The sequence below is a fragment of the Salvelinus alpinus genome, chromosome 1 (assembly GCF_045679555.1).
Source record: "Salvelinus alpinus chromosome 1, SLU_Salpinus.1, whole genome shotgun sequence".
In the NCBI taxonomy this organism is placed as follows: domain Eukaryota; kingdom Metazoa; phylum Chordata; class Actinopteri; order Salmoniformes; family Salmonidae; genus Salvelinus; species Salvelinus alpinus.
This window is the reverse complement of record NC_092086.1, coordinates 97,796,606-97,920,032: the sequence shown is the minus strand read 5'-3', so window position 1 is coordinate 97,920,032 and position 123,427 is coordinate 97,796,606. Positions and strand designations below refer to the sequence as shown.

Genomic DNA, 123,427 nt, shown 5'->3' with positions numbered 1-123,427 from the left:
AACATACATTTATTGTATAACATGTTATAAAACTGTCATCTGATGAAGTTGTTTCTTGGTTAGTGACTAATTATATCTCTATTTGGTCGGTTTTGTGATAGCTACCTATGCGGTAGAAACATGGTGAAAATATGCGGTTGAGTCTTTGGCTATTGTGGTTAGCTAATAGAAATACATATTGTGTTTTCGCTGTAAAACATTTTAAAAATCGGAAATGATGGCTGGATTCACAAGATGTTTATCTTTCATTTGCTGTATTGGACTTGTGATTTCATTAAAATTATATTATATGATATCCCTGTCACGTTAGGCTAGGCTATGCTAGTCAGCTTTTTGATGAGGATGCTCCCGGATCCGGGATGGGTATTAAGTAAAGGTTAACTTAAGACCAATCACGTGCACCTGAAAGAGGTGGGCCTACCCCTTTAAATGCCCCCACCTGCAGTTATTAGCCCTCTTTCAACCAAACTAGCATGTGACCGCACAGATGCGGTCATTGACAGTGAGTATCATACGAATGTGGTATGTGGCGGCCAAGTTGGAGTTATTCCTTTTGTTATGTGACTGTAAATACATATTATATTTCTCTCTACAGCATGGGTGCTAATTTGATTGTGCTTGTTTGTTGCCCATAGAGCACTAATATTGTACATAGATGCTAATGTGTATCTTTGAGCCTTCCAGTTTGATGACATAAGTATAAGTATGTTTGCCCTTTATTGCCCAAGTTAATGGCATATTGTATAAACAATGTCTTGTTTCTATTCATCCTAGTGAACAAAATCTTCATCCCTCGCCTATATCACCATCTATCACATCTGTTAACTGTAACACCTTCTGAAGCCTACAAAGACCAATGATACAAATCTATTCAATAAAAGATCAAAAGGCTACCCTCTCCTTGTGTTCGTGCAGACCTACCTATTGCGTTATCTCCCACCCATCCTACCCAGTTTCTTTGAGCTATTTTACAGGGCTGAAATACCTGTCATATTGACATACTTTTCAGTTTGCTGAAAAATGTAATCTGATTACAAAAAAATGTAACTGTAATCCGTTATGTTACTAGCATAGTTGTAATCGGATTGCTTTGAAAAAAATTGTTAACTACTTGGATTACTTTTAAATGTCTTCTCAATTACATTTGAAGAAAGGCACAACTTTTACGTTTTTTTCCACCTGAGTGAATCTGACTAAGTCAGAGACCACTATGATAATGTTTTTGATGGATCCTTTCGGTCTTCCAATGCCTGTTAAGGGGAAGTAATAAAACATGTAATTAGAAGTAATCTGATTACATTACAGAGTTCGGTTAATCCCAAAGTTACGTTACTGATTACAATTTTGGACCGGTAACTGATTACATTTAGTAAGTAACCTACCCAACCCTGGTCTTATCGATAGCGCTAATCAATTTCTAAATTAGTGTATAGTGATTAGTGCATAGAGTTTCCTCGCATGTAAAGGTAATGGAATTATGAGTGCATTAAGTCAAGGTTGGAATACTGCGTATCTGTAAACACACCTCTGCCACACCTCAATTTCTATGATCTCCACCCCAAACGAATAGCTGGCTGGCACATGCTTTACCTCATGCTTAAGTTCAAGGTCAGAATACAGTAAAATTTACACGAGGGTAACTCGGGTCTGAATCCCCATCCATCAGATTCCATCAGACTCGCTTTGCATTGATATCATGATCTATTCCTTGTTAGAGGTTCCCCTTTGAAGTAAAACCTTTTGTTGATTAACTTTAGGCTGATAAGATACAATCCCCTGTCACCACCAATATCAATACACGCGCATGCACGTGTGCATATACACACATCAAACAGCCCCGAAGCCATTATATGCAAATGCATTTGGGTGTATGGGTCCTCTGGGCCTGTGAAATGACATTCAAACATGAGTATTTCTGGAAGACAGGAATACACATGCTGAGACGTCAGTCATTGAATATTTCCTCTGGGTGCAGTTAGAAGTACGAGATACCATAGCCACTCACAGGGATGGCTAACACTTAAAGTTCAGTCTGTCTGTACAGATCCATGTAAAACGGCTTTTAGTTTCTTTGCACTTCACTTAGGGGCTGATTCAAATCTATGCCTTTTTTACGTGCGTTTTGATTTAAGCAATTGTCAGTAGTTAGTATTCAGACCTACCTTGTTCCATTGTGCAACTGGATTTGCAGGTGTGGCTCCGTTGCACGCATTTAATACATTTAATTAAACTGCTGAAGGCCACTCGCCCGACGCCTCGAGTCCAGGATGGCTCGAACAGCATACGCCGGGGCCCCCTCGATGTCCAGAGGGGGCGGAGGAACCTCCCGCACCTCAGCTTCCTGGAGTGGACTAGCCACCACCGGCCTGAGGAGAGACACATGGAACTAGAGATTAATAATAAACAAGTAATTGGTTGAGTGAAGCCAGGTGTGAAAAGACAAAGACAGAACAAATGGAAAATGAAAAGTGGATCGGCGGTGGCTAGAAAGCTGGTGACGTCGACCGCCGAACGCCGCCCGATCAAGGTGAGGGACCGACTTCGGCGGAAGTCGTGACAGACATGACCGGAAAGAAAGGTAAACAGAATGGAATGATCCAAAATTTAGACTACAAATTCAAGGAAACTAACACTAAAGTGACAGTATGTGGCCAAACAGTACATGGACACCCCTTCAAATTAGTGGATTCAGTTATTTCGGCCACACCCGTTTCTAACAGGTGTATAAAATCGAGCACACAGCCATGCAATCTCCATAGACAAACAGTGGCAGTAGAATGGCCTTACTGAAAAGCTCAGTGACTTTAAACGTGGCACCGCCATAGGATGTCACCATTTCAACAAGTCAGTTTGTCAAATTTCTGCCCTGCTAGCACTACCTCGGTCAACTGTAAGTGCTGTTATTGTGAAGTGGAAATGTCTAGGAGCAACAACGGCTCAGCCGCTAAGTGGTAGGCCACACAAGCTCACAGAAAGGTACCGTCGAGTGCTGAAGCATGTAGCAAGTAAAAATCATCTCTCCTCAGTTGCAACACTCACTACCAAGTTCGAAACTGCCTCTGGAAGCAATGTCAGCACAAAAAATGAAATGGGTTTCCATGGCCGAGCAGCTGCACAGAATCCTAAGACCACCATGCGCAATGGTAAGAGTCAGCTGGAGTGGTGTAAAGCTCGCCACCATTGGACTCTGGAGCAGTGGAAACGTGTTCTCTTCATTATCTGACAGTCTGATGGACAATTCAAGGTTTGGCGGATGCCAGGAGAACGCTGCCTGCCCGAATGCATAGTGCCAACTGTAAAGTTTGGTGGAGGAGGAATAATGGTTTGGGGCTGTTTTTCATGGTACAGGCTAGGCCCCTTACTTCCAGTGAAGGGAAATCTTAATGCTACAGCAAACAATGACATTCTATGATTCTATGCTTCCAAATTTGTGGAAACAGTTTGGTGAAGGTCCTTTCCTGTTTCAGCATGACAATGCCGCCATGCACAAAGCGACGTCCATACAGAAATGGTTTGTCGAGATCGGTGTGGAAGAACTTGACTGGCCTGCAGAGAGCCCTCACCTCAACCCATTTGGAACGAATTGGAACGTTCCAAATGGTGACCCCAAACAAAAAAGTTTGGGGTCACTTAGAAATGTCCTTGTTTTTGAAAGAAAAGCACATTTTTTGTCCATTAAAATAAAAATTGATCAGAAATACAGTGTAAACATTGTTAATGTTGTAAATGACTATATTAGCTGGAAACGGCTGATTTTTATAGAATATCTACATAGGCGTACAGAGGCCCATTATCAGCAACCATCACTCTTGTGTTCCAATGGCACGTTTTGTTAGCTAAATTTATCATTTAAAAAAGGCTAATTGATCATTAGAAAACCCTTTTGCAATTATGTTAGCGCAGCTGAAAACTGTCGTGCTGATTAAAGAAGCAATAAAACTGGCCTTCTTTAGACTAGTTGAGTATCAGGAGCATCAGCATTTGTGGGTTCGATTACAGGCTCCAAATGGCCAGAAACAAAGCATTTTCTTCTGAAACTCGTCAGTCTATTCTTGTTCTGTGAATTTAAGGCTATTCCATGCGAGGAATTGCCAAGAAACTGAAGATATGCTGGCTTTCTAGGCAGAGTTGCAAAAAAAAAGCAATATCTCAGACTGGCCAATAAAAATAAATAATTAAGATGGGCAAAAGAACACAGACACTGGACAGAGGAAGATTCGAAAAAAGTGTTATGGACAGATTAATCTTAGCTTCGGTTGTTCAGATCACAAAGAAGAACATTCGGGAGACGCAGAAAAAATGAAAATATGCTGGAAGAGTGCTTGACGCCATCTGTCAAGCATGGTGGAGGCAATGTGATGGGGTGCTTTGGTGGTGGAAAAGTGGGAGTACAGGGTAAAAGGGATCTTGAAAAATGAAGGCTATCACTCCATTTTGCAACGCCATGCCATAACCTGTGGACGGCGCATAATTGGAGCTTATTTCCTCCTACAACAGGACAATGACCTAAAGCACAGCTCCAAACTATGCAATAACTATTTAGGGAAGAATCAGTCAGCTGGTATTCTGTATATAATGGAGTGGCCAGCACAGTCACCAGATTTCAACCCTATTGAGCTGTTGTGGGAGCAGCTTGACCGTATTTGTGTGAGGTGCTTCAGGAAGCATGGGGTGAAATCTCTTCAGATTACCTCAAGAAAACTAGAATGCCAAAGGTCTGCAAGGCTGTAATTGCTGCAAATGGAAGATTCTTTGACGAAAGCAAAGTTTGAAGGACAAACTGATTATTCAAAAAATATATATATATTTATAACCTTGCCAACATCTTGACTATATTTCCTATTAATTTCGCAACTCATTTCATGTATGTTTCATGGAAAACGAGGACATTTCTAAGTGACCCCAAACTTTTTAACGGTATTGTATATGTTGCTGTCAGGTGTGTCAACAGCAGTTTTGTTGGGGTTGGTTGTCCCATTAACTCTGAGGTTGAAGAGATCACAATGTCCAATATGTTGAACACACATTTAATCAACAAGGGCTCAGGCTATAGACATTGAATGAAAGTAATATAGGGCCCGCTGTCACCCAGGTCTAGGCTAACTGGGATAACCCAACCAACCATTCAGCTGGAAATGTTAGTGAAATGGGTCAGTTTACTTATTCAGTGCAACCAGAGCATTGGATCATTTTTAAACCCTAAACTCCAATTTACCCCTAACACCCCTTCTAAATCCTAACCCCATACATCCGGCCCATCCGGCCCCTAGGCTATAAACCCCGATGACTAAACCAACATCCTGTATGGGTTCATACATAAAAATAGGCATTTTACAAGTCTAGCTTACAACAAGATTGCACTACAAAATTGTGTTGATTTAAAAAAGACTGAATTGGCCTGTGTTGGTGACCAGGGTGCAGCTTTGTGTCACGACCTCCAGTGTGCTAAGTTTGTAAGCTTTTCTATGGGATGTTGGCCTGGCGCCCGGGTATGTTAGCGAATCACTGATCTAGAATAAAGACATTGTGGAGAGGCAGCACCGTGTGTATAAACCCGCCCTCAAAAAAAAAGATTGCGTTTCCCCAAATCCTCTCTGTCTACCCGCCTTTCCTTTCTTTTCTTTCCTTTTCATTTTCCAAAACTCTGCTTTTGTTAACTTCAAAATATGACTTTTATGCCGAGCTATTTGTTACTGCTATCAGGTCTCCGCGTTTTACTTACGGTTGATTTGGATGTGGAAACAAGTAACTTCATTGACCTAAGCGCCCCAGAAGTAATCGACTACAAAGATCCCTGCAAAGCTGGTAATGTTACTATGTTTCATATTATATGGGATAATTAATTATAGTTTGCTTTATCTGGATTCCCTTTATAGATAAGACTGCACATTGGGCAAGACCGAAGTGATGGTTGATTTAAAGGGACAGGCAATGAGTTATGAGTTTAACTTGTTTTCACAAGCGCGCCGCTCGAAGGTGATGCACATCACTTACATAGTATAGCAACAGCGTGTAAAGTTACCGAAATCAATTATGGTAGAAATGATAATAAACTCGAGGCCAAGGCCAACCATATCGTGCATGGTGCGCCGGGACATTGTTCCACAGCGGTGGGTTAGGGGTATTGTATGGAACACACAGACAGCTGTCAAATCCAGACGGGGCTGAAAAGCCTTTGTCCATTAATCAATCAAGCATCACTTTGAGCTTGCTTCAATACAATTCAATGTTCTCTGTTATGTGAAGATCATTTATCCTGTTTTACCTTATGTAGTGTATGTAGGAGGCTGGAATAGAGCTATGGAAGACTTGAATAGAATAGCCATGGAACATGTCAAGTGGGGGCATGATGAAAAATATTCAAAACAGAGGATATGGACTTTTGATGAATCTAGGAGTGCTAAACAACATTGGGCACAAAATGTGGTCCTAAAACCTGTATATATATATATATATATATATATATAAGACATAACATTGTACTTAAGCTACTGCAAATTGGAGGCTGGAATAGCTATGAAACTGTTTTAAAGAATAGACATGGAACATGTCAATTGGGTGCAAGAGATGATAGAGTCAAAACAAGGGACAAAGCCTTAAAGGGATATTTCACCTATGACTCTGGGTTTGTTTTGATCGTGTCCAAGGCACCTCTAGGTCAGTGAGATCTGTTTCACACATATTGGCCACCAAGAAGTCATGTCTGGGTTTCGCGCACCGAATTATACACCCGATGACCTCATCCGGTGTTTTGACAGAGTGGTTGAGATCTGAAAATTAAAGTAGTCCTGCTTTGTGGCATTTCACAAAGCCTCTATGTTATGATAATCGTTCTATACATTTGTGTCCGTGTATACTTTATATGGTTGTCCTTGTTCGATAGAGCCATTGGACATTTCCAGCGATGTTCCTATCGGCATATTCATTGTTAGATGTACAAGGTGCCACATTTTTTCTCAGCCTCTGAAAGACTACAGCTCAGCGTGGGGGGGTGCTTCCTGCTCTGGCCCTGTCATGCATTGTGCATTTGCTATGAATGCAGGACCTTGTGGTACACTATAAGCAGACTAATACATAGGAAGTCGAAACTTCCTGATTCTACCGGTGAAATGAAAATGCGCTCGTTCTAGCTTGTGGTGAGCACTTTTTTAATGTTTATGACAAAGTCTTGATGTTCTTAATATAGAGCTAAGGTGAAATGTCCCTTTAATTGAATCAATCAATTTAAACACACAGGACTCTAGGGTATGTAACAAGGTACTTCATTTTGAAAAAGGTTCTGCTCAGCCAGATGACTGTTATCCACAATGCTATATGTATCTGTGACCACCTGGGTTTGAACTAGGGTTGAATATTTTCCCGGTATTTTACAAATGATCCATCCCGAGAATAAATCACTAACCCGGTATTTCCCACCAAAACCGGAAGTGTCATTCAAAAGCATTTAAAGGATATAAATACATTTACATTTAAGTCATTTAGCAGACGCTCTTATCCAGAGCGACTTACAAATTGGAAAGTTCATACATATTCATCCTGGTCCCCCCGTGGGGAATGAACCCACAACCCTGGAATTGCAAGCGCCATGCTCTACCAACTGAGCCACATAGCCCTGTGTCTGGATTTGAATAGAGTTTTAATCAAAAATTCAAGCACGAAAATAAAACATTAAAAGCACAATGATGCAGCTATGCTCTCTTGGGTAAATAAATGAAACAAGCTCCAGCAGGCTAATCGTTTTTAGTGTGAACTGTATTACTGTACTGTATTGTATTATACTGTATTATATGGACTGGAATTAGGCACCTCGTTCAAACCATGATAAAGCAGAGAGAACATTCTGGTGCAGCACCATGTGTCCTACAAAGTATAGGGAATTTAGTTATAATTTTTAAGAATATTTCCCCTAATGTTATTAGCCTGCCTACCTCTTTCTGTAAGAACCGATGCTGATGATGAGAAGCAGGAACGGAGAGTGAACATTTAATCAAGCACAGACAAGGAACAGGACAGGAACAGCGTCAGAACAGGGGGAACAAAACAACATGATGACAATAATGCTGAAGCGGGGGACAACCTCGGGAACAGACAGATATAGGGGAGGAAATAAACACAGGTGAGTGAGTCCAGGTAAGTGTTATGAATCGCTGATGCGTGTGACGAGGGGAGCAGGTGTGCGTAATGATGGTGGCAGAAGTGCGTAATGCAGGGCAGCCTGACGCCCTTGAGCGCCAAGGAGGGAGAACGGGAGCAGGCGTGACAGTACCGCCCCCACTAGGGGCGCCGCCCGGCCTGACGGGCCGGCCGAGGCATGGGCGCTGAACCAGCCGGTCGGGGCGAGGGAGCCTGATGAGCCCGCTGGGACGTGGGAGTCTGATGAGCCGGCTGAGACATGGGAGCCTGATGAGCCGGCTGAGGCATAAAAACCTGGCAATCCGGCTGAGGCCTGACGTGGGATGGGCGCCTGCCTAGCCAACTGGGGCAAGGAAAAATTTTGAGCCGGCTAGGGCGTGGAGAGAAAAAGGCACAAAGAACCAACATCAAAACCTCGTCCCAACTGTAAAGTATGGTCGAGAGAGCATCATGGTTTGGGGCTGCTTTGCTGCCTCAGGGCCTGGACAGCTTGCTATCATCGACGAAAAATGAATTCACAAGTTTATCAAGACATTTTTCAGGATAATGTAAGGCTATCTGTTCGCCAATTGAAGCTCAAAAGAAGTTGGGTGATGCAACAGGGCAATGACCCAAAACACAAAGTAAATCAACAACAGAATGGCTTGAACAGAAGAAAGTACGACTTCCGGAGTGGCCCAATCAGAGTCCTGACCTTAACCCGATTTAAAATGCTGTGGCATGACCTCGAGAGCAGTTCACACCAGACATCCTAAGAATATTGCTGAACTGAAACAGTTTTGTAAAGAGGAATGGTCCAAAATTCCTCCTGGCCATTGTGCAGGTCTGATCCGCAACTACAGAAAATGTTTGGTTGAGTTTATTGCTGCCAAAGGAGGGTCAACCAGTTATTAAATCCAAGAGTTCACATACTTTTCTCACCCTACACTGTGAATGTTTACATGGTGTGTTCAATAAAGACATGAAAACATATAATTGTTTGTGTGTTATTATTTTAAGCAGACTGTGTTTGTCTTGTTGTGACTTAGATGAAGATCAGATCAAATTTTATGACCAATTTATGCAGAAATCCAGGTATTTCCAAAGGGTTCGCATACTTTTTCTTGCCACTGTATATATAGGGCTATAAATCAATCTTGAACAGGATGATCTATTTTGGAAGCAATTTGAATGGAATTGATGGAGAGAGAGAAAGACTGCAAGAGAGTGCTCGCTCTTGCACTCTCTGCAGCTGCAATACAAAATAAAAAACATATTTACAATAAAAAAATTAGGTGACCCTGAAAGCCAGATAGAGATGTGTAAATTAGACTCACATTTGGTCATTATACTACTATACTACTGTGGCATATGCTATGCTGCAGCAAATGTATGTCCACCTGTCACAATAAAAAGTTATCATGATGAGATGATAGGTCTACAGACTGAGATTGGCTGTCGGTCCCACCCTGAGCCTTGAACATGCAGTGACCAGAGAGAAGGCCGTAGAGAATCCAGATTTAGACATTGCATATAATTTAACAGTTCCATTTCACGTCATGTTCATATAAATCATTTATAATATTTTGTTACAATTTATCGGTTTCTCCCAGTTATTTATCCTGGGAAAAGGGAGTGGTTTTAGGCGGTACATTTAGGTAAATCTCGGTAACCGCTAACCTAGTTTGAACTCAGGTCATCTGAGGTTGTATTAATCCACTGAACTTGCTCAGAAAATTAACACTCAGGCAAGGTTACTCATCACGTGAGCGTGGTTCACTGAACCCCCTCCATCATACTTCAATGCCCTTTGGCCTCTTCCTCCTCTTCACAATGACCCAATTAGCTAACAGACTAGACATCAATAGATCAAACTCGGGTCACAGCACCATTGTGATCCACTTCGATGCTTTTTATTTATATTTAATAATACATTGGTGGGGCACTGAATAGGCTCCCTCTTCTTGGAGACCCAGTTTACAATTGTGTTCAACTATCTGGTTCCCCACATCTCTCAACTCCCCTCTTTTCTTCCCTTTCCTCTACCTCTTTCATATCAAGTTACTCTCATCTTCTCTCCACCCACCCAACCTTCCCCATATTTACTTTTCCCTCTCCATTCTTTATTTCCTCTTTTGTCCTGTTCCCTTCTATCCTCTCCCCCCTAATATCATCTCTGTTCTCTTCCTTCTATCCGTCTCTCCGTTGCCTGGAGACCCGAGGTCATTGAGGCCATGACAGAGTAGTCCTCGGTTGGAAGCCGGTGAAATCCCACTGGCTGCAAGGCATGTGCTGAGCACTGTAGGCCTAGGTCTGCAGTCATTTACAGTCACTCTTTGCATGAATGACTTTGCTTCAAAGGCAGGGACAACCAGGGATTATTGCCAAAGTACTTAGTTAGGGTTACTTAGACTCAGGATTTGGTGGTTCCCTTCTCCATAATTTACTTTTCCCTTGCCCCATGAAGTGGTGCATCATCACCCATGTACAGATGTAGGGTCTTAATTTGAGCCAGATTGTTACAGCAAGAAAATAATCCTGCAGCAACAGGAAATTTGAATTATTATGTGGATTATAATTAATGGACATTTTTGTAGGGGTTTATACATTTATACAAACCCTTATAAACCCCATTTAAAAAATGGAAATGGCAAACTTCAAAAGCTTTTCAAACCTCAAATACACTACACGTTTTTAATTTCCTGCAACTCCAGCGTAGATTTGGCCTTGTATTTTAGGTTATTGTCCTGCTGAAAGGTGAATTTGTCTCCCAGTGTCTGTTGGAAAGCAGACTAAACCAGGTCTTCCTCTAGGATTTTGCCTGTACTTATAGCTGTATTTTGTTTATTTTTATTAATAAAACATCTCTCTAGTCCTTGCCGATGACAAGCATACCCTTAACATGATGCAGCCACCACCATGCTTGAAAATATGAAGAGTGGTACTCAGTGATATATTTTTCCGCCAAACATAATGCTTTGTATTCAGGACAAAAGTAAATTGTTTAGCAAATTTTTTGGCAGTATAATTTAAGTGCCTTGTTGCATGTTTTAGAATATTTTGATTCTGTACAGGCTTCCTTCTTTTCACTCTGTCATTTAGGTTAGTATTTTGGAGTGCTAATTTTCCATGGACCTTATTTGAACATGTCACAGAGTGAGGGTAGCCACAAGGGAAAAGGGAGAAAAAGGCAGTGTAGATCAATCCCACTAGATCAATCCCACTAGTGGGTGGGCCTCTGGACAGAAGTCAGCAAATTCCCAGGAGGCATCTACTTTTCCAAATTGCTTTGACTACTTAATTATGAATTCTGAGTATCATATCTGACATTTGCCAATCTATATGTTATGCATCTCACACTGTGTGGCTCTAAAGGTTCAATTTTTCATGGCAGGTTGAATTGAACCTGTTTTCTGATCAATTTCTCTCAACTCACTGTGCTAATTAAGCCTTCCGATTGTTATGCTTTGACAGGTTACTCTAACTGACAAGTAGCAGCCTGTCTGGGTATTCAAAGAGTTTGGCCTCTCAGCTCTACATCTGCACACTGCTGCACACCATCATGCCGATCTATGTGGTAGTATGGGTATTGGAACATGACCATAAGGTTTGTGTGGGGTTGATTAGATTACTGTATGTCATGGGGGAAAAGGGTCCAGATTCAGAAAGCACGTCTATTTCAACCCCTTTATGTACACTGAACAAAAATATAAACACACTATGTAAAGTGTTTCATCAGCTGAAATGAAAAATCTCAGAAATGTTCCATATACACAAACAGCTTATTTCTCTCAGGTTTTGTGCACAAATTTGTTCACATCCCTGTTAGTGAGCATTTCTCCTTTGCCAAGATAATCCATCCACCTGACAGGTGTGGCATATCAAGAAGCTGATTAAACTGCATGGTTATTACACAGGTGCACCTTGTGCTGGGGACAATAAAAAGCCACTTTAAAATGTGTAGTTTTGTCACACAACACAATGCCACAGATGTCTCAAGTTTTGAGGGAGAGTGCAATTGACATTCTGACTGCAGGAATGTCAACCAGAGCTGTTGCCAGATAATATACAGTGGGGAGAACAAGTATTTGATACACTGCCGATTTTGCAGGTTTTCCTACTTACAAAGCATGTGGAGGTCTGTAATTTTTATCATAGGTACACTTCAACTGTGAGAGACGGAATCTAAAACAAAAATCCAGAAAATCACATTGTATGATTTTTAAGTAATTAATTTGCATTTTATTGCATGACATAAGTATTTGATATATCAGAAAAGCAGACCTTAATATTTGGTACAGAAACCTTTGTTTGCAATTACAGAGATCATACGTTTCCTGTAGTTCTTGACCAGGTTTGCACACACTGCAGCAGGGATTTTGGCCCACTCCTCCATACAGACCTTCTCCAGATCCTTCAGGTTTCGGGGCTGTCGCTGGGCAATACGGACTATCAGCTCCCTCCAAAGATTTTCTATTGGGTTCAGGTCTGGAGACTGGCTAGGCCACTCCAGGACCTTGAGATGCTTCTTACGGAGCCACTCCTTAGTTTCCCTGGCTGTGTGTTTCGGGTTGTTGTCATGCTGGAAGACCCAGCCACGACCCATCTTCAATGCTCTTACTGAGGGAAGGAGGTTGTTGGCCAAGATCTCGCGATACATGGCCCCATCCATCCTCCCCTCAATACGGTGAAGTCGCCCTGTCCCCTTTGCAGAAAAGCATCCCCAAAGAATGATGTTTCCACCTCCATGCTTCACGGTTGGGATGGTGTTCTTGGGGTTGTCCTCATCCTTCTTCTTCCTCCAAACACGGCGAGTGGAGTTTAGACCAAAAAGCTCTATTTTTGTCTTATCAGACCACATGACCTTCTCCCATTCCTCCTCTGGATCATCCAGATGGTCATTGGCAAACTTCAGACAGGCCTGGACATGCGCTGGCTTGAGCAGGGGGACCTTGCGTGCGCTGCAGGATTTTAATCCATGACGGCGTAGTGTGTTACTAATGGTTTTCTTTGAGACTGTGGTCCCAGCTCTCTTCAGGTCATTGACCAGGTCCTGCAGTGTAGTTCTGGGCTGATCCCTCACCTTCCTCATGATCATTGATGCCCCACGAGGTGAGATCTTGCATGGAGCCCCAGACCGAGGGTGATTGACCGTCATCTTGAACTTCTACCATTTTCTAATAATTGCGCCAACAGTTGTTGCCTTCTCACCAAGCTGCTTGCCTATTGTCCTGTAGCCCATCCCAGCCTTGTGCAGGTCTACAATTTTATCCCTGATGTCCTTACACAGCTCTCTGGTCTTGGCCATTGTGGAGAGGTTGGAGTCTGTTTGATTGAGTGTGTGGACAGGTGTCTTTTATACAGGTAACGAGTTCAAACAGGTGAAGTTAATACAGGTAATGAGTGGAGAACAGGAGGGCTTCTTAAAGAAAAACTAACAGGTCTGTGAGAGCCGGAATTCTTACTGGTTGGTAGGTGATCAAATACTTATGTCATGCAATAAAATGCAAATTAATTACTTAAAAATCATACAATGTGATTTTCTGGATTTTTGTTTTAGATTCCGTCTCTCACAGTTGAAGTGTACCTATGATAAAAATTACAGACCTCTACATGCTTTGTAAGTAGGAAAACCTGCAAAATCGGCAGTGTATCAAATACTTGTTCTCCCCACTGTATATATTTTTTCTCTACCAATGCCATTTCAGAGAATTTGGCAGTATGTCCAATTGGCCTCATATTCGCAGACCACGTGTAACCACGCAAGGACCTCCACATTTGGCTTCTTCACCTGCGGGATCGGTGCTGAGCAGTATTTCTGTCTGTAATAAAGCCATTTTGTGGGGAAAAACTCATTCTGATTGTCTCATTCTCCCCAGTGGGCGGGCCTGGCTGCCAAGTGGGTGGGCCTATGCCCTCCAAGGCCGCACCGCTGCACCGCTGGCTGCACCGCTGCCCAGTCATGTGAAATCCATAGATTAGGGTAACTTTATAAAATCGTTGAAATTGTTGCATGTTGCGTTTGATATTTTTGTTCAGTGTAATTGTGTTCTATTGGGCATCTCTGTTTCAGTATGAATGCACTGTATGCGCGCACACACGTGACAGTTAGTGGGTATGTGAGGGTTATTTTGCAGTGCATACAGTATGCAGGAGCTGTGTGTGCTTGTCAAACAGTTGGCTAACAGAGCCCTAAGGGCCTCCCATTGGGGGAGAGGGAAGCACCAGTCAAACATTAGCTCACACACCACAGCCAACAGGCAGGGTGTGGGCCTTACTGCATAGCTTCACACATGTCAAAAATGAGGGACCTAAGCATAACATACCCCAAAGCACTGCAGCAGCAGTAGGTGATATACTGTCAGCTGAATTCAAATGCGTACCATGCCGAGTGGCTGTAGATACGTTTATGTTTTTAATATACCAGATTCCCACATTTACTTCCAGTTTCTCCCAAGTACTGTGTAGCTATATATTTCAGTACAAATAAAGGTTTACCAAAAACAGTAGTTGTCTCCCTTTCACTTTTTCCATCTCTGTCTTCTTGATTGCCTGTCTAAATAAGTATCTCTCTAGTTTTGCAAACTTTTTTGCCAACTGTGAATCGCATTAAAAACAATGTTTCAGCTGCAGGATGAATTCTTGGTTGTGTCTGTGTGTCTGCTCTAGCTGCCTTCCTGGGAGACATTGCTTTGGATGAGGAAGACCTGCGTATGTTTAAGGTGGACCGCATTCTGGATGTTATTCAGAGGTCCATCCAGACCTTCAACGACACAGATGCAGGTACAGTACAGGAGCCATGCTGGACATGGAGGATTCACAATTGGGGTCAATTTAGGGTGTGTTCACATGTGACTGCCATCTGAGTTGCAAAACCATGTATGAATTTTAAATGAGGGGTTACATTTGTTTTCTGAAGGGACTGAGTTAAAATTGATTGAATGACCTCAACCCTGCATGAATTACATATCTGTTTGCATGTGTTTGTTCCAGTGAATGGTTCGTTGTCCAGTGAGAGCAGTAGGAATGACATGTCTCTAGACAGCCATGGGCAGGGCTTTCGTCGCAGGAGGAGGGCTGCCACCTCCAGACCAGAGCGGGTGTGGCCAGATGGGGTCATTCCATATGTAATCAGTGGGAATTTCAGTGGTGAGTTCTGACTAGGAGATAGAGAAAGACCTTAAATTGACTTGATTTTCAGATGCTTCATTAATTGTTAACGTCTCTCAGTCTGTATATATCTACAGTATAGCTACATACCATAACTTTGTAACATTATAGAGAATAAATCATTATTTGTTTGCCTTTGATGTTCAATCATATAAGTTGTCTACTAATGTACGACATCAGTAATTCAATCCACTGAGACTCTCAGTGCAGTCCTTGATTAGGGCACTTGAAGGACCACCCTCCCTTTTAGGCAGCCAGCGAGCGATATTCCGTCAGGCCATGCGTCACTGGGAGAAGCACACGTGCGTGACCTTCATTGAGAGGACAACGGAGGAGAGCTACATAGTCTTCACCTACCGGCCGTGCGGGTGAGTGCCAGGCCATTGTTGCAATAGGCTATAGACGGGTTAGCTGAGAACGTCACCAAAATGAAGAGCATTCTTCAATGCAGCAGAAGGTTGTGATTCTAGATGGCCAGATAGATAGCAACAATGACAAGAAACTGCGATGTGGGGAATTTTAAGTGACTCGTTTCAGCTAGTTTTATCTTTTTATTTTCACTGATCTAACGTCGATGCTAATATGGTCTAAATTCGCTAGCTAGTTAACCAACAACTGTAACGATGTATTTGAGAGACAACAAGTTCTCATTGTGTAAGTTCTCATATGTTTTCAATAAATATTGGAGACGACATTATTTATTTATTTATTTCACCTTTAAAAAAAGTCTATATACATTGTGTGCAAATTAGGTAAGATAAGGGAGGTAAGGCAATAAATAGGCCATGGTGGCGAAATAATTACAATATAGCAATTAAACATTGGAATGGTAGATGTGCAGAAGATGAATGTGCAAATAGAGATACTGGGGTGCAAAGGAGCAAGATAAATAAATACAGTATGGGGATGAGGTAGTTGGATGGGCTATTTACAGATGAGCTATGTACAGGTGCAGTGATCTGTGAGCTGCTCTGACAGCTGGTGCTTAAAGCTAGTGAGGGAGATATGTGTCCAGCTTCAGTGATTTTTGCAGTTCGTTCCAGTCATTGGCAGCAGAGAACTGGAAGGAAAGGCGGCCGAAGGAGGAATTGGCTTTGGGGGTGACCAGTGAGATATACCTGCTGGGGCGCGTGCTACGGGTGGGTGCTGCTATGGTGACCAGTGAGCTGCGATAAGGCAGGGATTTACCTAGCAAAGACTTGTAGATGACCTGGAGCCAGTGGGTTTGGCGACGAATATGAAGCGAGGGCCAGCCAACGAGAGTGTACAGGTCGCAGTGGTGGGTAGTATATGGGGCTTTGGTGACAAAACGGATGGCACTGTGATAGACTGCATCCAAATATAGTGTACATGTTGTCAACAACCTAAGCCAACTCTGTCTGTTTTGTCCCATAGTTGCGCCTACGTCGGTTTTGTTGCTAAACAACCAACCCGTCTATTAGGATACCAAATCTTCTCTTGTTTCTCCAGGAAAGCTTAATGCATGCACCTACTACTTAGAAGTCCTTTATGCCCACCTGCTGGTAAATTACAGCTCTCTCCTGATTTTCATCAGTACAGCTCCATCCCACAGAACATTGCCAGTTGCTTCTGGGTTGTGGCCTTCTAAGCTGTCTTTGACACAAAATATATGTTTTTACTATGCAAAAGAATGCACTTCAGGCAGGAATGCTTCACTGTCGTTTTAGCCTATATCTTCAGCTCCTGTGGTTTCAAACCTGGTGATTATCTCCATGAGCAGCAACTACATGCCTCCACATTGACCTTAAACCTTTTCACAATGTCTGCCATTCAGACAGGGTTCATACTTCACACTGCAGGACTAATTGCCCTTCTCTCATATTCTTCTGCTTAAAACAGATTAGGACTGGCTACAAATGTATAGTCTAGCAGTAACACTCTCATCCTCGGAACCACATACAGATGCCAGTTCAATCCCTTCATCAGCCCTATGAATTTCTCATTCCGCTGCTCTTTCTCCCTGCTTCTCTGCTCCTGTCATTTCACAAATATATACAAATATGTAAGGAGTTCGAAATTCTGTTCTCCTTTTGAAAAAGAAAGAAAGCAAAGACTGGGAGCAAGGCTGTAAGATAGTTGTTGTACACAGGGGATTTGATTCTAGACAGTGTGTAAGTACACTGTTTTTTTGGCCAGGGCTGACTTGTAGAAGAGTTGTAAATCTCAATGTGACCGCTCGTTAAATAAAGGATAAACATTTTTTTAAAACAAAGTGTGTGTTGCCTGCATGTGCTGTGCAATTTTTTTCAACCTGTTACTGTATGTGTGTTTTTGAGTGTTTTTGCGCCTCCTATAGCCACGTTTCCCCCCTTGCTCCAAAACTAGCTGAGATCGTCACAAATTGCATGTGACAAAAAAAGAATACCTGGAACATTGCCTCAGAGCAAAGTCTTTGGTCAGTTTCTAAATCTGGGCTTGGTTTTCATGTGTGACTGACCATAGAGCTAGAGCTGTATTGTATTTCTCCAGTTGCAGAGTTTGACCATACTGGGTTATTGAAGTGTGCGGGGTAAACGGTCAAATCCATTTTCATTCAGTCAATTCAGGGGACAAATTAGAGTCAACTTATGAACTGAAAGAAAATAAATGAGTACAAATCAATGGGTAGTTTTTCAATTCAATAAATGTAATAACAAGGTATTATGTGTGCTGAATTGACTGAAGTAAATGTTAATCAAGCACAATCTGTGGGAAAAGGCCCACTGTCTCCCAAGCGCATATCCCCCTGAAAGACTGTGTCTCCCTCTGCAGGTGTTGCTCCTACGTGGGCAGGAGGGGCGGAGGTCCCCAGGCCATCTCCATAGGAAAGAACTGTGACAAGTTTGGGATCGTTGTGCATGAACTGGGCCACGTGATCGGCTTCTGGCACGAGCATACACGTCCCGACCGCGATGAGCATGTCAGTATTATCAGAGATAACATCCAGGCAGGTAAGTCTCTCTCTTTCTCTCTGTCTGTCTGCCTGCCTGTTTAGTCAAATTATTGAATAATACCTGATTTTAGTCTGACAGGTCAAATCTTGATTCTTCCCATTTGTCCCAGGTCAAGAGTATAACTTCCTGAAGATGGAGCCAGGGGAGGTGGACTCTCTTGGGGAAGTGTACGACTTTGACAGCATCATGCATTACGCACGGAATACCTTTTCAAGGTTGGTACAAAGCAACTGATTAATTATAGGCTCTGTTTGGTTCATTAGGTACTGTCTGGTTGGACATTCTACTCCTTAGGATCAACATGTAACGTATTCTGACCTTCAGTTGAGTATTATTCCAACAAGTACTTTGCTTTTCCCCTGACATATTCTAGTCAGGTCAAATATAAATTTTATGCAGTAAAGCATCTCCAAAGAATCTGCATATTAGTTGTCTGATATACAATAAATGAATAGTGGCATTTATTAAGCTATGTAAATTGATCATATTAGCTTCTCTTTTTTTATATCCCCCAAGACCCCCCCCTGTGCATGATGAATCCTCTTATTAGTATACGTGTTTGAATAACAATGTCACTGTCAGGAACTGGTTGTCTTCCAGCAAAACTAACACTTTGCACATAGTTATCCTGCAAATAACCACGGGAAGCCATGGGGATTGGGTCCTGATTGGAATGATTTCACAGAAGACAGACGTCTTTTCATTTCAGTCTCGTGCATGTTGTTACCCTGTTGCTTTTTCTGTGTTTTACTTTTTTACCTCCACCATCACTTTGCAGGCCAGGGTCGTGGAGGCGGGCCAGGGTAAATATAGGGCTGCCAGTTGGGTCTTTGTATGTGACAATCTAGGCTGGAGTGGCATTGTTCTCTTGCATTCAGGGCTGGGCTCCACAGAGCCCTTTGGCACAGCCTAAAGCCCTCATTCAGAACACTCTGTTTGCACATGCCTGCCATTCAAGGGTGCATCGCCATGGGAACTGGGTGATGGTGAGCTCCCTAACTGGCTGCTGAGGGACAGAAAGGGAGTTCAATAAAGTAGTAAAGTGTCAAACAGGAACCCCATGTGAAAATATCTTATTATGGCTTGCGCCTCAGCTGTCCCAACTCATGACTGCGTTTCCAGTGGAAATGTAGTTTACGAAAGTTCAATCAGGAAGGCTGGTCTGAATGATCATTTAACTTCATCCAGTAAGCACAACATAATTAACTTTGTTTCCTATTCTACAGGCGTAGTGGGAATGAATACAAACGTATCATCATCAGCATAGCGTCTTGTTTCTTCTCCTCTTTCCTAATAGCCATGTGCGGAATGTGATTCACCTATTTACCTTAGCCTACAGATGTAGGATATTAATTTGAGCCAGTTTGCTACAGCAGGAAATCCTGCAGCAACAGGAAATGTGAATTATTATGTGGATGTTAAACCACAGCATTGTTGAAAACTTGTTTCTGATTGGCTAGAAGGGCATTCTAGAATGGACTTTAAAACCAAATAATGGGACAGTTGGAAAAGATATCGTGACTCCTCGTAATCATGATGCAATATGCGCCTACACATGCAGACTGTACTTACAGAAAGCTAAATCAACAACCACAGAAACTGAAATAGGATACATTGTAAACGCAGGTCCAACGAGGAAGAAATGTAGCTAGGTAGCATTGATTTGTTTTTGCAGAGACATATTTTTTGGGGAGCATCTGATGACCTAACGAGGTGAGTGATGAACCTGCTGTCGCTATGCTGTCAAATCCTCACACATGTTTCTAGTTTGCAATGCTATCTCCTCGTAATTAACAGTCATTGTTGATGAGTATCCTGACGAGAAGGCAAACCTTTCTAGCTAATCGGGCATCATCAGCTAATCGTTATGGATGTATCAAAATGAATGTCGATAGAAAACGTTTTAAACAAACGCAAATGCAGCTACTTTGCTGTTATACTGGGTGAAGAGGTTGTGACCGTGTTAGCCGTAGTTAGTTGGCTAGCTAGCAAGCAAGGGATAAGAACGTTGCCACCAGCATGGCAATGGAACATAAAGAATGAACGACTGGGTCACGTCAATTAATATCGAACTAATCGAATGAAAGATGAGAAAGCTTATAAAAATGAAAATATCAACAACAACAAAAAATGATGCCAGTAAATGTGTGCTTTAGTATTATTTTCTCTGGTTTAAGCATGATAAACGCCTCCGTTCTGCACATTACCTTGGAAAAGTGAACTCCACAAAGGATGTCTATTATTTCCAAGGTATGTATAGAATGGAAGCGTTTATCCCGCTTATACCACAGTTGTCAGCAGATGTTACAAAGTGCTTATACAGAAACCCAGCCTGCAAGCAATGCAGATGTACTATAGAAGCACGGTGGCTAAGAAAAACTCCATAGAAAGGCAGGAACCTAGGAAGAAACCAGGCTCTGAGGGGTGGATAGTCCTCATATGGCTGTGCCCAGTGGAGATTATGAGAGTACATGGCCACACGTTCATAGATGACAAGCAGGATCAGATAATAAGTTGTTTTAGAAGGTGCAACAGGTCACGTCAGGATTAAAGGGCGAGCGGGCGGGAGAGAGGGAGAGAGAGGTGTGTGTGTGTGTGTCCGGGACAATGTAGCACGTCAGTGTACCATAGCCAAGTGGACTGAGGACGGCCAGGAAGTCCTGAGGCCTGGTCCTACTCAGGTCCTCCGAGAGCGCAATGGGAGAATCAAACAGAGTATACTTAAGTTCACACAGGACACCAGATAAGACAGGAGAATTACACCAGATAGGACAGACTGACCGTAGCCCCCCCGGCACATAGACTATTGCAGCATAGATACTGAAGACTGGGTCAGGGGACATTGTCCAACGATACCCTCGGATGGGACCAACCAGGCGGGATATAACCCCGCCCACTGCCAAACACATACAAATATAGATCAATAGGAGAAAGCCCTGCCTCCAGCTGTTTGCTTAGAAATTCTATGCCTTATCCGGGTAGCTGGAGAGTAGAGCATTGCAGTAGTCTAATCTTGAAGTTACAAAAGCATGGATTAGCTTTTCTGCATAATTTTGGGACAAAAAGTCAAAAATGTTACAATGATGGAGAAAAGCTGCTCTTCAAATATTTTTTCTTTGAGACGACTGTACAACCATCCAGATTATTTGTCAGATCAAACAGCAGATATCTTTGTTTATTTGGACGTAGAACTAGCATCTCTGTTTTGTCCGAGTTTAAAAGTAAAACATTTGCAGCCATTTTGGCAATTTTGGGCCTTCACCATGTTTTATTGAAAAATACAGCTTGACCAGAGTGAAGTGTTTTTGAAACCTCAAATTTGCATTCCCTGCTGTGCAGGAAATTATATGAGCAACAAAGGAGTGATCAAATTAAGATCCTACATCTGTATAAGCATGGCACAATAATGCACATTTCTCACGCTTGTTGTTTAACCCATGGGTTCACTCTGGCAATGATCACCTTCCTCTCTCTCAACCAACCAAATCTTGGGATGTATTTGTATGTCAACTTACCCTCATTCAGTAACTTGCTGTTTTTCAGCAACTGTTTTGGGGTTTGATGCCATCACATCATCTGGCACTGAAGATTCCCCAAACTATTTAATAAAATGTCATATTGCATTCCGTCTTTGCTGTTCATTCAGTTAAGCCTGTACTCGATTGAACTGTTGTTAATGATGGTAATATCTAAGATGAATGGTTTTGAATTTCCGCAGTATAACCAAAGTTTCCTCTTGTCCATTAATACAAATGAAAACTTCAGTTCTGCAAAGAGAGAATAGGTATAGGTCTCTCTTATTGACCCTTAGTGTTTGTGTTTGTGTCTGAACCACAGAGGCATTTTCTTAGACACCATTCTACCTCGCTATGATGTAAATGGAGTCAGGCCACCCATTGGCCAGAGGACAAGGCTGAGCAAAGGGGACATCACACAAGCTCGCAAACTCTACAAGTGTACACGTAAGACAAATCCGACATGGCAGGCTGGTTCTTTGGCTGTCCCCATAAGATCACCCTTTTTGGTTCCAGGTAGAACCCTTTTTGGTTGCAGAGGGTTCCAGGTAGAACCCTTTTGGGTTCCATGTAGAACCCTTCCATTTTACCTGGAACCCAAACGGGTTCTTCAAAGTGTTCTGCTATGGCTACAGCCAAAGAACCCTTTTAGGTTCTAGATAGCACTTTTGTTTCTAAGAGTGTAGTATTCTCACCATGTGAAATGTCACAGAGAACATGCTGATAAACCCTGCACAAGGTCTGACTACTACCACCCCTGCCTATTCAAAAGATGACGACTGATGATTACAGTGTTCATTTTTCTGAATCTAAGACAAGACCATGATGACAAAGCTGTGACATTAGTAGATGAATGGACTTGCGTTGTCATGGTTGAAAGGAGATTGATTGTTTTTTTTGATTCTTTGTTTCCAAAAATTGGAATTAAGTTGATTGTTGTAATCTGGAGAACTCACGCCCCAGGATTTATTTTTTTTATTTTTTTATTTTACCGTTATTTTACCAGGTAAGTTGACTGAGAACACGTTCTCATTTGCAGCAACGACCTGGGGAATAGTTACAGGGGAGAGGAGGGGGATGAATGAGCCAATTGTAAATGGCCAAAGTTGTTAAAATTCAACAACCAATAAATCAGCAACCATTCAAGTGCTAGGTATTGTTCTTCCTTTTTGAGGCTAAAGGAAATCTACAGTATGTTGAGACATCCGAAACGAAAGCTTGTCTTTTTAAAACCCAGCGATGTTTTATTTTTTAAAACTGCCTTCTTTCTCTATTGTAGTTTATGCCATACCTGTAGTGTGTTTAGAGTCTGTTTCTTTTTTTTTACCATGTGCTGTTTTGTGGGCAGGGTGTGGGGACAGTCTACAGGACAGTAGTGGAAACTTCTCCTCTCCTGGTTATCCCAATGGATATGCAGCCTACGTCCACTGTATCTGGAGGATCTCTGTCACACCTGGAGAGAAGGTGGGTTGAAAACATCCAAGGGCTAGCTGTCAAACTCTGTCTTGTGGAAATAGTTCACAACTGTGCAGCGAGTTTCTCAGTGAGTTAAATCAGTTCTAGGGTTGCAAAGCTACCGGTAATTTACTAAAGTTACCAGAATCTTCAGTAATTTTGGTAATTGACAGAAAATCTATGGCAATTGATCGTAACGTTGGTCATTTATATTTGAATAACTTAAAAAAAAATATATATATATATAGTATTCATCTATTATAAACTTATAAAAGAAGCGTTCTTATAAAAGAAGCGTCCCTTTGTCATGACCCTGTCTTTCAAAGATAATTCATAAAAATCCAAATTACTTCACAGATCTTCATTGTAAAGGGTTTAAACACTGTTTCCCATGCTTGTTCAATGAACCACAAACAATTAATGAACATGCACCTGTGGAACGGTCGTTAAGACACTAACAGCTTGCAGACGGTAGGCAATTAAGGTCACAATTATGAAAAACACCAAAAGAAAGATGCCCAGGGTCCTTGCTAATCTGTGTGAACGTGCCTTAGGCATGCTGCAAGGAGGCATGAGGACTGCAGATGTGGCCAGGGCAATAAATTGCAATGTCCTTACTGTGAGATGCCTAACACAGCACTACAGGGAGACAGGACGGACAGCTGATCATCCTCGCAGTGGCAGACCACGTGTAACAACACCTGCACAGGATTGGTACATCCGAACATCACACCTGTGGGACAGGTCAGGATGTCAACAACTGCCCGAGTTACACCAGGACCACACACAATCCCTCTATCAGTGCTCAGACTGTCCACAATAGGCTGAGAGAGGCTGGACTGAGGGCTTGTAGGCCTGTTGTAAGGCAGGTCCTCACCAGACATCACCGGCAACAACGTCGCCTATGGGCACAAACCCATCGTCGCTGGACCAGACAGGACTGGCAAAAAGTGCTATTTTCTGACGAGTCATGGTTTTGTCTCACCAGGGGTGATGGTCGGATTCGCTTTTATTGTCGAAGGAATGAGCGTTACACCGAGGCCTGTACTCTGGAGCGATATCGATTTGGAGGTGGAGGGCCCGTCATGGTCTGGGGCGGTGTGTCACAGCCTCATCGGACTGAGCTTGTTGTCATTGCATGTAATCTCAACAATGTGCATTACAGGGAAGACATCCTCCTCCCTCATGTGGTACTCTTCCTGCAGGCTCATCCTGACATGACCCTCCAGCATGACAATGCCACCAGCCATACTGCTCGTTCTGTGTGTGATTTCCTGCAAGATAGGAATGTCAGTGTTCTGCCATCTCGATCCCATTGAGCACGTCTGGGACCTGTTGGATTGGAGGGTGAGGGCTAGGGCCATTCCCCCCAGAAATGTCTGGGAACTTTCAGGTGCCTTGATGGAAGAGTGCGGTAACATCTCACAGCAAGAACTGGCAAATCTGGTGCAGTCCATGAGGAGGAGATGCACTGCAGTACTTAATGCAGCTGGTGGCCACACCAGATACTGACTGTTACTTTTGATTTTGACCCCCCCTTTGTTCAGGGACACATTATTCCATTTCTGTTAGTCACATGTCTGTGGAATTTGTTCAGTTTATGTCTCAGTTGTTGAATCTTGTTATGTTCATACAAATATTTACACATGTTAAGATTGCTGAAAATAAATGCAGTTGACAGTGAGAGGGCAATTCTTTGTTTGCTGAGTTTTTCTGTGTCCATGTAGTGCATTCGGAAAGTATTCAGACCCCTTGACTTTTTCCACATTTTGTTTACATTACAGCCTTACTCGAAAATGTATTAAATTGTTCTATTTCTTCATCAATCTACACACAATACCCTATGATGACAAAGCAAAAACAGTTTTTTAGAAATGCTTGCAAATTTATTTAAAATAAAAAACGTAAATATCACATTTACATAAGTATTCAGACTCTTTGCTCAGTACTTTGTTGAAGCATCTTTGGCAGCGATTACAGCCTCAAGTTTTCTTGGTTATGACGCTACAAGCTTGGCACACCTGTATTCCAGGAGTTTCTCCCATTCTTCTCTGCAGATCCTTTCAAGCTCTGTCAGGTTGGATGGGGAGCGTCACTGCACAGCTATTTTCAGGTCTCTCCAGAGATGTTCGATCGGGTTAAAGTTCGGGTTCTGGCTGTCCTGTCTTGTCCTGAAGCCACCCCTGCGTTGTCTTGGCTGTGTGCTTAGCGTCGTTGTCCTGTTGAAAGGTGAACCTTTGTCCCAGTCTGAGGTCCTGAGAGCTCGGGAGCAGGTTTTCATCAAGGATCTCGCTGTACTTTGCTCAATTCATCTTTCCCTCAATCCTGACTAGTCTCCCAGTCCCTGCCGCTGAAAAACATCTCCACAGCATGATGCTGCCACCACCATGCTTCACCATAGGTATGATGCCAGGTTTCCTCCAGATGTGACGCTTGGCGTTCAGGCCAAAGAGTTCAATCTTGGTTTCCTCAGACAAGTGAATCTTGTTTCTCGTGATCTGAGAGTATTTAGGTGCCTTTCGGCAAACTCTGAGCGAGCTGTCATGTGCCTTTTACTGAGGAGTGGCTTCCATCTGGCCACTCTACCATAAAGGCCTGATTGGTGGAGTGCTGCAGAGATGGTTGTCCTTCTAGAAGGTTATCTCGTCTCCACAGAGGAACTCTGGAGCTCTTGCTGAGTGACCATCTCCCCCAATTGCTCAGGTTGGCTGGGCAGCCAGCTCTAGGAAGAGTCATGGTGGTTCCATGCTGCATAAATATTTTGGTACCCTTCCCCAGATCTGTGCCTCAACACAATCCTGTCTCGGAGTTCCAAGTACAAATCTTTCAACCTCATGGCTTGGATTTTGCTTTGACATGCATTTTTGACTGTGGGACCTCATATAGATTTTTATTTAATTTTGAAATTTTTATTTACCTTTTAATGAACTAGGCAAGTCCGTTAAGTACACATTTTTATTTACTTTTACCCTCCCCTTTTTAATGACGGCCTTCCAAAAGGCAAAAGGCCTCCTGCGGGGACGGGGGCCTGGGATTAAAAATAAATAATAAATACAATATAGATATAGGACAAATCACACATCACAACAAGAGAGACAACACAAAAATACATAAAAAGAGACCTAGACAACAACATAGCAAGGCAGCAACACGACAACACAGCACAGTATCAACACAACACAACATAACAACAACATGGTAGCAACACAACATGGTAGCAACACAAAACATGGTACAAATATTATTGGGCACCGACAACAGCACAAAGGGCAAGAAGGTAGAGACAACAATACATCACACAAAGCAGCCACAACTGTCAGTAAGAGTGTCCATGATTGAGTCTTTGAATGAAGAGATTGAAAAAACTGTCCAGTTTGAGTGTTTGTTGCAGCTCGTTCCAGTCGCTAGCTGCGGTGAACTGAAAAGAGGAGCGACCCAGGGATGTGTGTGCTTTGGGGACCTTTAACAGAATGTGACTGGCAGAACGGGTGTTGTATGTGGAGGATGAGGGCTGCAGTAGATACAGTGGGGCAAAAAAGTATTTAGTCAGCCACCAATTGTTGTCACGTTCCTGACCTTATTTTCCCTTATTTTGCATTTATTTAGTATGGTCAGGGCGTGAGTTGGGGTGGGTTGTCTATGTGTGTTTTCTATGTTGGGTTTTTTGTGTTCGGCCTGGTATGATTCTCAATCAGAGGCAGCTGTCAATCGTTGTCCCTGATTGAGAATCATACTTAGGCAGCCGGGGTTTCACGTGTGGTTTGTGGGTGTTTGTCTACCGTGTTAGTGTTTTCACCACACGGTACTGTTTCGGTTTTCTGCACTTCGTTTATTGTTTTGTATTTCAGTGTTCAGTTTCGGTTTTAATAAATCATCATGAGCACGAACCACTCTGCATATTGGTCCGATCCTTCTCGCCTCTCCTCGTCCGATGAGGAGGACGACATAGACTATCGTTACAGAAACACCCACCAACAAAGGACCAAGCAGAGTGGAAAAGGGCAGCGACAGCAGCAGCAGCAGCGGAGAAAAATCCAGGACTCATGGACGTGGGAGGAGATTCTGGACGGCAAGGGACCCTGGGCTCAGCCAGGGGAATATCGCCGTCCTAAAACCGAGTTGGAGGCAGCGAAGGCAGAGAGGCGCTGGTATGAGGAGGCAGCGCGGCGACGCGGTTGGTAGCCCGAGTCAGACCAAAACATTTCTTGGGGGGGGGGGGAACACGCAGAGTGTGGCAAAGCTGGGTAGGAGACCTGAGCCAACTCCCCGTGCTTACCGTGGATTGAGAGGGCGTCGTACTGGTCAGACACCGTGTTATGCGGTGGAGCGCACGGTGTCCCCAGTACGCGTGCTTAGCCCAGTGCGGGCTACTCCACCTCGCCGCACTGGTAGGGCTAGGTTGGGCATCGAGCCGGGTGTCATGAAGCCGGCCCAACGCATCTGGTCTCCAGTGCGTCTCCTCGGGCCGGCGTACATGGCACCAGCCTTACAAATGGTGTCCCCGGTTCGCCAGCATAGCCCAGTGCGGGCTATTCCACCTCGCCGCACTGGCAGGGCTACGGGGACCATTCAACCTGGTAAGGTTGGGCAGGCTCGGTGCTCAAGAGCGCGTGTACTCCTTCACGGTCCGGTATATCCGGTGCCACCTCCACGTACCAGTCCTCCGGTGGCAGCCCCCCGCACCAGGCTGTCTCTCCGTCTCCTCCCTACAGGTGTACCCGTCTGCCCAGCGCTGTCTGAGCTGCCTGCCTGCCCAGCGCTGTCTGAGCTGCCTGCCTGCCCAGCGCTGTCTGAGCTGCCTGCCTGCCCAGCACCGTCTGAGCTGCCTGCCTGCCCAGCGCCGTCTGAGCTGCCTGCCTGCCCAGCGCTGTCTGAGCTGTCTGCCTGCCCAGCGTTGTCTGAGCTGCCTGCCTGCCCAGCGCTGTCTGAGCTGCCTGCCTGCCCAGCGCTGTCTGAGCTGCCTGCCTGCCCAGCGTCATCTGAGCCGCCCGTCTGTCCCGAGCCGTCAGAGCCGCCCGTCTGTCCCGAGCCGTCAGAGCTGCCCGTCTGTCCCGAGCCGTGAGAGCTGCCCGTCTGTCCCGAGCCGCTAGAGCCGTCCGCCAGACAGGAGCAGCCAGAGCCGTCCGCCAGACAGGAGCAGCCAGAGCCGTCCGCCAGACAGGAGCAGCCAGAGCCGTCCGCCAGACAGGAGCAGCCAGAGCCGTCCGCCAGACAGGAGCAGCCAGAGCCGTCCGCCAGACAGGAGCAGCAAGTGCCGTCAGCCAGCCATGACCAGCCAGAGCCGTCAGCCAGCCAGGAGCTACCAGAGCCAGCCAGCCAGGAGCTGCCAGAGCCAGCCAGCCAGGAGCTGCCAGAACCTGCCAGCCAGGAGCTGCCAGAGCCAGCCAGCCAGGATCCGCCAGAGCCTGCCAGCCAGGATCTGCCAGAGCCTGCAGTCAGCCAGGCGATGCCAAAATCGCTCTTCACTCTGGAGCTGCCGGAGGCGTCCTTCACTCCAGCGCTGCCGGAGTCTCCCGCCTGTCCGGCGTTGCCGGAAATCCCTGTGTATTCGGGACCCATGGTTAGGGTCCCCAGGCCAAGGTCGGCGGCGAGGATCGCCGCTCATAAAAGGCCACGGGGGGCGATTAAGGAGGCGGACAAAAACATTGTTTAAGTGGGGTCCACGTCCTGCGCCAGAGCCGCCACCGCGGACAGACGCCCATCCAGACCCTCCCCTAGAGTTTTAGGTGGTGCGCCCGGAGTTCGCACCTTAAGGGGGGGGGGGGTTCTGTCACGTTCCTGACCTTATTTTCCCTTATTTTGCATTTATTTAGTATGGTCAGGGCGTGAGTTGGGGTGGGTTGTCTATGTGTGTTTTCTATGTTGGGTTTTTTGTGTTCGGCCTGGTATGATTCTCAATCAGAGGCAGCTGTCAATCGTTGTCCCTGATTGAGAATCATACTTAGGCAGCCGGGGTTTCACATGTGGTTTGTGGGTGTTTGTCTACCGTGTTAGTGTTTTCACCACACGGTACTGTTTCGGTTTTCTGCACTTCGTTTATTGTTTTGTATTTCAGTGTTCAGTTTCGGTTTAAAAAAATCATCATGAGCACGAACCACTCTGCATATTGGTCCGATCCTTCTCGCTTCTCCTCGTCCGATGAGGAGGACGACATAGACTATCGTTACAATTGTGCAAGTTCTCCCACTTAAAAAGATGAGCGAGGCCTGTAATTTTCATCATAGGTACACTTCAACTATGACAGACAAAATGAGAAAAGAAAATCCAGAAAATCACATTGTAGGATTTTAAATGAATTAATTTGCTAATTATAGTGGAAAATAAGTATTTGGTCACCTACAAACAAGCAAGATTTCTGGCTCTCACAGACCTGTAACTTCTTCTTTAAGAGGCTCCTCTGTCCTTCACTCGTTACCTGTAGTAATGGCACCTGTTTGAACTTGTTATCAGTATAAAAGACACCTGTCCACAACTTCAAACAGTCACACTCCAAACTCCACTATGGCCAAGACCAAAGAGCTGTCAAAGGACACCAGAAACAAAATTGTAGACCTGCACCAGGTTGGGAAGACTGAATCTGCAATAGGTAAGCAGCTTTGTTTCGAAGAAATCAACTGTGGGAGCAATTATTAGGAAATGGAAATACAAGACCACTGATAATCTCCCTCGATCTGAGGCTCCACGCAAGATCTCACCCCGTGGGGTCAAAATGATCACAAGAACGGTGAGCAAAAATCCCAGAACCACACGGGGGGACCTAGTGAATGACCTGCAGAGAGCTGGGACCAAAGTAACAAAGCCTACCATCAGTAACACACTACCCCGCCAGGGACTCAAATCCTGCAGTGCAAGACGTGTCCCCCTGCTTAAGCCAGTACATGTCCAGGCCCGTCTGAAGTTTGCTAGAGAGCATTTGGATGATCCAGAAGAAGATTGGGGAATGTCATATGGTCAGATGAAACCAAAATATAACTTTTTGGTAAAAACTCAACTCGTCGTGTTTGGAGGACAAAGAATGCTGAGTTGCATCCAAAGAACACCATACCTACTGTGAAGCATGGGGGTGGAAACATCATGCTTTGGGGCTGTTTTTCTGCAAAGGGACCAGGACGACTGATCCGTGTAAAGGAAAGAATGAATGGGGCCATGTATCGTGAGATTTTGAGTGAAAACCTCCTTCCATCAGCAAGGGCATTGAAGATGAAACGTGGCTGGGTCTTTCAGCATGACGATGATCCCAAACACACCGCCCGGGCAACGAAGGAGTGGCTTTGTAAGAAGCATTTCAAGGTCCTGGAGTGGCCTAGCCAGTCTCCAGATCTCAACCCCATAGAAAATCTTTGGAGGGAGTTGAAAGTCCGTGTTGCCCAGCAACAGCCCCAAAACATCACTGCTCTAGAGGAGATCTGCATGGAGGAATGGGCCAAAATACCTGCAACAGTGTGTGAAAACCTTGGGAAGACTTACAGAAAACGTTTGACCTCTGTCATTGCCAACAAAGGGTATATAACAAAGTTTTGAGATAAACTTTTGTTATTGACCAAATACTTATTTTCCACCATAATTTGCAAATAAATTCATTAAAAATCCTACAATGTGATTTTCTGAAATTTTTTCTTCTCATTTTGTCTGTCATAGTTGAAGTGTACCTATGATGAAAATTACAGGCCTCTCTCATCTTTTTAAGTGGGAGAACTTGCACAATTGGTGGCTGACTAAATACTTTTTTGCCCCACTGTATCTCAGATAGGGCGGAGTGAGGCCTAAGAGGGTTTTTATAAATAAGCATCAACCAGTGGGTCTTGTGACGGGTATACAGAGATAACCAGTTTACAGAGGAGTATAGAGTGCAGTGATGTGTCCTATAAGGAGTATTGGTGCCATATCTGATAGCCGAATGGTAAAGAACATCTAGCTGCTTGGGAGGACCCTTACCTGACGATCAATAAATTGTGTCTCTGTAATCTATCATGGGTAGGATGGTCATCTGAATCAGGGTTAGTTTTTGGCAGCTGGGGTGAAAGAGGAGTGATTACGATAGAGGAAACCAAGTCTAGATTTAACTTTATTCTACAGCTTTGATATGTGCTGAGAGAGGACAGTGCACCGTCTAGCCATAATCCTAAGTACTTGTATGACGTAACTACCTCAAGCTCTAAAGCATCAGGAGGTAGTAATCACACCTGTGGGGAGAAGGGCATTCTCCTTACCAAACCACATTACCTTTGTTTTTCAGGTGTTCAGGACAAGGTTATGGGTAGAGAAAGCTTGTTGGACACTAAGAAAGCTTTGTTGTAGTGCATTTAACACAAAATCCAGGGAGGGGCCAGCTGAGTATAAGACTGTATCATCTGCATATAAATTGATGAGAGAGATTCCTACTGCCTGAGCTATGTTGTTGATGTAAATTGAGAAGAGCGTGGGATCTAGGATCGAGCCTTGGTGACAGACAGTGGCTGAGACAGCAGATGTTCTGATTTTATACACTGCACTCTTTGAGGTAGTTAGCAAACCAGCCCAAAGACCCCTCAGAGACACCAATACTCCTTAGCGAGCCCACAATAATGGAATGGTCTACTGTATCAAAAGCTTTGGCCAAGTCACTAAAAATACCAGCACAATATTGCTTAGAATCAAGGGCAATGGTGACATCATTGAGGACCTTTAAGGTTGCAGTGACACATCCATAACCTGAGCAGAAACCAGACTGCATACCCGAGAGAATACTATAGACATCAAGAAAGCCAGGCCAGTTGATTTTTGACAAGTTTTCAAACACTTTTGATAAACAGGGCAAAATAGAAATAGGCCCATCTGACCCAGATGTTTTTTGGGGGTCAAGTTTAAGGAGCTCCTTTAGCACCTCGGACTCAGTCACTGCCTGCAGAGAGAAAGTTTGTAGCAGGGCAGGGGAAAAAGAGGGAGAAGCATCGGGGATAGTCACATTAGAAGGGGTGGGAGATGAGGAAATGTTGGACAGGCAAGGAGGCATCCTGACTTAATGAAGTGGTGATTAAAGAGCTCAGCCATGTGCTTCTTGTCAGTAACAACCACATCATCAACATTTAAGGGATATGGGCAGCTGTGAGGAGGAGGGTTTATTCTCCAGGTCTTTAACCGTTTTCCAGAACTTCTTGGGGTTAGATCCACAGAGAGAGAACTGCTCCTTAAAGTAACTAACTTTGGCCTTCCGGATAGCTTGAGTGCACTTATTTCTCATTTGCCTGAATGATAGCCAGTCAGACTGAGTATTCGTGTGCCGAGCCTGCTATTCTTGAGGTGGAGTAACTCTACAAGATCACGGTCGAACCAGGGGCTGAACCTGTTTTTAATTCTCATTTTAATTCTCAGATCAAGCTCATTCTGTACCAATTTACAGAGGCCAGGTCATGAAGGAAGGCTTGCTCATGAAAGTTTTTTAGCAAGCGTCTATCACAAATTAGGACAAGTCGTTTCACTGAGCAGCCATTACAAACACAGGCTGTAAAACAGTGATCACTAAGGTCATTACAGAAAACACCAGACTGATACCTAGCAGGATTATTTGTGAGGATAGCATCAAGGAGAGTAGCCTTTTCTAGGTGTTTGGAGTCATACCTTGTGGGATTGGTAATAATCTGAGAAAGATTTAAGGAGTCCCATTGCTTTAGGACTTGGTCAGGTGGTTTAGCATGTCCCAGTTTAGGTCACCAAGCAGGACAAATTCAGACTTAGTGTAAGTGGCCAGGAGAGAGCTTAGGGCGGGTAGTGTACAGGCCAGTGCTGATGGAGGACAATAGCACCCAGCAACAGTCAACAAAGAGCTATTTGAAAGTTTAATGTTTAAAACCAGCAAATCAAATTGTGTGGGGACAGACCTGGTGGCGACAACCGAGTACTGAAGGTGATCCTTGGTAAACATTGCCACTCCCCCCACCTTTGGAAGATCTGTCTTGCCGAAAAAGGTTAAAACCAGAAAGGTTAACTTCTTATGGTTGCAATCCCGCTAACGGGATGATATGACAACAGCCAGTGAAAGTGCAGGGCGCCAAATTCAAAACCCAGAAATCTCATAATTAAAATTCCTCAGACATACATGTGTCTTATACCATTTTAAAGGTAATCTTGTTGTTAATCCGACCAAAGTGTCCGATTTCAAATATGCTTTTCAGTGAAAGCACTACAAACGATTATGTTAGGTCAGCACCAAACCACAATAAGCACAGCCATTTTTCCAGCGAAAGATAGCAGTCACAAAAAGCAGAAATTAATCACTAACCTTTGATGATCTTCATCAGATGACACTCATTGGACTTCATGTTACACAATACATGCATGTTTTGTTTGATAAAGTTCATATTTATAACAAAAAATCGGAGTTTACATTGGCGCGTTACATTCACTAGTTCCAAAAACATCCAGTGATAGTGCATAGCCACATCGTTTCAACAGAAATACTCATCATAAATGTAGATGATAATACACATGGATATTATAGATATACCTCTCCTTAATGCAACCGCTGTGTCAGATTTCAAAAAAACTTTACGGAAAAAGCAAACCATGCAATAATCTGAGACGGAGCTTAGAACAATAGTCAAATTAGCCGCCATGTTGGAGTCAACAGAAACCAGAAAATACATGATAAATGTTTCCTTACCTTTGATGAACTTCATCAGAATCCCAGGTCCACAATAAATGCTTGATTTGTTTGATAATGTCCGTTATTTATGTCCAATTAGCTACTTTGGTTAGCGCGTTTGGTAAACAATTCCAAAGTCACAAAGCGCGTCCACTATAACGTGACGAAATGTCCAAAAGTTCCGTAACAGTCAGTAGAAACATGTCAAACGATGTATTGAATCAATCTTTAGAATGTTGTTAACCTCTAACGAGCCTCTACCCCGGGTCCGGGATCACCCCCCACCCCCCCACACACTGATTAGCATAGCTAGCATAGCTTCACAAGTAGATAGTAGCATCTAAATATCATTAAATCACAAGTCCAAGACACCAGATGAAAGATACAGATCTTGTGAATAAAGCCACCATTTCAGATTTTTAAAATGTTTTACAGGGAAGACAAAATATGTAAATCTATTAGCTAAACACGTTAGCAAAATACACCACTTTTCTAACTCCATCAGTTTCTTACTCCATCAGGTGCTATCACCAATTCGGCTAAACTAAGATATTGATAGCCACTAACCAAGAAAAAACCTCTTCAGATGACAGTCTGATAACATATTCATGGTATAGGATAGTTTTTGTTAGAAAAAAGTGCATATTTCAGGTAGAAATCACAGTTCTACATTGCAGCTGCAATCTGAAATAGCGTTGGAAGCAGCCGGAATAATTACAGAGACCCCAGAGACCGACGTCAATTACCAAAAGAATCATCCTAAAACACTTCAGAAAAATAGACAGCCTACAGCAATCGAAAGACACAGATCTTGTGAATCCAGAGAATATTTCAGATTTTCTAAGTGTTTTACAGCGAAAACACAATATAGCATTATATGAGCGTACCACAATAGCCAGAATCACAACCGCATTTACCAGCTGTAAATGTTAGCGATCGTAACAACCCAACAAAAGATATATAATTTGACTAACCTTGATATACTTCATCAGATGACAGACCTGTAACATCATATTACACAATGCATATAGCTTTTGTTCGAAAATGTGCATATTTAGCAGCATAAATCGTGGTTATACTATGTAATCACTACAAACATTGCATGTATTCTGGCCGGCGCCATTTTGGATTAGCGCCTATTCTTATAAAAATACTATTCATAAACTTGACTAAAAAATATAAGTTGGACAACAATCGAAAGATAAATTAGTTCTTAATGCAATCGCTATGTTAGATTTTTAAAATTAACGTTACTAGACATATAGTGTGCGTTGCAGCCAGACCAGTGCCTGCAAAAGTGGCGCGCAAACACTATGACATTTTTCCACATAAATACGTAATAACATCATAAATAGTACCTACTTTTGGACGAGCTTCCATCAGTATCTTGGGCAATGTGTCTTTTCTTCAAAAGAATAGTTGCTTTGTTGTAAAACGTCCTCTTCACCTTTGGAACTAGCTGCTACCATTAGCTATGTCGCACACACATGTCCAAATCCTCAAACTAGATACAAAGGAAATTCAGAAAAATAGCACTATACTCGCATAAACTGATATAAATCGGTTTCAAATAACATCGTTATGATGTTTCTAACACCTATATTTAATTAAATTACAGACGGATACATCTCTGGTCGATAACTGAGCGTTCCAAAATTTCATCCTGACTTCTTGCCAGGCGCCATGACGAACGAGACAAAGAAAGGTACTCTCGTTCCATCCGGCTTTATAACCTCGGACAGCTACGTAGACAGACCATTCCACTTCTCATTGGTTACTGACATCCAGGGGAAGGCGGGTGCAGTTCAATTCCAGCCATAGGATATACACAGGCTTTAAAACTGAACCCAGATCAGAGGATAATTCTCAGACCTTCGCAAGTCATGTCAGGATTTTTGCTGTAGAGGGAGTTCTGGGTCACCCACAGACATACTTCAAACGGTTTTAGAAACTAGACAGTGTTTTCTATCCAATATTAGTAAGGATATGCATATTGTACGATCAAGAATTGAGCAATAGGCCGTTTAATTTGGAGACCAAAAAATGCTAATGCGGAACAGCACCCCCTATAGTTGCAAGAAGTTAACAGACATCTTGAATAACGTTCCAACCGGAGAACTACATTGACTTCAGTTGAGCGATGGAACGGAGCTGCCTCTCACGTGAACGCGGGTGTTCAATGTGTGGTCACCTCATGGCAGTGGTGAATCATTCCTGTCTCCTTCGGCCCTCCTTCACATTAGAGTCATCAGACAAAGTTCTATTGACTGTTGACATCTAGTGGAAGCCATAGGAAGTGAAAACTCATCCGTATCTCGCTGTAATTTCAATGGGATCTTGGTTGAAAATCTACCATCCAAACAGGAAGTGGAACTTCTCAGGTTTTTGCCTGCCATATGAGTTCTGTTATACTCACAGACATAATTCAACTAGTTTTAGAAACTTCAGAGTGTTTTCTATCCAATACTAATAATAATATACATATATTAGCAACTATGACTGAGGAGCAGGCCGTTTACTCTGGGCACCTCTGTGCACCTTTCATCCAAGCTACTCAATACTGCCCCTGCAGCCATAAGAAGTTAACATCAGTATCCAAAACACTCTTCCTTAACCACGTCTCAGTAATGACCAAAACATCTGGATTGTAGCTGTGAACCCACACTTTCAGTTAATCCATTTTAGGTAATACGCTTCTTGTGTTAACGTGCAGAAAACCCAGGCTTTTATGAGAGCAGAAATCAGTGAAGCAGAAATCAGAGCACAAGTCAGAATTGGGGCTAGCAACAGTAGATGGGCCAAGGTGTACATGCACATTTCCAGATATCATCAGTAATACAATCAAGGCACGGCATAGGACAGGGAGAGTTCTGCAGGGCTGATTTATGACTTCTGAATGTGCATCAGATGGCAACAAGATCATATTGTACAGCAATTTCATCAGGTAACATGAATACAAAGCCGGTGAGAGGTGGTTAGAATAGGATGGGAAGCCAAAAGTCTGTGTAACCATTAGAGAGTCAGAGTCCCGAGTGTGGTAACAAACATAGTCTGTCCCACGGTTGGGTAAAGAAAGTTTGTTGTCAACAAGGTATGCAGGAGTCAAGAGGCAAAATGTACAATAAAAAAATAAAGTATATAAAGACTTGGGGCTAGCCATTGTAAGTTCAGAGTCACTCACCCCAACAGTGTGTGAGTGCTGGAGGCGAGCGAAATCTCGGGAGAAGTGTGGTGGCGGGATGAGGGATGAGTGTGGTGGCGGTACCTGTACCAGACAGGGGGAGACAGGCCAGGGCAGACGGTGAACAGATCGCCAGGTGGAATCTAAGCAGCAGTGCAGCAGGCAACGGGAGCAGGTGTCACACCCACTTGGGAGAAGCTTTTATTTCTGGAAGCAGATTTCTTGTAGAAAATGCCAGTGAATGGGCTTTGAACAGCAGGAGGGGGCTTCAGGGGATGCTTCAAATAATCCTGCTACTTGTTGGCCCCAAAGGCCTCGACACCATTTACTTCGCACCTTAGTGCTAATTGAATTTGTATCTGATCTGTCCTTGCAAGCCTGGGAGCCTTAACTCAGCATTCAGTCCCCGTAAAATAAATAATTGTAATGTACTTTATTTTTCATTTTTTCATTTTTTCTTAGGTAGATAGGTGTGTGCCTTTCGAAATCATGTCGAATCAATTGAATATACCACAGGTGGACTCCAATCAAGCTGTAGAAAGATCTCAAGGATGATCAATGGAAAGAGGATGTGTGTATATTGATGATTTCTATTTATTTAATACATTTTAGAATTAAGCTGTAATGTAACAAAAAGTGGAAAAAGTCAAGGGGTCTGAATACTTTCCGAATGCACTGTATGTGACCGACCGCCTCGATTCGGTCTTATGTAGCAAAATTAGAACTTGTGTTGGAAAGAAGTAGAGACTCAGAGTTAGAAAATAGTATATCATACACTGCAGTTTAGGAACAATGGGAAAGTAATTCTGCTTTGAAAGTTGATAAACTTGTAACCCTACTTTTGAGAAAATGGCCTTGAATGTTTTAGTACACCTACTGGAGAACTCTTTTTTTGTCTACACCTATTCAACATCGTTCACACCCTCTTAAGCCTTAACCCCACCTATCTTTTTAAGGATTCACATGTGAGTCTATGTGGTAAACACATGCTATATCAAATCAAATCTACGTTTCTTTGTCACATGCACAGGATACAGTACAGAAGGTGTAAATGGTACAGTGAAATGGTTACTTGCATAGCAGCAATATCAAAAACAGAAAGTGTCCAGATAAAAATACCCGGCTAATTTGATGGGTCATGTAATAGTCCAGCCGAAATGGAGTCTTTTGTTTAGACATGTAGCTAACTAGCTAAACAATGGACCGGCATAATCCCAACGCATACTACTACCAATATAAACATTGTCATAGCTGTAGTATGAATCTGCAGGTAGCTGAAGCTAACAAACTAGGTTCAATGTTAGCTAGCTAATATTAAGCTATAACTAGCAATGCAAATGGTTTTCTGATTTGAATAATATTACTACACAGATCATACACGTTAAGTTAGCTTTTGAGTCAGCAAGCTAATGTTTGCTAGCTAACTAACAGTATGCTTTAACTTGCAATAAAAATGACTTAATGACAAAATTACAAACTTATATCTGAAAATGTAGCTAGACTCTTACCCGTCCGTATACATGGGTGAACGCTTCATGGCAGACTGGAACCATTTAACTACGTGGCATGTGCAGAAAGTAGCCCATCACATTTTCCAACTGATCTGTCGATAACGCCTGCTAAATTCAGGGCTTCAATGTTGTTGACAAAAGTAGCAAAACTTTTGTATTTCTCGATGGCTAATGTTATATTTTTCAAAAACGGTGCGGTAGAAAGGACTGTCAACACATACTGAACAGCTCACATTATAGACGGAAGCATGCTAAATGGCAGACCAATCCAAACATCTCCCGGCATGTCCAGCCCATCCATTATCTCAGTCAATCATGGCTAGCGTGAATGTTCCTGTCTTTTTCCGTGGCTAAACAATCTAGACTCTTAATTTAACGATTGTATTTGTATTTATGGCTGGAATACAAGTTTGTTATTAAGGCACATGAAGTTCACGTTTCAGAAGGCATTTCTGCCCCAAAAAACGCATTTTGATAAAAAAATAAATGTATATTTTTATTGCTAAAAATAAATATTACTAAAAATAAATGTTTATGTTACGCTCCTGTGAAGTGGTGATGTGCGACATACACCTAGTTTCCTGAAAGGAGTCACATTCTGTCCATGAGTTTCTAGCAGATAGACCATATGGTTGAAAAGTGGTCCCGTGTGGCTCAGTTGGTAGAGCATGGCGCTTGCAACGCCAGGGTTGTGGGTTCATTCCCCATGGGGGGACCAGGATGAATATGTATGAACTTTCCAATTTGTAAGTCGCTCTGGATAAGAGCGTCTGCTAAATGACTTAAATGTAAAATGTAAATGTAAAGAAAATAGCCTAATTAATGAAAAAAGCATTTAATCAACAATGGCATTATTTTCTCTGCAACGCTTCCAACTATTGACTTTTTTCACAACCGACACCCGTTTGACACCAACACATTGACAACAAATTCATAATGACGTAGTAAAATAAATAAAAATGTGTAAATAAAAATAAAAATGATATTTCATGCTGAAACCCTCATATTAAACACCAATGCTTTTCACAAAATTGCTGGTTTGTATTTAGGACAATGTTTTACAGCGTTGTCATTCTATTACATTTTTTTAAATTATCTTATTTAATTATTTTATATATTTTATGTGATAAAGCCACACAGAGGGCCAGAGATTATTACAGACACCTAATCTGATGTACCCAAAAGGGCCATTAGATATATTGTGATATTCTTGAAAGATACCAAAATTCTGATAGTTTACTGGTAAACTTTGCAACCCCTAATCAGTTCACTTGACAACAAATATACGGTATCCTATAACAAAGGGGAGGATAGTTCTGGTTTGATTCAAGTGAGGTGCATTGGCTACATTGCCTGACAACTCAATCTGAATTTAATTCCGCTGCTCTATCGATCACTCGAGAAGAAACGCTTGACTTCCTCTTACCTTTATGTGCTACCCTTAACAAACTCTACTTTCTTTTATCTCTCCCTATCTTCATTTCTGTCTGTCTGTCTGCGTGTCTGTCTGTCTGTCTGCCTGTCTCTCTCTCTCTCTCTCTCTCTCTCTCTCTCTCTCTCTCTCTCTCTCTCTCTCTCTCTCTCTCTCTCTCTCTCTCTCTCTCTCTCTCTCTCTCTTTCTCACACACAGATAATTCTGAACATTACTGCCATGGACCTCTACAGGAGTCACTTGTGCTGGTATGACCATGTGGAGGTCCGAGACGGGTTCGGGAGAAAAGCCCCTCTGAAAGGTCTTTACTTGGAAAAAGATTTAGAGTAGAACCCATCCATAGAGAACTCTCCGGAGAGGTCTGCTATCTACATCTGCCAATAACTCTTTCAGAAAACATCCAATCAAGTTAATGTTCACCTGAGATTTTTAAATCCTAGAGCAGAAAAATGTTAGAATGGTTGGAATGTACAATATGTTCAGAATAATAGACTGATGCATAAAGATCAGACATCGCCAGCTGTCTGTGTAATAGTGATAAACTATGCCTCGGATTCAATCCAATAGCCCCTTCTCAGCTATGCACCTTTAAAAGGTAGTGTTCCCTCATTCATGGAGACAGCATTCACAGTAAACTTTGCACATGTCGGCACAATTGGAAATTACCTTTAAATGTAAATCTCACAATAAGATGGATCTAACTCAGATTGGAATGAATCCCAGCCCAAGAGCTGCCTATCTCAGTGTTGTTATTAGTCATTACCCTGGAGTTGTTGTGGTGTTTTTGTTTTATCTTTTGCATCAGGCCGTTACTGTGGGGACAGTCTACCTGGCCCTATCGTTTCCACGGATAGTCGGCTATGGATAGAGTTCAGAAGCAGCAGCAACTGGGTGGGCAAGGGCTTCTCAGCCGTGTATGAAGGTAACATCAGCCGTTTGACCATAGTCCATATTGTTTATATTTTGTTTATATACAGTACCAGTCAAAAGTTTGGACACATCTACTCGTTCAAGGGTTTTTCTTTATTTTTACTATTTTCTACATTGTAGATTAATAGTGAAGACATCAAAACTATGAAATACACATATGGAATCACGTAGTAACCAAAAAAGTGTATATTTGAGATTCTTCAAAGTAGCCACCCTTTGCCTGGATGACAGCTTTGAATTCTCTCAACCAGCTTCATGGGGTAGTTACCTGGAATGCATTTTAATTAACAGGTTAATTTGTGGAATTTATTTCCTTCTTAATGCGTTTGAGCCAATCAGTTGTGTTGTGATAAGGTAGGGGTGGTACAGTGGTTCCTCCTTTAAAAGTTGCGAGCTTACACCGCGGGACTTTGAGATACCCAGCGTCACGGCTTCATTGCTCCAGACCACCGCAGGGGGGAGTTAGAGCACTCATTATGCATTTGGGTCCCAAGGTTTTTATATGACCAATCATATTGAGTGGTTCCAATGATGAATTTGACGTTATGCCACCCGTCGCTGGTGACTTTCTTCAGCAAAGGTGTCTGACAAAAACATTACGGTGGAAGCAAATGTAAGTAATTATAATGAGTCAAGCAAAGAATGTACAATTGAGAGGAATATGTTAATGTTGAGACAAACGATTGTGCATATTTTTTTGTCATAAAGTTAATTTACGAAAATCGCTATTTAGCAAGTATTTTTTCAGTTATATCCAATACCAGGTGTATCAAACTTCATTCTTTGAATGATGCTTTGTCTGCATGTATGTATTACAATTATACACTTCAACGGTGTTTAACACTGCCGCTCCTGGGACATCAATGATTACACATTGTAACTATGCAATATACTAGAAACATGATTTAAGTAAAGGCTGATTTGTAATTAATATATACAGAAGAAAAAAACAGTACACTACACTTCCTATGCATATCTAACTCACTTCATCTGCATTAATCTGAGGAGGTTCTCCCAGCCATGTGGACGATTGAAAACAGGGCAGCAAAGTTTGTTTGTCACCAGAGCGGTTTAGAGCATATTACTATTTGCCTCTGAATAACCAGACCTTCATACAAACTTGCTATGTTTAATTCTTGACACACAACCAAAGGTGCTACCATATCCTAAAAGCACGCCCACAAGCGAGCCACTCAGGTGGAGAATGAAGCGTGGAAGAGGGCGAGGAACGAGATGGGAGTAACAATCCAGGCTAGTTGGTTTGAGACCGGCATAATAATGTAATGAAACAAGCAGGAAGCAGGTTTCAAACCCTCAACATTCTAGCCCGAAGTCCAGCACGTTATTGACTGTGCCCAAATGTATTAATTGGGGTTGGGGCCGATTGTGGCTAGAAACACTTTATCAATTGGAATCTTTAACAAGTGGAAAGGGGGAAAAGTATTAGCTGAACAATTAACTATTCAACCTTTACTAAAGAATTGTCTAATAGCCGAGCTAGGTGTGAACCCCCCCCCCCCCCCCCAACTTGGACTAGGTGTGAAACCCCCCCAACTTGTTATGCTGGTGAATGAGGACCCAAAAGCGACTTAATAGAAACAGAGTCTTTATTCCAGTCTTAAACAAAACACGATACTCCTGGATATTATCTTAGGTAAATCCAAAACAGGAAAACTGAAATCCTCTCGTCAGTAGAGAGGAACGACTGGAGACGCGACCACAGACTGCAGGTCGCTTCGGGAAGGCACAGGCCGTAGCTGACATAGACACCTGCTCACACGCAGCATCTGAAGAAGGCAAAAACACGACAGGGCGGAACAAGGGCACAGAACAGCAAACATCAAACAAGGATCCGACAAGGACAGAAGCGGAAAACAGAGGGAGAAATAGGGCCTCTAATCAGAGGGCAAAATAGGGGACAGGTGTGAAAGAGTAAATGAGGTAGTTAGGAGAATGAGGAACAGCTGGGAGCAGGAACGGAACGATAGAGAGAGAGAGCGAGAGAGGGAAAGAAAGAGGGAAAGAACCTAATAAGACCAGCAGAGGGAAACGAATAGAAGGGAAGCACAGGGACAAGACATGATAATCAATGACAAAACATGACAGTACCCCCCCACTCACCGAGCGCCTCCTGGCGCACTCGAGGAGGAACCCTGGCGGCAACGGAGGAAATCATCAATCAACGAACGGTCCAGCACGTCCCGAGATGGAACCCAACTCCTCTCCTCAGGACCGTAACCCTCCCAATCCACTAAGTACTGGTGACCACGTCCCCGAGAACGCATGTCCATGATCTTCCGTACCTTGTAAATAGGTGCGCCCTCGACAAGGACGGGGGGGGGGAGGGAAGACGAACGGGGGCGCGAAGAAAAGGCTTGACACAGGAGACATGGAAGACAGGGTGGACGCGACGAAGATGTCGCGGAAGAAGCAGTCGCACAGCGACAGGATTGACGACCTGAGAGACACGGAACGGACCAATGAACCGCGGAGTCAACTTGCGAGAAGCTGTCGTAAGGGGAAGGTTACGAGTGGAAAGCCACACTCTCTGACCGCGACAATACCTAGGACTCTTAATCCTACGTTTATTGGCGGCTCTCACAGTCTGCGCCCTGTAACGGCAAAGTGCAGACCTGACCCTCCTCCAGGTGCGCTCACAACGTTGGACAAAAGCCTGAGCGGAGGGAACGCTGGACTCGGCGAGCTGGGACGAGAACAGAGGAGGCTGGTACCCAAGACTACTCTGAAACGGAGATAGCCCGGTAGCAGACGAAGGAAGCGAGTTGTGAGCGTATTCTGCCCAGGGGAGCTGTTCTGCCCAAGACGCAGGGTTTCGAAAAGAAAGGCTGCGTAATATGCGACCAATCGACTGATTGGCCCTTTCTGCTTGACCGTTAGACTGGGGATGAAACCCGGAAGAGAGACTGACGGAAGCACCAATCAAACGACAGAACTCCCTCCAAAACTGTGACGTGAATTGCGGGCCTCTGTCTGAAACGGCGTCTAACGGGAGGCCATGAATTCTGAACACATTCTCAATGATGATTTGTGCCGTCTCCTTAGCGGAAGGAAGCTTAGCGAGGGGAATGAAATGTGCCGCCTTAGAGAACCTATCGACAACCGTAAGAATCACAGTCTTCCCCGCAGACGAAGGCAGACCGGTAATAAAGTCTAAGGCGATGTGAGACCATGGTCGAGAAGGAATGGGAAGCGGTCTGAGACGACCGGCAGGAGGAGAGTTACCTGACTTAGTCTGCGCGCAGTCCGAACAAGCAGCCACGAAACGGCGCGTGTCACGCTCCTGAGTAGGCCACCAAAACCGCTGTCGAATAGAAGCAAGCGTACCCCGAACGCCGGGGTGGCCAGCTAACTTGGCAGAGTGAGCCCACTGAAGAACAGCCAGACGAGTAGAGACAGGAACGAACAGAAGGTTACTAGGACAAGCGCGCGGCGACGCAGTGTGAGTGAGTGCTTGCTTTACCTGTCTCTCAATTCCCCAGACAGTCAACCCGACAACACGCCCTTCAGGGAGAATCCCCTCGGGGTCGGTAGAAGCCACAGAAGAACTAAAGAGACGGGATAAGGCATCAGGCTTGGTGTTCTTATTTCCCGGGCGATAAGAAATCACGAACTCGAAACGAGCGAAAAACAACGCCCAACGAGCTTGACGTGCACCAACGTCAACTACCTTATTACACTTCAGAAAACATTTCAGAGAAATATATGGTGGATAGCTAATGAAAGAGAAAGATCTTGTGAATACAGACAATATTTCAGATTCTTTAAATGTTTTACAGCGAAAACACCACATATATTCATGTTAGCTCACCACCAAATACAAAAAGAGAGACACTTATTTTTCACAGCACCGGTAGCATGCAGCTAGCATGCAGCTAGCATGCAAAGCCAACCTAACTAACCTAGAACTAACCTAAATAACCTAGAAAAAACTCCCTCAGATGACAGTCCTATAACATGTTACACAATAAATCTATGTTTTGTTCAAAAAAAATGCATATTTTAGCTATAAATCAGTTTTACATTACTGCTACCATCATAGCTACAGTAAGAAATCGCACGGCAGTAGCCAGAGAAAACAGACACCAACGTCTACTTCTAATTTCACATCAGAAAAGATTTCAGAAAAATATATGGTGGATAGCTAATGAAAGAGAAAGATCTTGTGAATACAGACAATATTTCCGATTTCTGAAGTGTTTTACAGCGAAAACACAATATATCGTTATATTAGCTTACTACAATAGCTAGCACACAGCAGCATTGATTCTAGTCAAACGCTAGCGATAGCACAGTTCGACAGATATATGAAAAAGCATCCCAAATTGGGTCCTTATCTTTGTTGATTTTCCATCAGAATGTTCTCCAAAGGGTCCTTTGTTCAGAACCGTGTTCATTTGGACCTAGAACGAACGATGTCCCTGTTGAATTAGCATGACACACTGGCCATGCCATGCTAACCTCTCCGTCTTGACAAAATTCTTGCGTCGCATCACGTCTAAAGTCCAGAATAAATTTCAATAATATAATTAAAGTATATTGAAAAAACATACTTTAGGATGATTTTGTGACATGTATCAAAGAAAATCGAAGCTGGAGGTCATATTCACCTATAACGAGTGTTTTCCAGGAGCGCGGTCCAGTTCCTACTTCGCGCCCAGAAAAAATTATAAAGTGCGCACTTATCACTCAAAGAGGTTCCTTTCAGTCCCTGACAGAGATAATCAAGTCCTTTTTTCTCTCACTTCCGCATGACAACCAGGGGAAGATGTGTGACGTGTTTGTACAGTCCCAAGTGCCAAGGCCTTTTATAGAGAGTATCTTGAAGAGAGACATAGCTTCTTGGAAAATTCACTTTTTCCAGAAAATGGGCTGTAAAAAGAGTTATGTTTCACTTAGAGAAATAATTAAACCTGTTTTAGAAACTAGAAGGTGTTTTATATCCAAAGGTAATAAATAATATGCATATTGTACGAGCAAGAATTGAGTACGAGGCCGTTTGAAATGGGCACCTTTTTTCTGGCTACTCAATAATTTCCCTTGCAGCCATAAGAGGTTAAGTCGTTTGGCAGAACGGATGTACTCAAGGTTCTTATGGTCAGTCCAAACGACAAAAGGGACGGTCGCCCCCTCCAACCACTGTCGCCATTCGCCTATGGCTAAGCGGATGGCGAGCAGTTCGCGGTTACCCACATCATAGTTGCGTTCCGATGGCGACAGGCGATGAGAAAAATAAGCGCAAGGATGGACCTTATCGTCAGAATGGAAGCGCTGGGACAAAATGGCTCCCACGCCCACCTCTGAAGCGTCAACCTCGACAATGAATTGTTTAGTGACGTCAGGAGTAACAAGGATAGGAGCGGATGTAAAACGCTTCTTGAGGAGATCAAAAGCTCCCTGGGTGGAACCGGACCACTTAAAGCACGTCTTGACAGAAGTCAGAGCTGTGAGAGGGGCAGCCACTTGACCGAAATTACGAATGAAACGCCGATAGAAATTAGCGAAACCGAGAAAGCGCTGCAACTCGACACGTGACTTAGGAACGGGCCAATCGCTGACAGCCTGGACCTTAGCGGGGTCCATCTGAATGCCTTCAGCGGAAATAACAGAACCGAGAAATGTGACAGAGGAGACATGAAAGGCGCACTTCTCAGCCTTCACGTAGAGACAATTCTCTAAAAGGCGCTGGAGTACACGTCGAACGTGCTGAACATGAATCTCGAGTGACGGTGAAAAAATCATGATATCGTCAATGTAAACGAAAACAAAGATGTTCAGCATGTCTCTCAGTACATCATTAACTAATGCCTGAAAGACAGCTGGAGCATTAGCGAGACCGAACGGCAGAACCCGGTATTCAAAATGCCCTAACGGAGTGTTAAACGCCGTTTTCCACTCGTCCCCCTCTCTGATGCGCACGAGATGGTAAGCGTTACGAAGGTCCAACTTAGTAAAGAACCTGGCTCCCTGCAGAATCTCGAAGGCTGACGACATAAGGGGAAGCGGATAACGATTCTTAACCGTTATGTCATTCAGCCCTCGATAATCCACGCAGGGGCGCAGAGTACCGTCCTTCTTCTTAACAAAAAAAAACCCCGCTCCGGCGGGAGAGGAAGAAGGCACCACGGTACCGGCGTCGAGAGAAACAGACAGATAATCCTCGAGAGCCTTACGTTCGGGAGCCGACAGAGAGTATAGTCTACCCCGAGGGGGAGTGGTCCCCGGAAGGAGATCAATACAACAATCATACGACCGGTGAGGAGGAAGAGAGTTGGCTCTGGACCGACTGAAGACCGTGCGCAGATCATGATATTCCTCCGGCACTCCTGTCAAATCACCAGGTTCCTCCTGAGAAGAGGGGACAGAAGAAACAGGAGGGATAGCAGACATTAAACACTTCACATGACAAGAAACGTTCCAGGATAGGATAGAATTACTAGACCAATTAATAGAAGGATTATGACATACTAGCCAGGGATGACCCAAAACAACAGGTGTAAAAGGTGAACGAAAAATCAAAAAGGAAATGGTCTCACTGTGGTTACCAGATATTGTGAGGGTTAAAGGTAGTGTCTCACATCTGATACTGGGGAGAAGACTACCATCTAAGGCGAACATGGGCGTGGGCTTCCCTAACTGTCTGAGAGGAATGTCATGTTTCCGAGCCCATGCTTCGTCCATAAAACAACCCTCAGCCCCAGAGTCTATCAAGGCACTGCAGGAAGCAGCCGAACCGGTCCAGCGTAGATGGACCGACAAGGTAGTACAGGATCTTGATGGAGAGACCTGAGTAGTAGCGCTCACCAGTAGCCCTCCGCTTACTGATGAGCTCTGGCTTTTACTGGACATGACATGACAAAATGTCCAGCAGAACCGCAATAGAGGCAAAGGCGGTTGGTGATTCTCCGTTCCCTCTCCTTAGTCGAGATGCGAATACCTCCCAGCTGCATGGGCTCAGTCTCTGAGCCGGTGGGAGGAGATGGTTGAGATGCGGAGAGGGGGAACACCGTTAACGCGAGCTCTCTTCCACGAGCTCGGTGACGAAGATCTACCCGTCGTTCTATGCGGATGGCGAGTGCAATCAAAGAGTCCACGCTGGAAGGAACCTCCCGGGAGAGAATCTCATCCTTAACCTCAGCGTGGAGTCCCTCCAGAAAACGAGCGAGCAACGCCGGCTCGTTCCAGTCACTGGAGGCAGCAAGAGTGCGAAACTCTATAGAGTAATCCGTTATGGATCGATCACCTTGACATAGGGAAGCCAGGGCCCTGGAAGCCTCCTTCCCAAAAACTGAACGATAAAAAACCCGTATCATCTCCTCTTTAAAGTTCTGATAATCGTTAGAACACTCAGCCCTTGCCTCCCAGATAGCTGTGCCCCACTCCCGAGCCCGACCAGTAAGGAGTGATATGACGTAAGCGATCCGAGCTCTCTCTCTTGAGTATGTGTTGGGCTGGAGAGAGAACACAATATCACACTGGGTGAGAAAGGAGCGACACTCAGTGGGCTGCCCAGAGTAACATGGTGGGTTATTAACCCTAGGTTCCGGAGACTCGGAAGACCAGGAAGTAGCTGGTGGCACGAGACGAAGACTCTGAAACTGTCCTGAGAGGTCGGAGACCTGAGCGGCCAGGGTCTCAACGGCATGACGAGCAGCAGACAATTCCTGCTCGTGTCTGCCGAGCATTGCTCCCTGGAACTCGACGGCAGTGTTGCGAGAATCCGTAGTCGCTGGGTCCATTCTTGGTCGGATCCTTCTGTTATGCTGGTGAATGAGGACCCAAAAGTGACTTAATAGAAACAGAGTCTTTATTCCAGTCTTAAACAAAACACGATACTCCTGGATATTATCTTAGGTAAATCCAAAACAGGAAAACTGAAATCCTCTCGTCAGTAGAGAGGAACGACTGGAGACGCGACCACAGACTGCAGGTCGCTTCGGGAAGGCACAGGCCGTAGCTGACATAGACACCTGCTCACACGCAGCATCTGAAGAAGGCAAAAACACGACAGGGCGGAACAAGGGCACAGAACAGCAAACATCAAACAAGGATCCGACAAGGACAGAAGCGGAAAACAGAGGGAGAAATAGGGACTCTAATCAGAGGGCAAAATAGGGGACAGGTGTGAAAGAGTAAATGAGGTAGTTAGGAGAATGAGGAACAGCTGGGAGCAGGAACGGAACGATAGAGAGAGAGAGCGAGAGAGGGAAAGAAAGAGGGAAAGAACCTAATAAGACCAGCAGAGGGAAACGAATAGAAGGGAAGCACAGGGACAAGACATGATAATCAATGACAAAACATGACACAACTTGCAACACATCCTTTGTATCTACCTCTCCACATCTACGTACACACGTATCTACATACACACAGTTAATGTTCTGAAAAAAAATATATATATATACAGTTGAAGTCAGAAGTTTACATACACCTTAGACAAATACATTTAAACACAGTTTTTCACAATTCCTGACATTTAATCCTAGTAAAAATGCCCTGTCTTAGGTCAGTTAGGATCACCACTTTATTTTAAGAATGTGAAATGTCAGAATAATAGTAGAGAGAGTGATTTATTTCAGCTTGTATTTCTTTCATCACATTCCCAGTGGGTCGGAAGTTTACATACACTCAATTAGTATTTGGTAGCATTGACTTTAAATAGTTTAACTTGGGTCAAACGTTTCAGGTAGCCTTCCACAAGCTTCCCACAATAAATTGGGAGAATTTTGGCCCATTCCTCCTGACAGAGCTGGTGTAACTGAGTCAGGTTTGTAGGCCTCCTTGCTCGCACACACTTTTTCAGTTCTGCCCACAAATTTTCTATAGGATTGAGGTCAGGGCTTTGTGATGGCCACTCCAATACCTTGACTTGTTGTCCTTAAGGCATTTTGCCACAACTTTGGAAGTATGCTTGGGGTCATTGTCCATTTGGAAGACCCATTTGCGACCAAGCTTGAACTTCCTGACTGATGTCTTGAGATGTTGCTTCAATATATCCACACAATTTTCCTACCCCATGATGCCATCTATTTTGTGAAGTGCACCAGTCCCTCCTGCAGCAAAGCACCCCCACAACATGATGCTGCCACCCCTGTGCTTCACGTTTGGGATGGTGTTCTTCGGTTTGCAAGCTTCCCACTTGCCAAACAGTTATATTTTTGTTTCATCAGACCAGAGAATATTTCTTCAAAAAGTACGACCTTTGTCCCCATGTGTAGTTGCAAACCGTAGTCTGGCTTTTTTATGGCGGTTTTGGAGCAGTGGCTTCTTCTTTGCTGAGAGGCTTTTCAGGTTATGTCGATATAGGACTCGTTTTACTGTGGATATAGATACTTTTGTACCTGTTTCCTCCAGCATCTCCACAAGGTCCTTTGCTGTTGTTCTGGGATTGATTTGCACTTTTCGCACCGAAGTACGTTCATCTCTAGGAGACAGAACGCGTCTCCTTCCTGAGTGGTATGACGGCTGCGTGGTCCCATGGTGTTTATACTTGCGTACTATTGTTTGTACAGATCAACGTGGTACCTTCAGGCGTTTGGAAATTGCTACCCAGGGTGAACCAGACTTGTGGAGGTCTACAAATTTTTTCTGAGGTCTTGGCTGATTTCTTTAGATTTCCCCATGATGTCAAGCAAAGAGGCACTGAGTTTGAAGGTAGGCCTTGAAATATATCCACAAGTACACCGCCAATTGACTCAAATGATGTCAATTAGCCTATCAGAAGCTTCTAAAGCCATGACATAATTTTCTGGAATTTTCCAAGCTGTTTAAAGGCACAGTCAACTTAGTGTATGTAAACTTCTGACCTACTGGAATTGTGATACAGTGAGTTATAAGTGAAATAATCTGTCTGTAAACAATTGTTGGAAAAATTACTTGTGTCATGCACAAGTAGATGTCCTAACCAACTTGCCAAAACTTTAGTTTGTTAACAAGAAATGTGTGGAGTGGTTGAAAACCGAGTTTTAATGACTCCAACCTAAGTGTATGCAAAGTTCCGACTTCAACTGTACAGTCATGGCCAAAAGTTTTGAGAATGACACAAATATTAGTTACAACAAGGTTTGCTGCCTCAGTGTCTTTAGATATTTTTGTCAGATGTTACTATGGAATACTGAAGTATAATTACAAGCATTTCATAAGTGTCAAAGGCTTTTATTGACAATTACATAAAGTTGATGCAAAGACTCAATATTTGCAGTGTTGACCCTTCTTTTTCAAGACCTCTGCAATCTGCCCTGGCATGCTGTCAATTAACTTCTGGGCCACATCCTGACTGATGGCAGCCCATTCTTGCATAATCAATGCTTGGAGTTTGTCAGAATTTGTGGGTTTTTTTTTGTCCACCCGCCTCTTGAGGATTGACCACAAGTTCTCAATAGGATTAAGGTCTGGGGAGTTTCCTGGCCATGGACCCCAAATATCGATGTTTTGTTCCCCGAGCCACTTAGTTATCACTTTTGCCTTATGGCAAGGTGCTCCATAATGCTGGAAAAGGCATTGTTTGTCACCAAACTGTTCCTGGATGGTTGGGAGAAGTTGCTCTCGGAGGATATGTTGGTACCATTCTTTATTCATGGCGGTGTTCTTAGGCAAAATTGTGAGTGAGCCCACTCCCTTGGCTGAGAAGCAAACCCACACATGAATGGTCTCAGGATGCTTTACTGTTGGCATGACACCGGACTGATGGTAGCGCTCACCTTGTCTTTTCCTGACAAGCTTTTTTCAGGATGCCCCAAACAATCAGAAAAGGGATTCATCAGAGAAAATGACTTTACCTCAGTCCTCAGCAGTCCAATCCCTGTACCTTTTGCAGAATATCAGTCTGACCCTCATGTTTTTCCTGGAGAGAAGTGTCTTCTTTGCTGCCCTTCTTGACACCAGGCCATCCTCCAAAAGTATTCGCCTCACTGTGCGTGCAGATGCACTCACACATGCCTGCTGCCATTCTTGAGCAAGCTCTGTACTGGTGGTGCCCCGATCCCGCAGATGAATCAACTTTAGGAGACTGTCCTGGCGCTTGCTGGACTTTCTTGGGCGCCCTGAAGCCTTCTTCACAACAATTGAACCGCTCTCCTTGAAGTTCTTGATGATCCGATAAACGGTTGATTTAGGTGCAATCTTACTGGCAGCAATATCCTTACCTGTGAGGCCCTTTTTGTGCAAAGCAATGATGACGGCACGTGTTTCCTTGCAGGTAACCGTGGTTGACAGAGGAAGAACAATGATTCCAAGCACCACCCTCCTTTTGAAGCTTCCAGTCTGTTATTTGAACTCAATCAGCATGACAGAGTGATCTCCGGCCTTGTCCTCGTCAACACTCACACCTGTGTTAACGAGAGAATCACTGACATGATGTCAGCTGGTCCTTTTGTGGTAGGGCTGAAATGCAGTGGAAATGTTTTTTTGGGATTCAGTTAATTTGCATGGCAAAGAGGGACTTTGCAATTAATTGCAATTCATCTGATCACTCTTCATAACATTCTGGAGTATATGCAAACTGGCATCATACAAATTGAGGCAGCAGACTCTGTAAAAATGTATATTTGTGTCATTCTCAAAACTTTTGGCCACGACTGTATATATTGGTCATGGCTCCCGAGTGGTGCAGCGGTCTAAGGCACTGCATCTCAGTGCAAGAGGCATTACTACAGTCCCTGGTTCGAGTACAGGCTGTATCACATCTGACCGTGATTGGGAGTGCCATAGGGCGGTGTACAATTGGCCCAGGGTAAATCCGGGGTAGGCCGTGATTGTAAATAAGAATTTGTTCTTACCTGACTTGCCTAGTTAAATAAAGGTTAAATTTAAAAAACAACTGGCGGCAACCGCAGCGCAATCAATAGGAGGTGAACAGTGGCTGGTGCTGAAAATATAGCTAACATGCTGACCAGACCGGACACGTCGCGTGCGCGAGCGTCACAAAATAAATTTAGAAATCAATGTTATTCAATTATTGCACCCACACTGCTCGCGTCCGCCAAGGAGCGTCTGCGATGCCAAGGGCTAAAATAGAACTACTTTCTATTTCTGACGCAGATCGCGTTGGAAGTCCTGCCTCTCCCATCTCCTCATTGGTTATACCCACGTGGGTGATCGAAAGACGAGCTGTTTTGCCGGTTGTCATGGTAATACTATGAAAGTGTAGATGCGATCACTATATAAGTTCAAAGATGAAAAAGCCTGGAAGGAGGAGAGATGACTAGAAACGATTCGGTTGGCCCTTTTATGTGTGGATTAATTGTCGGAGTAGAGGACCTTGTGCATTTCAGGTAAAATAACAACTCAATGTTTATATCCCAGGACAAATTAGCTAGCAACAGCAAGCTAGCTAAATAGGACAAATTAGCTAGCAAATGCAAGCTAACTAGCTAAATTGCCATACATGTTTAATGCTTTTCGACCTGTACCCAAATTAATGTAATTGTTTCAGAGTTTGTTTTGATATTTTAACCTGCGTGTCGTGATCGCGTTTGGTGTAGGGGGACAAAATACATTTATGTACGATGGCGCACGTGCGCAGCCGGTTTGGGTTCAGTGTAACTTGTTATGCAAGTGTTGCACACCAACAGATGGAGAAAACCTACACCAGTCGAGCTATTCATTTCAACAATAATCTTCATTTTAATTTGACTTTACAAACAACAAGAGGGCTTAATTGGAGTCTATTTCTTCGGAGCCTAGACCTATACAACATAACTTAACTGGCTGAGGTAGGCTATGAGGCTGAACAGCCTAATTTTTTTATTAGGCCTACTTACAATTGCAACTGGTCAAAAATGTAGCATCCTACATAAAACAATCATTTAAAGAAAAAAAGTCGGCACGTTCGAACTAAAACATGGTAACTAATAATGAAAAGCGCACATTTGTAAATCCCTAACTCAAAGTAATTGGACAGGTAGATACAAATTATTTGTGACATTGTGGTTACAATAAAGAATGTAAACAAGATGCTGTGTTTTTATTTACAGTAGTGATGGACAACTGGAGGCATTTTGAAAACAGGTTTTCAAACACTTGTTTTTCACAAGTCTACTGTAGTATTGTAGCAGGTGTAGCCCATCATACAAATGTTTCCTATTAGCAGAACAATATACTTTTTTATAGCCCGGCTACTGTAGTGAAAATCCTTTAACTTGCAATGTATTCGATGCTAAAGTACTCTAAAGTGTTACATTTCTAACTCAAAACAGCAGTACAGTATTTCTTCATCAACATCTTTATGCTTTCGTTAATAAAATAACGAGAAAAAATACATTCAAATGCGGATGTTTATTTAAACTACATTTTATTGTTGTATTGTCAATTTCTCTAGCCAAAACATCTTGATGGCCTTGACCAGTTCATCTTTGCTTGTCGGCTTGGCAGAGTTATGGATGAATGTGTTCAGTTGATGCCAAACAAGTTTGATCGGGTTTAAATCAGGAGACCTACATGTAGAGCTGAACAAAAATATTTTTAGATATACTGTAGGCCTACCGTAGGTGTTGTAGGTCTTTTTTTAATTATTTTTTATTTAACCTTTATTTTACTACATAAAGGTCTACTTACTCTGCTGGCGTCTTGACCCAGTTTATGCCATCATTTGCAATGCAAACCCGGACGGCAGTGTGTTTTGGGTCATTGCCTGCTTTTGGAGAAGAAAAAATACATTTAGCCTAACAGTCAACATTAGGTACAATAATAGAAATATACATGTAAATAGGCCTAAACGTAACAAAATATTGCTATAATCCTACCTTGAAAGAAATGATGTGGTCCCAGAAAAACCTCTCTGACATAGGGTCCAGCATATCTCTTGATGATTTCTTCCTCAAAGAAATCTCGAGCCATGATACCTGAAAAAGGAGGCAAGAGTGAATTATTGTGGAACACATAACAGTTCAAGAGGTGGAGGCTACAATATTTTATGTACCTTTTGCTTTGTAAATAGCCAAACTTACCATAAAAAAATCTAATATGGGCCTCATCCCTGGCGAGAAATTGCCCCCAACACATGGAGTTTGAGCGGATGCTTGGGACTCGGCTTGCTTGATCTTCTTCCTTTTTTTCTGTAGCAATTTTGAGTAAATTGCTCAAGGGCCACGGTTGATTCGTCTGTGAAGATGACGTCATTGAATGTCTCGCCAGCTTTGATCCATGCCTGGGCCTGCATGACACAAAGTTCTTTGTTTGTAAGAGGAATGAGTACTTGAGGTCACCGAGAAAGTCTGGACATGGCCTACTCTCCCTTATGTAAGGAATTAGACAATTTCCCATGTTTACTACAGTATGTAGTGTAGGCTATGTTTACTTGTCAGACTGCACAGTAGCCTAATAAACAATTGCAGGTGGCTTATATCTTCTAAATGCTTTAAATGCTTTATTATCCAAATGTAAAAGCATATACTGTACAGTACTGTATTTCTTCATCAGCATCTTTATGCTTTCGTTAATAAAATAATGATACAAATACTCTTTCAAAATGCTGATGTTTATTTAGTTATGGACCCATAACAAATTACTATGGGAATAAATATCACTGAATTACAGAAATATTGGAACAAAGTTGTCTAATGAAGGTAAACAAATTGTTGCTTACTGGAAAATACTCTTTCAAACACACGGTCACGTTGTACATTATGGCTATTAGCAGGGCTATATTTTGGCCTTTATAAACATTAATTTGATCTTTATTCAGATTACAATACTCACTATCATTTTTTTGAAAACGAAATAATCTCCAAAATATCGTTATATATGGCCTTCCCGCTGTGGACGTCTATTTCAGCATCGTTTCGCGCTGCTCTGAGACAAGCTTGGAGAAACGAAAATGTTCAATTATATTCCATGATATTCTTAAGATATATGTGTTGACTAAATATAAGCAAGTGATGTCTGCTAAATAATCAAGTTAGGTTTCTCTGGAAATAAATAATTCTAAATAACAAACTGGCTTTATTTACAAATTGGTGAGAATGTCCTATGTTCAAGAATTGCCTTTTTCTCGCTCACTCTAGGTTAAATGAAAACGAAATCTCCAAAATATCGTTACTTTTTAAACAAAGCGAATGTTATTATTATAAATTAATTTAGAATTATATAAAAGCCCCTTAGATATTCATTTAGAATCCTCGGCGGAGAGCAACGTCATTGATTTATTTTTATTTTTAGATGTACTGTAGACCTACCATAGGCTAAATGAGTCTCATTAGTGTTGAGTAATGTGCTGTTAAAAGTGGTGTAGGTCTTATTTATTTAAAGAGCATATTGAAGTTAGAAGCAATAAGATTTGAAGCAAAAGCCTACAACTATTTTAGCACCGTTTCGCGCTGCTCTGAGACAAGCATGGGGACTGGTCTTGATAAATCAATGAGATTTTTATTTTCACTTAATCTCCGTTTGGGTAATGGTTAGACTAGAATTAAAAAATTACAGAAATGTTAAGCTCTTAGTGTAACCTTTATTTAATTAGGCAAGCCAGTTAAGAACAAATTCTTATTTACAAGGACAGCCTACTCCTTCCTCCCCATCGGGGAATTGAACCCCGGTTTCCTGCGTGCCCTGCCCGCACGACACAGGGATTCTTTAGCTAAATAGCTCAGTACTGTACTGCTGACCATTACGTTGTACAGCACCATATTTTCCATTCCATCCTAACTGGAACCTAGAGGGTTTTTCGTTTTTCTTGGAATAGAAACACCATAATAATAATCAAATTAATTAAGGAAGTACCAGTCAAAAGTTTGGACACACCTACTCATTCCAGGATTTTTCTTTATTTTTTTACTATTTTCTACATTGTAGAATAATAGTGAAGACATCACAACTATGAAATAACACATATGGAATTAGTTAAGAACAAATTCTTATTTACAAGGACAGCCTACTCCTTCCTCCGCATCGGGGAATTTAATCCTGGTCTCCCGCGTGCCCTAATTCTCTAATACAGACATGGCCTGCTCTCCCTTATGTAAGGAATTAGGCACTTTCCCATGTTTACTACATTATGTATTGTAGGCTATGTTTACTTGTCAGAGTGCACAGTTACCTAATAAACAAATGCAGGTGGATTATATCTTCAAAATGCTTTATTATCCAAATGTAAAAGCATAACGAATTACTATAGGAATAAATATCACTGATTTACAGAAATATTGGAACAAAGTTGTCTAATGAAGGCAAAACATGTAGAATCCTCTAATCCTCTTATGCTGTAGCCTACTCCGGACCTTCACATTGTTCAGCGCCATATTTTCCATTCCATCCCAATGGAAACCCTGAGAGTTTTGTTTTTCGTTTTTCTCGGAATAGAATTTCTTTAATAAAATGAATTAAGCCAAATTTCTTAAAATCAATCCCATATACTATGTTATTACAAAAAAGGGTTGAAATTCTCTGGTAATGCCAATATGGAAGACTATCAAATGCTTCTCCAAGTTGCCCTCTGGTGGTCAAACTACCACTAAATCGCATTAACAGAAAAATGGCTGACAATTAAATAACGTGCCACAGACTGCTGCAGCAGCCCACAACTTTTAAAGGAGGAATCACTGTATACAGAATATAGCACTATTTGGTAAAATACCAAGTCCATATTATGGCAAGAACATCTCAAATAAGCAAAGAGAAACGACAGTCCATCATTACTTTAAGACATGAAGGTCAGTCAATGTGGAACATTTCAAGAACTTCGAAAGTTTCAAGTGTAGTTACAAAAACCATCAAGCACTATAATGAAACTGGCTCTCATGAGGACCGCCACTGGAAAAGAAGAACCAGAGTTACCTCTGCTGCAGAGGATAAGTTCATTAGAATTACCAGCCTCAGAAATTGCAGCCCAAATAAATACTTCACAGAGTTCAAGTAACAGACACATCTCAACATCAACTGTTCAGAGAAGACTGTGTGAATCAGGCCTTCATGGTTGAATTGCTGCAAAGAAACCAATACTAAAGGACACCAATAATAAGAAGAGAATTGCTTGGGCCAAGAAACACGAGAAATGGACATTAGACCGGTGGAAATCTGTCCTTTGGTCTGATATGTCCAAATGTTTTATTTTTTGTTCTCTTTGTGAGACGAAGAGTGGGTGAACGGATGATCTCCGCATGTGTGGTTCCCACCTAGAAGCAAGGAGGAGGAGGTGTGATGGTGTGGGTGTGCTTTGCTAGTGACACTGTCAGTGATTTATTTAGGATTCAAGGCACACTTAACCAGCATGGCTACCACAGCATTCTGCAGCGATACGCCTTTCCATCTGGTTTGAGCTTAGTGAGACTATCATTTGTTTTTCAACAGGAGAATGACCCAAAACACAACTCCAGGCTGTGTAAGGGCTATTTGACCAAGATGGAGAGTGATGGAGTACGGCATCAGATGACCTGGCCTCCACAATCACCCGGTCTCAACCCAAATGAGATGGTTTGGGAAAAATTGGACCGCAGAGTGAAGAAAAAACCGCCAAAAAGTGCTCAGCATATGTGGGAACTCCTTCAAGACTGTTAAAGCATTCCAGGTGAAGCTGGTTGAGAGAATGCCAATAGTGTGCAAAGCTGTCAAGACAAATTCCACTTTGTAGAATCTAAAATCTAAATTATATTTTGATTTATTTAACACTGTTTTGGTTACTACATGACTCCATATGTGTTATTTCATAGTTTTGATGCCTTCACTATTACTCTACAATGTAGAACATAGTAAAAAAAAGAAAAACCCTTGAATGAGTAGGTGTGTCCAAGCTTTGACTGGTACTATATATAGTGGGGAGAACAAGTATTTGATACACTGCCGATTTTTCAGGTTTTCCTACTTACAAAGCATGTAGAGGTCTGTAGGTACACTTCAACTGTGAGAGACGGAATCTAAAAAAAAAATCCAGAAAATCACATTGTATGATTTTTAAGTAATTCATTTGCATTTTATTGCACTGTATATATAGATAGATATCGAGAGAGATTTTCTTCCCTTTATTAGTGTCTGAAAAAAGCCTTTGTTTTCTGAAACAGTCAAATTACGTAAGCTCTATACACAGAAACTCTTGCTTATCACTATATTCTCTTGATCTCAAAAGAAGGGGAAAAGGGTGAAGTTGATATTGTTGTTGGAAGAATTCATGGAAGTTATACCCCCCCTCCTTCTGCTTCCCTCTCTCACCAGCCATCTGTGGGGGAGAGGTGAACAGGGACAATGGCCAGATCCAGTCACCCAACTACCCTGACGACTACCGACCCAACAAAGTGTGCGTGTGGAAGGTCACAGTAGCACAGGATTTCCATGTGGGCCTCTCCTTCCAGTCATTTGAGGTAAAGGCTGTGAGGCGGGAAGTGGAATGTAATTTTCACTCAATCCTGTACGAGACACCCAGACACTGCTGAGCAGGAGGAATAATCAGCATTCAATCTGGGATGACAGCAGCCCATGCAGCACATCCTCTTACTGCCAATCGTATAGTCCAGACACTTGGAGATGTAGGATGTGATGGTGTAGGATGTGATGGAGACTTCTTCTTCATCACTTACAGGAGGATACTGCTAAGTCGAAATAATCATATTTAAAACCGACATAGCAGAGATGTGAATTTGTAGGACAGTTGGGCATCCTGTGTCAACATCCTCCCCAATGTTCCTTGCCTTATCTCTACCATAGATTGAGAGGCATGACAGCTGTGCCTATGACTACCTGGAAGTGAGAGATGGGAACTCAGAGAGCAGTCCACTGCTGGGCCACTTCTGTGGCCATGACAAACCAGACGACATCAAGACCAGCTCCAACCAGCTTTGGATGAAATTTGTGTCTGATGGATCAGTGAACAAGGCTGGATTTGCTGCCACCTTCTTCAAAGGTCAGATGTCAAGAATAGTGTCCATCCGTGATTAATGTTTATGATGACACAGGATTGGGTAATATTTTGCACAAAAATCCTTTGTAAAATGTGGTACCAGGAAAGAATATGTGTGGTAATATAGGAGTTCACGTTCACATCTGTGCAGTCATCTTCTGATTATTAAACTGTATCCCAGGCCTTCACATTTATATTAACATTGACTTGACAAATTGCTGTTACATTTTGGGCTGCATCATTATTATTTTGAAAATGTTCCAAGGTATGCTACTTGTTATTCCTTCATGGGATGCCATGACCTTTGGGTGAGATGAAGTATATAAATGGAGTATATGATGAACTCTTTATTTCTGTGGACTGAAAATATAAAGGGAAGGATGTAGAATTTATGGTTTCCTAGAATGCTTTGCTAAATGTTCTCGTTCTTCTTTCATCATGGCATATTACAACAACGTCTGTACTTGGAAGAGGTCGACTATGATGAACATACAAAGGGAGGGAAGTGGAAGTAGTTATACAATGTGCAGTAGAACTGATGGTTCCTTTCTTCTTCTTAATTGCATATCACAACGGCGTCTGTGGGTGGTAGAGATGGACGAGTGTTGTAAGCCTGATAATGGGCGCTGTGAGCAGCGCTGTGTGAATACCCTGGGCAGCTACCGATGTGCCTGTGACCCTGGCTTTGAGCTCGCCTCAGACAGACGCAGCTGTGAGGGTGAGTGCAGGGGGTTATTACTTATCCATCTCCTGAAAACACCAATGTAGAATGAATCACACAACTTCACCATCCCACTCACTGGACAGTCTCAAGGTAACAGACAACTCAATCCACAGTCTCACATCACAAAATATTCATCTTTGCTATTGTCATAATTGATTAATGAGCTTCTCAGGAGAAAAATATCCCAATATTGACACTAGTGTAGCTGAGAAGCACTCATCAGTCCCTGTCTTCTAACTAAATGTTGATATTCTTTATCACTTGGACATCAATGTGCCAGATGCTTACTGTGGAGCATAAGTCATCGTTGGAGGATGGAGAAATTGTGCCCATTGTATGCAGAATAGTGCATAGTACTGTATGTCTTCATCCTCTGTAGGCTACATTTTTATACTCAGTGTCTTCTGCCACCTCAACAATGGTTTAATCATCCTTTATCGGAGGAAAGTGTGTTTTTATTACAGTCAGACCACTTCATCACTGGTCTATTAAGAACAAGGAGCCGCTAAATGCATTTTGAACAAGCTAGGATACATGCAAAGAGTCTTTTCACACATTTCAGAGCAACAAGACCTGTACATTTTGAAAAGCACTCCATCAAGCTTTAATGGGCATCTGAGCCCATATGGAAAAGTTATGTATGGCAAAAAAGGTATATGTATATTACTTATGTTTTATGGGCATATATGGTGGAAACATATATGCCAATATATGCTTATTTATATATCCACACATAAGTACATATACAGTGCCTTCGGAAAGTATTCAGACCCCTTGACTTTTTCCACATTTTGTTACATTACAGCCTTATTCTAAAATGGTTTAAGTTAAACATTTTCCTCAGCAATCTACACACAATACCCAATAATGACAAAGTGAAAACAGGTTTTTATAATTTTTTGCAAATGTGTTACAAAAAAAAGAAAAAATGTATTTACATAAGTATTCAGACCCTTTGCTATGAGACTTGAAATTGAGCTCAGGTGCATCCTGTTTCCATTGATCATCCTTGAGATGTTTCTACAACTTGATTGGAGTCCACCTGTGGTAAATTAAATTGATTGGACATGATCTGGAAAGGCACACACCTGTCTATATAAGGTCCCACAGTTGACAGTGCATGTCAGAGCAAAAACCAAGCCATGAGGTCGAAGAAATTGTCCGTAGAGCTCCGAGGCACAGATCTGGGGAAGGGTACCAAAAAATGTCTGCAGCATTGAAGGTCCCCAAGACTACAGTGGCCTCCATCATTCTTAAATGGAAGAAGTTTGGAATCACCAAGACTCTTCCTAGAGCTGGCCTCCCGGCCAAACTGAGCAATCGGGGAGAAGGGCCTTGGTCAGGGAGGTGACCAAGAACCCAATGGTCACTCTGACAAAGCTCTAGAGTTCCTCTGTGGAGATGGGATAACCTTCTTGAAGGACAACCATCTCTACAGCATTCCACCAATCAGGCCTTTATGGTAGTGGTCAGATGGTAGCCCCTTCTCAGTAAAAGGCACGCTCAGAGTTTTCCAAAAGGCACCTAAAGACTCTCACACCATGAGAAACAAGATTCTCCGGTCTGATGAAACCAATAATAAACTCTTTGGTCTGAATGCCAAGCGTCATGTCTGGAGGAAACCTGGCACCATCCTTACGGTGAAGCATGGTGGTGGCAGCATCATGCTGCGGGGATGTTTTTCAGCGGCAGGAACTGGGAGACTAGTCACGATCGAGGCAAAGATAAATTGAGCAAAGTACAGATATCATTGATGAAACCTGCTCAGGACCTCAGACTGGGGTGAAGTTTCACCTTCCAACAGGACAACGACCCTAAGCACACAGCCAAGACAACGCAGGAGTGGGACAAGTCTCTGAATACCATTGAGTGGCCCAGCCAGATCCCAGACTTGAAACAGATCGAACATCTCTGGAGAGACCTGAAAATAGCTGTGCAGAAACACTCCCCATCCAACCTTACAGAGCTTGAGAGGATCTGCAGAGAGGAATGAGAGAAACTCCCCAAAGACAGGTGTGCCAAGCTTGTAGCATCATATCCAAGAAGACTTGAGGCTGTAATCGCTGCCAAAGGTGCTTCAACAAAGTACTGAGTAAAGGGTCTGAATACTTATGTAAATGTGATTTTTCAGTTTTCTAAAAACCTGTTGTTGCTATGTCATTATGGGGTATTGTGGTTAGATTGATAAGGAAAATAAATATTTGTATCAATTTTAGAACAAGGTTGTAACGTAACAATATGTGTAAAAAGTGAAGGGGTCTGAATACTTTCTGAATGCACTGTAAGTACATATGTCACATAAGTTGAAATACAGTATACAATAATTGCCATTTTCATAAATCTGACATTGCCTTGACTGGTACTGTATTTGCATGTATGTATAATACTTATAAGTTCATATGTGTGACACATGTAGTATTCAAATTGTTATTACATATATGTCACAATACATGTTAACAATATGTGTTAATATGTTACGGGAGCATTATTTCAGTGATATTTTTAGTCATGGTAATAAAACATTAGAACAAACGACACAAAACACAAACGTAATTTAATCCTATAAATGTTTTTCTCACATCGCTTCTCAATTCAGCTATTTTACAGTTTTAAGCTGTTCACACTTGTCCCTTTGTTGCACCTGGGAAACGCTTCATGGCAGCATCTGTGGGAGGAAAGAAACAAATAGAAGATAAAGAGCACAGAACAGCTAGGCGTTGGGTTTGGGGTCATAGAATGCAATAAAAAAATATTAAAAAGGAAAAAAACAATGTGAAAAGCGTATCAGATTCAAATCAAATTTTCAAATCAAATGTATTTATATAGCCCTTCTTACGTCAGCTGATATCTCAAAGTGCTGAACAGAAACCCAGCCTAAAACCCCAAACAGCAAGCAATGCAGGTGTAGAAGCACGGTGACTAGGAAAAACTCCCTAGAAAGGCCAAAATCTAGGAAGAAACCTACAGGAACCAGGCTATGAGGGGTGGCCTGTCCTCTTCTGGCTGTGCTGGGTGGAGATTATAACAGAACATGGCCAAGATGTTCAAATGTTCATAAATGACCAGCATGGTCAAATAATAGTAATCACAGTGAACAGGTCAGGGTTCCATAGCCGCAGGCAGAACAGTTGAAACTGGAGCAGCAGCACGGCCAGGTGGACTGGGGACAACAAGGAGTCATCATTCCAGGTAGTCTTGAGGCATGGTACTAGGGCTCAGGTCCTCCTCCGAGAGAGAGAAAGAAAGAGAGAATTAGAGAGAGCATTCTTAAATTCACACAGGACACCGGATAAGACGGGAGAAATACTCCAGATATAACAGACTGACCATAGCCCCCGACACATAAACTACTGCAGCATAAATACTGGAGGCTGAGACAGGAGGGGTCAGGAGACACTGTGGCCCCATCCGATGATACCCCCAGACAGGGCCAAACAGGCAGGATATAACCCCACCCACTTTGCCAAAGCACAGCCCCCACACCACTAGAGGGATATCTTCAACCACCAACTTACCATCCTGAGACAAGGCCGAGTATAGCCCACAAAGATCTCCGCCACGGCACAACCCAAGGGGGGGCGCCAACCCAGACAGGAAGACCACGTCAGCGACTCAACCCACTCAAGTGACGCACCCCTCCTAGGGACGGCATGGAAGAGCACCAGTAAGCCAGTGACTCAGCCCCTGTAATAGGGTTAGAGGCAGAGAATCCCAGTGGAGAGAGGGGAACCGGCCAGGCAGAGACAGCAAGGGCGGTTCGTTGCTCCAGAGCCTTTCCGTTCACCTTCACACTCCTGGGCCAGACTACACTCAATCATAGGCCAGACTACACTCAATCAATTTAAATATCATGACAATACCAGCACACTGTCAAATGCTCATTTGCAATCGATTAACAAAAACCTACTTACCAATTATTGCGGCCACTTTTTCAGGATCCAATCTGTCTTTTTTCTCCCCATCTTCTCCCCTTTTAGCTTTGCCACCTAGAATTCTTCAAATAGTTCAATGTGTCATAAAAAATTATCCAAAGTCATAATGACGCAGCCAGATATTTAAATTTGAGTTAGGTCAGAATATAATGACTCTGTCTTATCTGTACAATGTCACAAATGACACATACATAGACTGTACCACAACCATTGCCGCTTAGAATTAGAATGAGCAGAACGGACATTCCCAACTGAAACGGTGTTGGTTTGGGTGAACAGCAAGTAGCCTATTTTCACAGGCGATGGATCTCCGACACAACGCCTGTTATCCTTATGGGCATTCTGAGATGGAGATCCCCCAAAAATTACACATTGTGATTTGATCTTCAAACTTGGAGAAAAAAATGAATAAAAATAATCCATCTGCAAAACATTAATAATTCAGTCAGATGCTGTAGACTAGAAAGTACTATAAGTACAGTAACATAATATATCCTCTGTATTTAATATAGTCATACTAGCTAATACATTGACTTGTAGCCCTTTTTTATATTTTAAACTACATGAACCATACTCAATATTGAGCCAGCTAACGTTAGCCACTAATTTAATAGCAACCCTATAGGCTTGACAGGCTAGGGTTAACACAGTTAGCTTTGTGTTAGGTTATACAGTTTTTCTAAAACAAAATACAGAAGAAATGGTTGAAATGGTTAGTTGTCACAGGCGTCTTCTAGTGTTGTTGAGGGGAGGGGCCCAAAATAAAAGTGGATTACAACCACATACAGTCATTGATTACAACAACAATATGTAAACCATGTTTTATAAATACAATGTGATTCCATAACCCTATAGGCAGCCAAAACTTTAGGGTACGAAAATAAACATTCATAGGTTTTTGTGCATTTTAAAAACTTGTGCAGTACCAGTCAAAAGTTCTACCTATTCAAGGTTTTTATTTTATTTTACTATTTTCTAGATGGTAGAATAATAGTGAAGACATCAAAACTATAAAATAACACATATGGAATCATGTGTAACCAAAAAAGTGTTAACCCTTTGACCCGTACGATCTCGTGTTTGTGATCACTGTTGAGTGGTCCCTGTAGCGTTCGATCACAAATATGTGATTGGAACAGTAGCAACACAGCGTATGAGGCAACAAATGTGTCTAAACAGCATTGTTGTCTGAAAAGCATCTAAACAATGTTTTGTGCTGATGGGAAATAAAGGTCTTCACAACTTTATTCTTCAATTTCAAATTTTATTGTAAAAGATAAATGCGAACTTCATCCATACATCACACGGAACACATCCACAGCAAAACTCATTACATAAACCAGTCTAAATAACAGGTTGCACTGACAAAAAAACTAAACGTAAGTTAGACACCTAACACTGGACTTGTTTACAATGTACCACATCTCTGGTGAGCACAAGGGAGAAATGTAATATTGTTTAGAAAAGAGATGCGTGTCAGCTAGGCTAACAACATCTATATTCTTTATGATGGCAGCCATGTTTGTTTATGTTTGACTTGTTGAAAACTACCTAATCCCAGAATGCCATTCACTATAAGACACAAAAAAACAACGTCAAAGATGGCTGTGCCCATTGTCTGGAAAAATATGAATTTAGTTTAGCCACATTTCAGCATATTACAAATCTTCTATGTACTTGTTACAGTGTATACAAGAACCGGAGCACATGACTTGACAAGTCGTTTACTGTTTTTGACAAATCACAACACAAGTAAAATGTTATCACCTCACAGATCATCACACCAAATACAAGCCTACCGCCTAGCCTAATCGTATCACAAAAGCTAAACAGGGATGAAACCATTTTAGTGGGATTTGTGGGGGGGTTCATTTCATTTGAGGCGTTTTTTCAAATCCATGGGGGTAGAAATGGGGAAGGTATTGTGGGGGGATATGATGCAGGAAATATTACTATAATGGGGGATTAATCAATAAATTGGGGGCAAACACAGGATAAGTTTATATGCTAAATAGAAATAAACCCCTTAAGGGGGTCTGAGCTGGCAACATTACAATCTGATGGTGCGTTCAAAACTACTGGGAACTCGTAAATCTCTGACTTCCGACATCACTGCGTTCAAGACAACTGGGAACTTTGAAAAAAACAAGCTCCGACCGGGATTTTCTCTCTGGATTCCAACTCGGGAACTCGGGCCTCTTTCTAGAGCTCCGACTTTCCGACCTGTAGATCACTGATGTCATGGTTTGACCTAGTATTTTTTTAGTTCCCAGTTGTCTTGAAAGCACCATAAGTCATTCGAGTGAACTATCCCTTGTTATAACATCTTTGGTCTGACAGATGCTTACGTGAAAACCAGAATGCATTGTATGATGTCAACAAAATGGCGCCACACATAGCCAGCAAATAGCTTAGCATTAGCACATCATAATCAGTACAACCTTCAAAAAAGTATTATACACACATCGTATGTGTCCATTACAATCTATGCAAGAATCGGAAAGCATGATTTGTCAGCAGTACTTGAAAACATGATTAAACCGTTAATTCAATTATGATCCATACATACAAATGGTGTGCTACAGTAGAAACGACAACACGATATACAGAAAATAATCCACTTACTTTGATAGGAACGCATACATGTCCAAAGTTTGTAAGGAAAACAATGAAGGCAATTCAGGTGCCAGCCAGATAATGTGCTGGGGGGAAAAGTTTGTGCAAGGCCTGTTCTGACTAGAGATGCATAATGTCTTCATACTTGATCTGGGGAAACACTGGGGAATTGGTTGGGCTCTTGTTGAAAAGAGAAGTTTGTCCCCGGCTCAGTAAAGCCTCAAACATGTGAATTAATGAGGAGGTGGAACAAACCTCAATTCAAATTGTTGTTAGAAAATAAAACTTAATTTAAAATTGACTAGTTTAAACATAGCCTATAGATAATTAGCAGGCAACGTACCTTGGTTTGAGGGCAGTGTGGGTTCACTGTCCTGTCGTGTAACAATCACATTTTGGAACAGTGACTACATTCTGACATCACACGCATTAAAAAACTCACGCTGGGCGACTGTTAGAGGTATTTGTAACTCACGCGTTAAATAACATATTTTAGATTTTAGATTCTTGAAAGTAGCCACCCTTTGCCATGATGACAGCACACTCTTGGCATTCTCTCAACCAGCTTCCTGAGGTAGTCACCTGGAATGCATTTCAATTAACAGGTGTGCCTTTTTAAAGGTTAATTTGTGGAATTTCTTTCCTTCTTAATGCGTTTGAGCCAAACAGTCCTGTTTTGACAAGGTAGGGGTGGTATACAGAAGATTGCCCTATTTGGTAAAAGACCAAGTCCATATTATGGCAAGAACAGCTCAAATAAGCAAAGAGAAATTACAGTCCATCATTACTTTAAGACATGAAGGTCAGTCAATTTGGAACATTTCAAGAACTTTAAAAGTTTCTTCAAGTGCAGTTGCAAAAACTATCAAGTGTTATGATGAAACTGGCTCTCATGAGGACTGCCACAGGAAAGGAAGACCCAGAGTTACCTCTGCTGCAGAGGATAAGTTCATTAGAGTTACCAACCTGAGATATTGCAGCCCAAATAAATACTTCACAGAGTTCAAGTAACAGACACATCTCAACATCAACTGTTCAGAGGAGACTGTGTGAATCAGCTCTTCATGGTTGAATTGCTCCAAGAAACCACTACTAAAGGACACCAATAAGAAGAAGAGACTTGCTTGGGCCAAGAAACACGAGCCATGGACAGTAGACCGGTGGAAATCTGACCTTTGGTCTGATGAGTCCAAATTTGAGATTTTGAGTGTCTTTGTGAGATGCAGAGTAGGTGAACGGATGATCTCCGCATGTGTGGTTCCCATTGTGAAGTATGGGGGAGATGGTGTGGGGGTGCTTTGCTGTTGACACTGTCAGTGATTTATTTAGAATTCAAGGCACACTTAACCAGCATGGCTACCACAGCATTCGGCAGCGATACGCCTTCCCATCTGGTTTGTCCCACTATCATTTGTTTTTCAACAGGACAATGACCCAACACACCTCCAGGCTGTGTAAGGGCTATTTGACCAAGAAGGAGAGTGATGGGGTGCTGCATCAGATGACTTGGCCTCCACAATCACCCGACCTCAACCCAATTGAGATGGTTTGGGATGAGTTGGACCGCAGAGTGAAGGAAAAGCAGCCAACAAGTGCTCAGCATATGTGGGAACTCCTTCAAGACTGTTGTTAAAGCATTCCAGGTGAAGCTGGTTGAGAAACTGCCAAGAGTGTGCAAAGCTGTCATCAAGGCATAGAGTGGCTACTGTACTTTGAAGAATCTAAAATATATTTTGGTTACTGCACAATTCCATATGTGTTATTTCATAGTTTTGATGTCTTCACTATTATTCTACAATGTAGAAAATAGTAAAAAAAAAAGAAAAACCCTTGAATGAGTAGGTGTGTCCAAACGTTTGGCCATATATTACTTTTCCATATGGGAGGTTACATTAGTTGGTGTGTTTTACCCTCTTTTGCATTAAGAGGACATTGCACTTTGTGTTGTATAAACCTGTCACTTTCTTTTTTATTTCCTACTGCCACTCGAAATGTGGTTATTCTTAATTTCTGTACTTAGTGGATGCTTATTTCATTTTTTAGAGCTTTGATTCAAACCATGGAACATATTTCATAACAGGACTACATAGGTAGGACCTGACTTTCTTATTTGCTTAATTAATGTTGCAATTTGAAACCTAGGGAGTAGTGTCACATTCACGTGCGTCATACTTTATTGAACTGTGAACAAGCTCCACCTTCCCTAAACTATAACTGTTATGTGGTTTGAGTTGTGTTGCCTCGTGGCCACGTGTCCGCCCCTAATGTCAGCTCTGTATCCCCCCAGCAGCTGCGTGTGGAGGCTTCATTACCAAGCTTAATGGCTCCATCACCACTCCCGGCTGGCCCAAAGAATACCCCCCCAACAAGAACTGTGTTTGGCAGCTGGTGGCCCCCACACATTACCACATCACCCTGCTGTTTGATGTCTTTGAGACCGAGGGCAACGATGTAAGCATTATAGCCTGAGAACACCCTATAATGCTTACAAATGTTGTGAGTGGTTAGGAATGGGCGTTTACAATGCTCTCACAGTGAAGGTGACCATGAAGATCTCTCCTCATGAGGGAAATGATTGTCTAGTCCTGTAAGCCAGTGTGTGTGTGTGCTGTGGTTTACTTTTAGTTATTCCATAGTACTTGCTCCAGTTCCTCTTGAGGTGTGTCTGACATGTCCTATGTGGTCTCTTCTTCCCTCAGGTGTGTAAATATGATTATGTGGAGGTGAGGAGTGGACTGACCGCTGACTCCAGGCTTCATGGGAAGTTTTGTGGAACAGAGAAACCAGAAACCGTCACCTCCCAATACAACAACATGCGCATTGAGTTCAAATCAGACAACACAGTGTCAAAGAAAGGCTTCAAAGCCCAATTCTTCTCTGGTAAGCCTTACATTTTTTTTGTTGTTGCAACAAACATACTTTAAATGTATGTTTAAAGTATATGGTCAATGGTTCGAACAGTCTAGTGTCACTAAGGGTTTACTGTAGGTGGGTTTAGCAATTTCTGACAATGTTCTGTTCCCATGCAGACAAGGACGAGTGCTCTAAGGAGAACGGAGGCTGCCAACAAGAGTGTGTCAATACCTTCGGGAGCTACAGTTGTCAGTGTCGCAGTGGCTTTGTGCTGCATGACAATAAACATGATTGCAAGGAAGGTACAGGATAACTCCTATTTTAATGGATTTATCCATACATTTACATAGAGCTATTTCTGTTCATACATGTACCTATCCATATTTATCCATACAGTATTTACATACAGCCCTTGACATCCTATTTTACATGGATTATGACATCAAAGAGTTGGGGTTAGGATATGTCCTCTTGGATTACTGATTGAATCAGCAATGTTTATCTTTCAGCTGGCTGTGATCATGTGGTGAGCAGTGTGTTAGGCACCATCACCAGCCCCAACTGGCCTGACAAATACCCCAGCAAGAAGGCCTGTACCTGGGCCCTCTCCACCACCCCAGGCCACCGCATCAAAATCGTATGTTTACTGCTGTGTCATGATCAAACCAAGTCAAAATTCATTTGTCACATGCTTCGTAAACAACAGGTGTAGACTAACAGTGAAATGCTTACTTACGGGCCCTTCCCAACAATGCAGAGAGAGAAATAATAACACAAGGAATAAATACTCAATGAGTAACGATAACTTGGCTATATACACAGGGTACCAGTACTGAGTCGATGTGCAGGAGTACAAGGTAATTGAGGTAGAAATGTACATATATGTAGGGATTGGCATAGTTTTAATGACACCTCTTATGTAATGCTTACAATTTACATTATAACGGTATATAGTCATTAGTGGAAGATGGGTCATGTAGATTATTACTGTTGTTAATAGCTCACCACCTACCTCACTGAAACTACATAAACTTTTAAGGCTTTCAATGAGATCGACATGGAGGCTCATCTGGAGTGTGCCTACGACCACCTGGAGATCTACGATGGGCAGGATGGCCGGTCCCCCAGTCTGGGACGCTTCTGTGGCATCAAGAAACCCTCGCCAGTCATCTCCAGCGGCAACGAGATGTTTCTGCGCTTCTTCTCTGACAACTCAGTCCAGAAGAGAGGCTTTGAGGCTTCACACAGTGCAGGTCGGTGACACATAGTGGCATTAGCATTTTTTGATACCAGAAGGAAAAGGATTGAAATGGATAATTCTCATTGGTGCACACAGGGATATGGTTGAATTGCTAACATGTTGTTTTTTATTTCAGAGTGATGAGAATAGTCAACTAATATTCATTGTATAATAAATTATTCAACCTTTTTCCATGTAGGTCTGGTCAATCCACCGCCATAACCTATTTAAGATATTGATAATAATTGTTACGTACGCCTCTTGGAGGGAACGCAACAACCTACTACATCTCAACTCCCCGTGGAGTGAAAAAGTATGTGATCGTAGGTGCGGGGAAGGACGACAGAGGCAGAGAAAAATCCTATTTACAGGGAAATTAATAGTCCTTAACACGGTAATATGGGGAAAAGGGTCTGGACGGAACCAAAGCAAAGAAAGTAAAATTAAGGAGTCCCCTCCTACCTTACCACTTCTTACCTAACCTTTAGCACCACCCGGCACGCTAACCAAAATACATGGGGTGATCCACCCAGGCCTTACATAGTGTGCATAGACAGATTAAATAGTACAGGTTATGTTTACCCGCAGGCCTCTTGCCTAAACACTCCCAAGGTGTGTTCCCCTTCCCCCCCTGGAAACAAATGAAACTGAATAATTTACGTGAACAATTTCAATTAACCAAAAACACTAAGCCCTTTTGGCATACAAACCTTTGAAGGAGCGGCTACAAAATAATAACAACAAAACTTTCACTGACCAACAACCAACACAGGACATAAAAAGAAGCTATCCTCCATGACGAAGGAACACTGGCTTTTATCAAGCTGGAGAAGGCATTCTTAATTGAAGAGACAGCCGTTTCCCCTGACGAGGGGGAGGGGTCAGAGCTCAAATCAGCGATGGGGCCAACCAATCAGCTGCTTTAGGATTCCAGGAAGCCATTTCCTGATTTACACACACATACAAACCAACAACACAGAAACTGGGGAGCGTAACAATAATAATCATCCATTAACCCCAGCAGACCAGATAAGTGGTATTCATTCATCTTACCAAGGTCTTTGATTCAGTTGGGACTAATTTTGTCCCTCAGATCAATCAAAAAGGCTTGCGTTTTCCCAAAGACAACTCTAATTACTGGGAGGTTGAAAAGGATGTGCAACAAGGATTTGATCCTGGGACCATTGTTTACCTCCATCATTAATGATAATCTCTCTGTGTCTACTGATGCAAATGTATTCTTGTATGCTGATGTCAATGTCTCTTTTTTTTTATTCTCATCTTGTCTTGGTATTATATTATCCCTATTTTTTTTCACCTTTATTTAACCAGGTAGGCTAGTTGAGAACAAGTTCTCATTTGCAACTGCGACCTGGCCAAGATAAAGCATAGCAATTTGACACATACAACAACACAGAGTTACACATGGAACAAACAAAACATAGTCAATAATACAGTAGAACAAAAGAAAACAAAAAGTCTATATACAGTGAGTGCAAATGAGGTAAGATAAGGGAGTTAAGGCAGTAAATAGGCCATGGTGGCGAAGTAATTACAATATAGCAATTAAAACACTGGAATGGTAGATGTGCAGAAGATGAATGTGCAAGTAGAGATACTGGGGTGCAAAGGAGCAAGATAAATAAATAAATACAGTATGGGGATGAGGTAGGTAGATAGATGGGCTGTTTAGAGATGGGCTATGTACAGGTGCAGTGATCTGTGAGCTGCTCTGACAGCTGGTGCTTAAAGCTAGTGAGGGAGATATGAGTCTCCAGCTTCAGAGATTTTTGCCATTCGTTCCAGTCATTGGCAGCAGAGAACTGGAAGAAAAGACGACCAAAGGAGGAATTGGCTTTGGGGGTGACCAGTGAGATATACCTGCTGGAGCGCGTGCTACAAGTGGGTGCTGCTATGGTGACCAGTGAGCTGAGATAAGGTGTGACTTTACCTAGCAGAGACTTGTAGAAAACCTGTAGCCATGGCGACGAGTATGAAGCGAGGGCCAACCAACGAGAGCGTACAGGTCGCAATGGTAGGTAGTGTATGGGGCTTTGGTGACAAAACGGATGGCACTGTGATAGACTGCATCCAGTTTGTTGAGTAGAGTGTTGGAGGCAATTTTATAGATGACATCACCGAAGTCGAGGATCGGTAGGATGGTCAGTTTTACGAGGGTATGTTTGGCAGCATGAGTGAAGGATGCTTTGTTGCCATATAGGAGGCCAATTCTAGATTTAATTTTGGATTGGAGATGCTTAATGTGAGTCTGGAAGGAGAGTTTACAGTTTAACCAGACCAGATCCCTGGTCTGGTTAGATCCCTAACGTACATGATGTTTGTAATGTGTGATTCAGCAGGCAGCGTGACAACATCTACATTTTTTGTCAGGACCCATGAATAATGAGATATGAATTCATTAGTACGATTGGGGGTGCCAATGCCCATGTTGCCACCTGAATTTGTGGTTTTTGGTCTCAACTAAGAAAACAAAGGGACAATAGATCAGCTTTTTCAGATGGGTATAATGTTATAGAATCCCACATGGAATGTAGAGGAGAGACACTGCCTTTCAGATAATTATTTGTTGATAAATGGGACATTCCATATCTCAATGAGTTCCTTCTCTGGGGCTCTGTCTCTTTTTTGTGGCTGTGCGTTCTCAGAGTGTGGAGGAAGCCTGAAAGCTGAGGTCAAGACCAAAGATCTTTATTCGCACGCCCAGTTTGGGGATAACAACTACCCAGGGGCGTCTGACTGCCAGTGGGTGGTCTCCGCTGAGAAGGGCTATGGAGTAGAGCTCATCTTCCAAACCTTTGAGATCGAGGAAGAGGCAGACTGTGGCTATGATTACATTGAACTATTTGACGGTGCTGATGTCAAGGCCCCAAGGCTTGGTCGCTACTGTGGATCTGGGGTAAGGATGACAAAAGGTTTCAGTACACCTACTAGACTGTAACAGCTACTGTACATATATAGTGCTACTGTATGTAGCACTTCACAAAATGCCAGGGGTGTTTGCCTACTTAAATAATTGACAGGTATAAGATAATCTTTCTCTCTCTCTCTTTTTATTTATCTTCCAGCCTCCTGAGGAAATCTACTCTGCTGGGGATGCCATTGTTATAAAGTTCCATTCTGATGACACCATCAATAAGAAGGGCTTCCATGTACGGTACACGAGCACAAAGTTCCAAGACACATTGCACACAAGCAAGTGAACCCCTCTTTACCGAGACTTAATAGGAGACTGTGCACCCCAAAGCGTTGACACTCCCAGTTCCCTAAGAGGAGCGGATGCTTGGATAGCTGCCCCCCCCCCCCCATACCCCACTCCGCTCAAAGCCAGCTGTAAGGAGTCAAGCCATGCAGCAGTAGAGAGCGTTTTCAAGTTTGTATCATTTAGATTAGGGAGGGTGGACGAGAGAGTGGATATGTGTGGGAGACCTGAAATGAATTCTCCAAAAGTTTGTCATTTCCTCAAGATAACAAAAAGGATCCCACAGGCCTGTAAGGATCAGTGGGATGGTGGTATAACTATGTAGGATACAGGATTATCAGGGTTTAATGGAATACTCCCAAGGTCCCCGACCACCTCCTAACTTGAAATCCAGCTGAGCCCTAACTTCTTGGGAAGATAACCTTCCCACCTTGCCTTGGTTTCTAAATATGTCTATTTACTCTTGACTTAATTCTTGGCACTATACTGTGTATCATTGAGGGTTGCACATTGATGATTAGGAAAGACGGATAGAACCGGGGAAATTTGTTTTGAGCACACAGTTGTAATTAGTATGGTCTTGCAATGCAGAACAGGTATGATTCCCCCCCCCCACACATGATTGATGTTAGCAGAACAAGAAAAATGAACATGTGTTGTTATTCTTTTCAAGGGCTAGGCTAATAAATATAGATACATGTAGATTAAGGTGGTGGTCTGTTCTTTTCCAATTGTTTTTATGATTTGTCCCAAATAAAGACTCCCCTACGTACAGTTGAAGTCGGAAGTTTACATACACTTAGGTTGGAGTCATTAAAACTTGTTTTTCAGCCACTCCACAAATTTCTTGTTAACAAACCATAGTTTTGGCAAGTCGGTTAGGACATCTACGTTGTGCATGACACAAGTAATGTTTCCAACAATTGTTTACAGACAGATTTTTTCACTTATAATTCACTGTATCACAATTCCAGTTGGTCAGAAGTTTACATACACTAAGTTGACTGTGCCTTTAAACAGCTTGAAAAATTCCAGAAAATGATGTCATGGCTTTAGAAACTTCTGATAGGCTAATTGACATCAGTTGAGTCAATTGGAGGTGTACCTGTGGATGTATTTCAAGGCCTACCTTCAAACTCAGTGCCTCTTTGCTTGACTTCATGGGAAAATCAAAAGAAATCAGCCAAGACCTCCGGAAAAAAATGGACCTCCACAAGTCTGGTTCATCCTTGGGACAAATTTCCAAATGCTGAAGGTACCACGTTCATCTGTACAAACAATAGTACGCAAGTATAAACACCATGGGACCACGCAGCCGTCATACCGCTCAGGAAGGAGACTCGTTCTGTCTCCTAGAGATTAAAGTACTTTGTTGTGAAAAGTGCAAATCAATCCCAGAACAACAGCAAAGGACCTTGTGAAGATGCTGGATTAAACAGGTACAAAAGTATCTATATCCACAGTAAAACGAGTCCTATATTGACATAACCTGAAAGGCCGCTCAGCAAGGAAGAAACCACTGCTCCAAAACTGCCATAAAAAAGACAGACTACGGTTTGCAACTGCACATGGGGACAAAGATCGTACTTTTTGGAGAAATGTCCTCTGGTCTGATGAAACAATAATAAAACTGTTTGGCCATAATGACCATCGTTATGTTTGGAGGAAAACGGGGGAGGCTTGCAAGCCGAAGAACACCATCCCAACCATGAAGCATGGGGGTGGCAGCATCATGTTGTGGGGGTGCTTTGCTGCAGGAGGGACTGGTCCACTTCACAAAATAGATGGCATCATGAGGCAGGAAAATTATGTGGATATATTGAAGCAACATCTCAAAACATCAGTCAGGAAGTTCAAGCTTGGTCGCAAATGGGTCTTCCAAATAGACAATGACCCCAAGCATACTTCCAAAGTTGTGTAAAAATGGCTTAAGGACAACCAAGGTATTGGAGTGGCCATCACAAAGCCCTGACCTTCATCCTATAGAACATTTGTGGGTAGACCTGAAAAAGTGTGCGAGGAAGGAGGTCTACAAACCTGACCCAAGTTACACCAGCTCTGTCAGGAGGAATGGGCCAAAATTCACCCAACTTATTGTGGGAAGCTTGTGGAAGGCTACCCAAAACGTTTGACCGAAGTTTGTCACGATGTGCACAACTGGTTGAAGGTAAGTCAGGTGCAGGAGAGCAGAGATGGGTGATAACAGGCGCACTTTATTCATTCCCAAGGAAAACAGCGATAACGCCCAAAGTACAAAAACGGTACAATAAACAAAACACACGGGTCAAACACATACCCGGTGCAAACCAGCCTTTTGCGAACCACACGTAACAAACAAACAATTCCATACACAGACATGGGGGGGAACAGAGGGTAAAATACATTTAGTCAGATGAGGGAATGTGAACCAGATGTGCGGAAAACCAAGACAAAACAAATGGAAAATGAAAAGTGGAGCGGCGATGGCTAGAAGACCGGTGACGTCGACCGCTGAACGCCGCCCGAACAAGGAGAGGGACCGACTTCGGTAGAAGTCGTGACAAAGTTCAACAATTTTAAAGGCAATGCTACCCAATACTAATTGAGTGTATGTAAACTTCTGATCTGCTGGGAATGTGATGAAATAAATAAAAGCTGAAATAAATCATTCTCTCTACTATTATTCTGACATTTCACATTCTTAAAATAAAGTGGTGATCCTAACTGACCTAAAACAGTGGGTTTTTACTCGGATTAAATGTCAGGAATTGTGAAAAACTGAGTTTAACTGTATTTGGCTAAGGTGTATGTAAACTTCTGACTTCAACTGTATTTATTTGGACAGTGAAGCTAAAACATTTCATTTGGCTCGACACTCCATTTTGGATTTGAGATCAAATGTTTTATATGAGGTGACAGTTCAGAATGTCACCTTTTATTTGAGGGTATTTTCATACATATCTCTTTTACCGTTTAGAAATTGAAGCACTTAATTTACCTAGTTAATTTACCCATTTGAAGGTGTCATAAGTATTTGGACAAATTCACTTATAACGTATTAAAGTAGTCAATCATTGTATTATTTGGTCCCATATTCCTAGCGCACAATTACTACGTCAAGCTTGTGACTCTACAAACTTGTTGGATGCATTTGTAGTTTGCTTTGGTTGTGTTTCAGATTATTTTGTGCCCAATAGAAACGAATGGAGATAATGTATTGTGTCCATGTCACGGCCATTGTAAGAAGTGGACCAAGGTGCAGCGTCGTGAGCGTACATATTCCTTTTATTTAGAAAATGACGCCAACAAAACAGCAAACTAAAAAAACAACCGTGAAGCTTACAGGGCTAAGTGCCACTAACAAAGTAAACTACCCACAACGAAAGGAGGGAAAAATGGATACCTAAGTATGGTTCCCAATCAGAGACAACGATAGACAGCTGTCCCTGATTGAGAACCATACCTGGCCAAAACATAGAAACACAAAATCGTAGGAAAAAAAACATAGAATGCCCAACCCAAATCACACCCTGACCAAACCAAATAGACATAAAAAGGCTCTCTAAGGTCAGGGCGTGACAGTCATTTTGGAGTCACTTTTATTGTAAATAAGAATAGAATATGTTTCCAAGCACTTCTACATTAATGTTGATGCTATCATGGATTATCCTGAATCAATCCTGAATAATGAGTGTGAAAGTTAGAGGCACAAAGATTATACCCCCAAAACATGCTAACCTCTCACTATTACCAATAACAGGGGAGGTTAACATTTTTTGGAGGTTATGATATTTATCATTCTTTAATTTTCTCACTCATCATTATTAATGATTCATTCATGGTTATCCGTAATCATGGTAGCATCAGCAAGTGTTAAGAAACAAATGATGTTCTTATTTACAATGAAAGGCACTTCAAAATGACACAATACATTATTTACCATTAATTTCTATTGGGCACAAAATAATCTGAAACACAACTAAAATAAACTGCAAATGCATCACAAGCTTGATGCATTCATTGCGTGCTAGGAATATGGGACCAAAAAATACTACTTTAATACACTGAAAGTGAATTTGTCCAAATATTCAAGACACATTTTCATACTGATCGCCTGTGAGAATTGAACCCACAACCCTGGTGTTGCAAGCGGCATGCTCTAACAACTGAGTCACACGGGACCACTCCTGATGTGTGTGGGTTGTATCAGCCTGCATGGTGGAATGAGAATGTTTTCCTCAAAGTGCTACTGCTAATGGTACACACAAAAAAAATCACTGTGCAGGTTTAAACTGCTCGCTCTCTCCCGCTCTTTCTTGATTAGTCAGGGATTTCTCAGACGTGGTCCATCAATTTTATTCCAATAATTTTGACGCATTACTCAGCTCGGTTCAATGTAGGTTAAGCCAAAAGGATCACAGGAAGAAAGACTGACACAACTACACAGAAAACTCTTTTCAAATGACCTCTTAATGAGTTTCCTCTTTCCTGTGCTCTGATATGCACAAATCCACCATGCAGAAGTGTGTTAATGCCTGTTACTGTTTGTGCTGAGACTGTCCAGATCAAATAACAGGTTCTATTTCAACACAGAGACACAAAACAAATTATTATTTATTTTGAATGGTACAGTATCGTGAGGTGAACGTTTGTAATACTGATGATATCCAAAATTCATTAAAAGATTATTATTATGCATTAAAGATTACTTATTAAAATAGTTGCCGCATTTTTGTCTCAAAATATTAAACTGCCGTACATTGTACACGATAAGGACATTTTGTATTCATCATTCTGTTAACGCCAGTCACGTACAATTTACACTGTAATACTGCAAAAGGTTATTGCGCATACATACATTTAACAAACCTTGATGGTGAAGCTCTGGCCCACATCAAGATTACATTTTTTAAAATTGTTATTTACAGTTGGCCTGCTTACTCTCTCTAACATCTCAAACAATATGACGGTAGTATTTTGTGTCAGTTGTTTTAGGGTGTTTTAGCACCACACCAGTGTAAGGATGGCCTCAGGCTTTGCGGGGAATAGATAAGTGCCGCGGCTGTCAGATTTTGGGAAGGAAAACTTTGAGGGGCTCATTCTCATGCACTTTATCTAGGAATCCCAGATTGAAGTAGGGGTACAACGTCTCTGTGAAGGTTTCACGGAACGTATAGAGATGTGTCATGCTCTCTGCATTGTAGAAAGACACCAGACCCCTCTTATAATCCAGATATACACCTATCCTAGCCAGAGGCTCCTCCAGTGAAAGCACAGTAGGGGGCGATGTACAGGCCATGTACTGTATTCCATAGGACAGGGACAGGGTCCAAAAGCCATTGGCCGGCAAGGCTTTGATTACTCCCTTCCTCGATACAGTTTCTCTAGCCACACCCACAGTCCACACAGTGCTGCTGTAGACCTCTATCTCCCAGTAGTGGCGGCCGTGGGTGAAGCCCTGACTGCCCAACAGGGACAATGCAGCATTGAAGCGGTTGGGGTTGTCCTGGACAGAGTGGTTGAAGGTCTGGTAGCGGACACAGGTGAGGGAGGAGGTCAGGCTAAGCCAGGGGTTGGCTGTGCTCGAATTCAAGGTGATGGCGGCCGGAACTGAGAATAAGGGAAAATAAGTTGGTCAAGTTAGGTATTGCATGATTTTACATGCCATAACACAGATACAAAGCGTTACAATGTGAATACAATATAATTCTCAGTAGCAGTTTCAACTTTACATTTTAAATAACAAAACAACTGTCAAGTAGTCATTTCTGGGCAATTCATGTATGTTGCCGAGGACAAATAGTTGCCGAAAGCTCCTGAATTATTGCTCCTGAGTGCTGTAATTGTCAGTCACTCTACTAAAGGTTCAGTGGAGGCTGCTGAGGGGAGGACAGCTCATAATAATGGCTGGAATGTAGTCATTGGAATGGTATCAAACGTGGTTTCCATGTGATTGATACCATTCCATTGACTCCATTTCAACCATTACTATGAGCCTTCCTCCCCTCAGCAAGCCTCCACTGTAAAGGTTAATGCCTTACAGTACCTGGGTAGATGCTTCCTTTCAGTGATTTCCACACTCGGTACTGCAGGGGCCCTGCGAACCGACCCTCACACAGGCTCGGGGCCGTGAGAGTAGGCTTTTCAAATTTGGGCGTCGGCCTGCCAAAGGCAACACAAGCTTCAGACAATACATATCAGAAACATGAAAACTCCATTATGGAATAACAATCTAAAACGTCCCACGTCCCATCACACACTCACCTCTGGACCAGGGTCTTGATATTCTGGGACGAGACAGGAAAAACAGAGGGGAGAGTGTGCTGATTAGTTTTGGCATTGGGTAAAAAGAGAGAAAGCCGTTTTTCACATGACATCAGTGTCTGAGCTCACGCTATCCCGGCCCTGTGGGATCTCCCAGTGGTTGGGGGAAAGTCCCTGGGTCTGAGCCTGCTTTCCCTATAATCTCCTTATCCTCACCATCGACCAGGAGTGAGGTCATGGGCCCACATCCTGCCTGTGCTCCACCCTGAAGGGTTCTTCCCTGCAATCTGGAGGGCCATTGTGTGTATTGTATGTGTTTGTCATTGATAAGGGTCTTGTCCTTATCAAGGATGATGCTGAGTGAATTTCCCAAGTTGCGATCAATGAAGTACTACTCTACTCATTGCTATCAGAAAGACCTTCCTGTAGAATGTCTAGAATGGTTACTTACTAACTTATTACAGCAGATGTAAATGTCTAGAAGTGTGCAAGATAGTTTTGTCCTCCCATCCAGTACATAATTTTCAAACAGCACAAGCAAAATAACATAAAATCTAACCTAAAACCTTTCAGTGTAAAACTCATATTTTTCACATTCCCCCATCAAGGAGGTTCATTGAGTTACTTCTCATGTGAAATTCCACCAGCCTAGAATTACCCTGTCTCTCACCCGCAGCAATGTAAAGGGGTCCTGTTCCCTCAGCTTGTCCTCGATCTCATTCAGGGCCCTCTGCAGACGGCAGACCTCCACACAGAGCAGGGCCTTGTGTTCGTCCAGCCTGATCAGCTCCCTGCGCTCCTCTGTCTTCAGCTTCACCTGCAGCAGCTTCTCTTCCTGGTATAGGAACTGGTGCAGGTCGCTGAACTGGGCCTCGATGCGCTGCTTCAGGTCTGCCGTGTGCTCCTGGGGGGACAGAAAGTGTGTGGGGTGTTTTTTTTGGGGGGGGGGGTCATTAGCAATGGCAGTTAGTTCGAGAGGGTCAAGGTTTATGAGACACTCAAGGTTTAAGTGCAATGTACAGATTGTTACAAGCTGTAGATACTAGAGCGTCTCACCTTGAGCTTCTTGACCTCGTCCTCAGTCTCTCTCTCACACTGCAGGGCCGTGTTCAGCTCCCCTTTCAGAGAGTCCATGGAACTGCTGAGAGATGCCTGCATGGCCAGAAAAAAGCAGCAGCATGACTCTAAGTCAGCATCAGCCTTCTGTTCTCTACACCAGGCCTTACAGTAAATACAGTAATCTGCTCTTGGAGTGAGTCTGGAATATGAATGTTATGGGAAACAAGCCGGATGCAACTCTTAACAAGAGAATGTGGGGTGAATAATGAGCAGTTTGTCTTACATAAAAAAGTGACACGTAAATTGATGTGACAAATCATTGACATTGTAGTTGTTGATGCCAAGTCACTTTGTTTTTTGTGTGCAACATTTGATCAAATCAACTTTTTGCTTCAATTCCTCCCAAGCAAAATTCTACTGCTCAGTCCATAGCGCCACCTGTCTTCAATTTCCCCTGCAACTGGGACCCTTGGTTTAGTTGTTTTTTAACCCTGAGCTAAGCCTTTTACTAGCATTCTTTGAAAAATGTAAGAGTGTAACAAGGCAACACAAGTCAAATAGAATTTGGACTTACCCTGTATCTCTGCTGTGCCTCTTGGACACACACCATGTTGTGGTTCCGGTGCTCCTGAGAGAGTCCACACACCAGACACAACAGCTCTTGGTCCTCCTCACAGTAGAGCTTCAGCTCCTCTCGGTGCCGGCCACAGCACGGGGCAGGAGCAGGAGCAAGGCTCCTCTCTGGTACCCCCGTGTCCCCCAGCAGCCCCTCTCTTTCCTCCAGGCCCTGGCAGTAGCTCTCCACTATGTTACCAACTATGCGGTTGGGCCGGTAGCTCTGGCCAGGGAAGACCTTCCTGCACTGGGGACAGGATCCGGACCCCCCCTGGACCTCGCCTCTGGGGCCCGTCCAGTAGCCAGCGATACATGCCTGGCAGAAGGTGTGGTCACAGGGCAGGGAGACAGGCTGCTTGAAGAGGTCCAGGCAGATAGAACAGGTCAGGTCTCGGCTGAGTCGCTGTGCTGAGCTCTTGGATACTTGCCCAGCCATACTAGACAACCTCTGCTTTTCCTTTGTAGTTTGCATTGGAAGCTACCCCTCCCTGTATTTGGAACTTTTCTTGTCTAACTTCTCCACCTCGACGTTGTGTGGAGACGTTAACTGGAGTTTCTCCACCTCTCTGTGATTCTTACTCCTTATGTTCATTCCTTCTTTCAGACTTCTCGTTTTTTTGTGCTGGATTGGAAGCTTTTGAGACGTCCTCCTTCTCCTGAGTGTTTGGGTCCTCTCTGTCTGGTCTCCACTCTGACTCGGCTCAGTCTTCCTGTTGACTGTGGGAAAGGAAGAGGCTGGTGAGGAGGCGGCCTCTCTGTTGCTCCATCCCAGATAGGCAGGGGTGCTCTGTGGGCCCCCTTGTAAACTCCCCCTCTGACGTCAGAGCTACAGTCAGGAAACTATGGCAGGCCAGCCATGGTCATTCTGTGCTCTGATTGTTAGTGTAGAGAAGTTATGGTGGTAACTGCAGTGCAGTCCTGCTTCTTGAGCAGAATAGGGTTGTTAATAATCCACTTTACTATAGCGCTTAGTTACTGGAATCAGTTAATCCCTAGTGTGTGTGTGTGTGTGTGTGTGTGTGTGTGTGTGTGTGTGTGTGTGTGTGTGTGTGTGTGTGTGTGTGTGTGTGTGTGTGTGTGTGTGTTTAGGCCTACAGTATTGTATGTGAAAACTTTTAGTCAAAACAGATGTGCCCTATTTTTTCTTTAGCTGGCTGGAAAACAACCTACATTTTGCATGACAGTAAACAATGGTATTAAATTATTTCAAAGATCCTTATACTGTAACAAAACTGACAAAATATATAATCAACTGGCAGAAAATGTATAAAAAATATAGAAGTGAACAGTGATGGCTGTTCTCTATAAACTCCTAAGTGTGGGAGCCCACTGTGCTTAAAGAGTACCTTGGAGTGTACTCGCACATCTGGAGCTCCAGTCAGCTATAGCCAACTACACCCATGGTCATGTGAGTACCCAAACAGGTTTTTCATAACTGAACTTTCCAATAGAAGTGTGTGAATTTATCAAATCAAATTTTATTGGTCACATACACATATTTAGCAGATATTATTGTGGGTGTAGCAAAATGCTCCTAGTTCCAACAGCGCAGTAGTATCAGACAATGTGGGGAGAATAGTTCAAAGCAATTAAGTTCAATAACCAGTACAGTGTCAGCCTGAGCTAGCTGGTTACTTGTAAGCGCACTCCAATGTAGACAAACACCTTGTCAAACGCTATGGGCTGAAGTCATATTTTGAGCATATGCCCTTTTTTATTTCTTCTACCTGATGTTAATTTCAGGCACTGCATGCATGAGTCACATTTCTTCCTTAATTGTTCACGTTTCTAATACATTCTGTTCTGAAAGTATATTATTGACCTTAGACTCTGTTTATGCTATTATGCAAGTTATAAAAGCAATATGTGACCATTTCTCCAAGATTCTTGACAGGGTACGTATTTACTCTGCTATTGGTGTCTAGTATTCCAAGCAGCAGGCATACTTAACCTACTACTTGTTAAACAAGTGTCTGACACTTAACCTTTTAACTGCCTTTTTGTCAGTTATTGTCACATTGCCTGTTTATCCTGGTCTGTGGCTGACCATGTAATACTGTAATGACAATGTGGGACCTGGCCATACAGACTCGTGTGTACTTGACAAGCATACTAGGTCACTGCATTCTAGGTCACTACACAATTAAAGAAGCACAAATATGTCACTAACTACAGGACACAGTATAGACTGTTTTAGACAGTTTCAACTCAGTTTACTCTGTCAAAAATCACATACTGTCCATGACACAGGAATGTCCTCCCAAGCAAGAGTTCAGGTAAGCAGTACATACAGGTAAGCTGTAAATTCAAGCAAGTTGTGATGATCCTGCGTTGCGAAGGCATGCAGCCATCTGATAGGCCTTGTGGTTGAGGAATCCGCTGCTGATCCCCCTGTTGCCGAGGAGCACCAGGAGGAGATGGCGTGTCCGGCGCACGGCCACACCCCGGCTGGGCCTGTGCTTGGTGCGCAGGTCCATTGATCTCTCCCCTGGGGTGACCATGTTGTCCCTCACCAGGGCACAGCGCAGACCCCCCAGGCTCACTCCCTGGGTCTGGATGGCCTCTCTCTTCCTGGACAGTATTCTCCTAATCTCCCGCCGGGTCAGATGTTCCAGTGATCCCCCTGGAGTGGCCGCCATCACTCTGCGGGTACTGACGTTCACCAACGCACAGTCTGCACACTGGCCCTCAAACATCAACCTGTCCACATAGTGCTGCAAGCTGGGCAACGCCATTCCTGGGGAGGGGGTGGAGGGATGTATCCCTGAAAATATTAATTAATTTTAGCCTGAGATAATGAAAGCAGGAAGTGCGCAGAATGGTGATCAAGTATGGAGAGAATTGATTATCTACCAACATGGGTCCATATTGAGAATTCTCTAAAAACCTACCTGGTTGGTGTGGGGAAAACATGTCAGTGAAATACTGCCACTGTGTCAACTGAAGTGTCTCAGACTTCTGTGATGTCACAAAGGATAACTAATAATGTCATGCCCTTTTGTTGCACAAAGCCTACCACTGAATCAGAAGCAGAATACAGACATCTAGTGGCCAAAGTGCAAGTCTGCCATTACCTGTATTATAATTCACATACAGGACCTAGGAATGGCAGGAGATGGAATTGTATTACTCATGGACATACTCATCTGAAGTGGGGTGGATAAAATTAGAAAATAAATAAAATCAGTAATTAAATTCAGCCCAGAACTTTTTTGTGTTTAACTCCATTCATAATATCTGATCACCCCAAGTCTAACAAAATGTTAGTTTCCAACAAAATACCTGACTATTGCTGAAAACAAATGTATCCAGTACCATGCAAACCAGTGGAGGTCAGTGCTGTTTATGATAAGGCAGAACAATTTTTTTGTTCATGAGCATGGCCTTATTTCTATTACAGCATATTGGATGACTGTCATTCATATTCCATTCACCCAGTTCAATGTAACATCGATAAGTTTAGGTTACTACATGATACTCATATGTGACTCAACACCTGGATTTGGTCTTATGTAGCAACATTTTAAATTGTATTTTTATTTTTTTAGATTGGATAAAAGTAGAGACTCAGAGGTACAAAATGGTATATCATTCTCTGCATTTGAGGAACAATGGGAAAGTAATTCTGCTTTGAAAGTTGATCAACTTGTAAACTCACTTTTGAGTTAATGACCTTTGAACGTTATGATATCTAGTGAAGAGCTCTTCTTTGTCTACACCCATTCAGCATCGTTCACACACTCTTAAGCCTTAGCCCCACCCATCTCGTTTCGCTCTTGGAGCGCACACTTGACTCTCTGGCCGATGATTTGTTTATCTATGAATGACATGCAAACAGCCTAACCAGCTCTTCTGGCAACAATTTCATTACGCTTTTTTGCAGACGTTTACTGACACCGGCCATATTCAACGGGTGTTGTACACACGTCACGTAACGTTAGCTATCCAGCTAGCCAGCCAGCTAACGTTAGCTAGTTAAACAACAATGAACACAGCGCAAGTACACTAACAGTACACTTTAGCTTAAGACATGCAGCTAGCTAGCTAGGCAAACAATGAACCTAGCAAGGTAAACAAAGTGTAAGATCACACGTAACATAATGTTAACTAATGAGCCAGCCAGCTAACATTAGCTAGCTAAACAACAATGAACACAGCACTAACAATGGCACAGAGTGCTGGGAGCTAACCAACCAGGTTCAATGTTAGCTAGCTAACATTAGGCTCTAACTAGAAAAGCAAACTGCTCTGAGATACGAATAACAATGTCAGCCAGGGAGCCAGCCAGCTAACGTTAGCTAGCTAACAGTACACTTTAGCTTAAGACATGTAGCTAGCTAGCTAGGTAAACAATAAACCTAACTAGGTAAACAAAGTGAGATCACACATTTTTTACATTCAAACAGTGAAGTCATGACTCGCCTAGTTTCCTGAATCGGGTCACAAATGTTCCCTATACCCGTCATGAGGTTGCTACAACCTAGCCTATGAATGAAAGTTTACAACTGATGGGTTCTGACTTCTAAACTTGAAATATAGTTAATCATCAGGTATCCTATGGAAATGAGCAGTGCCACAATCTGGTTTCTACACCAGAAGTTAATGGTTATCTGTAGGAGGAATGTACAGTTGAAGTCGGAAGTTTACATACACCTTAGCCAAACACAGTAAACTCAGTTTTTCACAATTCCTGACATTTAATCCTAGTAAAAAATCCCTGTTTTAGGTCAATCTCAATGGCGTCCTTTATTTTAAGAATGTGAAATGTCCGAATAATAGTAGAGAGTATGATTTATTTAACCTTTAATTTCTTTCAGCACATTCCCAGTGGGTCAGAAGTTTACATGCACTCAATAAGTATTTGGTAGCATTGCCTTTAAATTGGTTAAGTTGGGTCAAACGTTTTGGGTAGCCTTCCACAAGCTTCCCACAATAAGTTGGGTGAATTTTGTCCCATTCCTCCTGACAGAGCTGATGTAACTGAGTCAGGTTTGTAGGCCTCCTTGCTGGCACATGCTTTTCCAGTTCTTCCCACAAATGTTCTATGGGATGGAGGTCAGGGCTTTGTGATGGCCACTCCAATACCTTGACTTTGTTGTCCTTAAGCCATTTTTCCACAACTCTGGAAGTATGCGTGGGGACATTGTCCATTTGTAATACCCATCTGTGACCAAGCTTTAACTTCCTGACTGATGTCTTGAGATGTTGCTTCAATATATCCACATAATTTTCCTGCCTCATGATGTCATCTATTTTTGTGAAGTAGACCAGTTCCTCCTGCAGCAAAGCACCCCCACAACATGATGCTGCCACCCCTGTGCTTCACGGTTGGGATGGTGTTCTTCGGCTTGCAAGCCTCCCCCTTTTTCCTCCAAACATAACGATGGTCATTATGGCCAAACAGTTCTTTTTTTTCTCCATCAGACCAGAGGGCATTTCTAGATACTTTTGTACCTGTTTCCTCCAGCATCTTCACAAGGTTTTTTGCTGTTCTGGCATTGGTTTGCACTTTTCGCATTAAAGTACGTTCATCTCTAGGAGACAGAATGTGTCTCCATCCTGAGCGGTATGATGGCTGTGTGTTCCCATGGTGTTTATACTTGTGTATTACTCTTTGTACAGATAAACGTGGTACCTTCAGGCGTTTGGAAATTGCTCCCAAGGATGAACCAATTTTTCTTCTGAGGTCTTGGCTGATTTCTTTTGATTTCCCCATGATGTCAAGCAAAGAGGCACTGAGTTTGAAGGTAGGCCTTGAAATGTATCCACAGGTACACCTCCAATTGACTCAGGCTAATTGACATCATTTATCAGACGCTTCTAAAGCCATGACATTTTCTGGAATTTTCCAATCTGTTTAAAGGCACAGTCAACTTACTGTATTTAAACTTCTGACCCACTGGAATTGTGATACAGTGAGTTATAAGTGAAACAATCTGTCTGTAAACAGTTGTTAGAAAAATGACTTGTGTCATGCATAAAGTAGATGTCCTAACCGACTTGCCAAAACTATAGTTTGTTAACTTCATATGGCTGGTGGCAGTATTGAGTAGCTTGGATGAATAAGGTGCCCAGAGGTGCCCAGAGTAAACTGCCTGCTCCTCAGTCCCAGTTGCTAATATATGCATAGTATTAGCAGCTCCTCTCGGTAACAGAACTCATATGGCAGGCAAAAACCTGAGAAAAAATCCAACCAGGAAGTGGGAAATCTGAGGTTGGTCGATTTTCAACTCAGCCCCTATTGAAGAAACAGAGGGATATTGGTCATGTTGCACTTCCTAAGGCTTCCACTAGATGTCAACCGTCTTTAGAAACTTGTTTGAGGCTTCTACTGTAAAGGGGAGCTGAATGAAAGGGGATTGAGTCAGAGGTCTGGCAGAGTGCCAGGACCTGGTCATGCACATTCACATGAGAGGTAGCTCCCGTTCCATTTGCTTTTTCTGAAGACAAAGGAATTCTCCGGTTGGAACATTATTGAAGATTTATGTTAAAAACATCCTAAAGATTGATTTGATACATCGTTTGACATGTTTCTACGGACTGTAACGGAACTTTTTGACATTTCGTCTGCAACTAGTGAACGCGCTTCGTGAGTTTTGATTTGTTTATCAAATGCGCTAACAAAAGTAGCTATTTGGACATAAATGATGGACATTATCGAACAAATCAAACATTTATTATGGAACTGGGATTCCTGGGAGTGCATTCTGATGAAGATCATCAAAGGTAAGTGAATATTGATAATGTTATTTCTGACTTCTGTTGACTGCACCATATGGCGGATACCTTTTTGTCTTAATTGGGCTCTGAGCGCCGACCTCAGATTATTACATGGTTTGCGTTTTCCGTAAAACTTTTTTGAAATCTGACACAGCGGTTGCATTAAGGAGAAGTGGATCTAAAATTCCATGTGTAACACTTGTATCTTTGATCAACGTTTATTATGAGTATTTCTGGAAATTGATGTGGCTCTCTGCAAAATCACCGGATGTTTTTGGAACTACTGAACATAACGCGTCAATGTGTACTGAGATTTTTTGATATAAATATGAACTTTACCAAACAAAACATACATGTATTGTGTAACATGAAGTCCTATGAGTGTCATCTGATGAAGATCATCAAAGGTTAGTGATTCATTTTATCTCTATTTCTGCTTTTTGTGACTCCTGTCTTTGTGTTTTTCTGTGATTTGGTGGTGACCTAACATAATTGTTTGTGGTGCTTTCGCTGTAAAGCCTTTTGAAACTCGGACACTGTGGTGGGATTAACAACACGATTACCTTTAAAATGGTATAAGATACTTGTATGTTTGAGGAATTTTAATTATGAGATTTCTGTTGTTTGAATTTGGCGCCCTGCACTTTCACTGGTTGTTGTCATATCGATCCATAAGATTAACAAGAAATTTGTGGAGTGGTTGAAATACTAGTTTTAATGACTCCAACCTAAGTGTATGTAAACTTCCGACTTCAACTGTACATGTTTCAGCAGACCACCATAGTCCCTGTGCCCAAGGAAGCGAAGGTAACCTGCCTAAATGATTACCGCTGGTAGCACTCAAATTCGCATACCGCCCCAACAGATCCACAGATGACGCAATCTCAATCGCACTCCACACTGCCCTTTCCCACCTGGACAAAAGGAACACCTATGTGAGAATGCTGTTCATTGTCTACAGCTCAACGTTCAACACCACAGTGCCCACGAAGCTCATCACTAAGCTAAGGACCCTGGGACTAAACACCTCCCTCTGCAACTGGATCCTGGACTTCCTGGGGTAGGGGTAGGCAACAACACATCTGCCACGCCGAGGGGACCCTCAGGGGACCCTCAGGGGTGTGTACTTAGTCCCCTCCTGTACTCCACGACTGCGTGGCCAAACACGACTCCAACACCATAATTAAGTTTGCTGACGACACAACAGTGATCACAGCGATGAGACAGCCTATAGGGAGGAGGTCAGAGAACTGACAGTGTGGTGCCAGGACAACAACCTTTCCCTCAATGAGATCAAGACAAAGGAGCTGATCGTGGACTACAGGAAAATGCGGGCCGAACAGGCCCCCATTAACATCGAGGGGGCGGTAGTGGAGCAGGTTGAGAGCTTCAAGTTCCTTGGTGTCCACATCACCAACAAACTATCATGGTCCAAACATACCAAGACAGTCGTGAAGAGGGCACGACAAAACCTTTTCCCCCTCAGGAGACTGAAAAGATTTGTCATGGGTCCCCAGATCCTCAAAAAGTTCTACAGCTGCACCATCGAGAGCATCCTGATCAGTTGCATCACCGCCCGGTATGGCAACTACTCGGCATCTGACCATAAGGCACTACAGAGGGTAGTGCGTCTGGCCAAGTACATCACTGGGGACAAGCTTCCTGCTGTCCAGGACCTATATATTAGGCGATGTTAGAGGAAAGCCCATAAAATTGTTAGAGACTCCAGTCACCCAAGTCATAGACTGTTTTATCTGCTTCCGCATGGCAAGCGGTACCGGAGCACCAAGTCTAGGACCAAAAGGCTCCTTTAAATAAATCTTGTTAGGGATAGGGTCTAGTTTCCTGAATTTCCGCCTGACTGACGTGCCCAAAGTAAACTGCCTGTTACTCAGGCCCAGAAGCCAGGATATGCATATAATTGGTAGCATTGGCTAGAAAACACTTAGAAGTTTCAAAAACTGTAAAAAGTATGTCAACGACTAAAACAGAATTGATATGGCAGGCAAAAATCAGAAGAAAAACCAACCAGAATTTTTCTTTAGGTCCCAGGCTCTTACAATGGAAAGCTATGGGGCCTATGTAATTCCGTCTTCCAGATTGCAATTCCTATTGCTTCCACTAGATGTCAACAGTCTTTATTTATGGTTTTTTGAAAAACAAGCAAGAATTTTGAGCTTTGGTGAAGAGAGCACCGGAACAATATCAGTCTTTCGGCACGCGATGGAGAGGGCTTGCTTACTAATTTTGCTTTCCTATTGAACATACTACTTTCCGTATGAAATATTATAGTTTTCACATTTTAGAGTACCTGAGGATTAAATATAAACGTCGTTTGACTTGTTTGGATGAAGTTTAGCCGTAGCTTTTTGGACTCCTTTGTCTGCATGTTGAACGAGTGGATTACTGAAATCGATGGCGCCAACTAACAGACTTCTTGGGATATAAAGAAGGATTTTAGCTAACAAAACGACCATTCATGTTGTAGCTGGGTCCCTTGGGATTGCAAACAGAGGAAGATCTTGAAAAGTAAGTGATTTATTTAATCGCTATTTGTGATTTTATGAAGCCTGTGCTGGTTGAAAAATATGTTGATGTGGGGCGCCGTCCTCAGACAATCGCATGGTATGCTTTCGCCGTAAAGCCTATTGTAAATCGTACAACGCAGTTAGGTTAACAAGAATGTAAGCGTTTAAATGATACAAGTATCTTATATATTCATGAATGTTTAATATTACGATTGTTTATTTGAATTGCGAGCCCTCCAATTTCACCGGAAGTTGTCGGCTGGTGTCCCGCTAGTGCCTATCCCTAAGAATTTAACAGCTTCTACCCCCAAGACTGCTGAACAATTAAGCAAAATGGCCCCTGGACTATTTACATTGACCTCCCCCTCCATTTGTTTTGTACACTGCTGCTACTCGCTGTTCATTATCACTTCACCCCTACCTACATGTACAAATTACCTCAACTAACCTGTACCCCCGCATACTGACTTGGTACCGGTACCCCCTGTATATAGCCTCGTCATTGTTATGTTATTGTGTTACTTTTTATTATTTTCTAATTCTTTATTTTATTTGGTAAATATTTTCTTAACTCTTGTTGAACTGCACTGTTGGTTAAAGGCTTGTAAGTAAGCATATTCTAAAGTAATACTGCAAAAATGTTGGAAAATAAATTAACTGTATGTCCTGAATACAAAGTGTTATGTTTGGGGCAAATCCAACACAACACATCGCTGAGTACCACTCTCATATTTTCAGGCATGGTGGTGGCTGCATCATGTTATGGGTATGCCTTGTCATCGGCAAGGACTAGGTTTTTGGGGGGGGGGGATAAAAATAAACGGAATAGAGCTAAGCACATGCAAACTCCTAGAGGAAAACTTGGTTCAGTCTGCTTTCCAACAGACACTGGGAGACAAATTCACCTTTCAGCAGAACAACTACCTAAAACACAAGGCCAAATATACGCTGGAGTTGCTTACCAAGACAATATTTAATTTTCCTGAGTGGCCTAGCTGCAGTTTTGACTTAAATAGGCTTGATAATCTATGGCAAGATATGAAAATGGATGTCTAGCAATGATCAACAACCAGCTTGTTGGAATTTTTTAAAGAATAATGAGCAAATATTTGAATACTTTTTGAATGCACTGTATTTCAGTATCTTCCCACCCCTAAAGGGATAAAGAACAAGCTTCAGATTTATTTTCAAAGTAAGAAGAAGTTGACTGCTTGGTGCACTCCACAAGAGAAACTGTTCATTTCAAATCTGAGGATGGAAAGCAAATCACCACGGGTGAAGATTTTTCTAGTATAATTGTCATCTTAATTATCACATCATCATAATTTTATAGACTACTGTGGGCTGTCATCTATAGTGAAATATTATTAACCATACAAATAAAATATATAGGCCTACACGTGACTTCCAATAAAGTGATGTGTGAATTATGTCACATTTGTCTCTACATTCAGGGAAAGGATCCTACTGAGAGAAAAAAAATGTCCTGAAGAAAGTATTATAGCACTGGTCACTCACATATGCCAATGTATTGCATCTCCCTTTTGTACCCTCCAGAACCACATCCTAGCACAAGGATGGGCAATTCCAGTCCCCCGTCCTGATTGGTGTCACACTTTTGCTCCAGCTAACACACCTGACTCCAATAATCAACTAATCATGAACTTCAATATAGAATGCAATTACTTAAAATCAGCTGTGTTTGCTAGGGATGGGGGGGGGGGGGAGTGGCACCACTATGGCCCCCAAGGACTGGAGTTGCCCATCCCTGTTCTAGCACAACCTTACCGGCCTTAAAAGCCATTCCATATCTCCCTGTGTCCTGGTGCTGTGCCTTTATTTGTTAGGTAATACATACCCTGAACTGGAAACTGTGTCTTCAATCATTCCTGTATCCTGACCGATTTACCATAGTGGCAACATCACTTCTCAACCTAGTCTAAGATGCAGGCCACCCTAGTCCTTTTCTTTAGTCACATCTGTTCTTGTGAATGTGATGACAAATCTGGTCACTAGAGGGCAGGGACATGTAATTTACAGAAATTGGAGTTTGCAAGTCTGAGTGAATGGGAGTATTTGGTTGTCTTGGGACTTTTTGAACATGTATTTATTTTATTCAATTTATGTACAATGAGGCCACATGGCCAGACAGAAACAATGCATTCTGCAAATCCAGTGGGCAAAAAGCCAACAGGAAATTAATACATTCTGATAAACCTTCAAGTGTGAATGTCACATGCTATAATATGGCAACACAGGTGAGTATCTTGCAAACAAGTGAACGTGGGGGTTGATGTGAGCCAGTACTTGTGCCGCCATGTGCACAACTTCGGGCCAAAACAGATTGTTGACATGTAAACTGTTTTGTCTCCAATGTTTATTGAAAATAAATCTGCAAAATCAGCACTTGTCTCTCAAATACACCGTTAGCTGTTGGTTAGCTAGCTAGTGTTTTGCCATTTTAGCATAGACATGACAGTCAAAACAAGACATGATATCAAGAACAAGATAACACTAGCTGACACGAGCCACCTACGATTCCCGCATGGCAGCTTATTATCATTGTTGCTAGTGATTTGGCCATCTAGAATCACAACACACAGACGACGTTGTCAGCTAACCTGTCTATCCCATATGGAGCCGGGATCCCTGGATGGCACTTCCAGATGTCCTTCTTTCCCCTCTGCCTTCGGAAAGTATTCAGACACCTTGACTTTTTCCACATTTGGCTACGTTACAGCCTTATTCTAAAATTATATAAAATTATTTATTTTTCTCATCAATCTCCACACAATAGCCCATAATGACAGTGAAAACTGGTTTAGACATTTTTGCAAAATTATAAAAAATAAAAAACCTTATTTACATAAGTATTCAGACCGTTTGCTATGAGACTTGAAATTGAGCTCAGATGCATCCTGTTTCCATTGATTATTCTTGAGATGTTTCTACAACTTGGTTGGAGTTCACCTGTGGTAAGTTCAATTGATTGGAAATTATTTTGGAAAAGCACACACCTGTTTATATAACGTCCCACAGTTGACAGTGCATGTCAGAGAAAAAAAAACATGAGGTCAAAGAAATTGTCCATTGAGCTCTGAGACAGGAGTCGTGGCACAGATCAGGGGAACGGTACAAAATGTCTGCAGTATTAAATGTCCCCAAGAAAACAGTGGCCTCCAACATTCTTAAATGGAGGAAGTTTGGAACCACCAAAACTCTTCCTAGAGCTGGCTGCCCAGCCAAACGGAACAATTGGGGCGGAAGGGCCTTGGTCAGGGAGGTGACCAAGAACCCGATGGTTGCATTGACAGCTCCAGAGTTCCACTGTGGAGATGGGAGAACATTCCAGAAGGACAACCATCTCTGCAGCACTCCACCAATCAGGCCTTTATGGTAGAGTGGCCAGACGGAAGCGACTCCTCAGTAAAAGGCACCTAAAGACTCAGACCATGAGAAACAAGATTCTCTGGTCTGATGAAACTAAGATTGAACTCTTTGGGCCAAATGCCAAGCGTCACGTATGGAGGAAACCTGGCACCATCCCTACGGTGAAGCATGGTGGTGGCAGCATCATGTTGTGGGGATGTTTTTCAGTGGCAGGGACTAGGAGACTAATCAGGATCGAGGGCAAGATGAACGGAGCAAAGTACAGAGAGATCCTTGATGAAAACCTGCTCCAGGATCTCAGACTGGGGCGAAGGTTCACTTTCCAACAGGACAACGACCCTAAGCACACAGTCAAGACAAAGCGGGAGTGCCTTCGATACCGACAATACCCCCGGACAGGGCAATCCAGGAAGGATATAACTCCACCCACTTTGCCAAAGCACGCCCTCCACACCACTAAAGGGATATCAACAGACCACCAACTTACTATCCTGAGACAAGGCTGAGTATAGCCCACAACGATCTCCCACACAACACGAGCCTGAGGGTTTAAGACCGGACAGGAAGACAACATCAGTGACTCAACCCACTCAAGTCAAGTATAGCGAAAAAGCCTGGCAAGACATGATGCACCCCTCCTAGGGACAGCATGGGAGATTACTAGCAATCCAGTGACTCATCCCCTGTAATAGGGTCAGAGGCAGAAAATCCCAGTAGAGAGGGGCGCCAGCCAGGCAAAGACAGCAAGGTTGATTCATCACTCCGAACTTGCCGTTCACCTTCGAACGCCTTGGCCAAACTACACTCAATCATAGAACCTACTGAATAGATGAGTCTTCAGAAAGGACTTAAAGGTGGAGACCGAGTCTGAGTCTTTCACATGGATCGGCAGATCATTCCATAAAAATTGAGCTCTATAGGAGAACGCCCTGCCTCTAGCTGTTTGCTTAGAAATTCTAGGAACAATAAGCAGGCCTGCGTCTTGTGACCATAGCATATGTGTAGGTACAGTATGTCCGGCAGGACCAAATCGGAGAGATACACTACATGACCAAAAGTATGTGGACATCTGCTCATCAAACATCTCATTGCAAAATCATGGGCAATAATATGGAGTTGGTCCCCCCTCTGCTGTTATAACAGCCTCCACTCTTCTGGGAAGACTTTCCACTAAATGTTGGAACATTGCTGCAGGGACTTGCTTCCATTCAACCACAAGAGCATTAGTGAGGTCGGGCACTGATGTTGGGCAATTAGGCCATGCTCACAGTCGGCGTTCCAATTCATCCCAAAGGTGTTTAATGGGGTTGAGGTCAGGGCTCTGTGCAGGCCAGTCAAGTTCTTCCACACCGATCTCGACAAACCATTTCTGTATGGACCTCGCTTTGTGCACAGGGGCATTGTCATGCTAAACCAGGAAAGGGCCCGATTGGTGTCATACCTTTTCTCCATCCATAGCAAACACAGCTGATTAATCAAATTGCATTCTAAACTGAAGATCATGATTAGGTGATTATTGGAATCAGGTGTGTTAGCTGGGGCTGGGGAAAAACTGTGACACCAATCAGGCCCCCGAAGACTGGAATTGCCCACCCCTGGTCTAGAATGTCATTGTATGCTGTAGTGTTAACATATCCCTTCACAGGAACTAAGGGGCCTAACCCGAACAATGAAAAACAGTCCCAGACCATTATTCCTCCTACACCAAACTTTACAGTTGGCAATGTGCATTGGGGCAGGTAGTGTTCTACTGGCATCCGCCAAACCCAGATTAGTCTGTCGGACTACCAGATGGTGAAGCGTGATTCATCACTCCAGAGAACGCATTTCCACTGCTCCAGAGTCCAATGGCGGCGAGCTTTACGCCACTCCAGCCGACGCTTGGCTTGTGTGCGGCTGCTTGGCCATGGAAACCCCTTTCATGAAGCTCCTGATGAACAGTTATTGTGTTGACGTTGCTTCCAGAGGCAGTTTGGAACTTGGTAGTGAGAGTTGCAACTGGGGACAGACACTTTTTACGCAATATGCGCTTCAGCACTCGGCGGTCCCCTGTGAGCCTGTGTGGCGTATCACTTTGCAGCTGAGCTGTTGTTGGTTCTAGACGTTTCCACTTCACAATAACAGCACTTACAGTCGACAGGGTCAGCTCTAGCAGGGCAGAGATTTGACGAAATGACTTGTTGGAAAGGTGGTATACTATGACGGTGCCAAGTAGAAAGTCACGGAGCTCTTCAGTAAGGCCATTCTACTGCCAATGTTTGTCTATGGAGATTGCATGGCTGTGTGTTCGATTTATTTTATACACCTGTCTGCAAAAAATAAAACTCTATCCCAGGGTTAGGTTTTCAGTAGACTGAAATGACATGATTGCCATGTTCTCAGAACATGGTATATTAATGTTGTAGACATCTAGACACGTTTCATGGGAATGTTGCAGGAACATTTTCGTGTATTAGTAAACAAGACGTCACCTGATTGTCCCAAAGAAACATTCTCTAGAAAAAATAAGTGCACATCATGCCTTGTTGCTGTCGAGCCAATCAAGTCCCTGATTGGTGAACCACTGATCCATTCATAGCTCATTGTTTGTTGGCAAGGTTTGGGATACACACACAGTGCTTTTAACTTCTTCAGGCTGCAAGCCCGACACCGGTACACTTATGACAACATCCAGCTCAAGTGCAGGGCGCGAAATTCAAAATATATATATTTTAAATATTTAACTTTCACACATTAACAAGTCCAATACAGCATTTGAAAGATAAACATCTTGTGAATCCAGCCAACATGTCCGATTTTTAAAATGTTTTACAGCGAAAACACCACGTATATTTATGTTAGTTCACCACCAAATACAAAAGAGGACAGACATTTTTCACAGCACAGGTAGCATGCAGGTAGCATGCACAAAGCCAACCTAGCTAACCTAGAACCAACCAAACTAACCTAGAAACAACTTCCTCAGATGACAGTCCTATAACATGTTACACAATAAATCTATGTTTTGTTCGAAAAATGTGCATATTTGAGCTATAAATCAGTTTTACATTACTGCTACCATCACAGCTACAGTCAGAAATAGCACGGGAGTAGCCAGAGTAAATACAGACACCAACGTCAAATACCTAATTACTCATCATAAAACATTTCAGAAAAATATATGGTGTATAGCAAATGAAAGACAAAGATCTTGTGAATACAGCCAATATTTCAGATTTTTTAAGTGTTTTACAGCGAAAACACAATATAGCGTTATATTAGCTTACTACAATAGCTAACACACAACAGCATTGATTCCAGGTAATCGGTAGCGATAGCACAGTTCGACAGATATATGAAATAGCATCCCAAATTGGGTCCTACCTTTGTTGATCTTCCATCAGAATGTTGTACAAGGGGTCCTTTGTCCAGAACCGTCTTTGTTTGGATTCAGAACGAACTCTTTCCCTCTTGAATTAGCAAGCACACTGGCCATGCGGCGCTAACCTCTCCTTCGTGAACAAAGTCATACAACGCAACACGCCTAAAGTCCCGAATAAATTTCAATAATATAATAAAACTATATTGAAAAAACATACTTTAGGATGATATTGTGACATGTATCAAATAAAATCTAAGCCGGAGATTGTATTCGCCCATAACGACAGCTTTCCAGAAGGCGATTCCAGGTCCAACTTCGCGCTTTCGAAAACAAAATAAATGGCGGACCCCTCATTCCAAGATGATGTATTCCACCTCAGAACAAGATAATCAACTCATTTCTGCTCTCACTTCCTCTTGACATCCAGGGGAAGGTGTATGACGTGTATATATAGTCCTAAGTGACATGCCCATTTATAGGCAAGCTCTTGAACAGAGACCTCGCTTTCAGAAATCTCACTTCCGGATAGGAAGTGGGCTGCAGAAGGAGTTCTGTTTCACTTAGAGAAATAATTCAAACGGTTTTAGAAACTAGAGAGTGTTTTCTATCCAATAGTAATAATAATATGCATATTGTACGAGCAAGAATTGAGTACGAGGCCGTTTGAAATGGGCACCTTTTTCCAGGTTACTCAATACTGCCCCTGCGGCCTGAAGAAGTTTTAAGATAGTGTTTTCAACTTACATATATGACATAGATGATTACATTGTGCATGTTCATGACATGACAAAAGACATGTCTGTACTATTAGGGGCAATTAGGCTATTTCTTAAGATAAATAGAGAGAGGGGAGGGAGAGAAAGAGAAACGGGGAAAGTGGGAAAGGGAGATGGCGGAGATAGTGTTTGTGAGAGACCAAGAGAACGAGAGCAATAATGTATAACCTGCAATATAGACATTGATTTACACAAACGACAGTGGAAAAGTGATATTGATTATCGGAATGGACTGCACTTTGTAAAGTATCATAGCCTGACAAGCATTTGAAATGATTAGGATTTAAAATGAGGAGTCCATGGCCTCTCACTGTATTAGAACATTGTAAATGTCTCACCTGCATTGTGCCCTTTAGAAAAACTAAGTGAAACCTTCAAGTCAATATAGATTCCTCTGTGGAGTGAACTCTTGTCTGTTTCCATGGTGACTTGGTCTCCCAGTCCCTGGTGATTCCAACCTCCAGCGTTGTCTTGATGCCACATGAGTAGGTATCTAGATACTGTCAGGGAAGGGACAGAGATAAAAATGGTTTTGTTGATTAAAGTGGTTACCCAGCTAGCACATTTGGTTCCTTGGAAGTTGTGGGACTGTATGTTTTTGGTTTCACATTGGTTGCGGGAACGAAGCAATTTGTTTCCTGACCGATAAAATGTAACGTTTTTTAAACGTTCTGAGAACAGAAGTGAAAATTTAGCCTGTTCTGGGAACATTTGTTTTTAGTTTTCAGGGAGGTTCTGAGAACGTTTTACTCTGGTTCTTTGAAAGTTTTCCTGGGAGGTTTTATAATGCTCTGAAAAATAGAAATTTTTGAATAACTTCCTTAAAACTTTCACTGAATGTTTCAATAACTCTGCTAGGTTATTTTGGGTTACAGATAGGACACATATAAATTCATTTCCTTACTGAACTGCTGCACTATAGCCATCGGTCATCCAGCATTGCCATCAGCCATTGAGGAAATGCTTCCTTTGAAATCAATGAAAGCTGCTATACTGCCTGTGTTGCGCTCACGTTGCATCACATGTTTAATTCTCAATGGCTGACGCGCATGTTCATTCTATCGTATTAATTGAAATATTGAGAAATAAAGTCGATTTTTCTTGAATGTAGCCTCGACTATACAGCATTGGTTTTGGTACTAAGATTTATAAAGTCAAGAAGCTACTAGCTATCAGAAACTATAGCTAGCTAGCTAGCTACATTGACTGTTCACAATATAAACAAAAGCAACTTGTGTAATTAGAGTACAGCCACTAGCAACAATTTAATGAGTACTTGCGAAAAACTGGACCAAAGCTATTGTACGCATAATCAATAAATATGGTACAGTACATTAGGGGAAAATAGAATAAAGACTATCTTCCCTTCTACTCTCCACTCTCAAAACAATGCGCTCTGTGTAGTAGGTAGAACGTCACATTGACACGAAGCTGATGGCTACGCAACTCGAATAGTGGAGCTGAAGTGTTACAGGCTGACTACACCGCTCGCGTTGCAAAATACATTTAGAAATCTGTATTATTAAATTATTGCACCCACACTGCTCGGGCACGCCAACGAGCGTCTGCGTTGCCAAGGGCTAAAATAGAAGTCAGTTCTATTTGTGACGCAGATCACGCAGCAAGTCCTGCCTCTCCCATCTCCTCATTGGTTTATAGAAGCAGGTACCCACGTGCCATCTCCTCATTGGTTATACCCACGTGGGTGACTGAAAGAAGACGAACGAGGTCAGTGGCGGTAATGCACCTAATTTATGAAAGTTGCCAATCGCAATATAAAGTCAAGAGAAGAAAAAGCCTAGGAGGAGAGATGACTAGAAATGATTCGGTTGACCGTTTTATGTGTGGATTAATTGTCGGGGTAGAGGACCTTGTGCATTTCAGGTAAAATTACAACTCAATGTTTATATCCCAGGACAAATTAGCTAGCAACAGCAAGCTAGCTAAATAGGACAAATTAGCTAGCAAGTCCAAGCTAGCTAGCTAAATTGCCATAAATGTTTAATGCTTTTCGACCTGTCGCCAAATTAATGTAATTGGTTCAGAGTTTGTTTTGATATTTTAACCTGCGTGTCGTGGTGTGGGGTACAAAATAAATGTAGGCACGATGGCGCAGGCACGCAGCCGGGATGGATTCCGTGTTAGGCATTAATCATGCAAACACATAAAAACAATTATTGTGACACAGCATCAGTGAGATTCTAACCTATAATCTCATGTTCTCTAGCTATGGAATTTGTCCACTGCACCACCAGGATGGCGCTAGCATGCCATGTTTTTTTACTCATACAAAGCTGTTCATTTTAGTATGTTCAAACAGACCCTATTTCAAAGGAAACAAGCACTCGTTAAGATTAGGTGTGGCCAATTAGTGGGTGCAGCCAACACACCCGAACACACTTAACAAGATAGAAGATAGTGTTTTGTTGATGCTGAGAATGAAATGTATATGTTTAAAAAACATTCTTAGACCGTTTTAACGGGTTCCCACTAGATAACATAGCTACAAAGTCTGTGAAGAGCATGAGGATGCTGCATGGCTGCACGTGCTGCATCTGTTCCTTGTTAACATCACACTTCCTCGCCAACACCTGGTCTGGAATGTAATTACATGCCAACTTGTGGCTAACATGGTTTGCCTGAGCTAGCTACCGAGCTAGCATACGAACTCGGTAGCACAGAGTAAATTCTCCATATCATGTTGCTAAATAGTGCATTGTAGGTAGTTTAGAAGATATAGGGAAATAAATGAATAAATATGTAATAACCCCAAAACATAACTTTGTTTGTAGTGATAGGTAACCAAATCGTGACTACAACTAAGTTACTAAGTCTTTGACCACACTTTGGTGAATAAAAACTCATGCTTCCTACCCCATAAAGTTCTCTGAATTATTTGAGAACATTCCCAATGTCAAACCAGTTGTACAGCATTCCTGGAACATTACCAAAATTGAAATTAAATGTAACCATGTACAAACTTTTGAAACATTCTGTTAAAGTAATGAAATACCAAGAAAATAAAGTATTTTCTGTCAAGTTCCTTAAAGGGAAACTTCAGGACTGTCACGCCCTGACCTTAGAGAGCTGTTTTATTTCTCTATTTGGTTAGGTCAGGGTGTGATGTGGGGTGGGCATTCTATGTTTTGTTTTCTAGGTTTCTGTATTTCTATGTTTTGGCTGGGTATGGTTCGCAATCAGGGACAGCTGTCTATCGTTGTCTCTGATTGAGAATCATACTTAGGCAGCCTTTTTTCCCACCTAATGTGTGGGTAATTATTATTTTTCCATGTGTGTTTACCTCGGTTGCATCACGTTCTTTGCTGTTTACCTGCTTGTTTTGTTGGTTAAGTTTTTCACTTCAATTAAAAGATGTGGAACGACATGCACGCTGCGCCTTGGTTGTTTTATGACAGGGAGTTTGAGGATAGCGAGCGTGACAAGGACTTCCCCAGAGTCAGATTAACACGTGGGTACCATTTTTATGACTCTGCATGCAGTTTGAAGGAAGTTGCTATCTAGAGTTAGCACACTGACAGGAAGTCTATGGTAACTGCTAGCATGCTAGTAGATACCATAGACTTCCAGCCATTGCCCTAACGGTGGTTAGCTTGGCTCACAAAACGACCTCTAACTTCCTTCATACTGAATGCAGAGACATAAAAATGGTACGAATGAGTTCATTTGACTCTGGGGCAGTAGATTGGTAATCCCGAAGTATCCCTTTAAATGGGCTGAGAATGTTCCAAAGCTAAGTACCTATCCTGCACCATTCCCAGAAAGTTGAAGGTTGTAAGCAAAATAACCATAGAACAACCACACTCTCACCAAGCTCTAAGAAACACATGGTTCTAGCTGGGATCATTTAGATGCACCCTTAAACAGAACCAACTCATGAGCTGTCAGGTCTACCTTTTAATTTTGCCCACGCTACTTGTGTGCCCCAGAACAAAGGGAATGGGTGAAATACGGCAAGGGTTTTTCTTGAGGCAAGTGTTCGGTAGCTGAAGTTTACACCCTTTTTCGGTGGTTAGTCAACAGTAATATTGCCTTTTATTCTAGTTTTTCGAGAGAAGTTATTTCGGGAACACAGAGGGTTGCTTATTTTAGAAGCAAACCAAACGTATGTATGTGGACACCTTTACAGCAAATGATACTTAACTAAAATGTTCACGCAACATGCAACAATTTCAAAGATTTGACTGAGTTGCAGTTAATGAGGCAATCAGTCAAATGAAATAAATTCATTAGGCCCTAATCTATCGATTTCACATGACTGGGAATACAGATATGCATCTGCTGGTCACAGATACCTCAAATAAATTGGCCTCACAATGGACCTCAGGATCTCGTCACGGTATTTCTGTGCATTCAAATTGCCATTGATAAAATTGATTTGTGTTCATTTTCCGTAGTGTGGTAGACCAGGGGGTTGTGTCAAAACGTTTACACAGATCAGACACAGACAGAGTAGGATTAGCTCAGTTTCATTAAAATAATAGTCCAAAAGAAAAGAATGGGTCTCCCCCATTGAGACCCTCTCCGGGATACCATCTTCTGGGCTCCGGGTCTTGCTGTATCCTGTGGGGATCAAGCACTGAACTCACTCCTGTTACCTCTGCAACAGTCCCCAACTATATGGGAGTCTTTTCTTCCCCCAATTTCTTCCCTGTGTGCTGCCCTTCTGGCAGCTTTATGGGACTTGTACAGCGGGAGAGCAATCAGCCCTTGATTACTCACCAACTCCCAATCAGCCCCATTTAGTCCTGGCCGGAGAGCCGTCGAGATCTGGCATGTCCAGCAGATGGCGCCATCGCCTCGTGATGTATACTCGGTCTGTCACCAGGCCTCGATGAGTCTCTCCCTGGTGGCTGAACTGCTGTATGCCACAGTAGTTTATGCCTGCCCATACCATAATCCCACTGCCACCATGGGGCACTCTGTTTACAACATTGACATTAGCAAACCTCTCGCCCACATGACACCATGCACGTGGTCTGCGGTTGTGAGGCCAGTTGGACGTACTGCCAAATTCTCTAAAACGATGTTGGAAGCAGCTTATGGTAGAGAAATGAACTTTGTCTGGCAACAGTTCTGGTGGACATTCCTGCATTCAGCATGCCAATTGCACACTCCCTCAAAACTTTAGACATCAGTGGCATTGTGTTGTGTGATAATACTGCACATTTTAGAGTGGCCTTTTATTGTCCCCAACACAACACACCTGTATAATAATCATGCTGTTTAATACGCTTCTTGATATGCCACACCTGTCAGGTGGATGGATTATCTTGGCAAAGGAGAAATGCTCAGTAACAGGGATGTTAACAAATTTGTGCACAACATTTTAGAGAATTAAGCTTTTTGTGTGTATGGAACATTTCTGGGATATTTCACATCATGAAACATGGGAACAAAACTTTACATGCTGCGTTTTATATTTTTGTTCAGTGTACATTATTAATTTGCCTGGTAGATATCCTATGAGAATTGGCCAAAAATCTACCCAGGGGATTTATGTCCATTTACCAGCATGTGCAAGTGACTGTTAACTGGTGAGCCTGAACCCCATTAAGGACCATATCTGTGTGATCCCAGTGTCATGGAACTACAACACACCAGTTCCTAGGCAGTCACGATAGCTAAAGAAAACTATTGTGTCATCAGCTCCTGTCTAACCATCATCACCGTATTTCAGCAGTGCCACAAACACATGTGACACTGTCCCATTCTATTCACCAGCTCAAAAGTACTATTAGGACTACTGAGGCACTTACGTTGTGGGACCCTTCGTCAGATATTTATACTGACAGACCTGGTTAGTATGACATGGTAAATCAATGTGAGGCTAAAAATGGGATTATCCCCCATTATAAACTGGGTGGTTTGAGCCCTGAATACAGATTGGCTGAAATCCGTGGTTTATCAGACAGTATGAAAAAGAAACGGAGAGCCTCACACTCCAGGAGCTCAGATACAATAATTTAATAACCAACGTTTCGACGGACAAGCTGTCTTTATCAGGGTATAATGACAAACACTGCGGGTCACTAATGTATATCGTTTGGAAGGACACATAGGTGTCTGTAATCATGGCCGGGTGTGGCTTGATGTCATTGGTTGATTTACAGATATAAATAGAACATATAAAAAACGGGAATGGATAACATGTGATCATAGTCAGAACTGTAGGATAAATAAACGGGGCATATAAGCAGGCAATGAAAGCTCTTACAATATTCGACGAGAGAATAATGAAGAAAAATTATAGATAAAATGTATCGGTGCTCATCGGCCATTGGATATAAACATTACACAACAAGTTGGAAAACGCAAATTCAAAAATGAGTGGTCTGGAAGGAATTAGTGACAGTGGCTAACTGCAAGCATTGCAAAGCAATCACTAGAAGGCTATTCGGTGGAGTGGCTGTGTGGTCCCAAATCTAGGATTAAGGGGTTATTTTCCAAGTTTAAAATGATAAACATTCAACATTGGCCATGCTGTCAATGAAGCATGATTTGTGCCGCTCTCAAAACAACTGTTAACTCGGAACTGCAAAAACTTGACTCAAGACAACTGGGAAGTCGGGAATAAATGAGCTCCGACTGGGAAAATACGTTTTAAATGGTCATCCAACTCGGAATTGTAAATCCGGCCTCTTCCTAGAGCTACGACTTGAAGATCAATGACGTCATCATGATTTGAGTTCCCAGTTGTTTTGAAAGTACCATAAATCCACAGAATGCCAGACTTTAATGACAACATTTTCCCACGAAGGACCGCTGCGCCACCTTCCTGTTCAAGTGAGCACAGCACAACAAGGTGAGTCCAAAAATATATTGTATGCTGCTGCATAAATAATGTAATATGCCAGGGAGATAATACTATAGCTAAGAAAGTAATACTAAGTGTATGTTGTGTAGTAAGATGTTAGTAGCCCATGTGCCTCACCCTAATTATTTGGTCTATTTACCCCTCTTAATTTCACCTACTGTTCTGACTTGGTGGTGCACTTGTAGCCTATAACCTGTTTTAGAGAAATGTAATCATTGAATATTGTAAGAGCCTTCATTGTCTGCTTATATGTCCCCTTTATTTATTCTACAGTTCTGACCTGGAGTACAGCGAGTATATTGTAAGAATGGGCCATGTTCTGAATTCTGTCGCTGTACATTTCAAAAGTGCTAAACAAATAGTTATATTAGCCACGTCTGTCCTAGCTTGCTCATTAATGTTTTAATCAAAATTACAGATTGCCTCTTATCTGCTTGTCATCCCCTTATGCCATAGTTTGTAAATCTATGGTTAGCTATATCAGCTATGCTTTTTTAAAGGCAGTAAATGAGGCTGAATGAACTGTTTCGCTGCCAGACAAGGCTCCACTGATAGCCAGTTGTAGCAGTGGTAAGATGTGGGGACTGCTGTTGGGACATCTTTATGTAGGCCGTTTGTAGGCACCGTTTGTTACCGTTATAGTGCAAATAATGTATAGTTTAGTGTTGTGTAGTGGCTTTGCTGGCATGCTTCCCACAATTTTTCTTTTTTGCCCCACCAAGATTTACATGCTAAAATCGCCACTGACCAGCAGTATGATCTCTATCATTGAATCTCTTGATCCTCTCCCTGAGAATACTTTGTTAGTTACTTTTGATGTTGAGTCGTTATACAATAATATTCCACACAAGGGCGGTATTGAAGCCATGGAACATTTTCTTCTGCAACTTGACCCCAATGAACTACCTTCCGGTAACAGCATTACAACATCGGCTGAAATAGTACTCACACATAATTATTTTATGTTTCTAAACAATGTCTTTATCCAGACGAAGGGTACTGCTATGGGATCCCCTATGGCTCCTAACTATTCTAATTTGTATGTGGGTTACATGGAGAAATTATAAATTCTCAATTCTTTCAAATTCATTTTTTGCCTAACATTATTTGGAAACAGTACATTGATTATATTTTTGTTTTATGGAGGGGTGACGTTAAACAGCTCCAGCTGTTCCATGCTTTTCTTAACTCTTGTTCTGAGCACCTGAGATGTATTATGCAATCTGACAAACGTCAAATCAGTTTCCTTGACCTTTTGATTTTGTGTGAGGATCTTTATAGGAAACCTACTAATCGTAACAGTTTGTTGAGGGCTGATAGCTGTCACCCGCTTCCCTACAGCCAATTCTGTCCAATCATATTTTTTTTGCAAAAAACTATCAGATTTCAACAGAAATATGGCTGAGATGCAAAGAAAATTTAAGGAGAGGGAGTACAAAAATGGTCAGGTTAAATCTGCTACTGAGAAAATTGAGACAAATTGAGACATGATCTCTTTCAAGCACAGTCTGGCAAAAATAAGCATTCTTGTGTTACACGCTATTCAAAGTGCTCTGAACAAATTAAGGGAATCGTTCACAAACATTTGCTCATTCTAAGATCTGATGACAGTATCGGTAATGTGTTTTCGGACCCTCACTATTCTCGCAGGGCAGAAATCTCAGAGATAAATTGCAGTGGCAAACTGTCATTCAGGGCAGGTGGGGCATAACATAGTGACCAGGTGAATCCAGGTGAAAGCTATGATCTCTTATTTATGTCTCCTGGTAAATCCACTTCAATCAGTGTAGATGAAGGTGAGGAAAAAGGTTAAATAAGGATTTTTAAGCCTTGAAACAATTGTGACATGGATTGTGTATGTGTGCCATTCAGAGGGTGAATGGCCAAGACAAAATATTTAAGTACCTTTGAACAGGGTATGGTAGTAGGTGCCAGGTGCACCGGTTTGAGTGTGTCAAGAACTGCTACGCTGCTGCGTTTTTCACACTCAACAGTTTCCCATCTGTATCAAGAATGGTCCACCACCCAAAGGACATCCAACCAACTTGACACAACTGTGGGAAGCATTGGAGTCAACACTGGCCAGCATCTCTGTGGAATGCTTTCAACACCTTGTAGAGTGAAAACCCTTACGAATTGAAGCTGTTCTGAGGGCAAAAGGACGTGCAACTCAATATTAGGAGGCTGTTCCTAATGTTTTGTACACTCATGGATTAAGTCTTTATTCAGTTTTGAAAGAAGTGCATTTAATTGACCTTGGGGAATCCACCTGTGAACTTTTAGCAGGAAAGGTCTAAAGAGTGAGTGGCATCTGGTCTCTGTACAGTAAGTACACACTACAGCGCTCAAGATCAAGAGCAGATGGAGAACTGAACAGAGGGGCGATTATTTTACTATGCAGTGAATGGCTTCCACACAGAAACTACCATCAACAAATATAACTAAAACAACAAAAATTATAGAGGACTTAGAGAATGGAAATGGGGTTAGGGATTGAGAATGGAATTGTCACGACTTCTTCCGAAGTCGGTTCCTCTCCTTGTTCGGGCGGTGTTCGGCGGTCGACGTCACCGGTCTTCTAGCCATCGCCAATCCATTTTTTTCATTTTCCATTTGTTTTGTCTTGTTTTCCCACACACCTGGTTTTCATTCCCTCATTACGTGTTGTGTATTGAACCCTCTGTTTCCCCCATGTCTTTGTGTGGTATTGTTTGTTGTAAGTGCTTGTGCACATTTGTTGTCTGGTGCGTGTCGGGTTTTGTACCCATTCTTTATTATTCTGGATGCCGGTGGTTATATATTATGTATATTAAACTGCTCCGGTTATTACCCAGTTCTGCTCTCCTGCGTCTGACTTCGCTGCCACCAGTTACGCACCCCTTACAGAATACCACACCTGAATATGGAGTCAGCAGGAGCAGGTGCCCCTGGTATGGGGTCTAGGAGCGCGTCCAGGAACACACAGCGATGCTCCACCATCTCGGCGAGACGGAGAGTTCCTCCAGCACCTCCACCAGCACAACAGGGGCCTCCACTACTCGCTCCCCTGCACCCAGTTCCAGTGGGATTCGCTTCGCTCTCCTCGGGGAGTACGATGGGACGGCTGCCCGCTGCCAGGGTTTCCTGCTGCAGTTGGAGTTATACCTGGCAACCGTCCACCCGGCTCCTGCGGACTGTGAAAGGGTTTCCACCCTCATCTCATGCCTCTCGGGGAAAGCCCTGGAGTGGGCCAACGCCATGTGGGTGGAAGGAGATGCGGTGCTGGACCACTTTGAGGAGTTCACCCGTCGTTTCCAGGCAGTCTTCGGCCACCCGCCCGAGGGTAGAGCAGCGGGTGAACGTCTTTTCCACCTGCGGCAGGGGACGAGGAGCGCACAGGAGTCCGCTTTGGACTTTCGGACCCTGGCCGCAGGAGCGGGATGGAACGACAGGTCGACCACTATCGCTGCAGTTTGCGCGAGAACTTCCGTTGAGAGTTGGCCTACAGGGACACCACCCTCACCTTCGACCAGCTGGTGGACCTGTCCATTCGGCTGGATAACCTGCTGGCTACCCGCGGACGTCCAGATCGGGGTCTGTCGGTTCCATCCCCCAGCACCACTGCTCCGATGCCCATGGAGCTGGGAGGTCCTGCGCTCAGGGAGACAGGAGGAGGTTCCGTCTCGTGCACCATTTGTGGCCACAGTGGTCACACTGTCGGTCGGTACCGGGTTGGTTCCTATAGGGGTCGAGGCAGCAGGCAGGGCACTCTGGCGTCACCCCAGGTGAGCCGGCACCATTCTCACCCAGAGCCCTCTGTTGCACACATGTTTTTGTTCGTTACCTTTCCTGAGTTTTCCCCGCATTCCCAGCATAAGGCGCTCGTCGATTCAGGCGCAGCTGGGAATTTTATAGACAGATCATTTGCCCATAGTTTAGGGATCCCCATCGTTCCTGTGGCTATGCCCTTCCCAGTTCATGCCTTAGTCAACCATTAAGGTCAAGGTTGATTAGGGAGGCCACCGCTCCTCTGGCCATGGTGACGCAGGGTCGTCACACGGAGAGAATCAGTCGCTTTCTCATTGACTCTCCTGCGTTTCCTGTGGTGCTAGGCCTACCCTGGTTAGCTTGTCATGACCCCACTGTTTCATGGCAATGGAGGGCTCTCACGGGGTGGTCGCGAGAGTGCTCGGGGAGGTGTTTAGGGGTTTCCATAGGTGCTACTACGGTGGAAAGTCCAGACCAGGTCTCCACCGTGTGCATCCCCTCAGAATATGCCGATTTGGCTCTCGCCTTCTCCAAAAAGAAGGCGACTCAATTACCACCCCATCGACGGGGGGATTGTGCTATAAATCTCCTGGTAGACGCCACACTTCCCAGGAGTCACGTGTATCCCCTGTCACAGGCGGAGACGGTGGCTATGGAAACATATGTCTCCGAATCCATGTGTCAGGGGTACAATCGGTCCTCCACTTCACCCGCCTCCTCGAGTTTATTTTTTGTGAAGAAGAAGGAGGGAGGTCTGCACCCGTGTATTGACTATCGTGGCTTAAATCAGATAACTGTGAGGTACAGTTACCCGCTACCTCTTATCGCCACTCGCGAATGAGTCAATGCACGGGACGCGCTTCTTCACCAAACTTGATCTCAGGAGTGCTTACAACCTGGTGCATATCCGGGAGGGAGACGAGTGGAAGACGGCGTTCAGTACAACCTCAGGGCATTATGAGTACCTCGTCATGCCGTACGGGTTGATGAATGCTCCATCAGTCTTCCAAGCCTTTGTAGATGAGATTTTCAGGTACCTGCACGGGCAGGGTGTAGTGGTGTATATTGATGACATTCTGATATACTCCGCTGAACGCGCTGAGTGTGGGTCCCTGTTGCGCAAGGTGCTTGGTCGACTGTTGGAGCATGACCTGTATGCCAAGGCTGAGAAATGCCTGTTCTTTCAACAGTCTGTCTCCTTCCTAGGGTACCGCATTTCATTTACATTTACATTTAAGTCATTTAGCAGACGCTCTTATCCAGAGCGACTTACAAATTGGTGCATTCACCTTATGATATCCAGTGGAACAACCACTTTACAATAGTGCATCTAACTCTTTTAAGGGGGGGGGGGGGGTTAGAAGGATTACTTTATCCTATCCTAGGTATTCCTTAAAGAGGTGGGGTTTCAGGTGTCTCCGGAAGGTGGTGATTGACTCCGCTGACCTGGCGTCGTGAGGGAGTTTGTTCCACCATTGGGGTGCCAGAGCAGCGAACAGTTTTGACTGGGCTGAGCGGGAACTGTACTTCCTCAGAGGTAGGGAGGCGAGCAGGCCAGAGGTGGATGAACGCAGTGCCCTTGTTTGGGTGTAGGGCCTGATCAGAGCCTGAAGGTACGGAGGTGCCGTTCCACCTCAGGTGTGGAGATGGAGAGTGACCGCATCTCAGCCGTGCGTAATTGGCCGACTCCCACCATGGTAAAGGAGGTGCAGCGGTTTCTAGGGTTTGCCAATTACTACCGGAGGTTTATCCAGGGTTTTGGTCAGGTAGCGGCTCCCATTACCTCACTGCTGAAGGGGGGACTGGTACGTTTGCAGTGGTCGGCTGAGGCGGACAGGGCCTTTGGTCACCTGAGGGCTCTGTTTACCTCGGCTCCCGTGCTGGCCCAACCGGATCCCTCTTTGGCATTCATAGTGGAGGTGGACGCGTCCGAGGCTGGGATAGGAGCCGTGCTTTCTTAGCGCTCTGGTACGCCACCGAAGCTTCGCCCCTGTGCCTTCTTCTCGAGGAAGCTCAGCCCGGCGGAGAGAAACTATGACGTGGGGGACCGGGAGCTGTTGGCTGTCGTCAAGGCTTTGAAGGCGTGGAGACATTAGCTTGAGGGGGCTAAACACCCTTTTCTCATCTGGACTGACCACCGTAATCTGGAGTACATCCGGGCGGTGAGGAGACTGAACCCTCGCCAAGCAAGGTGGGCCATGTTTTTCACCCGTTTTGTTTTCACCCTTTCTTACAGACCAGGTTCCCAGAACGTGAAGGCAGATGCACTGTCCCGGCTGTATGACACAGAGGAGCGGCCCATGGATTCCACTCCCATACTCCCGGCCTTCTGCCTGGTGGCGCCGGTAGTGTGGGAGCTGGATGCGGACATTGAGCAGGCGCTACTTGCAGAGTCCACTCCCCTCCAGTGTCCCGCTGGGCGTCTGTATGTTCCGTCAGCTGTCCGTGACCGGCTGATCTATTGGGCCCACACGTCACCCTCCTCTGGTCATCCAGGCATCGGTCGGACGGTGCGCTGTCTGAGTGGGAAGTACTGGTGGCCCACTTTGGCTAAGGATGTGACGGTTTATGTTTCCTCCTGCTCGGTGTGCGCCCAGTGTAAGGCTCCTAGGCACCTGCCCAGAGGTAAGTTACACCCCTTACCCGTTCCACAATGGCCTTGGTCGCACCTGTCGGTGGATTTCCTTACCGATCTACCTCCCTCACAGGGTAACACCACGATCCTGGTCGTTGTGGACCATTTTTCTAAGTCCTGCCGTCTCCTCCCGCTGCCCGGTCTCCCTACGGCCCTACAGACTGCGGAGGCCTTGTTTACACATGTCTTCCGGCACTACGGGGTGCCTGAGGACATAGTGTCTGATCGGGGTCCCCAGTTCACTTCGAGGGTCTGGAGGGCGTTCATGGAATGTCTGGGGGTCTCGATCAGCCTTACCTCGGGTTTTCACCCAAGTTTCGTCAAGATCGGGCCAGTGGTGTCTGAGATATCGAATGAGTTAGCTAGACTCATATCCGTGAACATGTATGCCAAATTTCATCACTCTAAGTCAAACAGATCAAGAGATATAAAAATATAAAATGATTTAAAAATGCCTTCCTCACCATCTTAAATAAGCATGCCCCATTCAAGAAATGTAGAACCAGGAACAGATATAGCCCTTGGTTCTCTCCAGACCTGACTGCCCTTAACCAACACAAAAACATCCTGTGGCGTTCTGCATTAGCATCGAACAGCCCAAATGATATGCAACTTTCCAGGGAAGTTAGAAACCAATATACACAGGCAGTTAGAAAAGCCAAGGCTAGCTTTTTCAAGCAGAAATTTGCTTCCTGCAACACAAACTCAAAAATGTTCTGGGACACTGTAAAGTCCATGGAGAATAAGAGCACCTCTTTCCAGCTGCCCACTGCACTGAGGATAGGAAACTCTGTCACCACCGATAAATCCACTATAATTGAGAATTTCAATAAGCATTTTTCTACGGCTGGCCATGCTTTCCACCTGGCTACCCCTACCCCGGTCAACAGCACTGCACCCCCCACAGCAACTCGCCCAAGCCTTCCCCATTTCTCCTTCTCCCAAATCCAGTCAGCTGATGTTCTGAAAGAGCTGCAAAATCTGGACCCCTACAAATCAGCCGGGCTAGACAATCTGGACCCTTTCTTTCTAAAATGATCTGCCGAAATTGTTGCAACCCCTATTACTAGCCTGTTCAACCTCTCTTTCGTGTCGTCTGAGATTCCCAAAGATTGGAAAGCAGCTGCGGTCATCCTCCTCTTTAAAGGGGGGGACACTCTTGACCCAAACTGCTACAGACCTATATCTATCCTACCCTGCCTTTCTAAGGTCTTCGAAAGCCAAGTCAACAAACAGATCACCGACCATTTCGAATCCCACCACACCTTCTCCGCTATGCAATCTGGTTTCAGAGCTGGTCATGGGTGCACCTCAGCCACGCTCAAGGGCCTAAATGATATCTTAACCGCCATCAATAAGAAACAATACTGTGCAGCCGTATTCATTGAACTGGCCAAGGCTTTCGACTCTGTCAATCACCACATCCTCATCGGCAGACTCAATAGCCTTGGTTTCTCAAATGATTGCCTCGCCTGGTTCACCAACTTCTTCTCTGATAGAGTTCAGTGTGTCAAATCGGACTGCCTCTGGCAGTCTCTATGGGGTGCCACAGGGTTCAATTCTTGGGCCGACTTTCTTCTCTGTATACATCAATGATGTCGCTCTTGCTGCTGATGAGTCTCTGATCCACCTCTACTCAGACGACACCATTCTGTATACTTCTGGCCCTTCTTTGGACACTGTGTTAACAACCCTCCAGACGAGCTTCAATTCCATACAACTCTCCTTCTGTGGCCTCCAACTGCTCTTAAATACAAGTTAAACTAAATGCATGCTCTTCAACCGATCGCTGCCTGCACCTGCCCGCCTGTCCAGCATCACTACTCTGGACGGTTCTGACTTAGAATATGTGCCTGTACACAGCCAATCTGTAAACAGCACACCCAACTACCTCATCCCTATATTGTTATTTATCTTCTCTTTTGCACCTCAGTATCTTTACTTGCATATCGTCATCTGCACATCTATCACTCCAGGGTTAATGCTAAATTGTAATTATTTCGCAACTATAGCCTATTTAGTGCCTTACATCGCTAATCTTCTACATTTGCACACAATGTACATAGTTTTTTCTATTGTGTTATTGACTGTATGTTTGTTTATGTGTAACTCTGTGTTGTTTTTGTCGTACTGCTTTGCTTTATCTTGGCCAGGTCGCAGTTGTAAATGAGAACTTGTTCTCAACTGTCCTACCTGGTTAAATAAAGGTGAAATATTTTTTTTAGATAAAAATACATGCCACATATCAACTTTCGTGTTGATCGGTCAGTCGATGCCAGAAGATAAACGTTTGATGTGTTTTTCACAAAATTCTAAATTACGGAAAATCCATCATGATGGACCTTATGGGGCCCTGAGGCAAATTTTTCCTTTTGAGGAGAGGGACCTATGTACCGAATTTCATGACTTTGGGTCAAACGGGGTGAGGGGCGTGACCTTTTTACTTGAGCATTTTCTTCACCATCTGGCCAATCAGTGTTAATTTGTAAATACCGGATCTCTATGGCAAGATGCATCATTCACCCAAGTTTTGACAAAATTGGGCCAGTGGTGTCGTGACTAACGTACCAACTCTCTATAACATACTAATGTCCTAATGGATGGAGACAGATCCACAGTCCCTTCCCTGATTTCATTGTGGGCGACCAAAAAACTGTAAACCACATACTGTATCCTTATCACAGAGTGTATTTGTGTGTCTCTCTCTCTCTCTGTGTGTGTGTCTTTGTGTTCTAAATTAAAAGAGAAATGGAATGAAAAAGGGTAATATCCCATAGCACTAATTCACTACTTCCTACAAATCTTAAAGCATTGGATTGGGGGAGGCATGGGCTAGTGGGAGTTTCCACCATATTTCTTATCTTTCAAATCAGTGAAGGAAGTGAACAAGTGCACACTTTGGGAGGAAGGAGAGATAAATTGGTACTAAGGGAGAATTTCAATTGCATACCTCTAACCTCCTTCTCAAAACCCATTGAAGGAGAAGGCCAGATGGGAGGGACCCATAGCCAAAGAGTGAGATGAGTCCCAAATCACCCCCTTTCCCTTCTCACTGCCCCTCTGCCCTCCTTTTGCTTTTTATTTTTTTTATTTTATTTTTTTTAAGCTAGGCAAGTCAGTTAAGAACAAATTCTTATTTACAATGACGGCCTACCCCAGCCAAACCCTGATGACGCTGGGCCAATTGTGCGCAGCCCTATGGGACTCCCAATCATGGCCGGTTGGGATACAGCCTGGAATCGAACCAGGGCCTCTAATGATGGCCCTAGCACTGAGATGCAGTGCCTTAGAACGCTGTGCCTCTCGCCCCTCTGGGATAAGTGTCCCAAAGCTGAGTGAGTGAAAACTATGGAGGGTATGGGGGCTAATTAGACCCTCCGATAACCACTTTGACCGAGCCAGCAATGCTGCAGGCATTGGCGCACCGATCCCTTTAGCGGGATCATTTTCGTCAACATCCGCTGAATTGCAGAGCGCCAAATTCAAATTTTATTTCTAAAAATATACAATTTTCATGAAATCACAAGTGCAATATACCAAAACACAGTTTAGCTTGTTGTTAATCCACCTGGCGTGTCATAAGCCATAGGAAAAGTAATCTGGTTGATATCCCTTTAAATGGAGGAAAGGCAGGCAATGGAACAGGGAGTTTTCAAAATAAAAGGCACTTCCTGGTTGGATTTCCTCAGGTTTTCGCCTGCAAAATCAGTTGTGTTATACTCACAGACAATATTTTGACAGTTTTGGAAACTTTAGAGTGTTTTCTATCCTAATCTGCCAATTATATGCATATTCTAGCATCTGGGCCTGAGAAATAGGCAGTTTACTTTGGGAATGTTATTTATCCAAACATAAAAATACTGCCCCCAAGCTTCAAGAGGAGTGAAGTGGAATCCCATAAGGCACTGTGTTATTTTTGAGTTTGCGCAATTTCACACAAAATAATGGAGAGGCGCCTAATCATATGCCACATGCATTTGTTATGTCGGATTTCGAGATCTGACATGTAAAAGATGAAATATCTCCCAAATTAAGTATTTAACTGTTACTGAGGTTTATATCTTGCAAAGCAACAGGGGGATTTGTTCATTTGCATTTCATTCTTGTTTTATTTTAAAAGCGGATCATGAATTCCATCATTCAAGTCACAATTGTGACATCAAGTTGATGAGTTTATTGGGCTTGTTCGACATTGCAGCCGACAGAGCAGGCGACTGCCGACTGACTTATCTGCAAAGAACCTTGCATCATAAATAACTACTCATTATTATTTGTACATAAAAGTCAGTCACAATTTACCCATGATACATTAATGTTTTGATTTGATCCCCTCAAATACGGCTAATGATTCCTTCACCACTCTCTGGAAGTCACCCTTGGAGTTTCGTCAGCAACAGGTGAAAATGGAGGGCCCTTCGAGTGAGTTTGTAGGGGTGAAGGGGGTGGTTTGGGATGTACAGTGAGAGATGAGAGCAATGTTACTATCTGCTTCTGTCTGCTGACCATTGGCAGTATTGAAGTCATCTTTTGGTCTATGAAAACCTGTTTTGACACAATTAATATCACAGCTGTTCTCATTTTCAAGATTCTGGTATACAGAAACAAACAACACACTCACATGCACACACTGAAACACACATTCTTTCATGCAAGCAAAAGGACACACGTACACACACACACACACACACACACACACTGTGGAATAGCCACCCACCACCTCTCTCTCTGTGCTGATGTGATGTGTGATGCTCAGCTGTGAAGTCCTCTGTCAACTGTACTCTAATGTAAGGTGAGGATAGATATATTTATAGATCACACACATTATCAACAGAAAAGTATTTCCATTACAAGTATTAAATAGAGCGTGGAATGCAATACAATTACACACAGCACTAATTCAATTATGTTTTGTGCAATTGGAAAAGTGCTATTGAGAAAATGTATGTCTGGCTCCCAGAGCCAGTACTAGTAACAAAAACATATAAGACGGTCAAATGTTTGTGCATGAATGTGCTCACTGCAAAAATGTTGTTCACAGTGTGAAAATATATTAATCTTTGAACTGTGTATGCATAAGTGGCTGAGTTTTTGTATGTGAAAAGGTGTTCAGAATGTAAATACTGTACAGAGGCGTCATGCACATTGGGGGCAGAGGGGCATGTGCCCCTCATATTTGTCCTGTAGGGGGGAAAAAAGCGTTTCATTTTTTGTTGCTGGGTGTTTCTCTGTAATACTACGAGCCACCTAGACATTTTATGAAGTTGCCTTTAGCTAGCCCAGATAGGTCCACAATCTCCCAACCTCATAACTGGCTACCAAGAAGCCATTTCAGGCTATCAAGTTAGAGTAGCTAGCTTGTCTAACTATCTTAGCTGGCATGCCTGCTGGAAGGTTGGTAGACGTTGGAAAAGCAAGCAACTACTAAATGTACTGAATAAGACTCACATTCCTTTCAATCTTTTAGCAGTCAGGAGGATACAGAAAGCTCAAGAGGTATGCTTAGATATACAGAAAAATAAACATAAATTTGACATAGAATTAAGCTTAATGATTACAGTATGGCTCTAGATTGCAGGAAAAAGTCATTTCAGGTGTGAAAAATGCAAAATTCTCCAACTGCTGGACGGGGTGGTCCGAAGAGGTGCATCCCCCAGCTATCCACACGTACTTTGTGCCCCCTCAGATTTTTGGGATGCATGGGCCTCCTCTGATACTGTATGTACTTGTTTGTATCCTGCCCAGTGTGTTTACATAGCATGGTGAGTGTGTATGTGTGCGTGTGTGTGAGTAGGCTTTGTGCTACTCAGGAGGACATGTCGTGTCACTAAGATTATCTAGGGTGTATGACTCTTCTGGGCCAATTAACAGGGATTAAACAGGTCTCCTAGCACTAAATCCCTGTCTCTGTCCATCATGCTCATCCTCTGCTGTGTGCTAACAAGCTGTTAGTGGACTGGCTCCCACGTCGTTCTCCTGACTAAACAGCTCTTTCAGTCCTGTGTAACTCACTGCTGTCTCTACATGGTGGTACTGGACCCCAGTGTTATTGTCACCAAAATTATTAAAAAATTGTGAGTGGGCTTGCAACCAAAAAGATATTAACCGGTAGTTAACTAGCTTGTAGACTGTTGTGGCTATCCAAAAAGGCTTTGGTCTAGGTTACACTTATTTTCAAATTGGGTTGGCTCTAAAACACATTGTACTAGTGAATTCTGTTTTAATCCCAAAACAGCCCAGTGCCCTCTTCTGATTGTGTATCTCTTAGCTGCGCTTTTTGGGGGTGGGGAAAGGTGGTCTCGAGTTCCAGAGAGGTGTGGTTTCTAGATCCCAGTCGATCTTTATTGGTAAGTATTGGTCAGGCTTAGGATGTACTCTGACACCTTACAGTAATTACAGTAATGACAAATGTGCTCAGTGACAATAACACTGGGGTCCAGTACCACCATGTAGAGACAGCAGTGAGTTACACAGGACTGAAAGAGCTGTTTAGTCAGGAGAACGACGTGGGAGCCAGTCCACTGGCGGGGAGCCCGTCCACTTTTTGGATAGCCACAACAGTCTACAAGCTAGTTAACTACCGGTTAATATCTTTTTGGTTGCAAGCCCACTCACTAATTTTTTAATAATTTTGGTAATACAGCTAGCTAGCTAAGTTAGCTAACAATTTCATTCAAGTTGTAGTTATCTAAATAGCTAGCTAGAAATATTAGCAATTTCGATAATTAGTGCTAATTGGAACATTTTGTGAGTTTTGTGGGGTATGGTTAACTAAAACGAATAACTGGCAACTGTTCGTTTGATAATATTTTGTTGTTAAAGCTTAAAAAAGTAATCTCTTTGTTCATCAAATCTGCTCGATAGGAGAACATTTTAATGGCCTCCATGCACTTCTTGGAAATACTAGTTTGAGCATGACACACTTCCTGTGTAAGCCCAGGGCTTGCGGATTTGGCCCTGAGGGTTTGAGGGTGCTTTAAGACGGCCAAGTTCTTGGATAAGTCAGTACATCATTATGTTTGGATGAACCCTGAGTTGGAGGTGAAGGTTGCCGTTTCGGCCTAGTCCAACACAATTGCCGGTACGTTCAAGCTCCAGGTTTAGCACACAGTGAAAAGAGGGCTAATGTATTCTACAGTGGCATACCTCCTTTGTAGTTCTCCTGCGCTAGTTTTTTTTAAATGAATACACAAGTTGAATATCGTTACGAAGTTTAGACTTACATTTTGAATCTATTGTGATGTATATTTCTCGGCCACAGTTTGTAATTTTTTTCCCCGTGTTAGGTTGTTACGTGAGTCAGGCCTGAACTTCAGCCAATCCCTGTATTTGTATCTAAATCCTGAGCTACAGTACCTGATGATTCCCCCTCCTTCTCCATCCGGCCACCTCCTACTATCTGCAGCATCATCCCCGGCCACTGATTCATGGCCCCTATCTATCCTATCTCTCCTCTGTGCATTGTTGCGCGCCAGCAGCATTGAATATCACAGTGCTAACTTAATGATTTTTCTCTTTTTGTGCCTTCCTCTCTCTCTTCTCCTCTGCTGTGCCCTGTCACATCGCATCATCGTCACGGGACACACCGCCCTCGCATCTCCCCGGACAGAAGCTCCACTCAAACCCCCCTGGAGAACACCCAGCTCAGAGAATACAGAGGGGGGAGTAGACCTCCGCCTGTCCCCTTACACCCCCCTGTCCCCCCTCGCTGTCCCCAGGGGCCGCCAATAGATCTCCACGTCAGAGTGAGTCACTAGTCCTCTCCAGCTGAATCAAACCGGCAGCACTGTTTCCATTTTTAGGGAAGAATGAGTGGAAGAGTCTGTTGTGTTTTATAAGATTATGCTGGGAGATTTTTCTATGGACAAGGCAGAGGAGAGAGAGGGTGGGGTGGGTGTGCAGGAGTTGGGGCAGGCACATTTTATTTTATTGCGCCGAATAGAACAAGTGTAGACTTTACTGTGAAATGCTTACTTACAAGCGTCTTCCCAACAACGCAGTTGAATAAGGTTTACGTATTGGACCTAAAAGCTCTGACAAAGGCCTTGAGAACGATACGTAAAGCTTAATAAAGAGCAGTGATACTAGCAAGAGCAGTGTGCAGGTTTCTTCTTTTGTCTCATCTTATTCAACTGTTACCGTGCACCTGCAACAAAGATATATCAGATGTGCGAGTGCCTTTTGAATTTTGAACCAACAATGCAGTTAAAAGGAAGAAAATTAACAAATTAATAAAAATAAAATAGTAACACAATAAAATAACACAAAATAATAATGAGGCTATATACAGGCTACTGTATATACAAGGAGTACTGGTACTGAGTCAGTGTACTTGGTTACGAGGCAGTTGGGGTGATTGATTGAGGTAATATGTACATGTAGGTTTGATTAGGTGATTGTTTGAAGTACTATATACAGTACATGTTCCAAGATGGCGTAGCAGTCGGACGTCTGTTTTTGTCTTGTCTTGTCCTGTCCTGTGTATATATCGTTTTCCTCGTATATATTTTTTATGTTTTTAATCTCAATTTCCATCTACGGACTGAACATACTCTCCTGTAACTCGCCTCACCCAATGTGGTATGGATCTGCTATTTTTTTATACTTTAGAACCGGAATCCCCATCAGAAGCTAGCCAGCTAACTAGCTACTAGCTAGTTGTCAGTTAGCCAGTGCTAGCGGTCATCACCATTAACTCGGACATCAGCCAATCTCAGCCCGGTCAATTCCTGCCAGTCTGTACAGTGCGATATCAACCCAGAGCATATCAAACTGCTTTTCTCTACCACATCTCCGGATTTCTACTGCAAGCTCTGAACCTTTACACCGGATCATTGCAGCTAGCTAGCTGCTATCCAAGTGGCTACTCCTGGCTAACGTCTCTGTCCCAAAGAAAGCACCAGTTAGCCTGGAGCAAGCCTGGACCTAGGCCCATCTCCCGGCTAGCCGAAGAGATTCCATCAGCCAATCCCTGGGCTACAATACCTCTTTTGCCAATTGGCCTGGACCCTTTTACTACCATCACGGAGCCCCGCCCTTCCATCACGACTGGTCTGCCGATGTAACCGTCAAAGGGAGTTTCTACAGGATCTTCCGTTGCGTTGTCCCGCCCATCTGCTAGTCTGGTAGCCCGGCTACCAGCTAGCTATCTGAATCGCCGTATCTCCAGCTCACATAGCTACTCCCTAGACCCTATGATCACTCGGCTACACCTGCAGTTTTCTGCCAATATCTGTCTATGTCCTGGAAAATGCTCTTGTTACTTACAACCTCATGCTAATCGCAATAGCCTACATTAGATCAACCGTCCCGTGGATGGGACACCGATCCCAAATAAGTTTTTAAACACTCCGGCCGTCCTACAATCTAAGCTAGATGCCCTCAATCTAACACAAATTATCAAGGAACCTACCAGGTACAACCCTAAATCCATAACCATGGGCACCCTCTTAGATATCATCCTGACCAACTTCCTCTCTAAATACACCTCTGCTGTCTTCAACCAGGATCTCAGCGATCACTGCCTCATTGCCTGCGTGCGTAATGGGTACGCGGTCAAATGACCACCCCTCATCACTGTTAAACGCTCCCTAAAACACTTCAGCGAGCAGGCCTTTCTAGTCGACTTGGCCCGGGTATCCTGGAAGGATATTGACCTCATCCCGTCAGTAGAAGATGCCTGGTTGCTCTTCAAAAGTGCTTTCCTCACCATCTTAAAAAAGAGTGCCCCATTCAAAAAATGTAGAACTAAGAACAGATATAGCCCTTGGTTCACCCCAGACTTGACTGCACATGACCAGCACAAAAACATCCTGTGGCGTTCTGCAATTGCATCGAAAAGCCCCCGCAATATGCAACTCTTCAGGGAAGTCAGGAACCAATATACTCAGTCAGTTAGGAAGGCTAAGGCTAGCTTATTCAAACAGAAAATTTGCATTCTGTAGCACTAATTCCAAAAAAGTTTTGGACACTATAAAGTCCATGGAGAATAAAAGCATCTCTTTCCAGCTGCCCACTGCACTGAGGATAGGAAACACTGTCACCACCGATAAATCTACAATAATCGATAGTTTCAATAAGCATATTTCTACGGCTGGCCATGCCTTCCACCTGGGTACCCCTACCCCAGCCAGCATCTCAGCACCCCCCGCAGCAACTTGCCCAAGCCCACCCCCACTTCTCCTTCACCCAAATCCAGACAGCTGATGTTCTGAAAGAGCTGCAAAATCTGGATCCCTACAAATCAGCTGGGCTAGGCAATCTGAACCCTCTCTTTCTAAAATTATCCGCCGAAATTGTTCGAACCACTATTACCAGCATATTCAACCTCTGTTTCGTATCGTCTGAGATCCCCAAAATTGGAAATTTGCCGCAGTCATCCCCCTCTTCAAAGGGGGAAACACTCTAGACCCGAACTGTTATAGACCTATATCCATCCTGCCCTGCCTTTCTAAAATCTTCAAAAGCCAAGATAACAAACAGATCACCGACCATTGTGAATCCCAATGTACATTGGTGAATCCCAATGTACCTTCTCCACTATGCAATCTGGTTTCCGAGCTGGTCATGGTTGCACCTCAGCCACGCTCAAGGTCCTAAACAATATCATAACCGCCATCGATAAAAGACAGTACTGTGCAGCCGTCTTCATCGACCTGGACAAGGCTTTCAACTCTGTCAATCATCGCATTCTTATCGGCAGTCTCAATAGCCTTGGCTTCTCAAATGACTGCCTAGCCTGGTTCACCAACTACTTGTCAAATAGAGTTCAGTGTGTCAAATCGGAGGGCCTGTTGTCCGGACCTCTGGCACCCCCATAGGGTGCCACAGGGTTCAATTCTCGGGCCGACTCTTTTCTCTGTATATATCGATGATGTCGCTCTTGCTGCTGGTGATTCTATGATCAACCTCTACGCAGACGACACCATTCTGTATACTTCTGGCCCTTCTTTGGACACTGTGCTAACAAACCTCCAGACGAGCTTCAACGCCATACAAACTCCTTTTGTGGCCTCCAACTGCTTTTAAACGCTAGTAAAAGTAAGTGCATGCTCTTCAATCGATTGCGGCTCGCACCCTCCCGCCCGACCAGCATCACTACTCTGGACGGTTCTGACTTAGAATATGTGGACAACTACAAATACCTAGGTGTCTGGTTAGACTGTAAACTCTCCTTCCAGACTCACATTAAGCATCTCCAATCCAAAATTAAAT

General features: G+C 43.1%; 2 protein-coding genes and 1 pseudogene across 5 annotated transcripts; 1 reads left to right on the top strand and 2 right to left on the bottom strand.

Annotated features, from left to right (window-relative positions):
• The first annotated feature begins 5,536 nt into the window (after nucleotides 1-5,536).
• On the top strand, nucleotides 5,537-75,009 carry LOC139535897 (bone morphogenetic protein 1-like). 4 transcript variants are annotated; one of them, XM_071335783.1, is made up of 20 exons: nucleotides 5,537-5,805; nucleotides 14,782-14,895; nucleotides 15,106-15,261; nucleotides 15,533-15,650; nucleotides 18,055-18,233; nucleotides 18,346-18,451; nucleotides 22,074-22,198; nucleotides 23,100-23,215; nucleotides 40,150-40,252; nucleotides 40,757-40,873; nucleotides 59,041-59,186; nucleotides 59,530-59,725; nucleotides 60,315-60,440; nucleotides 69,282-69,445; nucleotides 69,694-69,874; nucleotides 70,024-70,149; nucleotides 70,357-70,484; nucleotides 70,887-71,100; nucleotides 73,754-74,004; nucleotides 74,174-75,009. In XM_071335783.1, exons 1-20 carry the CDS (start codon nucleotides 5,667-5,669, stop codon nucleotides 74,306-74,308), a joined length of 2,940 nt encoding a protein of 979 aa, XP_071191884.1. In that variant the 5' UTR covers nucleotides 5,537-5,666; the 3' UTR covers nucleotides 74,309-75,009. The 4 variants fall into 4 exon arrangements, with proteins under 4 accessions (XP_071191884.1, XP_071191895.1, XP_071191906.1 ...); XM_071335794.1 differs by having other exon boundaries at nucleotides 5,538-5,805; nucleotides 69,285-69,445; XM_071335805.1 differs by lacking the exon at nucleotides 5,537-5,805 and adding an exon at nucleotides 11,374-11,719.
• Nucleotides 75,010-77,553: 2,544 nt separating this feature from the next.
• On the bottom strand, nucleotides 77,554-82,954 carry LOC139535900 (zinc-binding protein A33-like). The gene is made up of 6 exons (XM_071335833.1): nucleotides 82,184-82,954; nucleotides 81,607-81,702; nucleotides 81,221-81,454; nucleotides 80,551-80,573; nucleotides 80,333-80,448; nucleotides 77,554-79,896 (listed from the first exon to the last, which is right to left on the bottom strand). The coding sequence occupies exons 1-6, from the start codon at nucleotides 82,694-82,696 to the stop codon at nucleotides 79,352-79,354; spliced, it is 1,527 nt and encodes a 508-aa protein (XP_071191934.1). The 5' UTR covers nucleotides 82,697-82,954; the 3' UTR covers nucleotides 77,554-79,351.
• A 1,576-nt stretch (nucleotides 82,955-84,530) lies between these two features.
• On the bottom strand, nucleotides 84,531-84,959 carry LOC139567112 (profilin-2 pseudogene; annotated as a pseudogene).
• Between the last annotated feature and the right edge of the window lie 38,468 nt (nucleotides 84,960-123,427).

Bases quoted from the DNA above. Each gene is read 5' to 3' on its own strand.
- LOC139535897 (XM_071335783.1), top strand. From the start codon at position 5,667: ATGACTTTTATGCCGAGCTATTTGTTACTGCTATCAGGTCTCCGCGTT. The intron at 18,452-22,073 runs GTTGGTACAAAG...TCTGAACCACAG, and splicing joins GCACGGAATACCTTTTCAAG to AGGCATTTTCTTAGACACCA. The intron at 40,253-40,756 runs GTCTTTACTTGG...CTTTTGCATCAG, and splicing joins GAGAAAAGCCCCTCTGAAAG to GCCGTTACTGTGGGGACAGT.
- LOC139535900 (XM_071335833.1), bottom strand. From the start codon at position 82,696: ATGCAAACTACAAAGGAAAAGCAGAGGTTGTCTAGTATGGCTGGGCAA. The intron at 81,703-82,183 runs GTAAGTCCAAAT...CTGGCCATGCAG, and splicing joins AGGCACAGCAGAGATACAGG to GCATCTCTCAGCAGTTCCAT. The intron at 81,455-81,606 runs GTGAGACGCTCT...CTGTCCCCCCAG, and splicing joins ACGAGGTCAAGAAGCTCAAG to GAGCACACGGCAGACCTGAA.